At 45.8% G+C, this 135,199-nt stretch overlaps 3 protein-coding genes and 1 long non-coding RNA gene across 5 annotated transcripts in view; 1 reads left to right on the top strand and 3 right to left on the bottom strand.

Annotated features, from left to right (window-relative positions):
- The window catches only part of GALNT14 (polypeptide N-acetylgalactosaminyltransferase 14), a 226,690-nt gene extending 212,352 nt beyond the window's left edge, over nucleotides 1-14,338 (bottom strand). For both annotated transcript variants that reach the window (XM_017501940.2, XM_037729020.1), the window contains exon 1: nucleotides 13,606-14,338. In XM_017501940.2, coding sequence (XP_017357429.1) covers nucleotides 13,606-13,734 — 129 coding nt within the window. In that variant the 5' untranslated portion in view covers nucleotides 13,735-14,338. The remainder of the gene's footprint in view (nucleotides 1-13,605) is intronic.
- A 5,559-nt stretch (nucleotides 14,339-19,897) lies between these two features.
- On the bottom strand, nucleotides 19,898-24,913 carry LOC119467412. The gene is made up of 2 exons (XR_005195947.1): nucleotides 22,894-24,913; nucleotides 19,898-20,115 (listed from the first exon to the last, which is right to left on the bottom strand). It is a non-coding gene; the product is annotated as an uncharacterized LOC119467412 (long non-coding RNA).
- Nucleotides 24,914-47,104: 22,191 nt separating this feature from the next.
- Nucleotides 47,105-99,252, bottom strand: CAPN14 (calpain 14). Its single transcript, XM_017501939.2, has 22 exons — nucleotides 99,104-99,252; nucleotides 74,706-74,982; nucleotides 72,670-72,739; nucleotides 71,749-71,867; nucleotides 71,477-71,613; nucleotides 70,159-70,333; nucleotides 69,160-69,225; nucleotides 66,916-67,001; nucleotides 64,085-64,159; nucleotides 62,569-62,732; nucleotides 61,345-61,508; nucleotides 60,813-60,821; nucleotides 58,704-58,909; nucleotides 57,740-57,776; nucleotides 57,182-57,238; nucleotides 55,832-55,889; nucleotides 52,889-52,953; nucleotides 51,505-51,573; nucleotides 50,743-50,818; nucleotides 50,022-50,138; nucleotides 49,582-49,637; nucleotides 47,105-47,292 (listed from the first exon to the last, which is right to left on the bottom strand). Exons 2-22 carry the CDS (start codon nucleotides 74,928-74,930, stop codon nucleotides 47,266-47,268), a joined length of 2,058 nt encoding a protein of 685 aa, XP_017357428.1. The 5' UTR covers nucleotides 74,931-74,982; nucleotides 99,104-99,252; the 3' UTR covers nucleotides 47,105-47,265.
- A 1,718-nt stretch (nucleotides 99,253-100,970) lies between these two features.
- The window catches only part of EHD3 (EH domain containing 3), a 37,980-nt gene continuing 3,751 nt past the window's right edge, over nucleotides 100,971-135,199 (top strand). The window contains exons 1-5 of the mRNA XM_017501938.2: nucleotides 100,971-101,675; nucleotides 113,579-113,755; nucleotides 118,306-118,403; nucleotides 129,060-129,472; nucleotides 130,135-130,299. Coding sequence (XP_017357427.1) covers nucleotides 101,449-101,675; nucleotides 113,579-113,755; nucleotides 118,306-118,403; nucleotides 129,060-129,472; nucleotides 130,135-130,299 — 1,080 coding nt within the window. The 5' untranslated portion in view covers nucleotides 100,971-101,448. The remainder of the gene's footprint in view (nucleotides 101,676-113,578; nucleotides 113,756-118,305; nucleotides 118,404-129,059; nucleotides 129,473-130,134; nucleotides 130,300-135,199) is intronic.

Below are 135,199 nucleotides of genomic sequence, written 5' to 3'. Positions count from 1 at the left end.
AAAAAAAAAAAAAAAAAATATAATCATTATACCATCCAGAGATAATATTCAAAAAAGAAAATGTTAACAATTAGCATGGTTCAGGCACTGTTTAATGAGAAAGGCACCAGCCTTAAATAACCAGTATGACTGTACTGGTAGCAGTAGCTGAATCTCAGCCTGCCCACCTTGTGGGGTGGTTGTGAGGAATGAATGACTGACACAGATAAACCCCCAGAATTTCTCCTAAAAGCCACTCACACTCGCCTCTCCCATGGAAGCTTATTCTTTCTACATGGACTCCTGGTGAATAACAGAGGCCACAAACCAGGTCTTCTGCTGGCACTGAATGCAGGACACTTGACAGTCACTTGTGCCGCTTATTGAGAGCTTGGCCAGAGCCTCCTGCTGGATGCAACTTCTCTCTAGACATCCTGGGGTGCACACCCAGGAATCTGGGAGATCATCCTACCCACAGTACCCAGGGCCTGCCTGGGCAGGAAAGCAGCTGGCACCTCACACTGCTGAGGACACACAGTCAACCTACTTGTAGGAGGAGCCCTTTTTGGCAGGGAGGAGTGGGCGATACAGGCACCTGAGATGCCCAAAGGCTCATCCAAGCCACCTTGAAAAACAAGGACCAAACCTCAAAGCACCACAAGAAAGAAAAGCAATGTGGTCATTACTTTGGCAATTAACTACAGCACTGATTTCACAGAGAAAACCCTATGATCATATCCCTCACAAAGACTCTGTGCCTATGGGAAAGATCTGCATCCAGCCTTGAAAGAGCCCTTATTTCTTCCCTGAGAAAACAGACTGTACTTCACCAAGGACCTTACACGTGATGCCCAATGCATGTCAGCTTTCTCCGCCCTGTTTTGAGAATGGAAAGAAAAAAGAACACTTTAACTGTGGCTCAATATTTATTGACCCACAAATATGCTCAGTATGACTGGGGAAAATGGGAAGTCTTGGCACAGAAAGAAATGAAATGCACATTATAAAAGGAATAAGTGTAAAACGTAGAAAATAGCGTAAGTGCAGCTTATTTATGGTTAATAGCAGGTATTTGTTTTTGCTGCTAATAATCCAATTAGCAGTCAATCTAATGCATCATTTATTATCAGCTGATCCATAATTACTGCTCCAGGCTGAGTATTTTCCCCGGCACATGATAGCTTTCAACTGCTCAGCACAAACAACCAAATAATTGGCGTTGTTATGCTAAATACAGGACGATTCCTCTCTGAGGGGTGATGCTGCAGTTTTTAGCCATCCACGATGGCCTTTGTATTATCAGCATCTGTTGGTTAATCCCTCACTGTCCTCTCTTTAATCAGTCTTGACGTATTCCTAAAATGCCTTAACACTCTCAAGAATGTGATACTTTGGAGACCTCTCTTTAAAGTTTAACCCTAGGACCAGACACATTCCCAGTCATCTGTAGCAGGATAGCATTCACAAGGGGATGTCAGATAGCAGTGAAAGCACAAGATACTTCTCTGAAAATATTGTAAAATTTTCTCTTTAAACATTGTTTTAAAATGATTCATCCTGGAAGAGATAGCTTCTGCTATAAGACTATTTCATTCAACAGTTTCTGATCTAAACTATTCATTCTGGGAAGTGCAGTGAACCCAGGCTCTAAAAGCAGGTTGCAAAGGGAAAAATATATTCAAGTTCTCCCTTTTGAGAGACCAGAGTCAATGTCACTGTGAGGGGAGAGAAGGAAGTTTGGGGTGAGCATATGGAAGTGGAAAGAGGCTGGGTGCTCTGGAGGCAGACAGACCTGGTTTGGAATCTAGATCCCTGGCTCACTTATAAACAGCATGATCTTGGATATGTTATGAAACTTCCCTAAGCCTTGGTGTTCATCACCTGAAAAACCAAGCTAAGAATGCTGGCTGTGCAGGGTTGTTAAAAAGAATAGATGACCAACTCAGAAAGCACCCAGAACTTACTACAGGCTCAGATTGTTAGTTATCTGCCTTTTGTTCTGGATGCAAAAACAAGAAGCTAGTTTTCTATAAGCCAGTAGCTCATGTCACATAATTCTATTCTCTGCAATCATACTTCCACCTCTTACCTATAAACCGTAGGTAGATTTCATCCCAGATGTACCATGGGGCTACTATACCAGCCAAAGTCCTACTCACAGTTCCCATTGTCCTGAATGCTACTGCACTCTAGGACCCATCATATTCCTATGATCCAGCACATACTTTGGTTAGCTACTGCCTGTGCCACAGCAGTTGCTATAATGTCTCTGTATATAAAAGGGAGTAAGATGTGGGTAACTACAAAGTCAAACCAAGGCCTTTTCCTAAAGACTTATTTGGGAAACAGAAACCAATGGCTATAGAAAGAATGAAAAATGCTAGGTTCTGACCCTAAATGAGGTGCCAAAATCTGGAGTCAGAAGCCACACGCTCAGTTCAGCTCTTTCTTTTTGAACTTTTTATTGAAGTAGAATGCACAAAGAAAAAAGAACATGTACTTAAGGAATGTCACAAGGTGAACACACCTGTGTAATTAGCCCCACAATCAAGAAACTGAACAGGGTCAGTTTCCCAAAATGTTCTGTCCCCATCCAGTCATTAACCCCAATCAAAAGTAACCATGAACTGACTTACAGTGCCAGAGATGAGTTTTGCCTGTTTTTATACTTTATATAAATGGAATCACACAGCCTGTGGGTCAAATCTGGCCTGCCACCTGTCCTGGTACATCCTACAAACTAAGAATGGATTTTATATTTATAAATCTTTGAAAATAATACCAAAAGAAGAATATTTCATGAAATGTGAAAAATATATGAAATTCAAATATCTGCTTCCATAAATAAAGTTTTATTGGAACACAGTGACACTAATTCATTTACATATTGTATTTCAAACCACAACTGCAGAGTTAAATAGTCACATCAGAGACCATATAACCTAAAAAGAAATAAAAATAAATACTTACTGGACCTTGACAGAAAAAGTTTGCCTACTTTAAGTGCATGACATTCCCTAAAATACACAAGCCTTTCTGTTGGGCTTATATGTAGGAGTTGAATTGCAGGGTCATAGATGTACACATATGTTTAGCTTTAGTAGACACTGCCAAGAAGTTTACCAAAATATACACTCAATTTTAAAAGAAAAGCTAAAATCTGAAGCATAAATCATAATTTCACTTTTAAGACAGGCAGGGAGAATTATAGAGAGTTGGTCTGAACAAATGATTAGAAAACCATCAGGGCTTCCTGGAGAGGGAAGCTATCAGGGTTATCTAGGTTTACATTTCTTCTCCTTCTTATTCCGCACATAGTTTTTAAAAATGCAGTGTCCTTTAACATTGCCATGGCTTAGGGGAAAGGAACAAGAATAAAAAAGTCATGTTTCTGCTTGGGATCTTAGAGCACAGCACCAACTTGATTGTTTAGGCCATGTCACAAAAACACCACCATGGGCCCAGGAACTTACTGGAACTGGAGACAAAATATCCAGGAAGCATCAGCAGCCTCCTGATCTTATGCTTTCTTAAGTTTAAACATATATGTGGGCAGCAACTACATAACTCAAACCCAACCTCCAAATCCGCCACAAAGAGTCTGGCTCCTGTACTTGGTAGAACCAGCAGGCCATCAACCAGACAGAACTGAGGAGCCATCCATCAGCTTTCAAGGCTAATCAGCAAGACATGGCAGGGTGCCCCCCACATTAGAGGCATGGGCAGGACACCCTGGCACTAGAGACGCAGGCAGGGCACCGTCTACATTAAGGTGACATTGGGTATCTTCTAAAGTCACTTCCTGGAGTCATTTCCCCAAGAACTTGTCTTGCATTTAAAATAGGATGTGTTAGGTTCTTTCAAATGACATTTTTCCTCTAGGAAGGGAATTGCTTCCGATGGTTTAAGGACCACATTCATCAAAAGGGACTCAAACAGTTTGTGTCTTAACTCCACAACCTGTTGATTTCTAAGCTGGAGTAGTCTAGGAATATGCAGCACAGCCTACTCTACGGGCCCAGGAGGGAGGTGGTAGCAGGGTAGCATGAGCTCCTGGCTAAGGCCAGAGTCAGTACCTGATGGTGAGACTTGTGGGGAAGGGCAGAGAGCCTCTCTCTACCTCTGGCACCACAAGTCTGCCATTACAATCCCAGCTCTTCCCACTCCAGAAAGCAGTGGTCCTGTGGACTGGCCCTGACTGGCCCAAGGATGGGTTAAACTCAGCCTTTCCTAAAAGAAAACCCAAATTCCACCTGACCCTCTGGTGGCCTTCCAGAAACAAGCTCTGTATTTCCCTTAATCCCTTTTCTAGTTCCCTTCTATAGGTTAAAAAAAAAAAAAAAAAGCAATGCTGATGTTTTAGCAGCAGGAGGGTATCTGTTCTCGGCAAGTGCACTAGCTTTTTGTCCATATGAAACAAACATATAACATACACATATATATTTCATTTTTCCTGGAAAAGGAATCTTGCCTGAAGTTGAGCATGGCTCTAACAGAAACAGCATGTGCGTGATTGTCAAAAGAGTGAGTTCAAGCCCACTTACTGGTTAGGCTAGCTTGCCAAAGTCTCCACCCTGCTATAACCTCAGATTCATCACACTTCAGAAAACGAGAATAATAACACTCACCTCACAAGGTCGCAAGGATCAAATGCAGCATTTGTGAATATAAATGCTTTGTAAACTGTAAAACATCACACCAAGTGGTGGAGAAAGAAGCAGCCTCTTATCTTCTTTTCCTGATTCACCCTTTAATTAGTCAAGTCTTTCAGCTAGTTCCTCTTCTGATAAAGACCACCTGCCCACCACAAGGATATTAGTCAATTCAGCACCCAGCTGGCAGCCATCAATTGGCCATCTATTAATAGCCAATTATCTGGGTGGCTTAATTAATCCATGGACCACGTGGCCTGATCTCCCTGAGATTCTGGAAAACAATGAGCCTGAAATACAGGCACCAGCTAATTTTTCAATGGCCATGAAGGAATTTGGCATCTATTATGTCTGCATGTTGCAGCTGCAAGAGATGGGCACATAAATATTGATTGGACCAGTCTCTATGGCTGGGAGGTGGGGGGTGGGAGGGATGGACATGAATGATTACTGTTCTCTGAGGAATAAAAGAAGCTACATAAATCTTCAGCCCAGACAACTAAGGAAGAAAATCCTTATTTCCAAACCACAGTGCAAACAGAGAAAAGGGACAGTTAACCACTTCGGAGAGTTTGTTAAGACAGAGTGGTCCACCAGTTCTATAGATATTTCAGCCTCTCTCCTGGCCTAGAATGCATGCAGATCAGGTTGCAACAGCAGAATTGTTAGGAAAAGGCAGCTGGGGTGGTTGTTCTCTTCTTCTGGGCATTCGAATCCCAGGGCAGGGACATGTGAGCATGCCCTGCTCTCCAGCATTTCCTTGAAAGATCTCTGTAGTGCTTACAGTTAAGAAGACAAGTGACATGAGGAGAATTTAATTATCTTTAAGTGCCTCATCTTGTCTCCAGGAAATGGTATGCAGAAAAGGCTTTGCACTTGAAATCAGCATTGTCCGGGATGCTGGGATGCCGAAGATCAGATGGCTCTGTATTCCCAGCCATCAGGGCTCCCGCTGATAGAAGGGCCAGGGTGGCAACCTCCTTCCTTCTGGAAAGAACTGGCTTTGTGTCCAGAGCAGTGCTCTAAGAGGAGGCTGCTCCTGACCTTGGGGCCTGCAGGGAAGTGTTGGGCTCCTGCAGGGCAAAGGGCAGAGGGCTGGCCACCACTTGAGCCCCTGACCCAGGACCCTGGGGCTCTACAGCCAGGCTGGCTTTTCAAGGGGCAGAGGAAGAATATGAAAGGAAGGACAGAGCATGGACAGAAGCAGGAGGAAAGAGGACGCCCTGGGTGTCACACACTTCCAGTACCACAGAGATGTCCCCTTCTCTGTCCCTCTGTCAGCCTTCAGCGCTCATTAAGTCCTGGGATGGCAGCAGCCACTGCCAAATGCAAAGATCGCTGCCCCAGAAGGTCACATGAGGCCATTTATTCTGAAATATCAAAATACCTGAGCCAGCACATTTCAGGAGCTTCTGCAGAATTCCCCAGGGTACCTCTGTGTGTGTGCACCTGTGTGTATGTGTGTGTGTTTGTGTTCTTCAATATCCCAAAGGGGTTCTTTCTTAATCAGCTCAATATCTGAGGACTCAGAGACTGATTTATTTTTTGGTTAATCTAGCTTTTCTGGTGAAATAATTAAAAGATAAGTAATAGACACAAAGTATCTGTGGTATAATTATTTATAGCCTTAAGGTCTAGTTTCAGAGTTATTCACAACTAACCTGAAAAGACTCAGGCTGCTGGTAAGCAAGTGGGGGTCAGGCAGTTCTAGAGTGGGCTGCTCCCATTTCACAGTCAAGGAGACTGAGCCAGGAGGAGAGGAATCTCAGTCATCCCTGGCACTGCCTGTGGCTGCACTGGCTGCCATGTTTATCAGGAAACTCAGAGAGTGAAACATACTTTATCTTGACATGACGCGAGCTACCGAGAGAAGGTGGGACTCTATTTCCTGATGCTTGGGTGCAGCATGAGTCTCTGTGGACCCTGCAAGGAAAAAGGCTCGCACCCAGACCAGATAAATGCAGGCAAGTGGGAGGGCTCTGCAGCCAGCAGTAGAGGGCATGGGCACGTCCAGACTCACCCCTCCAAATAGATGACGAGTCTATGATTCTGGGTCTCTGGGGTGGAATGTGCAAGGCCATGGCAGAGTTCACAGACTCCCCCAGGAGAGGAGCTGCGGATCTGGCCCTGCTTTCTAATTCAGATTATTTTCCAAAAATGCACTGGGGACTTTGAGATGTTATAGAAGAGCGACAAAACTGCAAACACGAGAAATGAAACAAAGGCTCAAGCGATGAAGGTCTTCAAAAATTGGTTCCTGGGTGTCTGATAACAGATAAGACCACAATGGAAAGTTGGGATGGGGAGATGTGGTGAAGGATGTAGGCCCAGGAGGTAAAATCAGATGGCTTGAAAACCAGGCTGTGCAGGAACCCTGGGCTTCAGGCGTCAGCCCACAGCAGCCTTATTCTGTCCCTGTTTGGTTTATAAATGATCTCTGATGAGTGGAAATTAGCACTTTTAGATGATACAATCAGACGGGCAGCCCTGAAAAATGTTAGACTCTGGACAGATTGGGGAGGCTTGTGACAGGGCCATTAATTGATCCTCCCTTCCAGCTTTGCCCCCTGTCTTCTCTGATTTGAGTAGGTATCATTCTGTGCCTCTGGGGAAGTTTGAGACAGGAATTCCTGGTCTTTCTTTCCAAAAACATCAGGCCACTTGGGGAAACAAAGGTTAGGGAGAGATAGAGCTCCCCAGTCTGACTAAAGGAGATTCTCCTAGAACAGACATCTGCAGGTCCCTGGGACAGGGTCTCCTGCAGGGACCTAAGGGAGAGAGTGGGCTTGGAGGGAGAAAGAAAGCCAGGACATGGCAGAGCTGCCACTGACTTGGCACTGATGGCCAGAGGCCTGGACTCTGCACAAGCCCCTGGGCCTTGGGGACAACCCAGAATAAGGTGAAACATGACCCAGGGTGAATTTCTCTCCAGGCCGATGGGACAGAGGCTCAGTGTTTTGTTTTTCTTTTAGAGGAAGCTTCTTGACATTTAGAAAGTGACCACATATGATTTCTTGACTACCTGAGATTCCAACCTGATATCTGCATAGTTCTCAGTCACTTACAAGAGCCTCTGTAGGAGCCAGCTGTGTAACAAACACCACCCTGAGGCCTGCTCCAGGGAACTTCCTTAGAGCAGGAAAAAAGCACAGCACCTTGCACAGACATCTGCACAGCAGATGCATCTCATCACAGGCTACTTCTGGTCACGCCAGAGTCACATTGAAACTGCCTTTGCAAAAATTATAACAATGAGAAAATGATGACAGTGAAAGAGATGTGACCCAACTGACTCCATCTTGTCTCTAACTTCCAAGCTGTCCTTGCTGGTTCCTAGGTGTAGGCTGAACTGCCTTTGGGAAGAGCCCTGAAACAAAAATGATAACGGCGCTTTGCCAAAATAAACGCCCATCTTGCCTGGGGACCAGAGTGCCTTTGCAGGACTAACAAATTAGCCACAAGATTAGAAATGATGGTTTAGGAGTCATGCAGCCGGAGGCCACAAAATTCCAAACCTCCCCATTTGCTCCTAGGGATAACATCACTATTGTGAAACCTAAGATTGGTGCTTGAGATGTTTTTCAGACCCTACACTTGGTAGCTCGGCTAACCCACCCAGATTAACAAACTGGCCTATCTGATCATGTGGCCCCCACCTGGCCCCCACCCAGGAACTGACTCAGAGGAAGAGGACTGCTTCGACTCCCTATGATTTCATCTTCAACCCTACCAATCAATATCCCCCACTCCCTGGCCCCCTACCCACCAAATTATCCTTATAAAAAACCTCAGTCTCTGAATTTTCCAGGAGACTGATTTGAGTAATAATAAAACTCCAGTCTCCCATTCAGCCACTTTGCATGAATTAAACTCTTTATTACAATTTCCCTGTCTTGATACATTGGCTCTGTCTAGGTAGTGGGCAAGAAGAACCCATTGGACGGTTACAAAATTCCCTGAGCAGAGTCCAATATGCACATACTGAGCATCAGTAGATTAATAGGGTCTCTCTCTAAAATGCATGACTTTTTTAAATGGGAGAAATTATCTACTAAATGAGGAATAAAATAACAGTGTCATATACTTAAGGCATTGGTGGGATGCAAATGTTACAGAAAGACAAGCTATTTTCTAACGGTGTTTGCTGTATTTCTAGTACAGCGCCAATACACTTACAGGGGCCAGAGGCATTTTATTCAAAGCCTTTATATTTGTAATACATTCCTTGAAAATTACCCCCAGGCTTACAATTCTTTTGCTTTTACTAAGCCCTAAGCACCTGGACTATATTTAGTTTCTTGGAAATAAGAGACAAATTTGCTGATATTTTTTAAAATTTAGTCAGTTATTGTATGAGTCTCCAAATGGCAAATAAATGATAGAGAAGAAATTAAAACATTTTTCAGCTACTTTTAAGTGGCATAGTATTTATCGTTTAAATGCAGTCTGAATTAAAATATCAAATTTGTTATGTGATTTTTCAGTTAGAAATTAGAGCTTTGCTGAATAATTGGGGGGGGGAGGCAAGAAAAGAATGAAATTAACATTAAAAAGTCAAATTTAAAGAACACTTTATTTAAGCTATTAATAGAAAGAACCAGCCCTTCTGGAAACTAAGAAGAAAATCCAATAAATTACCTTAAACCAGGAGTGCAGCATCCCTTCTTCACTTCACTTGCACCGGGGCCCAGAGACCAGAGATTTCATTTTACCCTGCCCACTTTGGAGATGCTATCACTAGGTGAAGGGGGCATTTCCTAAGGCCATGAGGAAAAGAGAACAAGGGCCTGATTGCCCAGAACCAGAACCTGCCTCGCTGAAGGCAATTTGCTCCACAGAATTTAAGGGTTGGGTGGTCCCAGGCCAGAGAGCCCAGCTCTCTCCCATCTCTACACCTTTCCCACCTTCTCTGAATGCATTAACAGGAAGGAAGCCCACTCCTCTTGCTTTGGAAGAAAAGCTGACTCCCTCGCCCATGCTGGGAGGATGCCTAGAGGCCTAAGCAGGAAGAAAGTCTCTCCAAGTCTTTAGCACATCCAAGCCAAAGAGCTGTCCCCATGATTACACCCTAGGAAAACCTACAGCACTGAACTCACTCAAAAACCAAATTGTTTCCCTGTGAAGGACAAAAGTCCCATCCAAATTCCTACTGTTGAAGAAACAATTCACTGGCAAATGCCTCCCAAACCAATGCCTCCATAACCACCCATCGCAGGGACCCTCCTCACCAGAGTATGCTCTGTCCAGTGAGGGGAGCCTCCTGTGCCCCATATGGTGTCTTCCAAGGGCAGAGGTGGTGTCCCCCTGAAGTGGCTCCTGCCTTAACATCTCCACAATTACACAAACTCCCTTGGAGCTCTCCAAGGGTGAGGATCTAGGGATGAGCCACAGGAGCTCTGGAAAGTGGGCGGGGAACTCCCGCTGTAAATCCAGGCTGTCTATGGTTTTATCGGCATTGAAAAAGCAAGTAGCGGGCAGTTTCAGGAGACATCCCATTCCATTCTTGTCCTGATGCTGCTACTTGGACAGCCTGGTTAGCTTGGGCCAAATTTTTCACCTCCTTAATGTCATCTGCATAAAAGTACTATCTTGTCTCCCTTATGCAATTGTTGTATTAAATGAACTGACATATGTAAATGGAGTCTGTGAATTTGTAAAGCACTATACAAATACTGGTGGCTGTTATTTAATATGCCTGCATAGGCTCACATGAGATAGGTCTTTGAGCACACTCAAGAAGAAAATAATTTGACCAGCTGGGCGTGGTGGCTCACCCTTGTAATCTCAGCACTTTGGGAGGCTAAGGCGGGTGGATCACAAGGTCAGGAGTTCAAGACCAGTCTGGCCAACACAGTGAAACCCCGTCTCTACTAAAAATACAAAAATTAGCTGAACGTGGTGGCAGGCACCTGTAATCCCAGCTACTTGTGAGGCTGAGGCAGAAGAATTGCTTGAACCCGGGAGATGGAGGTTGCAGTGAACAGAGATCATGCCACTGCACTCTAGCCTGGGCGGCAGAGCCAGCCTCCAACTCAAAAAATTTAAAAAAATGAAAAAATCATTTGACCATACTTACATAGAGCCAATCAAACTACAATCAACAGACTTGGTTTCCTTCATCTAACTCCCAAATGCCACCCATCAATAGGCTGCTCCAGAATCACATGCAGCCCTGATAAAACTAGTAATTCTAGAACCTTCTCCCAAACTCAAAGGGTCATAATCTCTGCAGTAAGCCCAAATACCTGCATGTTAATGGAGCTCTGCAGGTGATTCTGACATGCAGTCAGGTTTTGGTACCACTGTGCTCCTTTGGACATGTCATACAAATGTCCTGTATATATGAGTCACAGGAAATAAAATTGTTCTGGTGTTATATAAGGAGTCTCTTTCTTCCTCTCTTCTCAGGTACATACACACTAAGATACAGAGTGACCTTCACCCACCAGACACAAAATATATCCACAAATATGCACAACACAGGTATGTAGACACACAAAGCCGCACATACAGGGGAAAAACAGGAAGGAGAAAAATACTAACAAAAAAGAAGGTACTTCATAGTAAGAGGTGTCAAGATTTTCTAAGTCTATAAAATTCATGTTTATAGAAGGATACAGAAAATGAGGAAAAGAAGGGATAAGACGTTAAGACAAAGCAACTGGTTCAAAACTAGAAAACCTCTTCTTTCATGACTGCACAGTACGATATCCTGACTCCTGCTACTAGACTGCTCCCACCTCAAGTACCACTTATTTGCTTATAATTCTGCCTCATCCAGGAACTTACGAGGCCCTCCCATCCGCATGCCAAAGGACAAGGACACAGCATGCTCATCATAGCAGCCCCCAAACCCAGCACAGAGCCTGGCATACAGCTGCCTGCGATAAATGTATACTGAGCACATGCCAGGATAAGAAGAGGCAGGAGAGGAGGAGGGATAAAGAGTGCACAAAGAAGGAAACAGATCTCTTGTCCCAGATCCCTGGTGTAAACTAAGAATAAACAAGCTTAAGGTAATGAGGGTCAAAGCAAAACAGAGAAAGTTCATCTCCCTGCAGGCATCGTTAACTGCATCACAGGGAGCAGAACCACCTAGGGAAAAAGAAGGAAAACTCTCCAGATCTATGGGCAGGGGCTGAGTGAGAAAATTGATTCGGTGCTATAAATGCGATTTGAAGTCACCAATCTGGTCTCACCACCTCCTTGTCTGACCCTCTCCAGGGGTCCTCACACCCACAAGATCCTACCCCATCCAGTCCCTTCCCAGACTTTATCCCTCCAACCTCCACACACTTTATGCTCAAACTATGCCAAACTCACACAACGTGCTGTGTCATTCCTCTGAGCCTGTTTCACCCAGTTAACCTCTACCTGGAATGCCCTTTCTACCTACTGACAAACCTGTTTATCCTTCTCAACTCTGCTCTGTTATGTCCTCCTCCTCCTGCAGGGAACCCCCAGGCTCCCATGACATGCAGTGCACGGAACCATCTTAGCTCCATGCACACTTCACATCCTGGCCCAATGATGAGTGAACCTCTCTCCCCCTAGAGAGTAAATTCTATCTCTCTCTACCCTCAGCACCTAACACTGCCTGAGCACACCACAGGTGCTAAATAAATGCTTGTTGAAATAGACTGAGCATTGGCAAGATTCCAGAACGTAAGTGCTGGAAGACTTAGTTTAAAAGGGGAAACGGAGAGGCAACTTGATATAGCAGAAACCCTGAGAGTGGAGCTTGGAGTTTAAACCAGTAGAACGACATAAGGTAAGTGACTTAAAGGCCCTGAACCTGTTTTCCTGATCTATGAAACAAACATATTATCACCCAACTTCTACAACTACTTATGAGGAAGGCACCCACTATGCACCTGGCACACAGTAGGCCCTCTATACTCTACTTAACTAGAGAGACTTTACCTCCTGTCCACATCTACCTGTTTTTCAGTCTCCCATTACTTGGAGTAAGCTCCTCCAAGTCTTTTGCCCAGGTCCCTAGATGGCCGTTCTAGACCCAGTTTATAAAGATTGCCTGGCTGGCCAGGAAATCCCCCAGAGGCCTTCTTCTGTGTCCCTGGGTCAAATCCGTGAAGAGAAAACTGAAGGCTTCCATGTCACGAAAAACCATGACCAAATAAATTTTCATGTGCCTTTTCTCCTATTGATCTGCCTAACTGATTTTCAGTGAACCTTCAGAGAGCCACGGGGAAGTTTTCCCTTCGCCCCTACAGGGCTCTGGATCTAAGAGTGAGCCTGTAGGGGGAGCCTTCTGGCTCCCTCACGGGAACCGACTGGGCAGGAGTTGGAAAAGCCACTTGGATTCCCATTTCCTCAACTCCTCGCCAATACCAAGACGTCTGTTTCCACAGGCTCTTTCGTGGTGTTCTGCGCACATTCAACTTCCAATGCAGCTGAGAGGCTCGGGAACAGTTAAAGGACAGGGGTGACAGCCGCCTGGGAGGCTGCAGGGCGCTCGCCCGCAACGCACAAGCGCGCGCAGCGCACCCGGCCGCCTGCCTCCTCAGGTCGGGCCTGGCAGCTGCGGGAGGAAGGTCAGCGCAGCCGCCACACTTCTCCCGGGCGCTGGCACCGGCCGACCGTGCCGCCCAACCCAACCTCCGGCGACTCTCCGGCAGCGCCCGCAGCCCACCAGCCCCCGGGCCGCCCGTCCACAGCACCCCCTCCGCCGCGGGACCCTCGCGCCTTGCTTAAGTTGGAAGCCCAGCTCCGCAGGCGAGCGCGCGCCCGCCACCCACACCCACCGCCACTTACGCACACCGCGGGTCCGGAGATGCCCCCGAGCGTTTTAAAATCCAGAAACATCGCCTGGTAGTCACATCCGGCGGTTGTTACCTGCTCGCAGCACCCAAACCCTCACCGTGGTTTCCCGGGAGTCCGCAAACCCAGCACGCGGGCTGAGCGCCCTCCCGTAAGCCACTGCCCCGCGCCAGCGCGCCGCCAAGCCGCCTACCTTGGGGGTCTGCACTTCAGGTCCCGTCGGCACCTCCAACTTCCTCTTGGTTACCCAGAAGAACAGCAGCACCGTGATCCAGAGCACCCCGAAGACCGGCAGAACCAGGCGGCGAGTCAGGCGCCGCATGGTCCCCTTTGCCTCTTCCTCTCCGCGGCGCTACGTCCCTGGGGCACCCCCCTGCGGTCAGGGTTGGCGGGGCAGGAGTCCCGGCGAGCGCCTCGCTCTGGGGAGCGCTAGACCCAGGATCCGGGTGGAGGGGCGACGGGATCCTGCAAGGCGCCCTTCCTGCTTTGGAGAGAAGCGAGTCTGGGTGGGGGGCGCCAGGCGGCCCGAAACGTGGCAGGGAAGGACCGAGGGCAGCCAAGCTGGACGCCCGCTCCAGCGGGAGAAGCGCGGTGGCCGCCGAGATGTTCCCCACGCCGCCACCGCGGAGGCTGCCGCCGCCTCGCCCGCTGCTGCCGATAGGGAAACTGACTGGAGCAGCGGGAGGGAGGAATCCGAGGCTGTGCCAAGCACCCCGGGAGGAGCACGAGGGCGGAGGGAATGAGGGGGGAGGGCGGGCGCGACAGACAGACTGACTCCGAGCGAGCCCAGGTGGGAGCGAGCGGGGCTCTGAGAGGGGGCGCTACCGCCGCCAGCCGACCGAAGTGCACGGTGCTGTTGCGGGGCCGCCCGCTCTGAGCCCTGGGCGCAGCTGCCGGACCTCTGTGGGATGGGGCAAGGCGGGGCGTGGCGGGGCAAGGCGGGGCGTGGCGGAGCAAGGCGGGGCGTGGCTGGGCGTGGCGGGGCTGCAGCTGTGCACTCGGGATGCCTGCCACCCCCAGCTGCCAGCTGGGACCTAAGGGCCGGCCCGCGCCAGGCGGCGCTGTGCCTGGGAGGACTTTCCGCTCATCACGGGGGCTGCACGTGGCGCTCAAACCGGGGTCCCACCCTCAATGTACTCGTCCTACCACAGCCAGCGCTGGGATACCAGGGCGCTGGCAGTGCTGCTGCCCCAACCCCGCGGTTCACTTGCCTGACCACTAAGGGCCAAGGCCGCGTTCAGCCCACTCCACAGGGTGTTTCTGTGCCTGCCTGCAGGTGCCTGGTAACTTTTTCTGCTTAATGGAAAGCTGAGCTGGTCTAAATTTAACTTTAAAGGTATCCTTTTAAAAATTAAGGCGCAATTATCTCCCATGAAGGTTTTCTCTCCCTGTAAGCATCAGGGCTTTGTGGTTGCAAGAAAAGAGGTCCAAAGTTGGACCAACCACTTTGGACTCTTGGGAAGTGAACCTGGGCAGGGGGATACTGGGCGCAGAGGGTGATCTTTCAAAAGTTCCTTTTCCCAAGGGCCTTTGGGAAGGGCACCCCCGCTCCCACTTGAAGATTAAAGCCTCTTGGATCCAGAAGCAAAGCAAATTCTGACTCCAGCTCCTAGTAGGCTGAAGTAGGCTGGAATCACGGCCAGATTACTGACCAGAGAGTACTGACCTAGCTTAGTCACACTCACTGTGTAAGTCTTGGTTAAGTCATTTACCTTCCCCCAGCCTTTCATTCCTCATCTGTAAAATGGAGGGAAAATACCTCTTCTAACTAGCAAATGAGTAATTGGTGAAAGCTGAATGCAAGGTGCTGGTGTTATCCAAGCACTCAAAGAGGGGAAGGGAAACATTGCTCTCTCTGGGGAGCAGAGGCAGCAGGAACCATGCCATTTTTGTTGGAGGGTTGCTTGCTTCCTGGAGTTTCTTGGGGAGGTGAGAATGATGTACCCACTGTGGCAGCCACCATCCTTCCTGCCTCTCTCTCCCCATAGAGCTCAGTGTAGGGGAAGCTCCCGTACCTGTGTGCAGGTGAGACAGCTGTAAATCAGGGCTCCGGAATTCCTTCTCCACCAAGATGTTTCCTCCAAGACATGTACTGATAAATTGAGGCGTCTACTCAAAGCCTCTTGTGTTTGATACCTTGCCTTTCAGCCACAGGGCAGTCCTGTCTCACAATCCCAGAGAGTTCTTGACTGGGCTGTAGATAAGAAGTTTGGGGATGGGAACCACAGTTGAAATTAAACAGCCCAGGCTGGACGTGGTGGCTCATGCCTGTATTCCCAGCACTTTGGGAGGCCGAGGAGGCAGACCACAAGGTCAGGAGTTCGAGATCAGCCTGGACAACATGGTGAAACCCTGTCTCTACTGAAAATACAAAACCTAGCTGAGTGTGGTGTCACGTGCCTGTAATCCCAACTACTCAGGAAGCTGAGGTAGGAGAATCATTTAAACCTGGGAATCAGAGGTTGCAATGAGCCAAGATGGCGCCATTGCACTCCAGCCTGAGCGACAGAGCAATACTCTGTCGAGAGAGAGAGAGAGAGAGATAGAGAGAGAGAAAGAACGAGCCCCAAAAAGGTGAGCACTGTTGCCAACCCTTTCAAGATTTACCTGCACTCTAAGACTATGAATGCCAGAGTTGATCTAGCATTTGCTTTTATCAGAACTCTGCACACTGAAAGATTGGAGCAGGCTCCCCAGCCACTGCTTTGGCCTGACAAAGGCCCAGGTAGATGACCATCATGGGAGAGGTTGGGGGAGCAGTAAGAGAACTCACCTCTGCAGCATCCAAAGCACCTTGGATCTCTTGCAGGAGCTTCACCCTGGACCTGCAGGATCAGGCGTGCCAAGCGTTCTGCTGCAGGCTCTGCAGGGGACCCCCAGGCAAGCTGCTGAGCTGCTGTTGACTCCAGGCAGAAGCTGCAGCACAAGAGTCCATTGCTCAGCGCTTTGTGATGCCGCTTCTGAGTAACAGATGGCAGACAGTTACACAACACCGCCAAGCTTTTGAGATGTGCAGCACCACCACACTGCTCACCACACTGCTGGGATGCTAAGGTGACTCATTCCGACTGTTGGGCATATAGGGAAACTGAGGCCCTGGGGTGAAGACAGGTCCATGCAGGGCCTGCAATGTCTGGGAGAGTGGGAATTTCCTTCCAAGAATGATTTGCTTCTCAAATCATTATTTTGTCCTCTACTCAAATGGGGAAGATTTTCTGGGCCTACGGAAGCTGTCAAGGGAATTCAGGTTTGGTAGGTGTCATTAGCTGATCCAGCCAGAGAGCACATTAATCTCGGTTGTCAAACCGGTAAATGCCCTTAGGACTGAAGTCAATTTCAAGTGGTACTTCAAACATCTGGAAGTGAAATGAGTGTCCATGTGGGACTTGGTTCTGTAGGTCTCTCCAGGTACCCAGTCTATCCAGGGGCCCCCCATGCTCAGGAATATATTTGAAACCCTTTAATAATCAGCTTTAAGTGTGGGAAACATCGTGGGACCCTGTCTCTAAACAAACAAACAAACAAGTACCCAGGAGTAGTGGCATGTGTCTGCGGTCCCAGGCACTTGGGAGGCTAAGACAGGAGGATTATTTGAACCCAGGATTTTGAGGCTGCAGTGAGCTATGATCTCACCACTGCACTCCAGCCTGGGTGATGGAGCCAGACCCTGTCTCAAAATAAATAAATAAATAAACAAAATAACCAGCTTAAGTAATGCAGAGCATGGTTGATCCCAGTGGAGGATTAGCTATCATTGGCGATTAATCCAAGTTACTTTTTTCTTATCACAGCCGATATGGGGAGGAAAATCTCCTAGCAAAATATTTAACATGGCAGGAGATTAAAAAAATACACTCTGAATTAGGACTCTCCTGGTGCCCTAAAACACATCTACCTCCAGGTCTTGTTATTTTTGAGCAAGCTCCTCATTTCGCTGGGTCTGTGGTTTCCCATCTGCAATGTCACGTTCTCTCAAAGACCCTCCCAGCTGACGCATTTAGGATTCAGACCTTCCTTGTCCTGGGTCAGGACCTTCTTTACCACTCCTTTTGGCGAGTTCTGTGTAAGCTGTTCTCTCCTCACAGCCGAAGACATTAGAGAGCAAATTGGGTACTGGAGCAGATGTGAGTCATTCATGTTAGTATAAAAACTATGGAATGAAACCCATTATGGCCCGGAAAGCTGTGTAAAGCAGCATATGGAGCAAATGCAAGCTGGAAGCAGGAGGAAGCTATGAAGTCCGATGCATATGCTCTGCGGCGGCTTTTGCTGTGGGCTCTCACACTTCACGTCTCGTTTCCTGTAGCCGTCTCCCCGTCATTCTCGCTCAGCCCACTGCAGAGGCTGCAGCCTTTGTTCCTTTTGGATCAGATTCTCTGAGTCCCTCCTCTCTGCCCACTGTGTGACTTCAGGGAGGCTGTGTGAGCCCGAGTGGCTGTGTGTGTGCGCCTTGCCATCTGCACGCTTATTAGACCTGTCACAACCAGCGAGACCCCCTCTGTGCCAACCTAATGAAATTTCACCCACAAAAGCCCAGACGGTTTTCTGTTGAGGTCTTTACCTCTTCTGGGCCATAGAGAAAGGTAAGCAGTAGCTGGGCGGATTGCAGTACAGTGGGAAGATGAGCCGTACACATGTTGGCCCAGTCCTGGCAGGGTTCCCCAGCAGCAAAAAGAGCAGCAGTGAAAATTCAAAGATCTGTCTGTCTTTATTCCAGAGTCCTACAGATACAGGTCTTTGGACTGACTCCTGCAGTTGGCTCTGTTCAAGTTCTCCACTGTAAATAATACATCAACCCCCCTTTCCTCTGTGTTTCTCTCCATTTTCCTCGCCACTGTAGAGCCTGTCAAAACCGCATGTCCGGGGCCTCCTGCAAGGCTTTCTTATAAAGTGAGTGATGGAATAGTTTAAACCACATGGTAAATGAGGATGAGCTATTACCAACCCCTTACCTCATCTTTCTGTCACGTGTCGGTGCATCTTTGTCAAAAGAATAAAGCCAGCCGGGTTTTCCTCTCATCTTTGATGAGTAGATGGGTGGCTTTATCTAAGGGATCTGACAGTCACCTTTCTGGATCTTTCTCTTTCCATTAAGCAACTCCTTTCACCAGCCCACTACCCTCAACTCCTCTCCCTCCTTTTATTCTCATATACTGCTGTATAATTCAATTCTTTGACAGGGATCTATATCTTTGCATTTCAAAGGCCTGTTTCTTTTATTGTTTGAAATGCCCCAAACTTTTCTTTGTTCCTCACCCAAATGCCAAGTGTAAAACTTAATATTACTACAATGATATGCCTTTGCTTGTTGTGTAAAATGGTTTGATCTTCAGTGATGGTGCCCTGTGGTGATCTGAGACATTTTCCTTACCTTGCCCCACCCCCCCAAAAAATGCAAAGTTCTAGCATGAAGCTGTGACCCAGTTTGCCTAAAGAAAAACAAAAGACCGGGCGTGGTGCCTCACACCGGTAATCCCAGCACTTTGGGAGGCTGAAGCTGGCAGATCACCTGAGGTCAGAGTTAGAGACCAGCCTGGCCAACATGGTGAAACCCCATCTCTACCAAAAAATGCAAAAATTAGCTGGGTGTGGTGGCAGGTGCCTGTAATCCCAGCTACTCGGGAGGCTGAGGCAGGAGGATGGTTTGAATCCAGGAGGCGGAGGTTGCAGTGAGCCAAGAGTGCACCATTGCACTCCAGCCTGGTCAACAACAGTGATACTTTGTCTCCAAAAAAAAAAGAAAAGAAAAAAGAAAGAAAAGAAAAATAAAGTAAAAGAAAATTAAAATTATTCACTTGAATTATCTAGAGGAGAATCTGAAAGAGGGTAGCACAGGCAGGAAAAAAAAAATAGAGGGAACTAAGAACAGATGTCACTCCCCAGGTCCCCAGTTTCAGACAGCCAAATCCAAGAGCCTCCTGCGTTATCTCTGAAAAAGATAGTCTTTCCTGTTAGGCTTAAACTTAGAGCATGAGTGAAAGGCAGAGGTAGGCAGGAGAGCTCAAATCCAAGAAGGAATAGAACTGTGATGGGGTCTCTCCAATCTGGCTAGGACTTCAATAGCAGGAGGAGCCAAGTATACCCCAGGAGTGGACGTGGGACAATCCAGTATAACCTCTAGTGACTGATGGCAGATTTTGTCATCAAGTCACTACCAGATATTGCACATTGAGCAGGGTGACTTTATGCTCCAGTTTGCTTGGGAAAACCCTGGTTTATTCTTATTTTTCTGGCAGAATTAATACTGCTTCATTTTCAAGAAATTTCTATTTTAAACAATAAATTAGAGGCCACTCTAATGAACAGCAGGACTTCTGGTGATGGTTACAGAAGGAAAATTGCTTTTCTTAGATGAGTAAAAATGTGGGTTTGCTATTTAAGTTGTTTTGTGTGTGTGCTGAACTTGAGATACTCTAAATGTCCATGTGGGACATTATTCTAAATAAATAATATTCAAGATGATTATTCAAAGAAGAGACAATTTGGACAAATTAAGCCAGCTTTAAGTAACTAAGAAAGTAATTAGGTTGTGCATATCAGTCAATGACAGGGGTAACCTTCCACCCAACTGAAGATGTTTTTACCCACGTTATAGCTCATGGAAGCGGCCAGGTAGCAGCAGACGATCTCTGTGAAGAGCAAGGGATTCCTAACACCAGACTCCAATCATTCTTCCAACAACCTCTTTCTTTCAACCAAATACCTACATGGGCCATGAAAGTAACATGAATGAGTGAAATGGGACAGGGTCAGGAGAAAAAAACAGCATAACACCATGACAACAATGAAACTGATATTCAACCTTCATGTTGAGGACACAGGAGGGAGCATTGCAGTCCACACAGGACGAGCAAGGAATCAGCTCCAACTCATCATTGCCAGTGCCAGTAAAGTGTTGTCAGAGTTATCCAACTTCTCAACAGAAGCATAAGTCCAGATGATGATGTGAAACTCCTGGATCTTAACTGCTATCAACTAATTCAATAACCCCCACCACCAGCCCACCAAAATATTGGATGGGGTAAATAAACAGGTCTGCAATCCAAATCCAGCCTGCTGCTTGCGAGATTGCAACCTCTACTCGAGCCACCAATGTTTCCATAAGCACTGAAGTCTTCCTGGTTTCCATCTTCTAATGGGGGAACAGATTTACCCAGCTAGGACAAAGGGTAAAGAATGCACCAGATTATATTAGGAGGGGCCTTGGACCCTAACATAGTTCAACACCCCTCATTTTGTAATTGAGAAAAGTGGAGCCAAGAGAAATTGCATGAACTGCCTACAGCAGGATGAGTTCATTGGTAAAGTGTGGGCTACAATACATCTACCTTACCCTACGTTGATGCCAAGTGACATCCCTCACTAGGTTTCACAGGACAAGTGAATCAGGGAGCTGAGACATTTCTGGAGGGGATGGGGGGTAGCTACTGCTAAGCCCAGAAGTTTCTAGGTAATGTGTAAAACAACGAACAAAGATACTGTGAGCAAGATTCTGGGTAATTTGTGAGGAATACAAGTAAATAAAGCCTATTCCAGCTCTTCTAGAAAATGTAAGCAGGTGATTTGAACAAAGACTTGAATGTTAAAAGATCTGGTCCTTCCTCTTGGGTTTCTGTTGAGTAATGTTGAGTCCTAGATAAAGGCATTTCAGTCCGCCTGAGAAATAGCCACATTGCAACAGGAAAGTTGTTTCTGCAGCTATGGGCTGCACCTGTCTTCGGTTTCCCTCTCTAAGTGCTGTGCAAATGTTAATTAAACATAGATTATTTGAGAAGTGCTTTTAGTGTTTGAACTCAACTGGGCTGCGTCAGATGATGATATTAATATCATTCCCCTGTTGGCAGAATGCTGTTTTTTAAAATAAAAACTCTTTTCCTTTTACAGTTTTTGCCACACAGACAATTTATTTTGCACATCCTCTGGCTATTTCACCTTTTGTGTCATCATTTTCATGAGACAAGTGAAAATAATATTTCTCTTATGCTCCAAAGAGCCAAATCCCTTTTTCTAGCTTGATCCGAAGAAGGCCAGTTGTAGCCGTAATGGGAAAAAGCCTGATGTACAGTCCAAGTGCAAATCCTCAGGGAGAAATAATGCATCTCTTTGGGGAAAAAAATAGCTTATACTTATAAAGTAGGAGATTTTCAATTTGTAAAGGTTTCCTATTTCTTTCAATTGCCAGGATAACTGCATTCCAGAAAGGTTGGGCTTCCTGTGTAAGGCAGAACTGCTCTCTTAGATCTGGGATGTAGATTTAAAAATGATGAGTGACAAGCATCCCTCTCCATGCCCTGGACCACTGCGCCGGGGGTTTTAAAGCAGTGCAGATCAAAGGGTTAAAATCCATTACCCAGAGAGATGGAAAAGTTCCTCTCAGTGATTTCTTCCCCTATCATTGCTCTCAGGCCTGAATTCCAAATTGATTTCCTTAATAACTATTAAAGATCTTTTTAATTAAACCAGGCATCCTCTTCCTTGGCAAACTTTTCTTGATGACATCTCTGGTTAATTAAAGGTTTAAGCTGCAAAGACGTATTACATAAGAACAAGGGAAGCTGCTTTATGGCACGCCAGTGAAGGATCCTGCTGATTCCTGCTGCAGAAGCCAGGGCTATGCCAGAGAGCTGATCTCGTTTCCCTTTACAGCGTTTCCTTTCTTTTAGAGGCCCCAGAAAGTGTTAATAATAAAAATGGTTTGGTGAGTGGGGGTTAATTTTTCTGTTTCCTGAGGTTCAGTTTCTCCTTTCATGCTTGCCTGGTAAGTGTTCATCAAGTGTTTTTCATTAAAAACATCACTCATTTTGATCACGATTCACTGATGCTGACAAAACATTTTACCTTTTCATCCAAAATTCCTGAGGTAGTTGATACACTTGGTAATCAAAGAACAATGAATAAAAACCTCTTTTCACCCATCAATAACATGCAACCACCTCTATAATAGAATGTACCACATTCTAACAAGAAAAAATCATATTTTGTATATATGTTTCCATATATGATCTTGCATATATATATATATATATATATATATTTGTTGTTGTCATTGTTGTAAATTTCCCCAACTCATTTACCTTTTTCTTTTTCCTGGTTCATTTCTTTTTACCAGGACCCCTATTTAAAATGACAGAACAGAGTATGTCACTATGGAATGGAACTTTTTTTCATGAAAAGTTAAATACCTCTTAAATTGGGAATCGAACCTGTGACCTTGACTTTGTTGTCATCATAGTTTAAAACACTGGGTCTCAAACCTAGATATACATTAGAATTATTTCTTGTTATTGCTGAGAGTCACATGCCACTGCCTCACCCTAAGCCTGCTAAAATTTTATGGATGATGTCTCTAGGCACCCAAGTTTGGAAACTACTGATCTAATCAGTACCTTCCAGTCCAATCAGTTCTCATTAGCCTCCCCGGATGTGAGAAAGATGGTGCACTGTTTCAATATTTCAGTCTAACAAACAAATCAGACCTCACCAGTATCACACAGGAAAAGTGGCTCCAATTCTGATGAAATATCAAGGATGAGATTTAAAAGATTTTCTTTTATTTTCCTCTTAAACTGGAACCAGGAGCACAGACAATTCCATGCCATAATCAGTCATGTGGAGAGACCATTCACAGATTGTCACTGGTCATAGTTCTATAGCTCTACATCAGTGGTTCTCAAAGCATTAGGGAGAATCAAAATCACCGGAAGAATTTATTTTACAGGGCACTTTATTATAAAAAGTTTCAAACATATGGAAAAATAGAACAATAGTATATTTGACACCCACACATGTAGTATACCTAGATTCAAAGAATGTTAATGTTTTGCCGTGTATGTACGTGCCCACACATGCATGGGTTTGTAATTGCTGAACCATTAAAAGGTAAATTACAGATGTCATAATATATAACACCTAAATAATAACGCTAAACAACCCAGAAGTACTTCAGCATGCCTTCCCCAGAATGAATAGCATCTGCCAATATAACCACGGCACCATTAACACACCTAAATGTATTTAAAATAATGTCCTATGATCATATAACACCAATTTTTAAGAAAGTTAAGAAGACCAAAACAAAATAAAACAGCAAAGCTTCCAGGGCCAGATTCCCAAAATCTTTGATTCAGTTAGGTGATGCTTTGTGAAATGCTACTGTACACAACTAACCAATGAAGAATGCTTGTCTTTCCAATAACTGAAAGGAAGTTCATTTTTTTGTACTTGAAAATTACTTGGTTATTTGCATGGTACTTAACAGTCACAATTTAATTGAATGCTCTTGGCAATGCTGCCCTAAGAGAGATAGAGTAATGATAAAACTGGGGCCCAGGATTGGTGAGACCAGCCCAGGTTTTCTAGGTAGCTAACAGTGGTGGCTGTATTCCAACGCTGGTGTAATGGCAGGATACCAGGCTGGGAGTCTGAAACCGGAATTCTGGTTTTCTCTCCGCTCCTAACTCTGCCTATGTGATTTGGGGCATTGGGCCAAACTTCTCTGGACTTTCATGTCTTCTTCTGAAAAGTGAAGAACTAAATCAGTGGTCTCCAAGAGATTTTCTATTTGGATCTTCCTTTTATTCAATACATTTCTGCCTTCTTTACTAAAACTTTTCATTCATCTCCATTTGGCCCCATAGCAAATTTATACAGGGGCTTATTGAGTCATAAAGGAAATAACCGCTATTAGAATATTGGTGAGAAAGACATGGATTTGACAAAAATCTTACCACTTGCTATGGCCAAATACAGCAGAATGCTGGGCGTCTGCCCCTGATGTTTGCTGTCTTAAGCAGCCCATTAGAAAAAAGAGTGAGTTCCCACAGAAAGAGTTACAGGAGCTCAGGCCTCCTCTTCCTCACTCCCTTAAAAGAAAACTGCAAAAATCGAAGAGCACATCTTTGGCAAAGTCAACAACTCCTAAACATAAAGGATAAGTTCCATTAACTACTCCCATTTCATTTCACAGGTGATCCCTGCTTCCCCAGCCTTCCCTGTATAACAAGAGCTCAGTGTTTCTCCAAACCTTTACCAGGTCCACTGGCATCTCCCAGCGCTGGTCCACCACAGACCTGGGGGCTGGTGGGTGAGGGCCAGAGCTATTTAGATTCTTCACTTGGGGAGACTTTCATTTCAGATGCATTGTGTGAATTTTTTACAATCAGAACGTAGTCACGCATTGCTTGTGTGATGAAAAATAAATAATTAAAATCCTTGACGGCTGATGGCTTTTTCTTTGGACTCTCAAAGACAAAGTAATCTCCAGGGTTCAGCAAAAGACGCGGCAGTTTTCACTAGTGTGTGTGGTGTGTGTGTGTTTGTGCGTATGTGTGTGTGTGAGAGAGAATGAATTCAGGGCAAGGAAGTAGTATGAGATCCCATTTATAGAAACTGAATGGGAATGGCCCATTAATGCTAATACAACACCAATAATAATGTTTAAGCACTTAGATATAGGCCATGTGTACATTAAGAGGCAATATGGAAAATAAGGTTAGAAAATCCTGGAAGAAGCTGGGCTAGTACAAAAGGGTGTGAAAGATGTTGGGTAAAAACCAACTGCCCTACTTCATATTCTCTCTCTCAATCTCTCTCGCGCTCTCTCTCTCTCTCTCTGTCTCTCTTTCTCTCCCCTGCCCTTCTCCTGGCCTCTCTTGACCTCTTTTATAATATTGTCTCTCCCTACCAGACACGGAGCCCCCTCATAACTTCACTCATGACATGCCCCTGCCATAGGTGCTCTGAGGCAATAATACAAAGCACCTGGTTCTGAAGGTAATCAATATACTAGTCTTCCGTTACTGTTGCTCAGGACTATGTGATGAAGATGAAGCCATCATCTGCAGCCTTTATGTCTTTTGAGCCTTTATACCTCCACACCTTAGTGACAATATTGGGCATATTGAAAATGCTCAACACTGTGGTTTTTCAATAATGTCTTAAAAACTGAGCATTGCCTTCCACATTGGCATCCCTGCAAAAGGAAATACGAAGTGGGCACTGGAAATAGAGCACCAACCACACCCCTCACTGACTATGTCACTGCTGCAGCTCTGGTGGGCATGTGACTTATGTTTGGCTCTCTTCATCTGAGCCACTTTCTATCTTGGGGGAATTCTCCCACTTTGATGAGAGACTGAAACAGCCTTTGCCAACAGAGTTGAAAAATACTAGCTACTTCCTTTCTAGCTTCCCTTGCAGCTAAAGCCCAGATTTACACTCTGCCAATCAAGCTTTGGCCACAAACTTCTTACCTTAGAGCTGGTGAGACAAGAGAGAAGTGAGACTAGTGACAGAGGAAAGGTCTAATTCCTGGTTCAAAGAAGTACAGTGCTGGCAGCAAGAGCAGAAGCAGACCAGCAGAGTTCCAGAATAGAAGTGGCAGTGGTGCAGATCCCGGCATTCAGTTCTCTGTGAGAGCAGCCATGGTTCCCTCATCACATCAGTTCTGCAGTCCGGTGTTAGGATCCCCTGTGGAAGCTTAGCCCTGGTTCTCTGTGAGCACCCAAAATTGGTATTTTGTTCCTGCTTTATCAGCCAGGCTAATCTTCAGTTGCTTGCAAATTAGCATTTTTTTCAAGACAGAGTCTTATTCTGTCATCCAGGATGGAGTGCAGTGGGGCAATCTCGGCTCACTGAACCTCCACCTCCCAGGTTTAAGTAATTCTCCCGTCACAGCCTCCTGAATAGCTGGGATTACAGGCTCATGCCACTATATCCAGCTAGTTTTTATATTTTTAATAGATACAGGGTTTTATCATGTTGACTAGGCTAGTCTAGAACTCCTGACCTCATGATCCGCCCACCTCGGTCTGTCAAAGTGCTGGGATTACAGGCATGAGCCACCATGCCCCTCTGCAAATCAGCATTTTTCTTATTCATCAAGGCACCAAATCTCTCTGAAGCTCAGTTTCCTCATCTTTAGAATGAGGTAAATTCTTTGGGCACAGAAGGAGATAACGTATGTCAAGTGTCCGGCACCAGGGTACTCAATACACATTATATCCCTTAAACACAAGTGCAGCAGCAGTCATAACCCCAGCTACACTGCTGCATATATTCCTGGCTGACGTTTGAGTACTTGTGTGGCTCAAGGATCCGTGCACTTCTAGAGAGATCTCATTTTATTGGTTGGTTTTTAAGCTACAGTGAGATCAGAAGGCCAGAAATAGATCAGACCCCACGTTTGCATGTAGAATTGATCAGAAACATCAAAGAATAATTTGTATAAACTGAATCCAAGAAGGGGACCAGTTCTGCCCTCAGTTCAAAATAATCACAACTCACATCTCCCCATTTCCCTGAACCCTCCAGACAAAATGGAATGACGCTGGCACAAATAAATGCTATTGTAATGCTTTCAAGAATATAATTCTTTCCATTTTTGAGATTTGCTAATACTGGAATAAGAAACAGCTGCAGAGTTATTACCTCTTGTCATCTCTTTTGCTCCCAGGCTGGGTTTTGCACTTTGTGAAGGCCCCTGTGCTGCAAGGATATTGCCATCAGGTGGTGGTGAAGAGCCACACGGACCAGGCTGGAATTCTAGGTAGCTCATAGCTAACTGCTATAGACTAGCTTTCTAAGCTTTGTGGGCTTAGAAATGGAAGCTGTTAACTGCAAAAAAGGAAAACCCCTCTAACTGGCTTATGCTAAAGGGGACAATTCATTAGATGCACAGAAGAGTATCTTACAGCACCCAAGGACAGTAGGATGGTCAGATATTGAGATTCCTCTCTCCTTTTCTCTAGGACTACATGAAGCTTGTCCCTAATCCTCTCAGCCACCCACTTCACTCTTTCCCCTGGATGTCCACATGGATTACTCTCCTCTTTCACCTTCCTGCCCTCTTTACCTGAAATAGCAGCCTCTCAATCCCATCAATCTCTATTGCCTTAGCAGCTTCATTTTCCTTCATAGCACTTATTACTGCCTGAGCATATAATATGCTTATTTATTTCTTGTCTCTCCTTTGCCTCTCTAGAATGTAAATTCCATGAGGAAAGGAACTTTGTTTTATTCACTGTTGTATCATCTGTGCTCAGAAGAGGGTGTGGCTTACAGAAGGCACTCAGTAAAACTTTTGATAAGAAATGAATGAATGAATGAATTCTCTTTCTTGTTTCTGGGTTCTCATAGAAAAATAATGGCTGCCTAACCCCAAGTCTCTGTGACTTCTTCTCTCACCTTATCCAAGCATTTAATACTAATTTACTTTCTTAGTGTTAAATCTTGAAGACAGAAAGTATCTGATTGGCTCAGTGCAGCCTACAAAAGAGTTCCTTTGAAGTCCACCAGAAAGCTTATGGTTCAGGAATAGGGCTCAGAGCACATTTTGTGTTTTCACAGCCAGGACTAGGAAAAAATAATTTGCATCCTTAAGTTAAAAACCATTATGTACTTTTTTGTATAAAATAAACTTAAACCATCAATAATCTTTGGAGAACTTGGACAATCACAAATTATTTTTGTTATTATTACACATATATACACATATTTAAACAAAAAAATTACACAAAACACACTTCTGTGACTTTCTTCCTGAATTCCCAACTGTTTCCATCAAAGCCCTTCTAAGTGGATCTTTTCAGGATCCCTGATTAGAAGGCTAGCCTCCACATGGGGTCTGAACCCTAACTCTGCAAATGAGCCTCACCTGTGATTGATCCTTAATGCTGTGGTTTCCTTTTCTCCTAAGGCAGCATTCTAGTATTTAGCTGCTAGTCTTCTGTTTGGTTATGAGATGAACTATTTTCATCCATCACTGCTCCACACCCATTATCTGTGTTTTTTTTCCAGTTAGCTTTAAAATGGGACATACTTTGCTGTAAAACTCTGCTTTTCTCTTTGACCCATTCCTCACCAAGAAGAAAATCATTCTAATCAGTTTCCTCTTCTGTTAAGTTAAGGCTGGGTGCAATCACTGTTGCATTAATTAATTAACAGACTCTTGGTCTTGTTGCCCTGGCAATGCCCGCCAAAGCAGCAGAACCTTTCCAACAGAAGAGCACATCAAGCAGTCAATTAACTGTTTTCTTCACATGCAGAAGCCAAGAGCACAGAGAACCTGCTACAGAAATCGGCTCCCAGGGGAGGCTCAGGAAACACTTGCTGACTGGCTGACAACATGTAGGCCGGCAAAGTGGGTGCTGAGTCTGCAGCCTCGAACATCTGAAGGCGTTTAGAGCTGGTGGCTGAGACACTGTCCAAGGGGAATAGCAGCCAGTGTGATTTTATAAGAGCCTCCAGTGTAGTGCCAATCCCTTAGAAATAATCTAGAAAAGCAGTGAAAGAGGGCCTACAAGCCCTTAGGTAAGGCGAGGCTGCAGCTGGGGAGGTAACCAAACCAATTCATTTCCTGGTTATTTCCGCTACCACCCCACAAGGCCACAAAGAAGAGTCTCCACTTGGGACCTTGGTGTTGAGGGCTCCACCATATTGGATCCTTGGTGTTGTGGGTTCCTCGTTGCAGGGCATTAGCCTGACTCATGCTAGGTCAGATATCCAGTCAGGAGAATCTCCCCGAGTCGAGTTGAGTAATAGAGAATGCCACCATATACATACACACAAGAACTAGCTTTCAGTTTACTTACAGATGAGCATGATATTTCTGGCTCATTTCTTCCAAGGCTGTGTTTTTGGTTCCTTTGGGAAAGTTGGGTTTTCTCAGGCACATCGCAAATTCAAGTTTAAATGGTTTGCCCCATTTCATGTTCAATCACCAATTGCTTCTCACATTTCTTTTGAATATCGAGAACAGAGAGAGAGATACACTTAAGCTAAGCTAGCCCACTTAAAGGAGAGTTTATTGAACAAATACAGAACTCACAGTTACTTGACCCAGCCACGCAGGCCTCTTCGAAACGGAATCCAAGAAACTAGAGGTGCAGGGCCCAAGCTGCTGTTCTCCCTGATGCCAACAGTCCTGGATCTCTGCCTTTCTATGACCTGGGCTATCTTCTGTCTGCAGATCTACTTCCTTATCTCTCGTTTCTGCTCCCATAACTTCAGCTTGGACTTGCCTGGGAGCCAATTGTGGCCCCATTTCTATATATGCCTTAGACCCAGGTTCTGATAAAGAGCTCTCCTAGTACCTTGCTATTCTGATTTCAGATTTTTTTTTTCTTTTTTTTTTTGAGATGGAATCTTGCTCTGTCACCCAGGCTAGAGTGCAGTGGCATGATTTCAACTCATGCAACCCCCGCCTCCTGGGTTTAAGTGATTCTCCATGAGTAGTTGGGATTACAGGCATGCATCACCACACTCGCCTAATTTTTGTATTTTTAGTAGAGACAGGGTTTCGCCATGTTTGTCAGGCTGGTCTCGAACTCCTGACCTGGTGATCTGCCTGCCTCGGCCTCTAAAAGTGCTGGGATTGCAGACGTGAGCCACTCTGCCAGGCCCCAATTTCAGATTTTAAAAGAAGAATCTGATTGGCTCACTTCTGCTCAGGAAACTGCTCTAGCCCACACAATCATATGAGAAGTAAGGGACAACAGCACATTGCAGTTATGACTGCCTTGGACAACCTCCTTCACTGGGGCTGCCAGCAATTGCCTGAAAGGGAAGCTTGGTTGTGGGCTCAGGAACCCTAGCTTATGTCAATGGCAGCTTCTAGGATTAGAATCTCTCGACCCTTTTTATTTCCTGTAGTCTCTGGGTACCGCTGCCCTTCATTCAATCCTTCTTCTTCCATGTTTTCTTTTTACCTTTTGAACATCCTTTTCCAGAATGTGTTCTTTATTTTCCCATCACCTCCCCATGCCAAGCCAGATCTACTCTTACATTAGATTGTTAGGTTTCAGTGTTTGATGAAGGGTATGTAGTCTCAATCCAGAAACTCTACATCATTGGGGTTTTCTCAGGTACAGCCCTCCACATTCCACTTACCTTATCATAGCAGTCACCTTCTCGCTCTCTGAAAACCTGTCTCATTGACATAGTACCCTAGAGCCATCTGTTTACTGAAGTCTGTTCCATAAGTCATTTATCAGCAATATTTACGTTCTTAGAATATTTTGAGGACCTAAATTTAATGAAGATAGTTGTATTGTAGTTAGTCAGTACAGTTCCTGAGTCCAAGTTAAGCCATGAACTAATGTTCACAAAGTTTTCAATTCTAACTAATTAACTAGAGACCAGCTGCCTAATTCTAATTCCCCGGACATAATGAAACCAGATGCTTTCTGAGTGGGTTCAAAACGAGAGCCCCAACTCAGAGTAAAAACTGCACATTCATTATTACTCCTTTATTCATTCACCAAATGTATACTAAGCACTTGGTATGTGTTAAGTCTTACCAGCTAAGGTGAAGAAGACAGAGTGAACAAAACAGACAAAGGCTTGCTCTTGTGGAGATAAACATGAATAAGGTATCTGTAATACTGATCTCAGTCCAGGGACTCTATACCTCTCACCCCACCCATCCCTTCACACTCCACTTACCCAGTCATTGCACTCACCTTCTTGCTCACTAGAAAATATTTGTCTCCAAACCTCACAGTGACATAGTACTTTATACCCATCTGCCTACTGAGCTCAAGTGTAGACTTTCCTGAGAAAGTGAGATTTGTACTCAGTGCTGAAAACAAAGTTAGCTAGTCCAGTAGCGGCAATGAGAAGAGAATTCCAGGCATATGCAAAGGCCCAGTGGCCAGAGGAGGCATGTTGCATTCAAAGAATTGCAGAAAGACCTGAGTGAGGGGCCAACACAAGAGAAGGCTGGAGAAGGAGAAGAGGCAGTCAGACCCAACAGAGCTCTTGAGGTCATGTTAGGAGCTCTAGGCTTTACCCTAATAGCACAGAGATGCAGTGCCATTGAAGGATTTTAAGTGGGAGTGCAGGCGAGTAAGGAGTACAGAGGCATGATGTCACATTCATGTGTTCAAAAGTCCCCTTTGGCCATGAAAAAGAGAGCAATTTTCTAGAAGGAGCTAGAATGGTATAGACAGGCCAACAAGAGGCTAGCTTTTAGGCTAATAAAAGCAAGATAATGGAGGAGAGTCTGGAACAATTGTGGCTGAGATGGGAAAAGGGGATGGATTTCTGGGATATTAGAGGTAAAACCATCAAAACTTCTAAATTGCTGAGAGAGCTAAGGCACGTACATAAGAGATGATATAATTAACCTGCTTTAAATGACATAGACAAACTGATTGGAGCAAAGGGCAGTGTTAGCTTTAACTGGGGAAGGCTTCAGAGAGAATATGGCATTTGAACTGGGACTTATTGAAAGATAGTTAGATTTGGACATGCTGGAATGCAAGGGGGTAATGGGAATTTCAGATCTTCCTAAGGAATATGTTTGAAGGTTCAGATGATAGGCTATTGTAGTGATATACTTTGTACATAGGCTTCTAATTGCCATGAGGAGTAAAACTTGAAAAAATAAGTCAGGTAATACTGAAAGTGTACAGAGGTACTCATTTGATATCTGCCGGTGTGTGTTGGTTACCTCTTTTGTCACAGGCATTGTGAGTACACACAGGATGACACCACACAGGTCATGTCCTAAAAATCCTTATGGTACAAGTTCATTGCTTTTGTAGCTCGTGAAATAGTCTCTAAGCAGAATTTGAAAACCACCAGCATCAATGACAACTGGGAAGCTTGCTCAAAGTACAGATTCCCAGACTTCTCCCAAGACCAACTGAATCTGGCCCTGTAGACCAAAAGCCCAGAATCTTCCTCTAAAGAAAGCTCACAGAGGGTACACATGCCACCTCAAGCTTGAAAATGAGAGTGAGAGACAAAGGAACATGTATTTTAAGAACAAATATGTTCAATATATGACATCTACATATTATTTTAATTCTCCCAATGACACTACCATGTTTGTATTATTATTGTTATTTTGAGACAGGGTCTCAATCTGCTGCCCAGGCTGAAGCTCAACAATGCAATCATGGCTCACTGCAGCCTCCATCTTCCGGCTTGAGCCATCCTCCTGCCTCAGCCTCTCAAGTAGCCGAGACTACAGTCACATGACACCATGCCTAGCTAAGTTTTTTTATTTTTAGTAGAGAGAAGGTCTTGCTATGTTATCCAGGATGATCTCAAATTCCTAAACTCAAATGATCCTCCCACTTTGGCCTCCCAAAGTGCTGGGATGAAAGGTATGAGGCACCATGTCCTGCCTAATGTTTATATTATTATTTCCATTTGACAAAGAAACCTCCATGCAGAGAAGTTAAGGGATTTACCTAATGATACAGCTCCAATACTAAAGTAGAGATTTTGAAGGTGAGATCTCCTCTCTCAAAAAGGAAATTTTTTAAAAAATATGGTCTAACCCTTAAAAACTGAGAGCAGTTCACCAAGAGAACAACATTGGTCCATGTGATGAAAGTGTCCCCATGGAGATCTATTTGTATTTCCCCAATACAAATAATTAGGTGTAGTTTCTATGATTGTCTCTAGAACAAGGGAAAAGGAAAGGAGAGATGGAGCAGAAAGAAGAGGAACTGACTTCCAGATTGGGAAACTGAGCCAGGTGGAACTGAAAGTCACCGGAAGAGTCGCATGGGAAATTTACATTGCTCACGTGGCAAAGTCATTGATTTGCAGGGAAACTGCCCCTCTAGCATAGAGACTCAGCTGTAATTGAATCACAGACCCCACAAAGCTACTTCTAACAGGGAAGAACAGCAAGCAAAAATATCAACACCCTTTCTTCCTCCTCCACTGCCATTTAAATATAAACTTCTAGGTCAGGTGCTCCCTGGTTTTTCCTGGACTGCAGACCATATCCAGCAAAGCAGATACCAAGTCTGCAATTAAGCCATTGGGAGTTATGTGGAGAGAATTGCCAGGCAGAATAAACAGGCCCCAGGACTGGAACAGATGAAAGCAGAGGTTTAATTCTGTTTTGCTGGGGAAGATTGGCAAGCATGTCCCAACTGAAGCAGATCATTGCAGTGGAGGTAAAATATTTCGTAGGATATTTTCAGAGGGAAATGCATGCAGGGGAAACTGTTCCAATTAAAAAAAAAAACTTTGCATTAACAAACTAGGTAGCAGCATGTGGGTAATTGATGCATATGCATGAGAGCATAATTAAGAACTATAAGACCTGGAAGATTTTCAAGCTCTATTGCAATTATAAACCATGAAAAAATACACTTCCTTGGGGTTTAGGGCTATTATTCAAGCATCTCTTCTCATTATGGTAGCTGGAACTTACATAGCACTGTGCAGAAATGGAATAAACAAAAGATAAGCTGTCATAAACTAATAATGATTCCTGGCCTTGTGCCTTGATCTCTATATGTATCAGCTTCCTATTGCTGCTATAACAAATTATTCCATATTTAGAGGCTTAAAATAATATGATATTTTTCTCTTACGGTTTTAGAGGTCAGAAGTCTCAAATGAGTCTTACAGGGCAAAATCAAAATGTCAGCAAAAGTGGTTCCTTCTGAAGACTCCAAGGAAGAACTCATTTTTTGCCTCCTCCAACTGGCATTCCTTGACTCTTGGCTCCTCCCTCTATCTTCAAGGCCAACAATAAAACATCTTCAAGTTTAGAGAGAGTTTCTGTCATCACCTCGCTTTCTGCCCCTCTGACCTGCCTCCCTCTTACAAGGACTCCTATGATGACATCAGACTTACCTGAGTAATCCAGGAGAACCTTCCCATCTCAACATCCTTAACTTAATCACAGCTGCAAAGACTCCTTTGCTATAAGATGACATTGCCACAAGATCCAGAGATTAGAACAGGAACATCTTTGGGGATCATTATTCAGCCTGCGACACTACAGAAATCCTATGAAGTAGATGCATAAATACAATTTTTCAGATAAAGAAACTAAACTTGCGTCAAGAACCCTTGGGGACTGTGCTGGGTAATTTTATGCAGGTGCCCCTTTGATATTTACCACATGCTCTCTCTGCTGCAGACACTGCACTACACAGAGAATAGGAGAGTCTACCTTAAGGAGCTTCTATACTAGTGAAAAAAGCAAACAGTTATTTAAAAATTCACTTTTTAAATAACTGTTCATAGATATAGGCATACTTGTATAACTATAAATAGATATAGGCATACTTGTGTTGTAAAGGAAATAAATGGGGTGTTAGGAAAGAAAAATAACAGAGCAGTCATCATGTAAATTTAAGGGTAGGGAGATCCGGGAAAGGCTCTTTAAAAAAGTGGTGTTTATGCCAAGACCTGGAGAAGCATAGGAGTAGACTGTCAAAAAGAGACGGAACAGCATTTCATTCTGAGGGAACAGCAAGTGCAGATACCCTTGAGTGGGGAGCAATGACTTCAAGAAGAGCAGCATGACTGGAGTATGGTGAATAAATGTCATCTCCTCCTGGAAGCCTTCCTGGCCCTAGGTTGTGAGCTTTCCTTGGATTTGCATGACCCTTAACACTCATCCCTTATCAGATCACTGCACTAATTCTAACTCCCTGGATATTGGGACTCCTTGACTAGACTGTAAACCACAGAGAGCCAGGACAGGGTCTATTTATCCCTGAATGCCCAGTTTTGCACAGCTCCTGGCATAGAGTAGGTGCCCAATAAATACTCATTGGCTAAATGTGTGAATGAGCAATATACAAATCCCTCCTTCCATAAAACTCCCTGTGCTCAAGTGTGATCAGGACACAAAGTGATTGACATTTACAATTCTGCTGTGCAGAAAAGCATTACTCCTTTTTTTCCTCTATAACTGATCTAATCTCCCTCCAAGCCTCCCCTCCTCTTCTCAATCCTGCCCTCCAACTGTTAGATAGCATGGAGGAAAAGACGATATTTAGTGAATCCAATTCAAATTTTAGTTTATCTATTAGCAGCCTGTTTGTGTAACTTCACACTCTTTGGTTTACTCAGTCTTTCAGATTTCTGACCCCCTCTCACCAGGTAGAAGCCAGGAAAATGAAGAAGGTTCTTCAGCTTGTGATGCAGCATCCCCCAAAGCCCCTGCTCAATAAAAACTCTGAATTCTTCCGTCTTTGAATAAAAGCGGTTTGGAGACAATAACTGTGTCCTATCGGGTACTATTGACAGCAAAGAAAGTATGGAATGAATTTCTCGTGTTTATTTCCTATGTTATCAATATTATTCTGAATTATGAGTAACAGACCACATCCCAAGAGAGTCAGCATCCTGGGACTAACTAGTAAAAAATATAAAAATGGCTGGTAAAACAATATTTCTTAGTCTCGTTCCCCTTTCCTGTAAAACACGGAGAGTAAATGCTGTCCTGTCCTACTGGGAAATATTCTTACTGGGTTCAATTTACAAAATCACAGTGAAACAAACATGTTGGGGAGAGAAGATTTAAAAATACAGGAAAGTAAGCGCAACCACCCACCCTACTCCCACACTGCACCCCTAATCTGATTTATCCTCCCAGCATTGTCATTTTGTTATGGATCAAGATCCAACAGAGTCATATCCCAATTATTCCACCCTAGATTTCAAGAACTTTCATGTCTTCTGATCATGCCTCCATCTCCAACATCGATTCTCAGTCTTCCTGGTTTTGTTACCTTAGCCAATCTACTTTAATTTTCCCTGCCTCAGCTTCCCTACCTACGTCACTATTGTTAGCAGGTAACTAAATGACCCTGCCATGACATAGGTCAGAGGGTAGTTGTTCAATGCACGTCAGTTACTTCCGGGTTAGAAAGCCTGCCTCCTCTGCACTCAGGCCATGTACCATGAATTCCTTCTTCCAGCCTCTGCTCTGAGCCTGGGAGGCCTTCCCATCTGAGACTTCTCCAGGAATCCTTTCCCTCTTCATAAGCCCAGGGCAAGTTTCTCTCCAGAAGCCGTGTCAGTATTAATTCTTCAGCCCACACTAATATCTTCCTTGCTAAATGCTCACTGCATCCATTCTTAGCAGAACCACGCATTTCAGGGCTTAATTCTCTTCCATTATTTCCACATGCCTTGTTTCCTTAACTTGCTATAAAACTCGTGAGGACTGCGTCCTGGACATCTTAGTGCAGAGAAGCATAAGGGGGCCTAATCCCCAACTCACTGACTGGCAGTACTGTGGATCATTCTATCCTGGGACCCACAAACTCGAACAACAGGCTCACAACATCAGAGCCCATCAGCACTCAATCACATGAGCTCTGGCAGCAGTTGAAGGCCTCTCTCGAATGAGAAGGTGGCGAGAAAGCTGATTTGCCTGTAAGTAAATAGCTGTTGTAATTATGGAAGATTATTCTCAACAGACCAGCAGACAGAAACCAATTTGCATAACAGACGTGGTTATTCATGGAAATGTTTGTGATTTGTCTACCAAAGCAGATGAAGACCCTAAATTAATGTGTGTACGCCAGCACCAGTAAACCAAATACTCATTCCTTTACCCTCTTTACAACATACACACATTGCCCTCAGGTTGAATTCAGCATCTTCAGATCCATTTTCAGGATTGGAATCCCTGAAGAAAGCAGAAGTTCCAGAGAGCAGGGCAGGAGGAAGCATTCAGACATGTACAAACCACTAGGCGTTTTCCATTGTGCTGGAAGCTCAAGGTTGCCACTGCCTTTCTGATGGAAATCTCGTAAGAGTTTGGTGTGTCCTGGAAATAAGACACATGGTAGAGCAGGATGGAACAAACCAGAACTGACAGAGAAGTTGTCTGATAAGCTCAGAAACACTAATTTTCACATACATCAGAATCACTGAAAGAGCTTTTTGTGAAAACATGGATTTTCATCTCTTGGCCCCAGAATTTCAGATGTAGTGCTGAATCAATGTGCTTCCCTGCATGCCCAGGAAACAAGCTGTTCTAAAATGTAACCAACACAAAGTTATTGGTAAACCTGAGTAATATGACATGCCATGAAAGTGCAATGTGTTTGAATGAAGTCAGTGATCTGTGGATCCTGGAAGCTGATTGGACACAAAAAGGTATTCAGGCATCTTACAAGATGTAAATTTACCCAAAGGCACTGAATCAACTCTTTTAAGCCAAGTAATCAATTAAGTCAAGAACCTGGTTTTTAAGCAGACTGGTTCCTTCATAGACCACTTTCTTTAGGGGTGGGCTTTAGTAGTGAGAGTTCCTGTAAACAATTAAGAGTCCAAGCTACAGGCAACAAATAGAAAATCTGCAAATGAAACTTCTTAAATACAGGGTTTTAAGGGGGGAATTCACACTTGAACAAAATGACCTAGGGTTATCATTAAGGCTTTGTTTCTTCTAAAGATTAGCTCTTAAATGCCTATTAACAACATTTAATTGTTTGCTGACTTTAAAAAAAAAAAAGGTATTTGTAAGGAGATGGGGGGAAAGATTTCAGTTTCAAAATCCCAAACTCTTAAACTCAAAGGATGGCTCTGCTTAAACCCCCTACACACTTTCTATTGTTTTTGGCTTAAAGGATATTTATATAAGCCCCCACAGGCTCCTAGCAACATTAAAGCTAGCAGCTATTAGTTAAATAAACCAACACAACTGGTGCTTTAAGGGCAGGGCAGTCTTCTGGAAGTGCTTTGATCAGGCCTAATGGGAATCCACACTCCTGATACGGATTAACTGTCTAAAAGAAAATCTTCCCAGGAGTAAATTCTGCTGTGGGAGTGACTGGGAGTGAGCCACTTGGAAGCAGCCATTCGAAAAATGCAATCAACATAAAATGATGTGTAAACCCGGACAGCGTGGCCTGCCATGAAAGGGCGATGTGTTAAAATGAAGAAGGTGATGTCATGACAATCACAAGCAGATGGACAAAAGGAACTGACAGCTAGTCACTACGGAGTCGTTAAAAGCACAGCCCATTGCTGCTGGTAGAGGGCTGGTCAGATGAGGAAGGCAGTGCACATCTGGCAGCACAAACATTTCATCACTGTTCTGCAGGGGATCAGGCTTGTCTCACTCCTGGGTCCTTAACTCTGTTTAGCCATCTAACAATCGGTTTGCTTTTCCAGGTGCCCAGGAATGGCCCTTCTTGGAGGGCAGACATAAACATCTGGTCATTTTAAAGGGGCATCCTCCATTGATGATTAATTGATACATTACAAGACATGAAACAGGACCAGTGGGGACGTAGTTTCCCAGAGGCTGGTCACTTCTGGGTGCCCTGACCTGGACATTTGTGAGCACCTGCGCCTTGAGCTGTGAAGTCCTCATCACAGTATGGCCCCTCAGAGGCTTCATGGGATGCTAGACTCCTTCTCTTCCCTATCTCCCACTCCTCTCTTAATAAGGGTGGTGTTATTTTCTATACTCCAAGTATGCTTTATTTGTCTAAAAAAGCACTAGAGTGCATTTAACCTATTTTGTAGAAAGTTGCAAATGTAAGAGGAGAGATGCTGAGCACATCCAAGAAATGACTAGAAATTGGGTACCGAGACCATTTGGCTGGGCAAGATGAGGATGCACATGTGAGATGGTGGGAAAACATTTCAAATATGGAACATGAGTGCAGTAAGCATCTGAGAATCCTATTCTATGGCTGAGTTTTCTCCCCCATATTATGAAGGTGAAGAGACTTACCTGATTCAGGAATAACTGGCCATGCCTAGTTCTGCCTTCCTACCTCCTAGGAGTGAGCAGCCACACAGAGCTCCTGTTCTGCTCTGCCTTTCTGGGGGAATGCTCCTCCCCCTGCCCCAGGGCCTCTTTCCAGGCTGGGCTGCGCGGCTGTTGGGGTTTGGAATTATCAAGCCCACATGTCCACTTGGTTAACAGACCTAATGCAACATCACTCACTTGGTGATGTTCTATCAGTAATAAAAATAGTATTTGGACTTTCATTTTATTTATCAATGTATTAAGTGTTCTTTACCCCCACATGCTTGCAGGAAGAGATATGTGATTTACTGAGGACCACAAGAGGTTTTGTGGAAAGATCACAGGGTCTGAAGCTAGGAGCCCACTGTTTGAATTCTGACGCTATCACTTCCTAGTCTAGGAGCTTGGGCAAGTCATTTAACTCAGCAGTTTTCCATGGGTGGTTTTTAAACTTGATATTCCAGGATCCTTTTGGAGACCTGTGAGATCAAAACCATTTTAGTAATAGTACTAAGCTGTTACTTTCCTTTCTTGTTTGTTGACATTTATGCTGATGGTGTGCAAATTGAGGCAGTGGGACCACGCTGTACTAGTCATTGTGTTCTCTAACACCACCCACTCGCAGGAAAAAAAAAAAAGCCAATTTCATTTAAGAATGTCTTCAATGATGCAGTAAAAATTAATTTTGTTAAATCTCAACCCTTGAATACATGTCTTCTCAATATTTTGTGTGAAGAAATTACACATAAAGAGAGCAATTTTGTAATAGAGCGCCCCTGTTGAGAGCCCTCCCAGGAAGAGTTATCCTCACCACCTATGGGACAGATTTCCAGCAAGTTCTGCAGCATGGTACCACAGTGGCTTCCCTGCCATTCCGTGAGCCACACCTCTGCCATCTGCATTCAAGTCTGGATCAGCTCTAAGGAAAGGGCAGGGACTTCTTTCTTGGTCACTCTGTCTCAGCTGTAGGGTACTGGATGCCTCTATATCTGCTATTGTATTGCTTAGTTTCCCCCTGACATTTTACTACCTAATCCCTCATTCCTCCAATGCTCTGTATAACTTTAAAGTCTTTATACTAAACTTCCTTGTTCAATTTCCTGTGTGGTTTCTCTCTCCTGATTGGACCAGGTTGATAAGATGGTTTCCTCTACAAGGAGATCTACCGTCTACCAATAAGATGGTTTCTTCTACAAGGAGCCTCCAGGCCGCCCCTGTCCTGTGTCCAATAGTGCCCTGAATGTTCATTAAGATTCTGTGGTAGCAAAAAAAGGGTTTTTAAAGACCCTGCCCAGGGGCCTGGACTTGCATAATCTGAGCCTGGGTGGAGAGCACCTTGTCTCATTCATCCAAGGCCCCATTTGCTTCTTGGGCTGTATCTCGTTTCCATTTCTTCTCACAAGGTGGATGGAACAAAAATGCCTTCCCAGCTGGGTAGGAAGCCAAAGCTAAATAGCAGCTCTGAAACTGGCAAAGCTGCTTCTTTCTTCCCCTACCTCTCTCAGGTCCTTCCTGAGGGTGAATGGCTGGAGTGGAATAGCTTGGCCAGTCTCAAAACTGCAAGCTTCCCCTCTCCCCACCACATTCTCAATCTGGGCTTCATCTGGGTCTCTGATGGGATGAGGTGGGATGGTGCAGCCATGAGGATGGGGATTGATGGCAGACTTGATTGGAAGGACACCTCCCAGGGCCTTCTGGGGTTCTAAGAAACCAGAGAAAGCCCAAGAAGAGGAGGTTATGAGGACCTGTCACCACATCTGGAAGAGGTCACTTATTACTACATCCTCTGAACTTCTTCCCATTTCTACTTCTGTCAACATTTCTTCTGCTAAACTACCAGCTCGATTTCTCTAAAACGCCCTATGTCCTGTTACAACCACTTATCACTCACCTTATGAGTTCTGGTGTGGTGCTCTGTCCCTTTCCCATGCTGCTCCCCCTCCCTAGAGCATCCTCCTTCCCCTGGATACAGCTAAGCTTTCAGGTCCAGCACCACATCCTTTGGGAACTCTTCCAGGATTCTGAGTTGATCTGAGCAGCCCAAGTATATTCCTCACACCCTGCACTGGGCAACCAGACTGCCATCTCCTTAAAGACAGGAACTGAATTTTCATCTCTATGCTAGGATCTAGCTCAGTGCCTGTATGCCTATATTTTTCAAAGAAAAAAGTATATAATTAAAAAAGGACTACTTGTCTTATCGGAGCTTGAGGTTGTTCAATGCATATCTGCTGTTACTGGAACCAGGTTAAATGTCATTAATACTAATGAAGAAACCAAGGCACAAAATGTTTAGGTGACCTGCTTAAGTCACACAGCCAGTAAGTGACTGAGGCCGAACTCTAACAGGTAGCCTCTCATGGATGACATTTGGAGGAGCTACAGGAGGGTGATGTTCTTGGGACATGGGTCAGGGCAGCCAGGAGGGCATGAGAGTCTGTCAGGTGTTTGCTGAAATTACTTCACTGTCTGTCCTTTTAGAACTAGGGAGGGAAAGCCAGCGTCGCTGGGAAGCTGTCCTCGGCATGTGGTCATAGGCATTGCTCAATGTTCTCTCTGGGATGTGGTATACTGTGATGAGAGCTGGTGGAGGGAGAACTAATAGTCCTTATCAGAAAAACCAGCAGGACCCCCTTACCCCTGTACCCTCACACATCTATAGACACAACACTCACATCTCAGAAGCCAAGCCAGACAATTTGAAGGAAGCAGCTCTACTGCCTTGAGCTCCGGCTCCCAAGTTCTGACCCCAAGTGTCATGGGGGACAATGACTCAGGTTTATACCAGCTAGCTGTTTTGGTCAGCTAGCTGATCAGAAGGGCTCAGAGACCAAAGGGGCTGAGATCACATGGGTGATTAGGTCAATTTCACACACACAGCAAGAAGCAAGGGGAGAGGGACAGGGTAGGACAACACACGTAGAACACTACAACAGGACAGAGGGAAAACATACGTCATCCTGAGTCATGCCATGCTCACATGTCCTGAACTCAGCCAACACTTCCTGCTCATGGTGTGGTTATAAGAACCAGAGCTGAGGTTGGAGCAAGGGGCTCAAAAGTCGGATGGTGACTGGGGCCCAATCCCATCAGAGAGACATGCGACAAGTATGACTGGCCACAGAGGTAACTTATCAGTTCATCTGCTGAGAGCCATGGGTGTTTATCTGCATTTCTAGGGGATCATGGCATTGCCAGCAGGTGGCTCATTGAAGATCGAGTGCCTCATGGGTCTCGTGTGTATCCTGAGCACTTGGCGCTTCGCATGCCTCATGTATATTTAGTGTGTGTCATGAATATTCAGTGCCCACTCAGCTCCTTCGTCCCTTCCTATCTGTGCATACACACACATGCGTCACATCTTTATCTATGCCTAACATGGCTCACAAGCATTTGCTTCTACTTAGTTTCAACTATCCTCCTGATTTATTTGTCTTATTTACTAGAGCAGAATCCAACATTTTAATCCCAGCCAATCCACATTACACCAGGTCTGTCTACTAGAATAGTAAACCCCAATTCTGAACCCCACTTTACAATCTGCAAAGGTCTTTCACATTCACAGTCTGATTTCATCTTTGCCACTGTCCCATGAGGCAGGAGTTAACATCCCAGTTCAGAAGATGAGTACGCTAAGGCTCAGAGGTTAAATGGCTTTCCTCAGGCCACACACACACATTCAGTTGGTGGCAGAGAAGACATGAGCTCCAGTCCTCTGGCCTCTGGTCAAGCATGTTTTCAGTTCTATCAGCCCACCCCTCGATCATTTTCACTCCCCTAAGGATCCGCAACTTTTGTAGCAGAACTTGCAGAATTCATACCTTTTATTACAGCTCCTGTCCTGGTACAATCTGATCTGAAGAAGCTGTTACTTCTGGTACCCTGGGTATCAGACAGACAGACACACACACACACACACACACGCCCCACAGAGAAAGGAGCTGCAGCAATGAGCAGGCCTGAGCAGAGTCTCACAGGGCCTTTTCTAGTCAATGACTGCAGACCTAACTGCATGGTCATTATTTCACAAAGGGGGTCCTCAGGAGGCTTCCCTGCAGCCAGTCCCTCCAGAAGCTTATCTGCTTAGGCAGAGGGGCAGCAGTTTGAGCAGAAGAGCATCTGCACCCTGAGAATACCATAGCCCTCTCAGCATTAAACCCCAGGCCAACAACACTCTACCAATCTCTGATTCCTCCCTTTTCTCTCTTTTCAAGGAAGCCAAGGACCAGGGAAAGAATGTTCTATATGAGTCAACCAGCCAGGCAGCACCCAGGGAACCCAATAGCCACTTAAAACAGGAGTAAGCATTCGTGCACGAGCCAGCCTTCCACAGAGGCTGACACGGGCCCACTTCTCCAAGTGTGTGCAATACTAAGGGTGAAGGAGTGGAGGGGGCTGGCCCAGGGTCCTGCAGCCTGGCCCACCAGGGCTGCCTGTGTGCGTGCTGCTGCTGCTGCTGGCTGCACAGCCTCTGCAGAGCTGCCTCTTGCTGTTGCTGCCGATAGTCCAAGGGGTCTCAATAGCTGGGTGAGAGGAACATCACACTGGGTGTGGCTCTGCCTCAGGTGAGGCTTGATGTGTGACTAGTGGAAGTCAAACTAAAAACAAGGATCACTTTAATTATTTCATTTAGCCAAAAGATCCCTTCTGGAAAATGATTCCATTGTGAGGAAGTCCTCAAATACATGTTTCCAAGCAGAACTGAAGCTTGGATTTCAGGCACCAGAGGCTGGTAACCTCTGGTTTCCTCTGGTTCAGAAACCACCTGGCTTCTCCCCTATTGAAGAAAGGTCCTCCCAGACCATTGCAGATCGGAGGTGGGACTCTCCTGTGGGGTTAACATGGCCGTGAAGGGTAACAGTGACCCACACATTGAGGCCTGGCATGATGCCCATCAGCTTATGTGTGTGATGGCACAAGATCCTCACAGGGGCCTCTGGACCATACCGTTGGACACTGATGACTCGCCAAAGGTGATTGACACAGCTGGACTTAGGCAGATACATTTGTAAAGTCCAGCCTGTGCTCTTGGCAAATTTGCTATCTCTGGCCAGGTGCAGATTTAGAAGTTGTACAATCCAACTCCCTCCAATAGCACACATTAAAAAGAAAGAGGCACTAGACTGGAAAGTAAAGGGACAATGATGTTCCAGACAGAAGGTGCTGCACATGGCAAAAAAAAAAAAAAAAAAAAGACACAAAAGCAAGGGATAAAACAGAGTGCTTGGAACACAGCAAGAGATTCAGAGAATTCAGAACTTATCTCAGTTGTAAGAGAGCCAAGGTCGCTCAGGCAGGGAAGGGCTGATCCCTACAGAATCTGCCATGGCATCCAGGTCCTATCCCAAGAGGCTAAGCCATCATCCAAGGATTTTGGATTTTATCATAGATGAATTGAGGTTACAGAACTTGTCTAAGGCTCAATGGTAGCTTTTAAGAACCAAAAATACCCAGACCCCTCATCAAGGTGACGCCTGTCTTTTCCATCATCCCACCGTGCGTGTCTTGGGCTGTGCGGCTTCTGGCAGAATTTTCTTCTGCAAGCAGGAGAAACAAGGCAAGCCCAGACTTAAGATGAAGATGAAGACAAGGAGTCAGCATGGAGCTTAACGACCAGGCCTCCCCTGAGCCCGGGCCTGGCCTAGAACCACCCACCTCCCACTACTCACTCTGTGATTTGTGACCTGAAAGCAAAAGGCTCAGGAATTTGACCCAATGGTTGATCTTCCCAGGAGAAGGAAGTCTGAATGGGGAAGAGAAAGTGATGCCCTAGTATGTTGAATTTCAGGATATGAAGAACATGTTCAGACAGCATCTGTGATGGTTTCAACTGCTCCTTGAGTTAGGACCTGCCATTTGGCATCAGAATGACTCTAAACTTTAGGCCACCAGAGAGGGATCCTTTAGTGAGAAGTCGTATGTGTCTTTAAGCAAACGTTACATATTGATGTTTTCAGTTAGCAACTTGAGAAGAGACTGACTTTTTAAATGACAGGATGAACCTGAATTACCTTAAAATTGTTCATTCATTAAATTGGTAGATACTAAACCTGAGCTATATACTAAACCAGGTGCCAGGATGCCAGGATGTGTGCGCTGAGTGCCACCATATGCTTCAAGGAGATGCATGCAAGCTGAGTGCTTAAATGAAAAAAATATCAGAAACGAATGCAATATGTAATATAGAGTACAGTACATATATTAAACATTAGTCAGAAAAAACAAGGAGAGACAAGTGAATACACGTGAGGCTGAAGCTGGCCTTTTGGACTGAGTTAGGCTGGCAAAGTATTACATTAGCCAGGGTTTCCCAGACTAGCTTGTGCTGAAGCTGTCATCTGTGGTCCTGCATCTGGAAGACGTCCTGGTGTGGGGATTGTGCACCACCTAGCGTTGGCATAAAGCCACTGTACATATCACAAATGTTGGAAGGAAGGCAACCTCCCCCAAAGAAATATGTGGAGCTCATAATTTTTCAGTGCACTGCCAAATGCCATAAATGCTTATATATGTTATCTCATCTAGACTGTATTAGAGCCCTATGCGGTCGATATTGTCATCACCATGTTATTGATGAAGCCGCAGAGATTCAAAAAGGTTAAACCATTTGATCAAAGTCCCCTGAACTAAGGGCCAATGCAGGGAATTGAACCTCCCTCCCCCTGTACTCTGTTAACTTCCTAACTTTTCTGGTATCGAGGAAAGGATTAGGCATCTCATGACCAGGTTTAGAATTCTGGGATGATGGCTCAGCCTCTCAGGATAGGACCCAGACGCCATAGCAGATGCTGTGGATATCAGCCCTTGCCGGCCTGAGTGGTCTTGGCTCTCTTACAATAGAGATAACTTCCGGCTTCTCTGAACCTCATGCTGTGTTCTCGGCACTCCGTTTCATCCCTTGCTTTAGTGTCTTTTTTTTTTTTTTTAAGGTGAAGTTTCACTCTTTGTCGCCCAGGCTGGAGTTCATTGGCATGATCTTGGCTCACTGCAACCTCTGCCTCCTGGGTTCAAGTGATTTTCCTGTCTCAGCCTTCTGAGTAGCAGATTACAAGCGCCTGCCGCCATGTTCGGGTAATTTTTTTTTCTTTGTATTTTTAGTAGAGATGGGGTTTCACCACGTTGGCCAGACTGGTCTCGAACTCCTGACCTCAGGTGATCCACCCGCCTTGGCCTCCCAAAGTGCTGGGATTACAGGCGTGAGCCACCGCGCCCGGCCCTAGTGTCTTTTTTCCCCCCCATGTGCAGTACCCTCTGTCTGAAACATCATTTTTCTTTTATTTTCCTACCTAGTGCCTCTCTCTTTAAGATGGTTAAAGGGAAACTTCTGCCAGGAAGCCTCCCCTGGCCCTCTCAGGTTGTGCTAGTTGGCTCTCTGTGTTTTCACAGCACTGTGTGCATTCCTACGTCACAGTGCACCACAGAACACCTGTCAGACATCTGAACACAGAACACCTGTCAGTCAACAACCCCCAGGAGACTGTCAGCTCTGTGTCCCCAGCACCTAGCAGATGCTCGACCCATTGCAAGAGCTTGATAAATGGGTGTGTTTTTGTTCTTTGAAGTGGATAGACTGAGATTTTCTGGATGGATTTGAAGTGGATTTGATAGTCTATAGGTCAAGTAAACAGACTGATACCTGTCACAAGCAGGAAGCCCTTTGAGAACTCAGGTGCTTTAAGTCCACTGGGTTCCCCTAAATCCAATCATATGGAGATATTGTCAGCAGAAGATTACCCCATGATCTCAGATGTCAGAGCCAGCCCACCCTACCCGCACTCTGCCAATTCTCTTATTTTCTGTGTTTCTGAAAGCCTGCTATATTCCTGACCCCATGTCTAAACAACTGAAATTTAGCCTATGTCTCTATCAATTTGCAGATGCTGGGACTAAATGTCTAAGGATATTTCATTCCCTCTTCAGACCTTGAAACCTAGATGAGAACATATGGCACATATTACCCCACATATGAGAACATGTGGCATGTCTACGGTCACTTATGTTTGAGGCCACAGAGGCAGTGTTGTGTAGAGGCTAAGCACACCAGCTCTGGAGTCAGAATGTTTAGGCCATGTCAGGTAACATCTCTGCTTGTAACAAGGTTGTGGCCCCAGGGAAGGACGGCTGGCTTTTACAAATCTGATGCAATCTTTTTTTTTTTTTTTTTTTCCTTTACTGCCTCCCTTCCCTTTCTGCATGCTGGCTGTCCAAGGGAGGGGCTGCAGAAGAGAAATCTTCCCAGCTGAGAAGGTGATGGCTGGTGAGGCGGTTCTGAAGATCAGTGAGTAGGGTGGATGTAGGTTGGTCTCAGCCAAAGGCTACTCTTGGACCACATGCAGAGTCCTCAGTGAAGGCAGATGAGACTCAGCCTTCTCAGGAGTACAATGCCATCATCATCCACTGGACATGTTAGAAAAGCAAATGATAATCAGTTCAGGCTCACCTCTCACCTGGGCCTCCCCACCCCACAATCCTGGGGAGCCGTGGAGACAGAACATTAATGGATGGTTTAGCCAGAGGGACCATACCATCCATTAGGAAGTATAAATCAACCTGAAATATAATCAACCTTGACTTCTCACAGTGCCTATGAATGATGACAACCAAATACAGGCTGATTCTATATTCAATTCTCAAAGAAATTTTTTTCCCATGAATTCAATTTGGCATGTTGTGCCAGCTCTGTGCAGGTGTGCAAACTGGCAGGGTAGCAGAAATCCATTTAAGCATATTCTGCATGTTTACATTTATGGGACCGTTGGTCTGACAGCTTTATGTGGGTGTGATGAACTACCCCTCTAACTCATATACAGGCGACCTCTGGGGAAACTACTTCCCAGGCCAATCCCAAAAAATGATAAAGCTGAGAACAGTGAAGTTACCAATGGTGTCAGGGAAAGCCTCAGAGTGAAATCCAACAAGGTGGCTGCCATTCCTTGCAGACCTTGGGTGGCCCTGATCCTCACTGAGCCAGAGATGGTCAAAGCTGGAGGCAATCTCAGAGACCACCTAATTCCACTCATGTCACATGTGGGGCAGCTGAGGCCAAGATTTAATGTGATTTGCCAATGGTCCCCAAGCTAGTTACAAGGAGTGTTGTGGCTTCGATCCAGTTCTCAAACCCCAGTACAGTTCTCTTCCTGTGATCACTCTTTGCCCACTGGACTCTGCTCAGTGTTGGACTGTCCTGTTTCAGGTGCCACACTTGTGTTGTCCTATTATCCCAGACCTGAGCCTGCCACTATGGATGGACTACCTGGGATCAGGAGTGATGACTCAGCACTCAAGAGTGGGGCTAAGCAGTTCAGGGATGGGCTCAGGTAATTCTGTCCATTGGCCCTCCAGTGGAATCCCACTTCACACCCACTTCACACCGAATCTTGGAGGGATTGAGGGGTGACACAAACTGCAGGTCTCAAAAGCTTGCAAAGTAATTCCATAAAATGGACATTTGAGATTAAGAAAGACATTCCAGCTTTTACTGAATCATTTCTAAGCGCCCTAACCAGAGGAAGGGTTGCAGAAAAAAAGAGCAGAGGATTGAACTCCAGACTCTAATGTCCTTGAAATGAACATTACCTAGCGCCACACCTGGCACCTAGCATCTGTTCAATATATCAGTGCATTTTGAATGATCAGGGAAGATAATCAGTTTTATACATGAATTTGTCTTCTCCTAGGCATATCACCTCATTCACTTAACAAACTGTATGAGATTTGGGAAGACGTCACAAAAACAAGACTAAATATAAAACCAGATGCTGCGCATGTGGGGAAGGCTACGCTGGCCCTTCAGTGAGGTTTATTTGTGGCCTGTAGGCCCTGCCTCATCTGACCCTGATCTCCTGAGACTCATCTTGAGCCATTTCTCCTCATTCTCTGTGTGCTAGCCTGGATTGCATATACTGTTTCATCTAGCCCAGACCTTTCCTACTCTCCCTTCTACCAGCTTGTCTTTGAGGCTTCAATTTCAATGTCACCTTCTCCAGAAAGTCCTTGGTAGAATCCCATCTAGACTAGTTCTCCCATTACTGTCTACAGTATAGTACAAAGAGCTACAGCTCTTTTTTGGACCCAGGTCCTCACCCATCTGTGTCCACATCCTGCTATGCCTGCACAGTGATATGAAAGAGGAGCAAATGGGCTTGGGCATGTGAGTGCTTTGGACAACAGAATGACTTGCAGGTGTGCCAGACTGAAGCCTTGGTTTCAGAGGCCTTGCACGTTTAAGCTCGCTTTCTTATATTTCTCCTGTTTCCCTGAGAAGAGCAAACCTAGGCAGGGTTTCCTCAATTCAGTACCCAGCAAAGCCCTCAGCCAACCCACAGATGCATGAGCAAGCCAGGTGAAATCCACTGACAACCAGCCATGTGACTTGGAGGCTAAATAAGTACATGTCATACATATGCTGCTGAAGTTGTGTAAATTTGTCACATGGCATTATTGCAATCAGAGTTACTGGATATACTAAGTTAGTCTCCCAATCCTTTCATATGTGCCTGCCACAAAGTGGGTGCTCAGAAAACATCTGATGGATGAATGAATGAGTGAGTGTAATGAATGTAGTGCTCTATTTCAAATTCAGCAGAATAAAGGGTCCCCAGAGCTCTTCTCTTCACAAGAGCATGGTCCTGCAAGGGCCACCTCTACCTAAGATGACATGAGCCACTTCCTTGGGGCAAGACTTACCTCTGACTTCTGGAGGTATATCCCTTTGCCATCTTGGGTTAAGTTTTGGAAGACATCTGTGAAAATGCAGCAGAAAAGAAGCACAGCTAATGTGTATATTGGAAACATTATGAATTAGTTCCTCCCATGTATCTCACCTTAACCACATCCATTCGGAAAACGTGAGGGAACCCAATGTCAGACTACACGTGACCACATGCAGCCACACCTATAATAAGTGAGCCACTTCAAACCTTTGCCTCTGGAGTAAGGCAGGGAACAAATGAGTTTGGGTATCTGCAGCCAGGCCTCACAGGCACTTGGCTGGAGTTCCTAATAGCTTCCCTGGATCGCTGTTTCTGGGATGGCAACTGTCTTCTCTTGTGCTTAAAATAGAGACAGGTAGGAAGTCATGGGCAGCAGAGGAAGCCCTGGCCCTCCCCCACTTCCCGCCAGCTCACCCTCCATGTTCTCTACACGCAGCATCAAGTGGACAAAGCTGACAAAGTCCATCTGGAGGCTGGGGCCGCCATAGCGGATGAGCATCAGCTGACAGACATCATCACTGAGCACGATTCCTGCATTGAGCACAGGCTCCTGCTGTGGGTGCTGGGAGCTTGCACCCAGCTCCCCTCCTGCCCAAGGCCCCTTCAATTGTCCCTCCACTTTAGGGACCTGAATCCTGATAGCATGGAAATCTTCTTTTATAGGGTTCATTTTGAATCATTTAATTGTTTAACCAATTTATTTTATTTAATCCCTATTCCTCACCCCTGCCTATTAAGGCAATCAGCCTGGGGCTCTTTTCATCAAGGATGTGATTGGCCTTCAAGAAAGGAGGCAATCTGCTAAGTGCTCAAAAGGACCTGCTCTGGAGCCTGGTAGTCCTGGATTTAAACCCCAGGCCACTAGCTTCAATCTCTTCCTTTGTGAAGTGAGGATTATAACAAAGTGGTGGTGTTGAAGATTAAATGAGAAGTTGAATGTGCAAACCGTCCATCAATTTGGCTCCGATCACAGTGACAGTCATAAAAAATGTTTGTGTTGATTGCAGAGCTACGTCTTTGAGAGTCACACTGTGCATTCGAGTTACTACAGCATGCCATGCATCCCCCCTCCCCTGCTTGGTGAGTGTGCACCCTGCCCATGGGTGCCCACAGCTCCAGCTTTTCCTGTGCCTACCTGCCTCCCTCATGGCAGTCTGCAGCTGTGCCCAGCTCAGGTATCCTGACCCATTGTCTCGCTTGTAGAAAACCTTCTGCAAAGAACCAAATAAGAGGTTCAGGAAGCCAGGCATTTCCAAGCGCCATCTGAGAGACCCTGTGTGCCCCATCAGCACCGCAGAGGGGCTGTTGAAGATATCTGAGGCTCCACATGCAGGGCCTGCTGCCAGGATAAGGATATGGCAGAGTCCATGCCAGGATCCCACCACCTCATGTTTCCTACAGAACAAGGCTTATGAGAAAGAGAAAAGTCTTTTTCTCATGGGGTGTAGACAGCCTTGGTGTGGGTAAATGTGCTTAACATAAGCACATTATCCACACTCTAAAGTGATTCCAGTTTTCTGACTCAGGAGACAAGTGGGAGAGTTGTGAGTTGTAAGCAATGATTGGAAGAGCAAGAAGGAGCAATTTTATGACAGACTTTAAATGCCAAGTGTGCCAAGGAGTTTGGTCTTTCTCTGAAGCCCATGGGAGTCTTAAAAAGCATTTTGAAAGAAAGCAGCATGATCAGATGTGTGTTTTGGAACTTCAGGAGACTACTGCCACAGGCTCCCTGAGTTTGGAAGAGATCGATGGAAGAAATGCTCATGGATGGGAGAGTGGAGAAGGTTTGGTGAGTTGGATATAAAGGGCTGCAGAGGAAAGAAGTGTCTCGTATAGCTTTGCAGAATTGCCATTTCTACACCATCTTCCAAAGAGCGGTGGTTTGACTTGTTCTTACCTGATAGAGCTTCAGCTGCTTCCACAGGTCCCTGAATTCCTGGATGCTCATAGTACCCGAGGCATTAAGCTGATGAAAGGGTTAAGGTAAAAGCTACCAGGGAGAGTTCCATCCATGCTTTGGAGGCAGTGACCCGCCCTCCACAAAGCAATTGGCAATCTGTGGATGGCCTCATTCAATATCTCATATCTGATCTCACCAATTGGCCTTATCTCACTGGTCAGATAGCCCAGGGCTCCCTCCATCCTTGCTAGGGAAAAGCAGAATAAGTCAGAGCACAGCAGTACTGGGAGAAGCGGTGGTGATGATAGTGATGACCACAGCTAGCATTAAGTGAGGCAGGATATTTTGACATGGCCAATTAGATGTGATTTAAATTAAAAAATAGTAACTTTTTTCATTATTATTTTTTTTTAAAAAAAAAAGCTTATGGAAAGAGTCAGGCACAGGGTGGCTAAGGATGCCTTTTATGTTTTTTAAGTTTAATGGTTGGCCTTGTAGACCATGTCCAGATACCCTAGCATCGGAGACATTGGGTCAAAGTACCACCATACCCCATCTCTGTTTGAGCCCTCGCCATGAATCTATCACTGAGTTACACACTTCACCTGTAGTAGGTGAGGTAGGCATTAACTCCCCCATGTTCTAGCTGATGAAATGAGCACTTGGAGAAGGTCTGATCTTGTTCAGGTTCATACAGCTGGTTACAGGGCTGGGACCTGCCCCATGCCTGTACCTGTACACCTAATCCTGCACTGTCTCTGAGTTTCTGCAGACTGTTTTTGTTTTTACAACCTCCCTTAGGCTACCTATTCAGTATGTCTCTCCATAGTATGGATGATCAAACTTTGATTACAATTATCCACTTAGAAAGGCAGTGCGTTTGCTAGAAATATTGCAGGGTTGAGAAACAGGACGACTGAGTTCACGGCATGTTGTTTAACTTCCTAGAGCCCTGGTTTCCTGGTCTATGCATGGGTGCAGCCACCACCCAGTTATTAAATGGAAAACATATGGCCCTAAGGCTTTGGAAAGGCTCTTGTAAACCTGAAGAGCTGTTACTAACCACCACCTTATAGCTGCCTCATCCTCATTCCCAGGAAATGAGATTATTGTGATGGATGGCCGATATTGGTCACCTATTAGATGATAGCTCTGTTCCCAAATTTTATCTGTACTGTTCCATTTGCATTCCCACATTAATCCTACCAAGTAAGTTTCAACACTCTCTCCATGCTCCAGATGAGCATAATGAGGCTCAGCGAACTTGTCCAGGATCCGCAACTGGCAAGGGCTGGGGATGGGATTCAAATCCACTCTTCCTAGCTCCAGAGTGAAGCTCTCAACCAAAAGCACCCATCCACCCACAAACCTGAAAAGATACGTCCAGTAACGCCAGGATCCCCTGGCAGGCTTCCAGGCTGAAGAGGGGCTGTGTGCTCCCCAGACCTGTAAAGGAACAAAAAGAGGCCACATGGGGGCTAGCCCCAGGTCTGCAAATCCCTTTTCTGAGCAGGAAGAGGTAGTGCTGGGTGGGCCAGCTGTAGGCTCTGATGACCACCATGTATGTGGACTGGGCAGAGTGAGAATGGAAGGTAATAGAGAGAGCATGGTGGGTGACAGTTATTCCTGCACCCATGGACCAAGTCAAATGCTATAGGGATACCTGGCATGGCTTTGCTTTGCTTACATAGAGGGCCAGATGAGCATGCCTTTTGTACCTAGGGAGGGCCAGGATCCGAGAGTCAACTTGTTCAAGCTCCCATCCAAATTGGAGGATTCTTTCCTCAGGTTTGTTTCTTTTTTCTTTTTTTTTTTTGAGATGGAGTCTCACTCTGTCACCCAGGCCGGAGTGGCATGTTCTTGGCTCACTGCCACCTCCACCTCCCGGGTTGAAGCAATTCTCCTGCCTCAGTCTCCTGAGTAGCTGGGATTACAGAAGCACACCACCACACTTGGCTAATTTTTTATATTTTTGGTAGAGACAAGGTTTCAGTATGTTGGCCAGGCTGGTCTCAGACCCCTGACCTCAAGTGATCTGCCCACCTCGGCCTCCCAAAGTGTTGGGATTACAGGTGTGAGCCACGACACCGTCTCTCCTCAGGTTTCTTGATGGATGGTCTCATCAGTTACGGGTGCTCACTTTTTCACATTGATGAAGAGCTACAGTCAGGAGAAACTTGTTCCATTAAGTCCAAAGGAACCTCCTATAATATTGGCTCACTGGCCCTAGTTTCACCTCCAGAACACCATAAAATGATATTTGTCTCTTCTTTGACTTCTGCTTTACCTTTTAAAGTATTTCTCAAACCACTCCTTAGATATGATGATTTCTAAACCCTCAACATCCTTTTCTGAGCCCTACATTTTGCCAGTATCTCTTCAAAATATGGTACCAAGATTTGAAAACAGTCTTCCAGATGCAATTTGATTGAACAGAACACAGTGGACCTATCACCTCCAGTTTTCAGTCTGCATTTCCCAAATTATGTTTCAAAGGAGATTTTCTGCAGACAAAGAGTTCTGTGGTCAAAGAAATGTGGGATACTTTGCATCTATTAATGCTTTCCTTCATTCACCATACACTTTACTGTGTGTGAGGTACTGAAGACCCAAGTACAACGGACCACGGAAACTAACCCCTTTATTTCATGGAGCACTTACTAAGCCTCTTGGCTTCCAATGTTTCCTGGAACACAACCTTAAAAACATACACCTAAATGTGCCCATTAAATGCAGCCTGAGTGTGTACAAGCTAATTTAGCAACAACTCAAAACTATTAGTTCATGTCAGCTAGATGTCAACTAAATTCACCCAATAGCTTTCACATAAACTGCCACGAAAATGAGGTCTCTTCTGTTAAGAACTTGTGCTACCATTTTAAAATGGTATATAACAAAATGGTTGATTATCTTCCTGACTACATTTCATCTTTTTGGTTTGGGCACAGCTTGTTGAAAACATTCTGAATTTCAATTCTGCTATCTATTATATTAATGATTTCTTCCAGCTTTGTGCCATCTGCAGCTCCAATAAGCCTATATTCCATGTCTTCTTCCAAGACATTAATAAAAATTGGGGAAATGAACAGGACCAATAGCAGACAGAATCTAAGAACTCGTATCTAAACATCTAAGCATATAGACTCTTGCCTGTAACTGGATAGAATTATCCCTCTAGTTTTATATTTGTATAACTCTTGGGAATGGTGATAAGATTTGTTGTGAATACATCTACTTTTATTATTTTCCAACCCACATTTTATTATTTATCATGGGAGACTCACCAAATATTTTGCAAAAATCTAGTATTTCTCTGATCTATCCATCTAGAACCCTCTTACAGGACTAAATGGAAGCGATTTGTTCACAAATATTTCAGAAAACCATTCTGTATATATGCAATCAAGAACTTTAAAAACTTTTAAATGTGTACAAGCCATTGTTTCTAGGTAATTTCCCTAGAATCAGCCTAGAATGTTTTTTCAGTGGGGAGGGAAAGTTCTAATGTTCTACAATTCCTAGAGTCTTCCCTTATGGATATTTTACTGATAACTGAATTTGGCTTTGAGAAGCTTTCTGCAAATTCGTTCAAAGCCTGAATCACACAATAGTCTGCACTGTAATTTTCCTGGGTTTGAAATCTTGGCTTCATATAAAGGAGAAGCAATCATCTAACTTCTGTAGCAAATACTCTGGTTGTTTTACTTTTTTTACTTTGAAGTTTATTTTTCTCCCTGGAGAAATCAGCCTATTTCTTTCATGTTCTTCTCCCTCCAAATATATGTATAAAATATTTTATATGGATGTTAAGCCTAATAATTGATCCCAGGCTTCATATGAAAGCATCCATGCTACCCATTTGCAATTCTTCTAGGTGGTATGCTCTCTCCTTCCAGATTTTTGTAGCTTGATCAATTTAACATGAGTTCATCAGATAGTTCCCTAGGTAGGCTAGTTAATACTTAATATTTATATCCCAGGTTGAGGAAATGGGTGCAATTCTTCCACATGAAATTGATATGCCAAGAAAGAGATACTCAGTTACTTCTTTCTGACTAGCAAAATGGCAGAAATCTTCACTTTCACTGCCATATATCTCTATACCCAAAGTAAGCAAAATAATAATAATGGTGATGATTTTCAAAGCTGAATAAATTTCTCTACTGCTTTTTCAGATCACATAATCCACCCTTGTGTAAAATAGAGCCACTGGTTGAGACCAGCACCCGGTAATTCACACATCCCACCAAAGGAAAGAGAAACAAAGCCAGAGCTTAGAAAAGTTGTGTCCCCTCCGAGTACAGGATGGCTCTCAAACACTTACTTGACCAGGTCACGTGGTTCAGGATGTTCTGCAGCTGAACTGCATTAATTTCTGGATACTGAATAGAAAGCAGATTGGCAAGAAAAAGTAATTGTTACTGAAGGCTCATTAGATGGCAGAGGGAACATATGACTGGACATAAAATTAAACTGGGATTTTCTAAGTACTTCATGATGCTTTTTAACTGGGTACCAAGCCCAGAGAAACCTGGCAAGGCAGGACTTTTAAGTAGGCTTCTAGAGAACAGTGATTCTCGAAGGTGCTATCCAGGTGCTTCTGAAGTTTAGCTAACAATTTGGTTTGAATTTCATTCTTAATAAAATGTCATTAGTCAAAACTCTAGATTTTAACCTTAGAGTTTACTAAAAGAAACTCTTTATATGAACATTTGACTTTAAAATATACCAATGAAATATAAGTATCAAACATTTGATGTTTTTAAAACTGATGCATATTCATAACATGCTATTTTTAATTGTTTTATATATATTGGGGTTATCTATGAGACTTCATTTGATAAAAGGATTGCAGCATCAAATGTTTGGAAACCACTGGTATGGAAGAAAACATTTATAAACAATACATGTAAGATTCTGATTTATCCTCTCCAGCTACATTACACAAAATTCCAGATGGGCAAGGCAGGTAAGTTGTGACTTTAAATGTCACTAACACAAGGGGCTCAGGTTCTCTGTTTTAGTGACATTGCTCCAAATATCAGACAAGATTTCCAGCATGTCTCTCACCTGCTTCCTAAGTGTCTTGTAGGTTAGGGAGAACGTGGCCTCCAGAGCCCTGCACTCGTACCATTAGCTCTTGCTAGACTCAAATCTGGGTCAGTCCAAGAGAAGAAGCCACAGGGAGTAAGTGTGTGCCCCAGGCTCTCCCCTTTCTTATCAGGCTCATCCCCTCTCCAGGTGACCACTAAAGGGCCCCTTCTCCCTGGGCTCCCCTCCAATGGTTCTCCCTAAAGCCCCCAGGATTTGTCATTGTCATGCTCTCCTTCCCCCCACCCCACCACCCCTGCCCCACTCCCAACTCTGACTCTCTGCTCTGCCACATCCCATTTTCTCATGGATGAAAGATTAAAGTTGCTTTCCTACAACTAATCAACACAGCTTTCAAGAACAGAGAATCACTTTACAGGAGACTTCTAGGGCAATGGCTCTACTCATTTGTCTAAAAACTTGAGGACTTTAATAGAAAGTGGCACTTGGGGGAATAGGTAGCCTTAAATCACAGTTTCTATGCAGCCTCAAGCAGATACAAACCTATGCTTTGATGAAATGATATGCTCCACTTTGTCCCCTGTTCTTCCCCACCCTCCTCCACCACACCTGTTCAACTCACCTTTTCAAAGAATTTGGTGAAGCATTCATTCTGCCCTTCATTTTGATCTTCTATCTCCTACAGGAAGAGACACGTAGAAAGACATAATTATTCACCTGTATAAATGGACTTTCATGTACACCCTAATGTCTCATGGCTTCCAGGCTTCTGAAATCCATGAGCTTAACTTTGCATTGTCTTTAATTTTACACCATAGCATTTATAAACAGCCCTTGCTTCTCCAATTTTCCCTGACTTTGGGAAAGTCACAAACAGTGAAATGGACAAAAGAAACACCAGATAAAGAGAAGCAGAAGAAAGTAGAGACGTAACTCACATAGCTAGCACTCTGGACCCTCAGTGACAAGGACTTGACCAGTGGGTAGTTCTCTACTCTTTGTTGGTGCAAAAACAGCAAAGCCCAGGGACTGATAGGATACACCAGGTAATGTCTGCCATAAAACAGGGTCTGTAAGGATCTGTATCTCTCCTCCCTGGCTCCTTAACTTGAAAAGAGAAACCCAACATCCTGGCTTGGAAAGCAGTCCCAGCCATACGGAATTCCACCTGACTACTTACCTTCGAGATGACAACACCAGAACTGCTGCCAATTTCACTGAGAACAAACAAACAAAGAAAAAAACCCAGAGTTTCCTCTTGGGAATTTCTTGACCAATGTTCCCCCTCTCCGGGGAGCTCATCTTCCATGTTCCTTCACCGAGGCACCACAGGGGCCTGCCCAGCTCTCACACCTTATCTCCCGCTTCCCCTTAAAGAGTACATTCCAGCCCTGTGCATAGCATACCACTTGTAATTCCCTGCTCCCTCATCTAATTAGTCTTAAAAGATGAGTATGAGACTTAGTGGTCTGACATGGCAGTGGGGCCTGAGATCAAGCCAAACTACCTGTGGCCAAGACATAAAAAACAAACAAAAACAAAACAAAACAAAAAACACAAAACCTGGCAGGTAAAACAATCATAGGCAAAATAATGTGTTTGGTTGGGATATGTGCACATTAATTGAACTGTGTACACTAGTAGAATGGAAGCCTGCTAGTTTATGGCAGCCTCCCCTCATCTGAACAACCCTTATACATCTTTTAATAGTCACCTCCTCCCTGAAGCTACTCCTGCTTCCCCCAGGACCATGGGAGTTGGCTCAGATTCTCCTCTTTGAGACTCTTCTAACACCCTGTGCATATAAAATGAGTATACTGGATGCACTGGAAGATCAATAACTTGCTCATATATCTGTGTCCTTTCCAAACTTTGAACTTCTGGAAGTTCAAAGGGCAGGGGCCATGTGTGCTTTATCTTCTTCTCTATAATGTCTAGCAAGGTGTTAGTTTGTGAGTATAAGGAGGGCGGGAAGGAAGGGGAGGGATGTCCTTCATGCAGAAAGTAACCTGGTCTCCTGCTCTTCCCATATCTCTTCTGTCTCAGCAGCAGAAACCCTGGTCTCTGCCATTTCCAACCTTGCCCTCCTTGCCTGCCCTAGCCCGAGCAGTCCCCAACCTCTAGGAGAGGCCTTGTGTCCTTACTAAAAGATGTGCTTCCTGGAGAAGACCCTGAGGATGAACTCTGACTTCTGGTGAGCCTCCAAGGTGCAGGGCACGATGAGGTATGTCCCTGGATCCAGACACAGCTCCTGACTCACTTCTTTCTCCCTGAGAAACTTATCAGGCTGGCTCAGGGGAGCGTTTCTCTGGAAAAACGTGGGGGGCAGTCTCCTCTGGCCATCATGGTACTGTGGGTAGAAGACAGAAAAATACCAGGGGAGGAAATGACCCAGGGCTGTGGCCAGGTCTGAGGCCCTCAGCTCTGAGCCAGAACTAAGGTGGCCCTGATCTGCCAAATCCAATGTTCCACAGTGGAGGATGAAACAAGAGGGGAGGAGAGGCAAAAACCAGAGTATGTGTGTGGCAGGCTGCACCTTTGTAGAACCTATCAGGGGATACATAAATGCACGTCATTTGATTTGACTTACCTTAAAAACAAAACCAGAACAAAATGATAGGAAATATGTCCTTGGGCCTGCAGTTTCCATTTTACAGTGAGGGTTCTGAGGCTTAGACAGGTTAGATCATCTGCCCAAAGTCATCAGCTAGTTACAGTCCCAGCCAGATGGGAATTCAGGACAGCGGAGCTCCATGCTCATGTTCTTTATGCTGCCTGATGCTGCCTCCATGTATGTGATGTGGCACGACTGATGGTCACAGGTACAGATGGACCACCACCACCTGCCACCTACACCTCACAGCTATACACAGATAAAATTCCATGTCACTCAGGGAAAACACCCTTGTAAAGGACAAAGAGAACTGCGCAAGCGCTCAGAAGACCTGAATCAGAGCTCTGATTCCAACATTTCTTGGGTATCTTTTTTGTTTTATCTGATTCGTATTCTCTTTCTCTCTCTGTCTCTCTGACTCCTTTGTTTCTCCATCTCTCCCTATTTTTCTCTCTTGCTTCCTCACCCCTTTGTTCTCGCTCAGGGTTGTAGAGTGCGAGGAAACCCACACCAGGATCCTCTTTCCGGTTTATACACAACTGCTAACCAAGACGCCACCCATCCACATAAACAGATATTTAGCAAATTCCTCCGTACTTTGGAAATAAAATATATATCCTTATGATGTAGGCATTCTTTTATAAGACAATGAGAACTAGGAAATCATCCAATTGCCCTCTTTGCCATGAGCTACTAGGAATCTCAGATCTAAATTGTATAATGAGCCATAGTAATCGTGCTAGGTTTAGTTTTCCTGGTAGAAGCAACTGTCTACCTAGCTCTCATCTCTTTGTCATTTTCTCTTGGCATTTACATTTTGTAACTGATTTGTGGGTTTCCTCTGTTTATACTTGTTTATCGTAGGTTGACCCAAATTCTGTTCAGAAGTAGGCATGACATCAGTAACTTTTCCTTTTTAAATTAATAGGCAAATTTGAGAGTGGGCAGTGTTGTGAGGAAAGCAACAAAAAGAGACCCAGCATAAAATGATTTCTTTATAATAGTCCTTTTACTTGATTCGATTGAACCTGAGAAAATTAAGCGTTTACTCCTGTTTTCTCTGGGAAATAAAATAATAGCCGCCTCCCTCAGAGGATGGGATTCCTTGGGCCTTCCTACCTGACCCCTCCCAGGTGCCACAGCAACTGAAGCCAGACATGCTCTTGTCCCTCTGCCCATGCTCCTGCCACATGTCCTCAAGCCTTTGTCCCTTCTCCCTGGGGAGGTGGGCTGCATGGTCTCTGATGCCCCATATGTTTTAAGTCCATCTTACTTTGGGTTTCAGGACCCAGTCAAGATTGTCATTGATCATCTTTCCTATGCTGTGATGGCCTTCAATATTAGCCCTAGGTATTTGTGTAGGAATTTAATAAATTTTACAATTTATTGGTTTCATGCTAGGCTCTGAGACCTCCCTATAGATGCATGAGGATCTTTTGGGGGTCTTTGAATAAAAAGATTAGCAGATGCGCTTTACTTTCACAAAGGCACAGGAAGTTGGCAGACATTCTCATCACCAGACATTATCATAGCTTCTTACGCAGTATAAGCCTGCTGCAGTCTAACTGAAGCCCATGGAGGCTTGGCCACATGTGATATCACCCGAAACTAGGGCCACCTGGTTAAGGACAGAACTCACCATGTTCATCTGGAAAAAAAAAAAAAAGAGAGAGAGAGAGATCTCATTAGGCAGGGAATCTGGCTCTTTCATAGGCCAAATCCTGAAGAGAAGCTGATATGCAAGGCTCCACCCAGAAGCCCTGTCCCCTCCCACAAGACCTGCGGTTCTATCAGTGACATTTTAATCCATCATCAGAAATTCTGGAAAAGAGGAAGGGAAAGAATGCTTGGCTTCTGGGGAGAGGAAAAGGAAGCCAGTATTGATTGTACTAACTACCAGGCACAATGACAAGCACAACCACAGAATCCTCTTTTATTCCAGCTTTTGCCTAAATATCATTGTCCCCATTTTACAGATGAAGAAACTGATGGCCTAGTGCAAGAAGGTGACTCGTTCTAAATCACATGTTCCTAAAAGATAGCGCCTGCCTTTGAAAACCCAGGTCTGTGAACAGAGACAGATGGTAAAGAGGACAAGGACCAGGAAGACATGGTCACTGCTGGCAACCCCATGCTTGGTCACATGCCCTGTGGTTCAGAGGTCCACCTACCCTATAGAGGTAGAAGCCGATGGCGAGGTAAGGCTTCTGGTTGCGGTGCCTGTGCCTGGGCTTCTGGAGCAGGGACACCAGCACGCTGCAGGGCCTCAGGGATCTCCTGCCCTCTTCGGGCCTCCAGACAGACAGCAGGAACTGTGGGTTCTTCCAAAATGTGTCTGGGGCAGAACACAGCAAGGTGAGAATGGATCCTGTATCCCCAAGCATCTTGCTCACCAAACTACTAAGAGGTGAACAGTCTGAGGACAGCTCTGCCAGGATTGACACCCTGAGTCCCATCAGGACAGAGTCGGGGTCTCTTCAACCTTGGCTGTATGCCCTCCCTCCTTGCTCTTCCACCTGTAGGCTTCTCTAGACACACTGAGCTGGAGTTGTTCCCACCACTGCAACCTCTTTGTCTCGCTCAGTGCCTGGCCCAGGTATAAAATACATCATCAGGATATGTATTTTATTTACTCCGCAAGCATGTGCTATGTGAATAAACAACTGTCTTAACTCTCAGGGGAGGTGACCATGATCTTAGGGACCTTTGCATTTACTGGAGGCAAAAACCTTAGCTTAAGTTCGGCTTCAGACTTTGGGGGAAATACTGTCAAAAGGGGGACTCCAGAGCTAAGGCCACCCTGGCCCATCGGGGTCACACTCCACAGGCCTTGCCTTCAAAGGGGATGGCTCACTATCTCCAAAGTGGAGGAAGGGACACAGCCACCAAACCTGTCCCATCTTGCGAGTTCAGACGAGTTTGTCTCCCCTGCCTAGCGAGCCTGGGAAGCCCAGGGTTTGTGTTCCTCCCAAGCTCCAGGTGGGCAGGACCTGATGCAATTTCCATTTCAATCCTGCCCAGTTAGTGGGTGGTTACCTCAGTGTTTTCAGTGGCCTTCTCTAAAACTAAAGAAAGATTCTCCCTTGATCCTGCTTTTCCCATGCCTGTGTGCCTATGGCCCCTGGTGGTCACTAGGACAGGGCAACCCTCTGGGAAGATACAGCCCCACAGGCTGACGGCTTGACTGACAGGACTCTGTTATGGTGTACATTGGTACCACAGGGGCCCCGTCCTCCCTGTGGTCATAGCCCAGGGCCCCAGCACATAGTGAGACAAGCCAAGCCTCCTCTCCCCTTGGCTAATGCAGAATTCGTGCTGCACTCCCATGTGCAGTCACTCTCACACCCCCGCTCACAACGTCACCCCAAGAGCCCTGCTCCTGCGCATGCACTCACCCTGCAACAACTGCCTCCGGCCACCAGCTGTGCTCCCCTTCTCCCATCTCCCCTCCCGCATGGTGTATGTCCACTTCCGGGCCGCCTCCTGGGTCAACAGGCCTGGGGTCAGTTTACAGATGACCAGGAGCACAAAATGTTCTTTAAAGTCCTGCAGTGTCATCCTGTGGAGAGGAAAAAGGAACAGCACAAAGAGATGGACCAGATAATGCCTAGTCATCAGGACCGATGGGGAGGGTGAGACAAAGCAGTGGGCATCTCAGCCCTCTCATGGACAAAGACACCAGCTCTTGTGCAGAGCTGAGGTGGCCATCAGTACATGAACTGGGGCTGGCTAGATCCCTGTGAGGGTCCATTGTGGGGAGCTGGAGCTGCTGAGAAGCCCCACCCTCTGGCTGGAAGCAGCTGGCCACATGGCTGATGGGGGGAGATGTTCCTGTTTCTGGAATCATGGTGACAGCAGCTGAATTAGTGCATAGCTAACTAGTCATTTGTTTTATCTGTAAACGTTCAGTAAGAATTGCATATCAGTTCTTAATCATTAATTAATGAAGATGTTTGCCCCTACTTGCCAACTCATGGCCTGTGACATTCTGTTTAAACTGGCTCAGTTTACTTAACCAAAAAGTGGAAAAAACAGGAATTTGCAGGGCTTCGGTTCAGTGAAAGAGCTTCCAAAGGGAGAGGGCTGCAGCAGGCTGAACTGGATGGTTAATGGGAGGAGTCCTTGGAACAAGGGTTGACATTAACAGTAACAGTGGCAAACAAAAGCCAAGGGGAACAGATTGGGGCCCCTGTCAAACACCTAGAAGCAGCATCAGCTCAGAATGTCTTGATGGCCTTTCAAAAAATGAGGTGACCGCGTGTTCTCACTCGTAAGTGAGAGTTGAACAATGGGAACACATGGACACAGGGAGGGGAACATCACATTCCAGGGCCTGCCAGGGAGTGGGGGTATGGGGGAGGTATAGCACTAGGAAAAATACCTAATGTAGATGACAGGGTGATGGATGCAGCCAACCACTATGGCATGTGTATACCTATGTAACAAACGTGCATGTTCTGCACATGTACCCCAGAACTTAAAGTACGATTTTTAAAAATGAGGTGAGTAGCTCTGGAGTGGAAGTGTTACTCCGCTCTGGAGGGCCCTGGTCGGTGGGGCCTACCCTATGGCAAGACTTTGCAGTCTCTTCCTACCTCAAGGCCTTTTCAGGACAAAAAAGGCAAAACCTTTTTTGAATATATTGAGCAAGAGAGCAGAGGGGAAGCCAGAGAGGAGGAAACAGCCTGGCGGAGCCCTCCCTGAGCTCCACGCTAGTGGCCTCTGCTCTCATCACAGAGACGGACCATATATTTATAGAGGCTGTTTGTCCTGCTAGACCGTGAGTGCCTAATGGGATGGTGCCTTATTGATCTCTGTACATGAGGTTCCTGGCACCCATCCAATAAATGTCTGCTGGTTGGGTTTTCAAATGTAGGCCAGGACATTTGTCTAAGTCCCCAAGTCCAATACCAGAATTCTCCATCATTGTCTTTCCTCAGAAGCAGAATCTTCTCCTTGGGGCTCAGCAGCTCCCATTTACTTGAACTGAAAATAGAAAAGGGAATGAAAAGCTTGTGGGGGGCATGCTAGAAACTCTTTAGTAAAGGCTCTGTAGTGTCATTATTCATTATTATTTTCATGCTGCTTCAGACAACTGAATTTCCCATTCTATATTACACAGTAGCATGTAGCTTTCATTGATAGCTCACTATGAGCTAAGCACTGGGCTAGGTTCTTGACATACATTATTTCATTCAAGGCTAACAACAAAGTCGTTATTCTCATTTTAGAGGTTAGATAACTGAGTTAAGACAGATTGAGTCACTTGCTGAAGTCATACATCTATTAAATGTCAGAGCTAACATTTGAACCTGCATCTTTTCAAAGGCCATGATTTGAGCTTCTACTACTGGCCATGAAGGAGTAAGACTGTCCTGACAGCCTTCTACCATCAAGAAGTAAAAATGTGACAAAAACAGAAGAAGCTGTTTTCAGATGCTGGACAGCAGGCAACATGGGTCTGTGATCCCAGGAGGTTGGAAACAAATGAAGTGAGCCCTCGCATCACCTAGGCTTTCTTCCTGAAGATAATTTCCTGGTCACTGCTACAGGGAAAGGGACTCAAAAAAGAACATACAGGTCTGGCTGAGTGAAGGAGACAGAATCTGGAATTCGGGGAGATGAAGACAACCAGAATTTGCTGGGCAAAGCACCTGAGAGGAGGGGGCTCATAAAAAAAGAGTTCCAGGAACTTCAGAGGGGCTCCCTTGCACCTTTGGCTGAGATTTAGTCTGTGCTTTCTTAAAGTGAAACTCCCCAAGACTGGACTGTAAGCGGGACACAGTGCTGGGAATCTCATGCATTCCCACTAGACAGAGTTAAAAGACTTTATTTATTTATTTACTTATTTTTGAGACAGAGTCTAACTCTGCCATGTAGGCTAGAGTACAGTGGTGTGATCTCAGCTCACTGCAACCTCTGCCTCCCAGGTTCAAGCAATTCTCCTGCCTCAGCCTCTCAAACAGTTGGGATTACAGGCATATGCCGCCACACCTGGCTAATTTCTGTATTATTGGTACAGATGCGGTTGCACCATGTTGGTCAGGCTGGTCTTGAACTCCTGACCTCAAATGATCTGCCCCCTTCTGCCTCCCAAAGTGCTGGGATTACAGTTGTGAGCCGCTGTGCCCAGCCAAAAGACTTTGTTGAATATATGGAATCTTTACTAGCGATCCCAGAGGGTTTACAATTTAGTAGTAGAATCAAATTATCCCTGATATAAAGTTTGTCTTGACTCCCTAAAAGTGCTTCAAAACCTTCAAAGTATCAAAATCCCTAAGCAATGTAACTACTTACTTTAAAAAAGGTCCGACACTCTTTAAAGAAATACAATAAAATTCAGCACTCTGAAACTAATATTTACAATGTCCAGCATGCAATAAGAAGTTATTAGCCATATGAGGAAGCAGAAAATATGATCTGTGACCAGGAATAAAAAAACAGTCCATAGAAACTGACATAGACATGAGAGAGATGGTGGAATTAGCAGATAAGGACATTAAAACAGCTGTTATAAAAATGCCCCATATTCTCAAAGATGTAAAGAGAAACATGGACATAATGAGGGGGGAAATGGAAGATAATCTCAAGTGGAATTTCTAGAATTGAAAATATAATATTTAAAATGAAAAATATACTGAATGGGATTAACAGCAGATTGAACACTGTAAAATAAAAGCTCACCATTTTAATATTCACTATACCTCTGGATCCAATAAATTAAGAAGCTTGCCTAAACTAAGATCACACAGCTAAGAAGTAACAACAGTGTAATTTTACCCATCATCTATCTCTAATGTTAGTGCTTGTTCCCCTGTGAAAGAAACCGCCACCAGCAACATGATGCTAGATTTCTGTAACACTTTAAAATTTATGTATTTCTTGGGATGACAAGTTTTCCCACATAGACCCAGCTCCTCTAACAACTCTGTTTGCTAATGTGTAACAAATATAATGTAGCACATTCCATCAGGAGGAAAATTCAACTTGTTTGTCTAAGCCTTCACTTTTTTCACTATAAAAATGATTATGTGATAATGTGTATATGGACATGCTTGTATACTCAAAAGACCTGTACAGGATTAAGTACTATAAATCTTCATAATGACAGAAGGAAGGACTTTAGGACTTGACCTCCCTTTCTACCTGTGCCCTACAGCCAGTGTCTAGCCTGCAAAACCCACATTTCTTTAGGGCTACCATTAAGCAGAAACAACCTAAATGCCGGCATCGAATCAGAATGCCCAGAGGCTACTCTATGTAGTCAGAGTGTAGAGTCCAATCCAAATTTGTCTACTTTGACTCAGCAAACCCAGGAGTTTACTGAACCATGCCAGGGAAAGACACCGGACTCAGGCACCAAAGACCTTGGTTGAATCACGCTGTATGACCTTAGGCAATTCAATTAATCTAAGTTTCTCCATTAGTAAAATGGGGACAAAACTATATACTTGGTAATAGCGTTGTTTGGGGGATTAAATGAGATAATAAAAATTCAAAGGGTTTAGCACAGTGCTGGCAAGCCCGCAAATAAACATTAGCTTTAATTATTATAATGAAAGAGAAAGCAGTCTATATACCATAAAGCATCATAAATGTGAGGGATTGAGCATCCCAGTCTGAAAGCTTCCTGATCCAGCCTAAGACCAAAGGAAGCACATATTTGAATTTGTGTGCAAATGGCAGCCTCCTTTGCCTACACCTACCCATTCTCGCCCCTCCAAGATGTCCCCAAAGTTCACCTGTCACTCCAGTCTCCTTTCCATTCCACTTTTCCCCAGGGGTTCCGTAGCTTGACTAGATACTCAGGTCTATGTTTGCAGGTCACCTGCATAAAACGAGAGGCAGTTTAGGTGGCTGGGCTGAGTGCAAGTATTCCAGAGATCTGAGTGAGACTCGGGCCTGCAGCGGAGCACTTGCAATGGAAAATCACAGGTCCAGAGAGAGCTGATAAAGGAGAAAGTGGCTCTGCTCCTTGTACTTACAAGCTGTGAGACCTAGGGCAAATTGCCTAACCTCTCTGTGTCTCCGTTTCCTGATCTGTGAAATAAGGTCAATAGTCATACACATGGCAGTGGATATAATCATACCTGTGACCCTCCCCAAAGGGAATACATACACTCTGAACCTGTGAACACGACCCTATTTGGAAAAAGGATCTTTGCAAATGTAATTAAATTAAGGACTTGGAGATGAGATAATTATGGATTATCGTGGGCTCTAAATTCAAAGACAAGTGTCAGAAGAGAAGGGGAGAGGACACGGAGAAGGCCACGTGTAGACGGAGGCAGAGACTGAGATATGTAGCCTGAGCCAAGGAACACCTGGAGCCACCAAAAGGTGGAGGAGGCAAGCAGGGACTCTTCCCTAGAGCCTTCAGAGGGAGCATGCCCACCCACAGCTTGATTTCAGATTTCAGGCCTTCGGAACTGAGAAAATTAATTTCTGTTGTTTTTAAGCACCCCCTACCACCACCAGTTTATGGTAATTTGTTGTGCCAACCCTAGGAAACCCATAGACCTTGTGAAAAGAAAGTAAATCTTGGAACACCCCCCCACCACCACCACCACCAATCACTAATCTAAAGAGAAAAGTCAAGCTGGGAACTGCTTAGGGCAAACCTGCCTCTCATTCTATTCAAAGGCACCCCTCTGCTCACTGAGATAAATCCGTATCTGATTGCCTCTTTTGGAGAGGCTAACCAGAAACTCAAAAGAATGCAACCACTTGTCTCTTATCTACCTGTGACCTGGAAGCCCCCTCCCTGCTTCGAGTTGTCTTGCCTTTCCAGAGGAAATCAAATGTTCATCCTACATATGTTGATTGATGTCTCATGTCTCCTAAAATGTATATAACCAAGCTGTGCTCCAACCACCTTGGGCACATATGGTCAGGACCTCCTGAGGCTGAGTCACAGGTGCACATCTCAACCTTTGCTAAATAAGCTCTCTAAATTAACTGAGACCTGTCTCAGATATTTGGAGTTCACAGCCTTTTCAGGACAGTGCTGTGAGGATGAAATGAGTCCACATGTGTAAGGCAGTTAAAACAGTATTTAGCACGTAGTAAGTGCTATGTAAATTTTGTTAATAAATATGGAAACCAATTAAAAGCTCTAGGCACACACGCCAACATAGTTATTGGAGATCTAGAAGGAAGACGTTAAGTGTGAATTGAGTCCAAGAAATGTGAAACAGAGTTAAAGAAAATTGGAGGACTTGGGAGGAGTCGGGCTCTCTTGAGAATATCAGAGGTTCTTTAACTTAAACCTGCTGACTTCTTATCTCTATGCTTTACTTACACTGCTCCCTCCACCAGAATGCTCTTCTCACCCTGCACAAATCCACCCGTTTCAGGGGCCAACTAAATGTCACCTCCGCGTTAAAAGACTTTTCTGACTTCTCCCTAACCCAACTCAGTGGAGGTCTTTTCTCCCACCCATGAATTCCTAAAGCCTTTTATCTATGCTTTCCTTTCTGTTTCAACTTTGCTTCCTCCTCATTTTCAGATACGGTTTGTGACCATACCTGACTGTCAGCCCTTTGTAGGCAGGTCCTGTCTGGTGTATCTTCCTCTAAATGCCTAGTAGAACTCAAAAGATGGATAGTAATGGAAACTGTCATATGGAGACTGACATAAAGAAGTGTGTGAGAGAGTAGAAATTTGGGAGGGCAGAACCAGATAAAATGGTTGTTCTTGGCAGCCCAGAGTGAAGTAAAGTTCAAGGAAGGGTTGTGAGATACAGCAGGTGGGAGGATGGTTGGCTGAGGGCTGCCCCAGGGGATGAGGTTGGGATAGTGCATTGGCAGTGGCAAAGGCTGGACCCACCACTTTACCCCAGGAAATAGGTGCAGAGGCACAGGGACCCACCAAAGACTTTACCCACTCCCCAGGGGGTGCAGAAACTAAATCTACCAAGATGAGCTAGGGCCCAGAGAGGGAAGGGCAAGGCTGAGAGGGAAACCAAGGGGCTGACCTCAACCCACCTTCCTGATTCCTGTGAGAGTATATGCATGGCCATCCACCAGCCCGTTCTCCAGAACCTTCTCCTTCTGCAGAGACAAGAGAGGTCCTGATCAGTCTTCTGCTATCTGCAGCTTATTCTTTGAGTCATGGGAGGGCTGCTTGGCTGGAGCAGGGGTTTATGGAGAGAAATGTGGGAGAGAATCATGGTACGGACACTGCATTTTTCAAAGCTTTTTGGTATCCATAGTCTAATTCCACCCTCTCAATAAGTGATCCATTCTGCAGTGGTCATGTCATACCCTCCATTTTATAGACGACAATCTCCATTTAGAGTTGCATAATCAATGTGTGAGGTGACATGCTTGGCCATCAGTGAAGGAAGGGCTGACCTGAGGGCTTCCTACCCACGTTCCATGGTTTTGGCTGTTATCAAATAGGATGGAGAAAGTGCCTTGCGTGTAGCTGGCACTTAATAATTGTTAGCTTCCTGCTCTGCGCATCGTCTTCTTTTTCCGACTGCCTTGCCTGCCCTAATGCCTCAGTACTGCTACTCTGTATTTTTTTTGTTTTGTGTATGTGTGTGTGTGTGTGTGTTTTAAACACTCTCATTCTTGTTGCCCAGGCTAGAGTGCAATGGTACGATCTTGGCTCATTACAACCTCCGCCTCCCAGGTTTTAGTGATTCTCCTGCCTCAGCTTCCCAAAGAGCTGGGATTACAGGTGACCACCAGTATGCCCAGCTAATTTTTGTATTTTTAGTAGAGACAGGGTTTCACCATATTGGCCAGGCTGGTCTCAAATTCCTGGTCTCAAGTGATTTGCCTGCCTCGGCCTCCCAAAGTGCTGGGATTACAGGTGTGAGCCACCACACCTGGCCTTGCTGCTCTGGTTTGAGCACCAGGACCTCAGCAATAGGAGCTGGGTGGACGTCGTGAGCCCACACCCAGGGACAGCAGTGATGGTAGATGGAGAGCATGGGTGCAGAAGATGTTTTTCTGCCAATGCCAGCCCAGTCTCACCCCTGAGTGGGTCTGGCAGCCAATGAGGGTTCTGTGGTAGGTGGCTTTGGTGAGTAGGTCCCAGAGGTTGCCATGGGCTTCTGCCAGGTTGATGGTCATTGTCACCCCTCCAGTGAAGTCTACAAGGGCTTCAGACACCTGTCCAAACTGCAAGTCTTCATAGGAACCAGAGAGCCTGCCCAGGGAAGAAATAAACATGAGAGGAAGAGTATAGTGAGTGTTTATAATTTTATGTGGCCTTGGCATCCACTTTTAAATAGGAGTTTAATATTCTCATACCAAAAGCAGGGCGCAGGCAATGCTGACACAGTTTCCAATCCCACGCCCATCCTGAATGGCTCCGGCTGGTGGTCATAGGTAAAACTTAGAGGCATCTCTCCTGCCTAGAAGACTGGGAGCCTCTCTTTCCCACCACTTCCTTTAAATGGACAATTCAGATGTTTGTCTGAGATCTTAAAGTGACTGCCTGTCAGTCACAGCAAGATCTCCTAGAACTAGTGTCTGCTTGCTTTGAATCCATCAGTTAAATCTGCTTGAGGGAAACCCATTAGGACAACACCCTGGGCTCAAGAAAAGTTATGGGTCCACCACGGGTCCGTTTTCTCTCTTTCTGCCTGGGCTCCCTGACCTCCATGTGCAAGTGTGCGTGTGTGTGCAAGTGTGTATATGTGTGTGTTTGTGCATGTGTGTGTGTGTGAGTGTGTGTGTGTGTGTGTGTGTGCCCTCCATACATGCCAGTACCCTCTAGGGTCTGTAGGTATGAAAAACTCTTGAATTTTCATATTGTGGCTGTATCATTGAAGCTGCGCCCACAATCCGGTCCCTGATGTTCAGGTTCAGACCACCCCACCGGGACCCAAGCAGGTGGATCCCCTGCTGCTGCTCCTTCATGCAGGCCTCTCAGCTGCTGGGGACAGTAGTGATTAGCAAGGCTGAGAAAGTTTCATTCAAAACAAAGGAAGGGGCATTTAAACTGTAGATTAGATTGTCTGAATGAGCAGTGAAGCCTTTGCTTAGGTATTCTTTGGGTGTATGTTGCTACTTCTTCCTTCCACCCCAGGAGCAAAGGAGAGAATATACACTCAGAGTTTCGATTCTCCTTAATTCCATCCATTAGAGAAAGGCAAAACTCTTGAATGCAGGTTTTGATGAGGTGACCCATACACAAAAGACTCTGAATACATTGTCACTTCTATGTCCGCTGAGACATGCCTCAGGATGTCATTTCATAAACTTTACCTGACTCCACTCCGCTCCCTCAACATTGAGAGAGAGAAAAAGAAGCGATGTAAAGGGGATATTTCTGCCGGTTTCTTACTTGGCATAGGCTTTTTCCAGAAGTGCGCCCCAGAACAAGTTCTTGTAGGTGGAGGAGACAAAGACCAGCTGGCCAGCTTCATTCACAGGCAGACGGTCATCGATCACCACAGGAACCCAGTTTCCGTAGTGCCAGAACTGGAGGGAGAGAGTGGCCCCTGATGAATGAGGACTCCTGCAGATGGTGGTGAGCCCAGAAGGTGAAGACATGGTCCTCCAGAAACCCTCTTTCCTATGGTTTCCTCCGTCCCAAGGCCCTGGAAAGACACTCACCCAGAACTGGAAGATGCCAGCATAATTCTCAGTGAAACTCTGATTCAGGGGAACAACCCGGCTCAGAATGTCCTGTTGCAAGCTCAGAGCTTGCAAAGCAGCCAAGAACCAGCAGTCTCCTAAGTCGGACAGCACACAGCATCTGCATGAATCTATCAGGGACTTCATACCTGCAGGAAATGCCTGGTCCCAGTGGCTACCCTCTCTGGGCTAGCAGCCTAGTTTAGGAGAAGAGAAGTATATACTGGGCAGGCAGATGATGAGTCAGCAGAGCGGAGCACTGGGAGCACTGGCTGAAATCCAACTTGACTCCAAAATCAGAGCTATGGTCCTGGACCAGCTTTTAGATTCCTGAATGCCCTATCCTCAGGAATTTGGACCTGAACATCATCCCCCTTTTCCAAATCTTGCCTCTGAAGCTGATTTATGTTCTTCTGAGAAAGCCTCAACCCTTCGGGACCCCATATCCCTGTCTATGATATGGATATCACTGGACTTGGGCCTTCCCTGATGACCAATTTACTATTTTTAAAAAGTAGAGTTGAGGGTAGGTCTGCTTTGATCCTGTTCTGGGAAGCTAATGGCTGCTATCTCAAGAAGGCCCCACTGTGGGAGCTAAAATAGAGTGAGCGCATTTTCCAAACTTAAAATTTAGACCTGTCAACTGGTAATGAGGACGATGTGAGGACTTAGGCAGGATATGGCATTCCCACGCATCCTCAGAGGACCAGCTTTTCTAAACTTCACAGCAAAGAACAGAGCCTGTCCAGGTGGTGTTCAGAGTTTGCCAATGAATAACCATTTCTGGGGCTCTCTCCAGCGGTGATCACTGGATTCTCTTCTTTATCATCCACTCTGTCTTGGCCAGGCCTGGCCAGCAGGCAGCCTGGTGTGTGGTCTCTGGAGGCTGTGCACACTTACCTACAATGCCCTGGCACAGATCCAGCCTTTTAGCCTTGCCAGAATAAAACTGGGGATTGCTGTGCAGCTCCTAGGGGAAACAAATAGAACTGTCATTCTGACCTAGACCAACAAAGCTCCTGGAGCTACAAGGACCATGTTTTCCCATACCCCAAAACTAGACTTAGGGGGACACAGATACAGAGTACATGTGAAATCAGTGCTATCCCACAAGATCTGGGATACGCAATTCTGTCCTTTGTATTTCTCATTCCTTCTCATAGCTCGTATAAGTCAGAGCCCTTGAGGACTCTGTGTAGATACTGAGGGATTCTCAGTTTTCCTAGAGGTCTTCTCTTTCTCCTTTTTCTCCCTGATTCCTCCTTCCTATTCCTGACCACTATGATGGTCTCTTCGGCTTTTCCTGCTGAGATGCAGCCTCTAGTGGGGTGGTAAGGGGGTGGCCTCTCCTCCATGGCAAGATTTAAATCCTTCAGTCTTTGCGTGGACACAGTCTCCCCAAGAGTCAGGTATAGAACAGAGTCTCTGTGTCAGCAGTTCACAGGATTTCCATGTAGCGTAGGAGGCTCACTGAATAATTTTACACACAGTAGGGACTTCATAAGTCTGGGGCTGAAGGTATCAATGGTGATGCCTGAGTGGGGAAGAGTGAAGGAAAGTGTCTGTGGCATAGGCTTACACAGGCTGTTTGCTAGCCGTGTTCCTGAAACCCTGTATGTAAATCAAGCTTCAGGGAGATGGATTACATTCGAACACATTAAGAAGTTGCTTTTTAAAGGAATTGATGTATTTTATAAAGTGAAGAATACTTCTGTAAAGTGATTAATAGCTTCTTAATTTACATGTTTCATGAGCCTGCTTTGGGGGGAGGAGGTTGGAGATATGTTAAAATGTATCTCTCTGGCAGATGGTATTGGCTGTGACTCAGGAAGCCTTGCCATCTCAGATGAAGCTAAACAGTACCTTGATGTATTTTTGGCTCTAGTTGCTCTGCATATTTCTGGGCAGGGCTGAGGGAGAGCTACATCTTACACCACTCTCAAAATCACCCCTGGTTTTCTCCATCTGGAAAGTGAGAATGTGGGAACGTACCCAGTTCCCTTCTTAGCGAGATCAATGACAGTAAGACCTGGTGTGATATTGTGAAATATATATTTGGTCTCCATTTGCTCAGTTCTCTGACATTCAGCTCCTAAAGCCTCAGCAACCTCTAGATTGATAAGAGTGTCCTTTGTATGCTAATGATTGACCGGTGGCTGGTGTTCCCTGGATAGCTTCAGGACAGGGTCTGGCCATTGAAAAGACCAAGGCAAGGATTAGAAAGTTGGGACATTTAGCCCTACCCCCTGGCCTCTGGGGAGGTGGGGGAATCTGAAGGTTGAGTTGATCACCAAAGGCCAATGATGTAATCAATCACGCCTAGGTAATAAATCTTCCATGAGAACCCAAAGGACAAGGCGTAAGGAGCTCTGGATATCTGAACACACGGAGGTCCCTGGAAGGTGGCATACCCAAGGAGGGCATAGGAGCTCCACACCCCTTCCCCATGCCCTGCCTTATGCTTCTCTTCTACCTGGCTGTCATCTGCAACCTTTGTAATGCCCTTTATAATAAATCATTAAATGTAAGTGAAGCATTTCCCTGAGTCCTGTGAGCCTCTCTAGCAAATTAATCAAGCCCACGGAGAGGATCGTGGCAGCCCTGATTTATGGCCGGTCATGAGAAGTACAGGTCACAACCTGGGACTTGTGATTGGCATCTGAAGTGGGGGCAGTCTTGTGGGATGTGCACTCAACCTGTGAGATCTGACACTGTCTCTAGGTAGACAATGTCAGAATTAAATTTCATTACAGAATACCCACATGGTGTCCACTAGAGAATTTCTTGGCATGTGGGGAAAGCCTCCCACACATCTGGTGTTAGAAGAGTATGTTGTGTTGAGTGGAGAGTAGAGAGCAGGAAAAAGCCCTTTTTTCCTCCCATATATCTTATATATCCGAACGCCCTAAACCCTGGGGCAGGAGGGTCTGCCTCACCGGGGGCCTCTTCCACTGTAGGCGGGGTGGCAGCTTCTGCAGCAAGGACCTGCTGCCGATGGAGCTCAGGGTGGCTGGGAAGCTGGTGTCTTCAAAGAGGCAGCCATTCCTCAGGCACTCTGACAGTAGGGCCTCGAAGTCCTGATCGGGAAGCTGTGGAGAGGCCTCTCTAGAGTCCCTTGGACCCGGCTTCCAACTGCATCGGAAAGGTGACCACAGAGACATGGCAGGCAGTGGGTACAGTCCTGTGAGTCTTCCCGAGGAGTCTCTGCTACGCCTGAAATGGAGCAAAGACAGTCAGTTTCCTCACTAGCTGCTTGTGCTTTGCCATTGCCGCAGAGAGGAGGGGAAGGATGGAGAGAATGGGAGAGGAGAAATCAGCGGGTGAGAAAGAGACAGAAGCAGGTGGTTCGATTTTGTCCCAGACAGTGAGGGTCCTTGAGCACTTGCTCAAGTGCATGAGGACCTGGTGGGGGATCAGGGATCCTGTGGCAAAAGCCTGCAGAAGGGAGAGGTCTCTCAAGCCTCAGGGCTCGGTCCCGGGTCCCTGACTGCGCCAATGTCACAGGGGTCGCTTCTGCTTAGTGGGGAGGCAGGAAAGAGAAGCAGGTAGCCGGAGCTCAGTCACCTGAGCTGGAGGGTCCTGTGCGTGCCAAGGTAGTGGGGAGCAGTGGCTGCCTGCTCAGGCCTCCACCAGGGCCTGCCCACTCCTGCCTCCTAGCTACAGACACACGGAACTCCTCTTGCTTCAATGTCCTTCTTATTCTTTTCTACAAAACTTCCTTCTACATTATCTTTATTTTATTTTTATTTTTACTTTTTTGAGACAGAGTCTCATTCTGTTGCCCAGGCTGGAGTGTGTAGGGGCACAATCTCGGCTCACAGCAACCTCCACCTCCCAGGTTCAAGTGATTCTCCTGCCTCAGCTCCCGAGTAGCTGGGATTACAGGCACCTGCTACCATGCTCAGCTAATTTTTGTATTTTTAATAGAGATGGGGTTTTGCCACATTGGCCAGGCTGGTCTTGAACTCCTGACCTCAAGCGATCCACCCACCTTGGCCTCCCAAAGTGCTGGGATTACAGGTGTGAGCCACTGTGCCCAGCCTACATTCTCTTTAAAAAGAACTCCTTCCTTGAAGACTCTCTTGGTAATATAAAAGGGGGAAAAATCACACGTATATATTGTGGTACATACCAACAGTTGCCAATACATGCCCATTCTCCCTTTTTCCTTGTTAACAGAATCCCTGTTTTGATAACCCAGCTACAAAACTTGATTTCCCGGAGCTTCCTGCAGGACAGGTTGGCTACACAATATAGTTTTTCACTTTACAATTGCAAAACCACCAATCTTATCTAGCCTCCCTCTTCTCCACCGCACATTTTTCAGGTGTTACAACTGAAACCTGTCCATTCATTCACCAAAAATTTTACTGGGAACTTGTTATTTGTCAGGGTGAGCCAGGCATTGCTCACTGAAGACAGTCCCTGCCCTTATGGCTCTTACAGTTTAGAGGGTGGAAGGGTGGGAAGGGTTAAATGATCTTCCTGCTGCTATTGAGAGAGATTTGAAAAGGGCTGTATCCAGAACCCAAAGCCCTGGCTCCCATAACATTCAGCTCTCAGTGCTACAAACTGCCCATTGCACCTAGCACAGCGTTTGGTACAGAATGTACACGCACTAAAAGTAACTCGCAAACATGCTTATAGTGAGTGTGAGTACTCCCTCATGGCTGTAGGAGTGACCTGGAGTCCTCTCCATTTGTCAAGGTCCTGCCTATCCCCCAAAGTCTAACTTGAGTCTCTGCCCCAGGAAGCCCTCCTTGAGTGCCTGGCATTCGCTGAGATCCCCTTGTTCTGTCTACTGACCCACTGTCTACTCCACAGGGCACCCTACTGTCTTGGTGCTTCTCGAATCATCACTAGTGAAGGGCCTATGTTCTTTTATTTCCAATTTGTCCTGTGCAAGGGGCTCAGATCTGTAATCCCAGCACTTTGGGAGGCCAAGGCAAGCAAATCACTTGAGCCCAGAAGTTCAATACCAGCTGGGCAACATGGCAAAACTTCTTCTCTACATAAAAATACAAAAATTAGCTGGGCATGGTGGTGCATGACTGTAGTCCTAGCTACTTGGAAGGCTGAGACAGGAGGATCACTTGAACCAGGAGACAGAGGTTACCGTAAACAGAAATGGTAGCACTACACTCCAGCCTGGGCAACAGAGCAAGACTCTGTCTCAAAAAAAAAAAAAAAATAGATTAAACAGAAATTAAATTAAAATTGTTTGATAAATTGCTATAAAAGTTTCTAAACACTTGCTCTCAGTTTTGTACATAGCTCATCAAGCACTGCTGGTGACCAGTTGATGGAGTGGCCCCACTCTGGTTCTGCTCTGAGTGATGCATGCACAGAAGCCTCTTCTGCCTAATACTGGCTTTTTAATCCCTTGCAGAATTAGCACTGCTGGAATGTTGTTTGTCTCACACCCTTACTTCTGAGAGCTAAGGGCAGTTGATTCATGGCTATTCTTATTTGTCACGGTGCCCGCATACTTCCTGGGGGAAGACCCAGCTCTCTTCTAACCCAGGTCACAGAGACTCAAAAGCTATTACTCAGGTCTTATGTTTTTCCCTGTTTTTTTTTTTTTTTTTTTTTTAATGTGGAGGAGTAGGCAAACCTCCACCCAGGCTTACTCCATTTTCTTCCCAACAAGTTCCTTCTGCCACCTGTACATTTATAAACAAAGTTGAGGCCTCACAAAGGCAAGGTCTCCCTTTACGCCCCTTCAAGCCTTAACAACAATCCTTTACTGCTTGTTCCATGAAAAATGATAGAGGGTCCCCTAGCTTCAGAAATTCACCCAGGCTCATACCCGCCTTACCCAGTGCTGGGTCAGACTTAGATTTCTCCCTAAGTTTGCAGATACTACATATCATGACAAGCACAGTATATTATGGGCTCAGAAGACAAAATGCCCATCGTGAGTTCCTCCCACCCTCCAAAGTTTAGAATGAGGCTACACGTGTGCATGCATGCATGCGCTCAAGTACACACACACACACACCTGATTTTTAAATAAGTATTGCTAAGTCACCTTATGGAGAATATAGGCCCAGATGAAACCAGTTGGCAGTTCTTGCATGTTTCCTATACGTTACAAACCATGGATGAATTTGGTTCATTCCCAGATTGGCACAGCTCTCTGCAAAGGACCAGATGGGTCTTGGTCACATTTGGAAATTCATTTTGACTCTATTGTAAGCAAGCAGCGTTGGAGCAGGTCCACAAAATAAGACTACGCAAATAGATAGGGGAAGTCTAATGGGGCTCGAGCTATTTAAGAATGTTCAGCCTAAAAGCATCCTCCATGGGCCTCAGAGTTCTTTCCTTGGCTCCCCACAAGCTGCTAGGCTGTTCTGCAGTGTTTTGCATGTCGGGATTAATTCTTTTTACTAGAGACAGGGTCTCACTCTGTCACCCAGGCTGGAGTGCAAGGACACTATCATAGCTTACTGCAGTCTTGAACTCTTGGGCTTAGGGGAGCCTCCTGCTTCAGCCTCTTAAGTAGTTAGCAGTTAGGACTACAGGTGCATGCCACCATGCCCACCTAACTTCATATTTTTTTTTTGTAGAGATGAGATCTTGCTATGTTGCCCAGGCTAGTCTCTAACTCCTGGCCTCAAGCGATCCTTCCACCTCAGCCTCCCAAAGTGCTAGCATTACAGGCATGAGCCACTGTGCCTGTCCAGGATTTATTTATACTCGGGAAGTAAAAAGAAGGAAAGAAAGAAGGAAGCATAAAAATCAGACAGTAAAAAAAGACTATTATTCACAGAAGAGATTATTTTACATATCTAAATATTAAATATTACATATTAAAATATCTAAGAAAATATTTTTTTAAACTATAGGAAATAGAATTCAAGAAGGTCAATGAATAAAAGTTAAATACACTATACAGAAACTCAGTGGTCTTCTTTTTACAACAGCAACAACCAACTAGAAAATGTATCAGGAAAAAAAAAAAACGAGCTATTCTTCATAGCAACTCAGGTTCCTAGTTTGAGTAAACTGGTGCCATTAATCAAATACAGAGTCAATTGGAGGCTCTGTGAGCAAAATGATTTTAGATACAATCTTCATAGACAAATATGCAATCACCAATGAAGTTGTGTATAGATCATGGCGTCAGTATTATTAAATGCACACACACACACACACACATAATGGGAAGAAAATACACATAAATAAGAATATGAACTGTGTCTGGATAATGTGACTAAGACTTTTGTTTTTCTTTATTATACTTTTCAATATTTTCTGGACTCTCAATTAGTATGTATTACTTTTATTATGAGAAAAAATGTGTTTAATAAAAATACAATATTTAAAAAAAGCAAGTCAGTGGTTACTTGGGGCTGGGAGGCGGAATTGCCTGGGAAGGAGTAAAGCCTAACTTTTGGGGTAATGGAAATGCTCTATACTGACTGTGGTGGTTGCATCTGTATATCTGTTCATCAAAACTCAATGAACTATACACAACACTCTTAAAAACATGGACAGGCGTGGTGGCTCATGCCTGTAATCCCAGCACTTTGGGAGGCTGAGGTGAGTAGATCACAACATCAGGAGTACAAGACCAGCCTAGCCAAGATGTGACACCCTGTCTTTACTAAAAATACAAAAATTACTCAGGCGTGGTGGTGGGCCCCTGTAATCTCAGCTACTCGGGAGACTGAGGCAGAGAATTGCTTGAACCTGGGAGGCAGAGGTTGCAGTGAGCCAAGATCGTGCAACTGCACTTCCAGCCTGGGTGACAGAGCGAGACTCAATCTCTAAATATATTTTATATATTTGTGAAAAAAAAATATATATATATGTGTGTGTGTGTGTGTGTGTGTGTGTGTATATATATATACACACACACACATATATATATATAAATTTTAATGCCTAATACAGTAAATATCAATAGATTTAAGTCACATAAACAAAAGCTCTTTGGAGTCCTCAATAATTTTTAAGAATGTGAGGTGTCCTGAGTCCAAAATTTTTGAGAACTTTAACCCAAGTTACGTTCAGTTGTAGGTTTCACTTCACATCCCAAGATGACAAAAATTCTAAACAGCACAGAAATACAGTAACCATATTTTTTGGGAGGTGATAAAAAAAATTCCAAAATTGATTGTGGCGATGGCTTCACAACTCTGTGAATACACTAAAAATCACTAAATTGCACTCTAAATGGGTACATTATATGGTATATAAATTATATCTCAGTGACGTCACCTTTAAAAAATTATCACCATAGGCCGGGCGCGGTGGCTCAAGCCTGTAATCCCAGCACTTTGGGAGGCCGAGGCGGGTGGANAAAACCCCATCTCCACTAAAAATACAAAAATTAGCTGGACGCAGTAGCAGGCACTTATAATCCCAGCTACTCAGGAGGCTGAGGCAGGAGAATTGCTTAAACCTGGGAGGCGGAGGTTGCAGTGAGCTGAGATCCCACCACTGCACTCCAGTCTAGGTGACAGAATACAAGTCTGTCTCAAAAAAAAACCACACACACATGGTACATGTTTATTATATATAATCATACCTCAATAAAGTTGATTTGAATTAAAATTTTAAGTTTATGTAGAAAAACCAGGGGATCAGTCTGATTCCTGTCTCATTGGCATCATCATGCTGAACTACTGCCTTGATTTAGAATAATATCTGCCCAAATCCTAGTTTTCCTCTGCGGTGGCTACTTTTTCAACCATCTCTGAAGCAGTTGAGAATTGTGAGCTCCATTTTAAAGTGGGAAAAACTGAGACTCTAAAAGATAGAAAGGAATTTCCCACGAATTTCACCAAAGTACAAAAATAGGAACTAGTTCCCAGGGGTCCATTCAGTGTCTTGAGTCCCTGCCCTGATGTTCAGTTCATTCACATGTTTACCGAACACCTACTATGTGCTAGACACTATGTATCAAGTTGGCCTTTGATCAACCTATAAGGGCTGAGTCAATTCTCTGGAAAGGAAGCAAAAGAGATAAGAACCATGCCCTCACTCACATGAACCTGTAGAATTCTCCTAGGAGATGATGGATTTCCAGAGAACTCTGGCATCTTGCCACAACCCACTAAGTTGTCTCAGGCAAAATTGGAGTAGAAACCCAGGCTCTTTGCACAAGTCTGTCTACATGATAAAAAGCACCAGATTGAAAAAACGATCAATTCCCTGCTCTCGATGGTCGGAACAAAAGAACAAGACTAACTACAGGCTTTGCCTGATTTATCTTGAGCAGGGATTGTACTTCTTTTGTGTAATAGGTGGTGTTCAGTGGCCATGGAGTGCTAGGTTTGGGATTAGGAAACCTAATTATTTACTAAAATAAACCTAAAATATTTACTGTGCCCTCCTTTACAGGCAAAGTTTGCTGAGCACTACTCTAAAGCACTGTTTAACCATGAAGATTGCTGCTGCAGAAGGCGGCTGGGTTTGCCACCCCCTCCCCGCGTGCCTGTGCGCTGACTCCTCTATCTTCTCTGAGCTGGCTTCCTCACCCTCAATATGGAATGAAACGTACTGTGCCTCCTCTCAGGACTCAAAATAGAGGGAGGGGAACATTACACAGTGGGATCTGTTGGAGAGTGGGGGGCTAGGGGAGTGATAGCAGGGGATGGAGAGGTTGGGGAGGGATGACATTAGGAGAAATACTTAATGTAGGTTAAGTGTGGTGGGGATGGAGGCAGCAAACCACCGTGGCATGTGTATACCTATGTAACAATCCTGCAAGATCTGCACATGTACCCTAGAATTTAAGTGTAATAAGAAAAGAGAGAGAGAGAGAGAACTGCATGAAATGGCTTGACAAATGTCTAAAGTAGGGGTTGGCCAACTACAGCCTGGATAAACAAAGTTTTACTGAAACTACAGCCGCACTTCTCTGTGTGGTATTGTCTGTGGCTGCTTTTGCATTCCAATAGCAGAGTTGAGACATTGCCGCAGTTCTCACGGGCCACAAGCCTAAAATATTTACTATGCCCTCCTTTACAGGCAAAGTTTGCTGAGCACTGCTCTAAAGCACTGTTTAACCATGTAGATTGCTGTTGCAGTGCTAAGCACAGAGGTAAGCTCCAGGTAGGGACTCACAGATTAAAATGCGGTTGGTTGAATTCATCAGGAAGAATTTATCTTAATGCAACAATTTTATCTCTAATTGATTTGTTGACTTTTTATAGACCCTTAACATTTGCAGTTACATTCATGTCTCAAAACACTTGCAAATGTGTTTTGCCATTTCTCTCTGCTAAAGTTTCACGTCCAATTGCTTTTTTAGTTGTGATAACATCAGGCATTCCTGGGCAGTTTTCAGGTGGTTCTGTGGCTACTGATTACGAAAAGGAAAACCAGCATCTCTATGTACACATCATGACCTGTTCATAAAAGATGAAATGATTTTGCAACATTAATGTTTTGAAAGGCCTTACATTTTTTTTTTGACTGTTTAGACACCTATCTGCATTTAGATTGAGTTTCTAACAGAAAACCCCAAGCATGAGTCTTCATTTATTAGAGTAGACTTTTGCCTTTCAGGAAACAATGACGAATGTGGCCCAACTATGAGCTCTTGAAGGCAAGAATGGTATAGGTTATTTTTCTGTATTCCCAGATGTGATCATTCATGATCTAGTCACATTATATCTTGAAGAAAACAGGTGCTTGATAAATGCTGGCTGATTGACGGAAGGGATGGATGTTTTTTCACTTGAAAAATGTAAAGAACAATAAAGCCTGCCCTCCCCTCCCCTCTTACAAAGCTGAACTGAGATAAAGGAAGTGAAAATCTTCCTGTGAACTGTCAATCAGTTGGCTGCTCTTCTGGTGTTTGATCACGTTGCTGGGAACTGATTCAGGTTAAGGGAGCCTCTTTAACATCCTTCCCCTCTGAAATGCTCCTCCAGGCTTGCCTTAGGGCTCCTTTCCTGGGGGGGCATGTGGGATTTATGTCAAAGCAATGTGGGGAAGTAAAACCAAGGTCAGACCTAAAAGAAAAAAGGAGCCTCCAAAGGGAACATGTACCTTGGGAGTAGGTGGGGGAGAAGAGGCGGAATGCCCCTTAACTGGCAACACCGGGGTGGGTGCCCCCCTGAGCTGACTGCATGCCTCTATGGAGGTCTAAGAACTTGGCTGGTGGAGCTCCCTACTCACCCCAGCTGCCCCACTTCTATTTGATTTGATGAGACACTGCATAGCCACACATCTTTGCAGAGAAGACTCCCTGGAGCGTGGTGTGCACCTTGAGTTGCCATCACCTGGACACAGCTTTCCCTGAGCACAGGAACTTCCACTCGGCCTGTGTGGAAGTTGTACCCTGGTGTCGCTCATTCCAGCTGAACCAAATATGAAGCCAGAAGGAACTTGGTGGTCATCCCATTCAGTGCCCCCATGTACAGGCAGGACCTCTGAGCAGTTCCGGAGAGTCATGACCACTTGGCCTGACTGTGCAGGGAAGCCCTGGAGCATCTCTTCTCTTCAGCACAGGCACATCCTCTTTGTACAGCCTCCTCCTCAACCATGACTTCAGTGGGGTCACTCTGTTTCCCTCCATACTGCCCTGCTCTGACACTTCCCACCCAAGAGGTAGGAGCACCCTAGTCTGAGAGTCATTCCCTACACTTCTTTTTCTATCAATTCCCACACTTGTAAAGAGCCAACCCTTTCGATTTTTCAAAACAAAATATCAAATGATTCTGAACATTTGCCAACACATTTGGACAGAAAAGAGTTTTCAAGCAGATGTAAATTTCTTCTTTTTATTTTTTGGCAGGGGCCTTTGCATCTTCAGAGAGTCATGGAATTTGAGCTAGATTAGCGGACAGACTGAGGCAGCTCTTCTCCTCTTCTGATCCTGCATTTGCCACAGGACTGGCCATATCACATCATGCCCCTCAAAACCACATAGCTCATGGCCTCAAGTCCAGATGGGAAGACTCTTGATGTGTTAGTTCCCTTCTGTATAAACAAACCCCCACTCCATACCCTCTGCTCTGCCCAAACTTACAGAGGAGATGTCACTTCCCACTTCCTTGTGACCCCCTCTGCCTCAGATCACCCTCATCCTTCAAAACTTAGGGCAAATGTCCCCTCCTTCCCAGAGCCTTCTCTGGTCTTGTCTTCCCCTTGTGGGGCTTTCTTGATCTTGGCTCACACTCATGAACTGGGGAGAGGATGCTGGTTAACAGCCCCCTCCTCCCCCAAACCCATTCCTGGGCTGGAAGACTTGGCCTGTCATTTTAGGCTCTGATTAACACTACTGCAGAAGATCAAGATATGCAGTTAAAAACCCAAAGCTTTGGCAAAAGTAAGCCAATTAGAAACATCCTAAAAAAAAAAAAAGGAAGAAAAAAAGAAAAAAACAAAAACAAACAAAAAACTATTTGGCAGTAAATACTACAGCTAAACACATACAGACTATATGATACAATTCCATACCCGGTTATTACCCAACAGAAATGCTTAAATGTATGCACCAAAAGACATGTACAAGAATTCTCACAACAGAAATATGAAAAATAGCCCCTAAATTAAAACTACCCAAATGTCCATGAACATGGATAAATATTAATAAAAGTAATATCTATTTATATAATGGAATACTTCATAGCTCTGAACAAACAAGAACTATATGCTGCAATATGAATGAGATTCACAAACAATATTGAGTAGAATAAAATCCAGACACAAAAACTCTGATTCCACTTGCCTAACTTCCAAAAGTGACGAAACCAATCTATATGTTAGAAATCAGCTTAGTCTTGAGGTGGAGCGATCTATCACCAAACCAATTATACCACTGATAGTTCCATCAATTCCATTCCTTTTCTACTTCTTGTTTTGATGGTCAGAAGAAAGATTTATAAGGGAGTTTAAAAAGTGGGAGAATCAATTCATTTAAACAAGGATTTATTGAATGTTTCCCCATGGGCCAGGCATTGCCCTAGATGGTAGGTGTACAGGATGGATTACACAGAATTTCTGCCCTCGAGGAAGTCACAGTCCAATGACAAGGCTCACACTCTAGAAAGGGCCCTTACTCTTTAGCATGCAGGTGACCACTCTGTGAAATGGCCAGTATTGAACTCATCCAAGAATTCTCCTCCTAGAAAATCAAAGATACTCCTCACCCTATCAGGCCTGGAAGACGTACCAGGACTGAAAAACCTGGGTATCACCCACCAAAACATTATCATCCTGCACCTCCATAGGAGAGGGTTATACACTGAACTGAGAGCTGACTGCCTCCTCTGGAGTCCTCCAGAGCCTTGAGTGATTTCCAGTGCCCAGAAGCCAACAGACTACTTGGACAAGGGCAATTTCTAGATTTCTAGTCTAGCCAAGGGCCATGCCAAAAACTACACTGACAGCTAACATTTGAAGCACAATTTCACTCAGAGGAAATGACAGCACTTAGCAGCATCAATAGCTCTACCAAATGACCTTCGAAAGAAACCAGAGCTGGAGGGACCTTAGAGATTACCCAGACCCAAAGGTACTTCCATCTTTTTTTTTCTTTTTTTTTAAATGAGGAGATTGGGGCCAAAGGGCTGAAGTCTATTCCTCAAGGTCACACTAATAAGTGATGGCAAAACTGAGGACAAAATTGAAATCTCCAGACTCCAGGGCTTTTTCTGTATACACTCACCTACAAAGCCGAAACCAAGAGAAGCAAATACCTTCCTCTTACCTTCTAAACCCAGACCCTGTAGAGTCCCATAAGGCCTCTGGGCTAACTTGGACCCACCCTTGGAACTAAAGAAATTTACCTGCATAGGAGATTTTGCTTTTTTAAGCAACAGGGCAGGCTCTAATCCTGGTGCAGTCAGAGTCCTGCAGCCTGAGACCACCTCTTATATATATATGGGTCCTTTCTACACATGGTGCTTGGCCAAGAGTCTGCGATCCCACCTCCAGGACCTTGGCTCCTCCCCGCCCTGTGTTCTCTGGAAGGGAGTGGAGCACCCACAGCTTTGTGATGGGATTATACAAATCCAATTATTTCTTTAGAGCACCATACAGAGAGAGCCTGTTTCAGTAATGCCTTAATAAGAAAGAGTTAGTCATCTTCTCACTTCCAACCCTGGGGAGGGTATTTGCAGATGTGACCTAGAAAAGCATTTTACTGCAGGAGTACATGACCCCTCTCGCTTACCTCTGCACCACTCCCAGGCCACCAAAGGGCCAAGACAGAGATTCCTGTACATTCCTATGTTTAAACTAGACCTTGACAGAAGCCTGGAAAGTATTTACAGGAGGTGGCTGTGGGTTTTCTTTATGGTTGTCAGAGTCTGATGCAGCCCTCAGGGATGTTTCCCGGTAAGGAGGAAATCTGTGATTCACTTGCGCTATTGAGACAGTTCCTGCTTCCTTCCCAACCTGCTTTCCAAATCGTCTGGGACTCACAACATTGACCCCTATTGGTTTTCTCCTCATAGTTCATCCTGGGTCCTATGGCTCCAAATCTAGCTGTTCTTTCCTCAAAACATTTCCTGGCTCTCCAGTGGTTTCTCTAGATTTCTTCACTCCCTGGGATCCTTCTCCTAGGCTCCCACCACCACTTGCACAGATTTTAATCATAGCAGTTTAGTCAGTTCCAGCTTGCCTGCCTCCACACTTCCACACCTAGGATCCCCAGAACCTAGAACCATGCCTTATACCCAGGAGGTGCTCAATATGTGCCAGTGGAATCAAAGTCCCTTCCCTGTGGAAATCCTCTGTCCTCTCCCTCCCTGCCTGCGTCTTGGCCTTTGCCTTGACTCTGATCTCTCCAACTCAATCTTTTTGTGTGATTATCACTCCCCTTCTTTTATTAGTATTGATAAATTAACTAATACTGATAGTAATGGCCAACATGTTTTTGAGCACTTATGACATGCCAAGCACAATGCCAAGCACATTGCATGCAGAATCTCATGGAATCTTCACAACTTTAAGAGGCAGTGCTATTATCATCCACGTTCTACAAAAAGAAAACGGAGGCACCACATGAAGATAACTGCAGCTGGTAAACAACAGAGATAAGGCTAAAGTCCCAGGGGTGTCATGTTCTACTAACTTTTGTCAAGGAACTGTCTCCCTGCCATTGTCAAGTCAAATCCAAAGCTTTCTTCCTGAGCTCAACGCTCTTTGCAATCTTGCCTCTGCCTCACGTGCCAAATAGCTACCCTTCCACGCACTGGTCTAAGGGTGCTATGGGGATAGCAGAAGCAATGGATTTAGGAAGACCATTACTATTACTGATCTGTCTCCCAGACATAAGCTTTCATTTCCATCTCCTCATCCTGGCCTTTAGTTACCTTCCCTCTTCTATTCATTATCATTTCAGGAACTCCAGGTGGGGGGCTTCTGCTCATCCTTTGGGACAGCACCCTGCACTGGACACAGGGTTGGACTCACTCTAGGTTGCTGTTATGGTCACCACTGGGCTTATCATAAATTGTGCTGAGGATTCACAGAGCCACCCAGACGCAGAGGGTAAGGCCCAAGGGTCGTTTCCTCCCATGACAACTCTTGGAAGTTATTGTCCTGGGTGACAGGAAACAGATGGCTAGGGAGGCTCACTGGCCTCCCACAGCAGCACTGTGCCCTTCTGACATCTCAGAGGTCATCCCTTCCCCAGGCTTCCATTTGTCACCCAGGACAGACTAGTATGCGTGAGAAAAAGGCAGTGACGTCAAGTGCATTTGGTGATGAGCCTTCTGTCTCTGCATGGCACAGGTGGTCCTGACCCAGCAGCGGGCTGTGGACCAGAAGTGGGTTGGCAAGTTTGTGATTTAGGACCAGAAATTTACTTTCCTGTGGAAACAAGATTTTAGGAATAGTGAATTTCCCAGAAAGGCTTTAGTGGCCTTCACAAGCTCCGGAGCAGCACAACCAGAGCACTTGCTAGAGTTCTAAGTCCCGGAGGCAAAGCAGAGGGAAATGTCTTTCCTCAGCTGGTGGCGCAGTGGAGTTTTGGAGAACAGGACTGGCTTGAGAGTCAGAAACACAGAGGCAGGTTCACTACCTTTGCAAAGCTAGGCAAGCCACCTCCTGTTTCCGGGATTCACATGAAACACAGCTGTGCTCGTCATCTCTCTACTTTCTGTTACAACATACTGTGATTCTGTTTGGGACCAGCCTTGAGCAAACATTCAAAAGGGGTCAAATGCCTCTGTGGCAGCTTCTAATGTCCTTCTTCCCACATACTCTAGAAGAGGCCAAGAGCCCTAAGTAATCTGCCTCTCCTACAAACCTACATTGCTCTCAAGTTTCTCCTTTTTTCCCTCTAATCAAAATTCTCATCCTTCAGGGCACGGGAAAGCAATGGAATTGAACTCCTGATGTCTCACTACTGTGTGAATGGATTACAACTCCTTAACCTCATCATAATATTTGCATTTTTAAAATAGAAAACTCCTTTTCCAAATGAATCCCTGATTGTTGGAATTTGGGGCACTAAAATAAGAAGTAAAAAAGTCCACTTGAGGAATAAAACAGAGTACTTGAGACAGTAAATAATGACTTGCTCCAAGATGACCCTTCATGTGGATGCTGGTTAATTTGGGGGTTTCATTAGACTCACATTAAGGAACAAATAAAACTGTTCTGTATCCAAAACAACTGTAAATGAGAAAAACTACTGAAAGGGCTGTGGCTAAGCTCTAACCATTGATTCTCCCTTTTGCCAATGTAAGAGTAAAGCGAGAAAGTCATGGGGTAGCATTGCCCTGGCCAGGGTTACTTGCGGCAGCCCCACAGATGGGGGACGTCAGGCTGTGGTGGCCGCAGCAGCACCAAAGCTTCATAAAACTAACTGACAAATCATACTATTCCTTGATGTTTTTTTCCCCTTGATTTTTGTTTGTTTGGTTGTACATTTTCAAAACCAGGATCTGACAAAGGAAAGAGAAGGGCTTTGGTTTGTGAGTGAAAGAAAGGACAATAACAAGTTCAGAAGAATGAAAGGGAAAATTGATGATTCCATATTTAACTTTCAAGCATTAGAAATTTATTCAAGAACCGAGATAATAAAAAGAGGCTTTGTGGGGTAGCTCATAAATGAAAAAGTCATCTCCAAGGTTTCAAAGTAAATTCCAAGACCTAAGTTATTAAATCCTTCACACTCACAATATTTTTAGACTGTCATAGAAAAATATTCTTTAAAAAATTCACTGTGAAGTTTCAAATACAAACAGACAAGGCATTTTCTCAACAGCAGGGTGTTTTCCTAAGTTATCAGAGAGCTAATTAAAATTTCAAGAGCATTTATTCATGACAAATAATTTGAGTGAATGCCGATTGACAAAGACTGCTCTGTCTAGGGAGGACTTGGGGATGGTACTGTGAGCCATGCCGATCAGGGAGGCAAGGCAGGCAGAGTGCACATTTCTTATTTTCTGCCTCTCTGTTAATTGTGCACTTAGCATTGTTTAATGAGTCCAAATCAATACACTACTAAAGGACATATTTCTAGCCATTCTCTTCCTGACTCTTTCTTTTTTCCTGATATCATTTTCTCTAAGTGCCTCACAGTTTTACCTTTGCTTATCTGCCTTTTGGGGATTTGGTTTTTTGGTTTCTTGTTTGTTTTGCTTTCCTTTTGACCTGTAGACTACCTATCTTTCTTGGCAAAAAATGTATTTGTATTTGCCATTATGATGCTCATGACAGGGAAAATGGATTGCCAGGGATAACAGCATGGTTTCTGCATTTCCTAGGATATAGTTGGAAAGAAGCCCTGATGGTAAATAAACCATGACTAATTTCAAGGATACAAAAGTAAATAAGACATTGTGACTGATGCCCAGAAGATGCCAGTAAAGGGATACAAAGTGCCTTGAAGTCAGCAGCACCCCAGCCAGGGTGATGGCTCTAGCAGAGTTACCAACGTAGCTGCCCCAATTTCTGGGAGTTTTTCACAAATAACCCTCTGAAGCGATGTATCCAGCATGGAGGCATCAGATCTGCCAGTCAAAGGAATTCCTCACCTTAATAATTATGTCAACTAGCCACCCTAAGGCTTGCATTATCTTAAAATAGAGGGATTCTCTATATACAGAAAATAACACACTTTTATGAAGTTGGGTGAGCTAGTTTTTAATAGAACATGGAAGAGACTTATGTTGAAGTGCATTTTCCTCCTACGGTTTCAGGGAAAGGTTTGCCTGTGCCTTTCAAAGCATAAAAGACCAAACTTCCCCTTAACTGAAAAGCATCATATCTGATAAGTCTTCGAGTCTGGGCTTTTTCAAAAGAGGAAGCAGCTCTGAAAACATTAGTTGCCTAGATGGCCTTCACACCTTGGCCTTCTGAACACATAACACCCTTCACTTTGACCTGCCCTGTCCGGAACTATATGGAGTTTGCATCCTAGAAAGAGCTTATGTTTGGAGCCAGATCAATCATGTGAGGGTACAAGAAGAGGTTGGCAACATATAACCTGGAAGAAGCTATGCTGGTGCCCTGATCTCAGGTTTCCAACCTCCAGAACAGTGAGGAATAAATGTTTATTGTTTATAAGCTACCAAATGGGCATTTTGTCATAGCAGCCTAAACTGACTAAGACAAAAGGAAAAGTGTACACTGGAGACAGGAATGTTTAAGATTATCCGCATGCAGATGCAGATAGAAATGGAAATCTTGCAAGTGTGCAGTATCACAGGAGTAAATTGATTATTTTTGGCTCACCCTCTATCCAGTTTTTACCAGCCCATGTGATAACCCTTCAAATGTAACTTTTAAAATTTTAGCTCCTTAAATTATTCACACAACACAGTTTGGTGTGACCAGTTCTCTCACTGTTAAATATGCCCATTAAACCACATCTGGAGCACATCAGTCAGTTCAACATCCTACCCTTCAACATCCTACCCTTCAGAAAGACAAACACCTTTCCTACTCTGCCTCATTCTAAGTACAAAGCTTCTGTTTCTTTATCTAGGAGAATAATGACATTTTGAGCTGTCATTGTGCAAATGAAATGAAGTCATCTATGTAAGAACACATGACATAGAACAGGCTCTCCATCAATGTTAATAGTCATTTCTTCCTGTTTGTTTCATGCACCCTGAATCTCATCATCATTTTTTGCAACTCTATCTCGGTGTTGATCCACATGGAGTGTACCATCAGTTGAATGCCTTGTCTTTTTAACATGAATTCTGTCCCATCCTGTAAAGGAAAAGCCTTTTGAGAAGAGGCAGGGGAGTGCTTTAGCATTCTTGTGGCCATCAGTAGACAACTCCTCAAACTGCCTGCCTGCTCCTGAGTCTGTTCTGTGATCTCAGCTTCCATTGATAGCACCACCATCTACCCAGGCTCTCAGGAAAGAACACTCAGTACATAACATACATTCACATACATTTACATGTGAAGGCTTCCATATACATACAAATATATATGTCCGTTAAATCTGAGAAGATACTACATACTAGATGCTTTGCTTTGGGAGAATATTTTTTTCCTAACCAGCCAAAAGGAATAAATGTTGAAAGAGATCATCATACCCAAGCCACGGGGTGAGGAAGTTGAGATGGGGAGAGAAAAAAGAATCCATGACTGTACCAGGATATCATCAAAATCAGGAACAAAACAAAACTATTCATGTCTTTGTTAATTTTCAGCACTGTTCTGAAAATTCTAGCCAAAATATGAAATATATATTGAACACCAACATAGTATTAATAAAAAAGAAAAACACTAGTTGATCTTTACATAAGTAGAAAACCAAAGAATTAACCAAAATTAAATTAATAAGTAGTAAATAAAATAACTATGTATATTGTTTACATTAATGGCATTCCTACATATAAAACAATAAACAGAAGTTACCATAATAGAAATATCTCATTTGTAATAATAATGAATTATAAAATATCTGAGAATAATCAGGGAATGTTTTTGGCCTGTTTGAGGGGAACTATAAAAAGTTATATAGAGATGTAAAAGACTTGTGAATAAATAGACAGTCATGCCATTTTCCTGGAGGGAAAGGTTAAGTATTAAAAAGATGTCATTCCTAAAATTAATTCACAGTTTTAATGAGATTCTGATTAAGAGATCTTAATGATTTTCTTTCATAGGAGAGAGAAGAGACAAGGAGAAGGTAATTGGCAAAACATTAAAATTAACTTGGATTAGACACAGACAAAAGGTTAATAATGTCCTTACTCTAAAAATTAGAAACTCTTTCAAAACAGTAAGAAAAACAATAAATGGTTTCAGAAAAATCGGGAAAAATAGACAATCAAAAGAAATATAAATAGTTAATGACAAACAATTTCAAAACTTCTTCATAATAAAAATATACTGATTTTTAAAAGTCTATCATTTCTTACTTCCCAAATTGATGGATATTTTAAAATAATAAGTTTTAGATTATTAAATGAGGGATACTACATTTTAATTAAAAAATTTTAATAACATACACGGCTGGAGAGAGATAAAAAATGGAACTCTGATATCATTGTGGTAAGTATATAAACTGTTGTCTCTTTTGGAAAGCAATTTGGTGATAAGTATCAAAAGCATTAATAATGTTCCCAGTAATTTTATTTATTAAATATATACAAAGAAAATAAAACCACAGATGAGTATTTATATACAAAAATGTTCATCTTGCAACGAGGATTACAGAAACAGAATAGATAACTCTGAAATAGAGCTTTTATTATTGTTGACAATAATTTGGCAAATGACTTATCTGTCCATTATTGAATATAATTAGATTATAGAATTTCCATATAGCTGAATATTAGCATTCATTTCAATTTAATTATTGGAATATTTTTTCAGAATATGTAAAAATACTGGTGGTATGGTGCTGACTGGGGAAGAGATCAGATGGTAAGTTAAATATATGTGCACAGAAGAAAAGACTGAAGCAAAATTATCCCCAAATGTTCATGATTACTTTTCAATTAGAAAAAATGAAAGACAGAGAAAGGAGGAAAGGAGGAGGAAGACAATGATGAAAACGAGAGAGAGAATATCTAAGAAATTTTAAAAACATATTAATAAGGGAGGGTGACTATTCATACCAGATATTAAAATTCACCAGAAGTTGTTGTAATTTAAATGGCATAATACTAATTTAGGCAAATAACTCATGGAAACCAAATAGATAACTCTGAAATAAGGATCACGTTATCTGATAATTTATAATAATTTATCTTTAAGATTTGACAAATTAAAAGAGAACAGAAGATCATTGAACCGAGAGCAGTAAAGAATGCGGAAGTATTTTCGTATAGATTATCACCCCAAACTTTAATACCCCACTTTGCCTGTGTATTTTTAAATGCTTATATCTTCTGCCTTTATCAGGTTCTCTGTGCTCACAGACATTTTTGTAGTCATAGACTTAAATGTTATAACATGTAACGTTATAATAACTGGCCAACTACAGGTAACTCACATTTCTAATCTTTCTGTTTGCTCGTCAAAAGCCACACCAGCAATGAGTCAACTTCAGTGCCCGAACCAGTCCTGTGCACAGTTACAAGAGCTTTTCTCCTCTAGGCGCTTCCTCTGTCTTCCCTAGCAAAAAGACAGACCTATAAACAACACAGTCGAGGAAAGGTGCTCAGGAACTCATGCTGGTTCTGGGGTCCTTCAACATTGGATTTTTCTGCTTTCGGTGTTTCTCTTACCCAAGTGAGGCTGTTGAGTGGGTTGGTGCAATCAAGATCCTACTGGCAGGGACAGGCTGATATATCTGGGCTTAGAACTAAGAACTTGTTTCTGGTTTTGCTTTGATCAAGAAGCAGCTCAGAGCCCAATGTGATGGCTGCTTATCTCTGGGGGCCTCTTGCTTATCTCCCTCTGATATTTCTGTACAACCTACCTGCCTATTCTTCTCATATCAGCTGCCTCAAGGGTTCCTTTATTTTTTAGAATTCAAGGGATTTTGGTAAGCTGCCCCACGCCTTTTTGTGGACTGCGGGAAAAGTGAATAGGATGATAGATAGCTCAATCACGGATACCTGTGTGGGCAGTTTCCTACCTCTCTGCACCTGAGTTTCCCTCTGGGAAACATTCTTATCTTCCCCTTCGGGATTGCCTCGAGGACCAGGTCCCCACCCTCTGGAAACACATGTGCTACAAAAACAGATGCTGATGATAATTAGGAGATTTTCAAATTATAGCTCCTATCTTGTAGGTAGCAAATGTCTTGCCTTTCTTTGAAAGCTGAGGTTCTTAGAAACTGATCCATGGAGGTTCATCAAGCAAGCATCTTATTAAAACCAGACATATACCACTGCCTCTAGTGGTGTGGGCTTTCCTCTGTGTAATGTTGGGTTTCTCAGGTTAGCTCTGGTCCTGCTGCACCTAGGGATGAAACTGACTTTCTGCCCAGGAGAGCTGCTATGTATGAGAAAGCCACGTCCCAGCCATTAAGTAGCTGTGGTACTCACGGTATGAATGGGGAGTGTTATTCCTGGACAATCCATTAACTAGACTCAGCAAGACCCTCTTTCTTCATCTCCTTTTTGGCTTATAAACTTCCTAAGCACAGTTCCCTCACCTATGTATCTTCATTCCAGACTTCCCTTTCCTTGTGCACATTCAGTACTCAGTCATCCAAGGGGACAGGGAACTATTCATTTTATAAATCTATAAAAAGAGAGCCCTTATGATAGATTTATAAAAACATATCAGGTCCTTGACCTACATTGCTTCATTTTATCCCCACAACAACATTGTGCAGTGTCACTGACACTTTTCTGCCTTTGGTCTTTCTCTTACCCTGGTTTCACCAATGAGGACCTTGTCATAAAAAGAGGTTAAATAACGGCCTGATCTCATCAGTAGGAACTGGCTGAGCTGATGCACTTTCCCCTCCAACTGAGGTAAGCAGAATGAGTACAATGCAGCACCAGGCTGAAGACGTGCCCTGTCTAGTTGGGAGGCAAACAGTTTAAACATGTAATTATAGTAAAATGTGATGAATGCGGTAACAGAGGTTCATGTGGGGTAGCTTGGAAGTGGAGAGAGTGGCACAGACTTCTTATGGGAGAGCTGCTGACTCACCTCTTCAGAGGGCAGACCATTGCACTGAGCCTGAAGGGATGAGTGGGTGCCCACCAGGCAGAGGGTGGGGAAGGGAAGACTGAGGCTGAGGACAGGGTGTGCAAAGGAGCCCGCATGGCGGGGAGTGGGAAGCCACTGTGGGAGGCATGCATGTGTGCGTGGTTGCAGGCAGGTCACTAGGATGCAATCGCAGTTGGGCCAGGTTGAGAGGGCCATAGATTCCAAGGATTGTGGACACTTAGCCACACTTCCTGATTCTTCTAACTCCCCTAGCCAGGGCTCACACTTGTTGCTGCAACAGTTTCTCCCTTTACTTCTGGCCAGACTCTGGTGTTCTGGTGAGAAAGGGAAGAGTCTGTATCCGTGCCACCCTGAACGCACCTTATCTTGGAAGCTAAGGAGGTTCGGCTTGGGTTCGTACCTGAGTGGGAGAAAGGGAAGAGATGGAAAAGTCTTCTGTTTCATAGTGTCAGCCCCAAGAACCCATAGCGAATGCCTCAGATATCACTACTAACAATTATATTCCTTTGAGTCAATGAGCCATCCTCAGTTAAGACACAAATGAACTGAAAGAAGTTGCTCACTAACTTACTAGGTGCCAGCTTATTAAACATTAAAGCTTTTAAATACTAAGCTTATTCAATAGTTTATTAAATAGCTTGTTAAATAGGATACAAGGCAGTGTCATGTAGTGGATAAAAGTAATAATGATTATAATATTAAGAGCTAATATATACTGAGCACTCTCAATGGAACAGGACCTGGGCTAAGCACTTTACATGTGTTGTCCCTTTAACCCTGAAAAAAGTGCTACTGACATCTTTATTTCAGAGACTGAAATTCAGGGTGCTGAGGACTGAGCATGGAGCTACTTTCCCAAGCTCACACAGCAAAGACACCAGATTCCATCTACTGCAGGTTGTCTGACTGGGAACCCCCATGCACCTGGGAGGTGACAGAAATAGGAGGCATGTGCTGGGTTTGGAAGAGACTCCTGGTGAGAGAGAGCCCTGTTGGGCCTGATGGGGCTGAAAACAAATGTTGAGTGGGAGAAAAGTTGAGTTCCAGGGGCGCTACAAACAGCAGGATCTGCCTTTTATAAAGTCCAAAAACACTAAACCTCAACAACATGTTCTTTCAGCTTGCATTTATGTATGATAACAGTAATTTAAAAGCAAGGGAACAACACACAGTAGGAAAAATGTTCCCTTCTAGAAAGAAGGGGGCAGGGCAGGAGACAGGATGGGGAGGCGCACGTAAGTAGATGTAAATTACTGCTAATTTTTCTAGTCCTTGGTTTGAATGATGGGTTCATCAAGGCTCCATTACATAACTATGTGTTAAGTTTTTAAAGAATGCAATAAAAGAGCCAGATACAGTTTGCCTTGAACCACAATTATGAAAAAAAAAAAATCCAACTTTGTGCATCCAAGGACCAGATTTTTAAAAAATAAAGAATAAAAGGAATAAGAAATGAACAGCCAAGTACTCATTAACAAATTTAAGAAATAAAAGCTGACCAACATGGTGAAACCCCATCTCTACTAAAAATACAAAAATTAGCCAGGGGTGGTGGCTCATGCCTATAGTCCCAGCTACATGGGAAGCTGAGGCAGGAGAATCTCTTGAACCCAGGAGGTAGAGGTTGCAGTAAGCCGAGATGGTGCCACTGCACTCCAGCCTGGGTGACAGAGGCGACCATGTTTTAAAAAAGAAAGAAAAAGAGAGAAAAAAAAAGAAAAAGAAAACAGTGTATATATAGTTGAAGCTCCCTGTATTCCCATCCTCAATTCCTTTCCCATTTTTGTCCCCAGAAAACACCCCATTCTTGACTAGTGTTTTATGTTCCTTTGCTTTTCTTTTTAAAACTTCAATGCACACATATGCATCCATGAACAATGAATAGTGGTTTTTGCATGACTTAAAACATTAATAAAATTGTATTATTCTATACATAATAGCCTACTTCTGGCTTTATTCACTCAATATTATATGTTGGCATCAGTAGCACCACTTCCCTCATTTTCCTCATCTGTAGAGTATGTATTTTTTGTAACTTTTATTTTAGGTTCGAGGGTACATGTGAAGGTTTGTTACATAGGTAAACTTGTGTCATGAAAGTCTGTTGTGCAGATGATTTCATCACCCAGGCGTTAAGTCTAGTACCCAATAGTTCTTGCTTTTTGTTCCTCTCCCTCCTCCCACCCTCCACCCACAAGTAGACCCCAGTGTGGTATGTATTTTATACGAACATGGCACAATTTATCCATTTACTTGGTGAAGGACATTTAGTTGTTGATAATTTTTTGCTGCTGCAAATAATGCTGCCTCAACATTCTTAGACTTATCTCCCTATGCACATGTGCAAGAGTTTCTCTAGTTCACACCTTGAAATAGAATTGCAGGATACAGGTCATAGGACATGTATCTCTTCAGCTTCACTAAGGAATGCTAAATTGTTTCCCAAAGTGTTCGTGCCAGCCCGCACACCCACCAGCATTTTATGAGAGCTTCCATTGCTCTGCATCATCACCGACGCTTGGTATCATCCAACTTTTCTATTTTCGCCATTTTGGTGGGTGTGGAGTGTTAGTGTAGTTTGGCATTTCTCTAATTACTAATGAGAGGCAACATCTTTTCTTGTGTTCCTGAACATTCATGTAGCCTTCTGTAAAATACATTTTTATGTCTCTTGCCAAGTTTTTTTCTATCGGAATGTCTGCCTTTGTTACCAATGTACAGGCATTAATTCTATATTCTGGATGTGCTCGTGGGTTTTGTGTATGAGAAATATCTTTTCACTCACTTTTGTATTTTTAGTTGAACAAAAGTTTTACATTTTACTATTGCTAAACTTAGTTTTTTTAAATTTTCAGTTGGTACTTCTGATGCCTTGTTTAAGGAATTCTTCCTGAACTAGTGGTGATATAGATGTGATTTCTATTGCAACTTCTGTATATATCAGGCTTCCAAATGTCCTGGCTTTTACTGCGTCGTTATTCTATTGGTCTATCTCTGTGCCAAAACCATCTTAACCACTGCAACTTTATAATAACGTCCACTGGGGCAAGCTCTCTTCACTTAGTTGTTGCCATAGCTATGTTACTGTTGTCTTCTTCTCTTCCTTGCTCTCCTTTTTCTTCCCTCCTCCTCCTTCCCCCTCTCCCTCTAGTCCTCCTCCTCCTTGTTCTTATCTTCTTTCTTCTCCTGGAATATCTTAGCTATTTTTGACTATTGTTCTATATGTTATACATTTTAGAATTACCTTGTCAATTCCCACTGAAAACCTTATTTAGATTTTGATTTCAACCTTATCTCACAATTATTGAATTTATCAATTATGTTGTAAAGAATGCACGTTTGTGACATGGAATCTTTCCATGATGGAACATAACATGTCTCTCCCATTTATTTAGAACTTCGTGAACATCTTTCTATTTTTCACATAAAGATCTTGCACATTTTTGGTTAGATTTATCCCTGGGTTTTTGTTCTTTTGAAAACAGTATCTTTTTTAAAAATTATTTATGACTTTTTATTGGTAGTCTATAGAAATGCTCCGTTGGTTCCTTTTTTTAAATAAGATAGATTTTCAACTACTCAAGATTGAGACGGGAGTAGATGTGTCAACAGGAACTGGATAACTTAGATATTCAGAACAGATATTCAGCAGCAGACAAATGGCATGGCTGTGCTGATTACAAAAATCTTGAAATATTTCCATAATGGGTACCCTTGATTTCTTTCCTGTCATACTGGCCATCCTGATCTCTCCCTGGGGACAGGCCCAGACCTCTCCAAGATCCAGACACCACTGTATTAACACCAGGTATGGCACGGGGCCTCAAGTTTTGCTACATTAGGAAGGCCAGTTTCTGTTATGGGTGTTTGATTCTCATGCCTTGTGAGTTGCTACATATCTTTAATATTACTCCTTAGGTTCATATATTGGTAGTAATGTAAACACCAAGGGTAAAATATTAATCTGAGTACTTTCTCAACAAGAGGTGATCAGTTTTGGGGTTCAAGGAGGGAGTTGGGAGATCTGAGATTAAACTAAGGAAATTCTATTCAGCACTGGCCTCTGAAATCCCTGAAATCCCCTCCCCTGAAATCCCTGCAGCTTCACCATACTCCTCTTGAAGCTCCTGCAGGCACTTCAAAAGTAACATATTTTAGATTGAACACATTATCTCTGCCTGCTAAATCAGCTCTCTGTCTCTGCCTCCCCTAATTAGTGGAATTGCTTCTCTGACTACCTGTCCCCTTCAGTAGAAAATTCAAAATTATCCTAGACTGTGCCTCACCCTTATATACTCTTTTTTTGGTCACTTACCAAGATCTGACAATTGCATGCCATGAAAAAATCTTTTGAGTTTGACCTTTTCTCCAATCCCATTGCTGCTGTCTACTAAGTTTTGGAATCGTTTCCTAAATGGTGTCCTGACTTCTGTATCAGTCTACTTTCACACTTCTATGAAGAAATACCCAAGACTGAGTAATTTATAAAGGAAAAAGGTTTAATTAACTCACAGTTCTGCATGGCTGGGGAGGACTCAGGAAACTTACAATCATGGTGGAAGGGGAAGCAAACACATCCTTCTTCACAAGGCAGCAAGAGAGAGAAGTGTGCGGAGCAAAGCAGGAAGATCCCTTTACAAAACCATCAGCTCTCATGAGAACTCAATCACTATCATGAAAACAGCATAAAAGAAACTGTCGCCACGATCCACTCTCCTCCCACCAGCTCTCTCCCTAGACACGTGGGGATTATGGGGATTACAGTTAGAGATGAGATTTATGCGGGGACACAGCAAAACCATATCAGCCTCCAACCTCTTTTGCTACTGCAGTCCCTCCCCCGACACTGCTCTTGGTATTGCAGTCCCTGCCTGGTCCATAGCCTACTCCTTCTTCATCTGTGGAAGGGAGAGTAGTGGGAGCCATCAGTCTGGGCAGGGAGCAGTGTTTTATCACTGCACTGTTTAGAATGGTGCCAGTACAAAGGAGCTTGACTTTCAGCCAATTTATTATTGGGTTTAAATTCTCTACACGCAATCACTGCTTTTTCCTATACCTGGCCAGTGTTCCCACTCACTCCCCTTGGTATGATGCTGGAGGTAACATGATCTGCCATGAAGGTTAAATATAACAACATTCACTGAGAACTTAGCCCAGGCCTCTGCACATGCTGAGCATTTTGTTGATGTAACAATGATTAGTAATAGTATTGTTATTGGTTTCCCATCTCCAGCAAAGCCTTTCAGGCTTGGCCTCCCTCACTCTCTTCCACCTCCCTAAACCTTACACTCCAGCTATGCCAAACTGTTTGCTTTGCCTTGGACACACCAAGTTCTCCCATATTCCTCAAGCTTTTGCAAATGCTCCTTACTCTTCCAGAGTAATGAATGTCAATTCATCATTTAGGATCCAGCTTACAGTCATGCTTTCTCTGAAGCCTTCCTTAAATTAGCCACAAAAAAGGAGTGACTCCTCCCTGTGTTCCCATGGCCCTCTGCCTCCTCTTTAAAGTCTGCCTTCACTGGAGTTCCCGGAAGAGAGAGTCTGCACAGCACTCATCTCTGTATCCACAGTCACCAAAATTGTATCTGCCCCATAATAAATGCCCAATACTTGCAGGGATTTTGCTTGCTGGCTTGTTTCGTTTTGTTGGGATAAATGAATAAATAAATGGGAATGATTTGGACTTCACCCTAAGCCTAGCTAAAAGTTTGGGTAGTGACAGTTTTGTTTTTTTTATGTAACCTGATAGTGGATCCTTTTTTTCCATGCCTTAAAAAAAAAAAAAAAGAAAAATCCGCAAATATTAGAGTACCTGTTTTCCTAGGGAATTGGCATCAGCATCAGCAACTGAAGGAGAGGGGATTCAAGGCAGGGAGGGTGATGACTAGGTCAGCTCAGTCTTCGCAGCCGTCCCTGAGAGGGCGCTGTTCCCAAATCGAAGCCCCAGAGGCGGGGACTGAGACACGGGCGCTCTCCCACTGGACTGGGTCAGCATCCCTCACCAGGCACTGCCGCAGGTCTGGAGCAGAGCGCCTGCCCACAAACATGGCGGCGCCCTGAGCTGCTTCCCGTCGCCTGGACCGTGGGGCCAGCCCGGCCTTGCCAGTACTCGGGGACTTCCTCCGCGCGCCGGCTTCCTGCCCAGCTGGCATTTAAACCAGCGCCTGGGGCTGCAGGATGCTGCTGCGGATGCGGAGCTGTCCGCGGGCTGGGCAGCGTCGCCGCCTCCCCTGAGCCGCCTCAGTCCGGCAGGAGCGGAGCCAAAGCATCCCTTGCTGCAAGCAGAGCAGAGCAGAGCAGGCGAGGGCTGGGGGCCGATCGGGGACCCTGGCTTCGGACCCCGTCATCTGGCAGTTTCCTTGCAGGTTCGGCTTTAATTTCGAAGACTGCACCCACTCCTCCTCCAGCCCAAATCATTTATCCTCCCTCCCGCCTGGGCTGCTGGACGCAGCGGCGGCTGGGCTTGGTCCCAGGAGCAGGGAAAGAGTGCGCTCCCTGCCCCGCTAGCCGCGTGCCCGGGCCATGGTGCGGCCGAGCCCGGCGCTTGGGTGAGGCGGCGGCGCGGCTCAGAGCCCGGCGGACCGGCCTTGCGAGGCATCTTCCCCGGAGGAGGAGCCTTACCCTAAGGCTGCGTGCCGGGGTCGAGCAGCCGCCGCGATGTTCAGCTGGCTGGGTACTGACGACCGCCGGAGGAAGGACCCCGAGGTCTTCCAGACAGTGAGCGAGGGGCTCAAGAAACTCTACAAGAGCAAGCTGCTGCCCTTGGAAGAGCATTACCGCTTCCACGAATTTCACTCGCCCGCCCTGGAGGATGCCGACTTCGACAACAAGCCCATGGTTCTGCTGGTGGGCCAGTACTCCACGGGGAAGACCACCTTCATCAGGTGAGCGGGCCCAGGGTCCGGCAGCCCACCCCGGTCAGTGCCCGGCGCTTAGTCCCTCTGGTCACCCCTGGTGCTCCACCCCTGCCAGGGGACCAATGGGAAGCCTTCAGTTGAGGGCTCTGAAGAGGTGTGTTTGTGCAGGCGTCAAAAGCTTACCCCACAATTTTTGCTGGTCTCCCTCCCCAACCTATCCAATGCCTGTCCACTGTACTTGACCCTTGGGCTCTAGTGGTCAGCCTGAAGTACTAAAGTGTAAAGTCATTTCTGGTCTCCCCATCTATGGATGATGAAACCGAGGCCCAGGAGGCACCGTGGGGGAGCTCCTGGTCTCTGGAGAGCCTTATGTTGGTGGGGATATCTTACATCTTCACTTTTTAGGAACACATCATTCACCAGCAAAACCTCTTCCCTTTCTTTTCAAGGGGGCTTGGCACTCACATGGGGGCCTCACGGTTGCAGCTGAGCTCTGACAGGAGCAGGCCTGGGAACAGAAGTGGCCCGGGGATGCTACCTGTCCTCCTTTTATCATTTTCTCCTCTAAAGCAGAGCTCCTATGTGTGTATCTTGGAAACTCAACAGACGCAGGGTCCAGAGCAGAATGCTTTTTTTTTTTTCTTTCTCTTATTTGCTCTTAATGACTCAATAATAATATTAAAGTCTCTTAGAGATGGAAGGGATATTGGCATTGTCTCATCCAGTTCCTGACTTTGCAGGTGACATAACTGAGGTGCAGAGAAGTTAAATGAATTGTTCAGAGCCGTATAAAGAGTGGGCAGCAGACCTGGGATGCAAGTCCCAGATGCATGTGAGGAGCTGGTTGGCTCAACGCCTGTAACTCTGAGAGTGAGTCATCCATTCCCTTAAATTACAGAATCCTTGGGCTGGAGGGAGTCTCAAGAAGTCAACTTGTTTGCCCTGAATTCAGAGAGGTCCACAAGAGTGATGAGAATCCTTCCTATCTTTAGAGAACAGGCTCCTCTCTGGTCCTCAATCCTCCCAACCTTCAAGGCCAGCCATTTTTCTTGGCCTCTTTTACAGCCATTCCAAACTGTTGAGAGTGCTGTGGCCCTCTGTCTTAAGAGTCAGGCTCCCACAGCCTGAGAATGGAGTTTGGTGGCCCCTCAAAGTCAAGCATGCTCATTTCCTGCAGAGGGCTTGGAAAGCAGGGGTACTTTTGTTCCTATTCATCGGTTCTTTGAGCGTCTGCAACATGCAAAATGCTGTGCTTTGTTTGGTGAGGAGAGCAGAAAAGTTAACAGTCTAGTTACTAATTGTCTAGGTGCTAATTTTCTCTAACATCAACCTTGTAATGCAAGCCTTCTGGAAGTAGCACCATGCCAATAGGTCATGTCTCAACACAACACCACATTGAGTTTGTCCTTGTGGAGTGCATAGCCTAGGGCTCAGAAGCTTTGAGAGGCCAAGTGATTTTTTTTTTTTTAAACAGTCTTGCCCTGTTGTCCAGGCTGGAGGCAGTGGCGCGATCTCAGCTCACTGCAACCTCTGCCTCCCAGGTTCTAGCGACTCTCCTGCCTCAGCCTCCCAAGTAGCTGGGATCACAGGTGCCCACCACCATGCCTGGCTAATTTTTTGTATTTTTAGTAGAGATGGGGTTTCACCATGTTGGTCAGGCTGATCTCCGACTCCTGACCTCATGATTCGCCCGCCTCAGCCTCCCAAAGTGCTGGGATTATAGGCATGAGCCACTGCACCCAAGAAGCCAAGTGATTTCTGAAGTAGTTTGGGATCTGGAGGTGAAGGGCCTGTAGGCTCTTGTATGTTTAGTAATCTAATCAGTTGCTTCTTAACCTTCTATTTTTAGAAAAATGTATATATATCCCAATAATGTTGGGGGTCCAAGGGCCATCTTTGGATCTTAGGGTGGGAACCCCTGATCTAAGCCATGCCTCTTATTTTATTAAGCACCCATTGCAGCCAAAGGCACTTCAAAGCTGCCTGGGTTGTGTGCAAGGTTTCCTTTGTGAGCTCTGTCCTCCATTTGGCCCATTCATGCCTCAACAGAAGTGCAGGCCATTTGCAGATGGCCTCTGCTCTCTCACAGCCTTCCCTGGCTCTCTGGACATACGTTATTATAACCTTTCATACGTTAGCTGGAGCTTCTCCTTCCTGGAGTATGAGCACTGACCAGACAGCATCTATGCCTTAGCATATCTGGGGCCTCCCCCAGGTCTCAGCTATAGGAGGTTCCCAGCAGACATTTTGCAGAATGGGAGGGAAGATGGGGAAAGACAAGGATGCCCAAGCAGCAGACAGGTTTAAGTGCCTTTTGTCTGAGACACTCTCTAGGCTTTGCCTGAGTCATCGCTGGCTGTTAACTGGGTCTAAGAAAGTGGCAGATTCAAATTGCCACAGATGATTCCTTATCTGAGGGAGCCAGCAAGACTGGAGAGGCAGATCACTCTTCTTTCTTATCCTCCATGTGCAAGAGTTCCCTCTCCCCACTCATGTCAGCGACTGAATTTAGCTCATGCATCAAAAGCAGTCTCCCTTTGAGGGAGTGTCAGCCAGCACCATAGGAGGGGTCGTAACACAGGGAACCCTCCAGAACCAAATCATGTATTTTTCTTCTTTCTCATAAAATCCAATAAACAGTTATTTTTAATTGGAAAATATAGAAAAGAATAAAGAAGAAAAAACATCATTCATAATCCCATGACTTAGGAGAAGCTATTTTAATTTATATATAAAACGTATTTAGGCTGAGCATGGTGGCTCACACCTGTAATCCCAGCACTTTGGGAGGCCAAGGCAGGTGGATCATGAGGTCAACAGATCGAGACCATCCTGGCTAACATGGTGAAACCCCATATCTACTAAAAAAAAAAAAATACAAAAACTAGCCGGGTATGGTGGTGCGTGCCTGTAGTCCCAGCTACTCTGGAATTTGAGGCAGGAGAATTGCTTGAACCCAGGAGGCAGAGGTTGCAATGAGCTGAGATTGTGCCACTGCACTCCAGCCTGGCAACAGAGAAAGGCTCTATCTCAAAAAAAAAATTATATATAAAGCATATAATTTATATGTAAAATATATTTCTAGTATTTTTGTAGCTATTTTATAGCACAGTTGAGAATATGCTGTACACATAATTTTGCATGCTGGCTTGTTTGCTTTTGTTTTTGAGTTGGAATCTCACTGTGTCACCCAGGCTGGAGTGCAATGGCGCAATCTCAGCTCCTCTGCCTTCCGGGTTCAAGCTATTTTCCTACCTCAGCATCCCAAGTAGCTGAGATTACAGATGCCCACCACACCTGGCTAATTTTTGTATTTTAAGTAGAGCTGGGTTTTCGCCATGTTGAGCAGTCTGGTCTCTAACTCCTGATCTCAGGTGATCCACCAACCTCGGCTTCCCAAAGAATTGAGGATTACAAACGTGAGGCACTGTGTCCGGTGTTTTTTTTTTTTTTTTTTTTTTTTTTTTTTTTTTTTTTTTTTTNTTTTCTTATAGCTTGAACATTTCCCATCTTATAAGCATTATTTTTAACAACTGCATACTATTTCATTGTGTGTATCTACAAATCTTCATTTACTTAATCTTCTTTTGGATGTTTTAGGTTGTTTCTAATTTTTTTGTTATCTTAGAATCATTCTGAATATGTGCGTAATATTTTTTCCTATATTATATGTTTTCTTGAATTATTGCCAGGTCAAGGGTTAGGCAGAGTTTTGTTTAAATTATTTTTTAACTTAAAAATTTTTCTATTAAGAGTCATATTTCGCAGTTGCTTTCCAAGAGGGTAAGTTGACCATCCCTTCCCCAGGGCGAGTAAGGCTGCTCTGGGGTGGGTGAGCGCATCCCTGCCTAGGTCTCAGAAGGCCTCCTTCACTTTCTTCTCCCATCCCTGCCTCTCACCTTGATTCTTGTCTCCATCCCAGGCCTGAACCTGTGAGGGACCTTTTCCTCGGAAACAAAGCCTTGCCTCTTCATTCCCCCAGCTCTTGGCGTTTTGCCCCTGAGCGTCCATCACTTTGTTCTATGTGCTTGCCACGGGGTCTAATTCTTGTCTCAGGAAGTACACACAGAAAAGGACATTCTTCTAATAACTTATTAATGTGCTGTGATCTCTGCCTGAAATAACTTCCCTGGCCTAAGGCCCGGCAACACAGAGTAATAAAATAAACAGTAAATTGGCTTGGCAGCTGCCCTCTCCAACACAGGCTGCCTCTTTGGAGTATAGTAGCTCTGTGTCTCACTGGCCATGGCAGCCTTTCCTCCTGCCTCTGCTATTCTTCTCCCTTGGCTATTTCTCTGGCTGGCATGCAGCCTTGAATCACTTCTTCCTTGGACCATCTGACCCTTGGTCACTCCTCACTGTCTACTTCTGTGGCCCCTTATTCTGCAGGTAGCGGAAGTGAGTAGCTGGCTGCTCCAGGGGCTAAGGAAGGCAGGCCTGGGTACTTCCACGGGCCATGAGGGAGGCCTCCCTGGGCCTTGGCAGGGCTGAGGCAGAGGCTCTAGCAGGTTGGCTGTGGGGCCTGGGGCTGCAGAGCTAAGCTGCCCTGGGCTCCGTAGGGAGACTGGGCTGGTCTGGAGGGCTGCACAGGCCTTCTATCGTGTGACGTGGATTCCGAGGCATGAGCACATGGTGGGGCTGCTGGAATGAGAGTCTCCCGTGAGGGCTACTGAGCTGGCCCTTTCAGCCTCTCCAACTTTGGGAGACTCTGCAACCTCCCTCCCCAAAGGTGATTTGACGTTTGCCTGTGGCTGCACCAGCTCACATCACCACCCTGACATCCCCACCCCAGGCATTACAGCGCCACCGTGCTGGGAAAGATGATTCTCCAGAAAGCCAAGGTGTTAGAGTAAGAGGGCCACTACCCCAGTGGACCCACTCAGTGCAAAGTCCATCCTGCCAGGCACAGTCCCTGTACCACCTTCAGCCCTGTCCCCCCACCAAGGCCAGGGGATGTCATAGTAAGAGTCATATTTCGCAGTTGCTTTCCAAGAGGGTGAGGGTGCACCAGCTCTTTTTCTCTCAGGGTTCTGATCTGCTGGGTCTCTAAAGGGGCCTGGGTGAAAACCCACCTGCTTCTTACAAGGCCTGAGTGTTACATAAGGGAGCAGAAGGCCTTAGGCCAGAGTAACTGTGTCTGCCTGCCTTGGCCTGGCTTAGGAGCTGCCTGGAAAGTCAGGTGCCTGGCGGTCATCAGGAAAAACATTTACTGGGAGGAGAAAGACCTTTGGGAAAAGCTCTCCCTCCCATTCCCACTGACAGGGGACGAAGGCCATGGAACACAGCCCAAGTCAGCAGATTCCAGCTCCACCACTTCCTGCCCAGAGACCTGGTTAGGAAGGCCTGACAGGTCAGGCCACCCCCCTTTCTGACCCGAAATTTCCTTATCCGTACGATGTGAATAGTAATAACCGCCTCGCAGCGTTACTGATGGGATTCGGAAGGAGGCAGAACCAATTTAGCAGCAGTTGTGCCCCAGGCACCACGCATGGGGCTTTACCATTTCCTCTCCTCTCTCCAGCGGATTCTCTAACATGAGACTTAGAGGCAGACCTTCAGGAAGGTGGGGGGAGGCCCTTCTCCAGCACAAAGGGGCGGGCTGGACAAGAGTCACAGTGCTGAGCTCTGGGGATGGTGCGGGTAGTGCCCTGGGCAGGCTGGCCTGTCACAGGGAGGCTGGACTATCTGGCCACCAGATTCTCCTTTGTGCTGGAATTCCTTCATCGCATGGCTGAGGGTGCTATCAACAGGGCCAGTTATGGCTGCTCCAGGGAACACGGAGCTGACTCATGCCTCAGCTTGGCCGTGGAGAGTCTCCCATCCACTTCCTTGCTTGGGTCTGTGGGGTGCCCTACAGTCTCCCTCAAACCCCATGAGGCTGACAGGGCAGTATTATCATCCTGGACTCAGCCTGTCCTGTCCCCCTTCATTCTCGTGCAGCCCCGTCTCAGCTGTTCCCACCCAGGCCTGAATTAACTTTTCTTTTTTTACACTGCTGTGGGAATGCTTTCTCCTGGCAACAGAGGCAATCTGTATTGCTTCCCATAAAGAATCAGTGCATGAGATTCCTCAATAGATTTTTCCTTTCTGAACACAGTGGTGGCTTTGTTACAGGGGCACCCGCTGCTGTAAGCCATACCCAAATGTCCCTGAGAATCTAGCCTGCCAGGCTGTGCTTCCTGGACTTGCTGGTGGCCTCGTTAGACTCAGTGTTTCCCCAGACCCATGTGTGGTCAGCAAGTTTTGGATCATGTGGGTTTAGCAGGACAAACCCCAGGACCTTGCCTGACCACTTCGGGCTGCGGCCCTGTAACTTCCCCAGAAACCACCCTGCTAGGCTGGGAATCCTTCACTCATCTGCTGAGAACACCACGTCCCTCTTCGGTGGAATTTAAGACGCCTGTGTGAGGATGACCCTTCATCACTGTTGTTTGGCCCTGTTCATTCTGGGCATTTTTGAGGCTGCCTCAGAATGGTTCTTTTCAGCCTTCTCTGTTTCCGCTGTCCCTGGGGCCTTTGAAGATCCCTGCTTCCTGCACCCCACTGTTGCCACTCCCTTGCAGAGCCCTGCTTAGGGCTTCTCATCTACACACTCACCTGGTCAGGTGCCCGGGCAGGCAAAGATGGATGGGGTTTCCCGATCAGGGTGGAATCTTTCTCAGGAAGGGTTGCTTGGCAGGATAATCTTGCCCTACTGTTTGTAAATTCCAAAAGTGTCCTTTTAGAGCCCATGGGGCTAGGGACCTGCTCTGATCACATGATAGCAACAGCTTTGGGATGCCACACCCCAGTCACTGAGGCCAAGCAGGGAACCCAACGGCTGATATTTATAGAGATGACAATCCTCCTGTGTCTGTGGGCCACAAAGCCTCACCTCTCCTCCAAGGCCTGGCCCTGCCTGCCACCTGCCAATCCATGTTTCTTTGTGGTCTTCTTGTCCCACTCATTGTTCTAAAAGAGAGCTTGATGCTTTTGGCCTGTACTCAGGCTGCATTTCCTGGTCAAGGCAGGAAAGGAGAGTGAGTGTAGTGGTTAGAAGCGTGAACTCAAATCCAAATGCCAGGTTTAAATCCTAGTCCTGTGACAATGTACTGAGTGCATTTACTATTTACTGAGCTCACATTGTTAAACCTTTATCTCCTCCTCCATCAATTAGAGTGATAATCTAGGGAATTTAAGGTATTGGTTAAATGCTTAATGTCTGCAAAAAATTTAATCCTCAGAACACCCTGTGAGGTGGGTTTTCATATTAGGTCCATTTGATGAGGAAGAGCATAGTGCTCACATCATAGTATGTGGGAAGGTGAAATGAGATAATCCATGGAAAGTTGAGAACAATGTCCAGCACATCGCAGGTACTCAGTCAGTCCGAACGATTACCTGCCATGTTATTGAGGGAGGTACTGAGGTTCCCTGAGTTAAGTACCCCCAAAGAGCATAGCCCTTGTGGTTAGAGAAAGCAGGTTGGCACCTGTAATCCCAGCACTTTGGGAGGCCGAGGCAGGCGGATCACAAGGTCAAGAGATCGAGACCATCCTGGCCAACATGATGAAATCTCATCTCTACTTAAAATACAAAAATTAGCCGGTCATGGTGGTGCACATCTGTAGACCCAGCTACTCAGGAGGCTGAGGCAGGAGAATCACTTGAACCCAGGAGATGGAAGTTGCAGTGACCCAGGAGATGGAAGTTGCAGTGAGCTCAGATTGCACTGCTGCTCTCTGGCCTGGCGACAGAGTGAGACTCCAGCTCAAAAAAAAAAAAAAAAAGAAAGAAAGAAAGAAAGAGAAAGCAGGTTGGCTGGCCCCAGGCCTCTGAGATTATTCCCAGCCTCTCCCAGGAGGCTCTGAAGGATAAGGTATTCTGAGAAAGCAGGAAGTGCTAGCCAAGGGTGCAGCTGTTAGGATTCCCTCTCATCACATTCTCAGCACCAGCTTTCAAAGTGATCCTCTGACCAGAGGAGATTCTGCCCTCACACTCTGATTATTGGGCTGGGCTCTGGAGGGATGAGGGACTTCCCAAGGCAACCTGAAACCTATTTGTGCCCTGCATGCTGAGTGGCCTTTGGACAGGAGGGCTCCGGCTCCTTCCTCCAGGGCTGGCTGCCGAGACTTCTCCTTGGGGACAGAGTCTATAGCAACCTCCCTTTAACTACCATGGAACCGCAGAGTAAACTCGCAGCTCAGAATGATGCTCAGAGACACACATGGGATGTTGATGAGTGGGAGGAAGGCCTGAGAGCTTCCCTGGCCACCGCTCCTCTGTGCAGACCATGCCTGCTGCTGCAGTCCACCCACACTGGCCCAACCCAGGGAGCCACAGGATGGGCAGAGAGCTAGGGCATGGGCCCTGGTGATGTGGCCTCTGGTACTAGCTCTGCCCTATCTGCCTGTGGGGCCTCATCAGTTCGCTGGGCAGTGATTTCCTCAGGGTAATAGACAGTTGAAGAGTAAAGGATTTGGTCAGGCTGATGTGGGTGTGGATTCCAGCTCTGTTACAGTTATTTAGCTTTGAGAAGCCATGTAACCATATAATCCTCAGTTTCCTCAGTACCTGCCTATCTGTAGGGCTGCTGTGAGAACTGAAGGAGATGCTGTTGTCAAAACATTTAGCATAATGTGCCACCTGTGGAAAGGCCATGGAATGTCAGCAGTTGTTTCAGTCACATGAAGGGCTGGGTCCAGAGTAGGTTACCAACACTGGCTGGACCTAGAATCAGCTGGGTAGCCTGGAGAAGTAGCAGTGTCCAGGACCTACTCCTGATGGAGCAGTGAAGACCTCTGGGATTGGGGCCCAGACACCTAGAGCTAAAGCCCCACAGGGGTCTGGGATGTGCAGCAGGCTGAAGACCACCAACCAGGAGATCACCAAGTTTCTTTCCCAACCTAACAGGCTCTGTCTTGACATCTCTTTTCCTGAGGGCCCCCTGGCTCTTCCCTCTGAGCATAACTACAGGCCTCCAAGGTTTTAAGCAGGAGGGAGATTCTCAGCACTCAGGGAGAGCTCACCCCAAGGGCCTGCATTTGTTGGGCAACATCTCTTAGCTCCTGTCCATCGAGGCTTTGGAAGATGCCCAGGGCCTTCCTGTGGCCAGTCCCAATCCAAGGTAGTTCTGAGCTCCTTCCTTCAGCCCAGCCTCATGCTTCTTGGCTCCAAGCTGTTCTGAGCTCCTGGAGGGCTGGCAGGCTCTTAGAGGCATTCACATTCCCTGTCTGGCCATGTGCCTCTTGGCTTCCAAAGGGGGCTATGTAGAGGGGCAGGGGACTTTGGGCTCTCACCACTCAGGTGCACAGAAGAGCAGAGAGTCACCTGCCTTCCTGGGCTACAGCCAGAAGCTCAGAGGAGCAGTCTGCTTACCATCCCCCTGTCCTGTCAGGAGTGGCCACCACCGAGGGCAGCGCTATAGAGGTATGAGTGACTGTAGGTGGGCACCACCCAGAAATGCATCCCTCAGTCAGCAGATGTTTAGAACAGAAGGTACCTGAGCTATCACATTGTCTAGTCTCTTAAAGGGAACAGAGGATGGGGCCCAGAGAGGGGAGGGCGCCTGTCTGAGGCTGCACAGTGAGTGAACAGGACCAGATCTTGGACCTCCGGCCCCTTCCTGGCCCAACTAAAGGACAGAAAGAGAACATGTTTAAAACCATTCCATAAAAATAAACAAACTCCCTTCCTCCTCTTTACCTCTCTGGTTGGGATAATGTGTAAACTCCCCTACTGCCATTTTTCTTCCATCTAGGAAGAATTAAAATAGTTCAGTTATTTGTAAAATTTTATTTTATTTTTATTTATTTATTTATTTATTTTGAGACGGAGTTTCGCTCTTGTTACCCAGGCTGGAGTGCAATGGCGCGATCTCGGCTCACCGCAACCTCCGCCTCCTGGGTTCAGGCAATTCTCCTGCCTCAGCCTCCTGAGTAGCTGGGATTACAGACACGCGCCACCATGCCCAGCTAATTTTTTGTAGTTTTAGTAGAGAAGGGGTTTCACCATGTTGACCAGGATGGTCTCGATCTCTTGACCTCGTGATCCACCCGCCTCGGCCTCCCAAAGTGCTGGGATTACAGGCTTGAGCCACCGTGCCCGGCCTGTAAAATTTTAAATGACCAGCAATGTGGCCTTTAAATTAGCCAGTAATAATCCATAGAATGGAATTCTGCATTGTCATTAAGAGGAATAGATCTGTCCTGCTATGTCCTAAACATATGAAGCATGAAAATAAACATGTGCATTGATAATATAATCATCACGGGGTCTGTACATTCCTGCCTGTTCACAGTACAGCATCCTTCATGGTTACGACGCATGTGTATGTTGCCGGGGGAGTGTGTGTGTGTGTGTTGGGTGCAGAAGGAAGGCATTGACAGATAAAAGGTAACTTTTGACACCTATTTAGGTAGCGCAGGTAAAAAACCAAACACATATTTAAAAACATAGCACAATTATAATCTCTATCGGGGAATCCCACCATATACTATTACATTTGTAATGAAATTGCCTAATAGCCAAGGGCACAAGAGAAGACTCATTTGTTGAAAATATCTGTTTTTGCCAGGTACTAAACAAGGCATTTTGAATGTAGTCTCTCCTTTGAAAGTTGGAATTAAATGGATAATGGCAAGAAAGACAGAATGAAAGGTGTGTAGTTTGCTTCTATGTTAAAAAATAAGATCAAGCAGCCGGGTGCAGTGGCTCACGTCTGTAATCCCAGCACTTTGGGAGGCTGAGGCAGGTGGATCACCTGAGGTCAGGAGTTCGAGACCAGCCTGGCCAACATGATAAAACCCAGTCTCTACTACAAATACAAAAAAAAAAAAAGTTAACTGGACATGGTGGCAGGCACCTATAATCCCAGCTACTCGAGAGGCTGAGGCAGGAGAATCGCTGGAACCTGGGAGGCGGAGGTTGCAGTGAGTCGACATTGTGCCATTGCACTCCAGCCTGGACAAGAGTGAAACTCTGTCTCAGAATAAAATAAGATCAGGCCGGACATGGTGGCTCATGCCTGTAATCCTAACACTTTGTGGGGCCAAGGTGAGCCAATCACCTGCGGTCAGGAGCTCAAGATCAGTCTGGCCAAAATGGCGAAACCTCGCCTCTATGAAAAATACCAAAAAAATTAGCTAGGCATGGTGATGGGCACCTGTAATTCTAGCTACTTAGGAGGCTGAGGCAGGAGACTTACTTGAACCTGGGAGGTGGAGGTTGCAGTGCACCAAGATCACACCACTGCACTCTAGCCTGGGCGACAGAGTGACACTCCATCTTAAAAAAAATAAATAAATAAGATCATAAATGTGTAGATGTGTATGAGCACTTAATAACATAGTACTTGTATGCCTGGGACATTTCTAGAAGGATACATTTCTAGAAGGATACAGGGTACAAAATACAGATACTAAAAATGTAGGATAAGATGGATATTCATTTTTCATAGTGTACCTTTTATATTGTTTGTATTTTGTATCACATAAGCTATTTTTATATTAAACAGCTAACTGGTTAAATAAAGACCTGTGAAAAGTCAGCAGAGTCTATAAATGGTTTAGTTCTAACCATGTCTTTGTGTGGTTACTCAGCAGGTTACTTTCAGTTATGGAGTCTGTAATACTCTTTGTAAGAATCATTTCAATCCAAGCTTTGTTTCTAAGCTGAAATCTTGCTCCTCCATCCCCCCAGCTCCCAACTGATTGAGAAAAGGAAAAAGATAAGGACCAAAAAACAGAATATTTTAAGATCAGCTGAAATTCCACCTCCTCTACAAAGTTCTTTGGACTCCATTATCTAGCAAGCTTTTCTCTCAGCCATGAGATCCTGCTGCTGCGGCTCTGCCCTCCCCTGTGACTTGCATGGTGTCTGCCTTAATAGGAGACGTGCTGTGTTGATCTTGAGCAGAACACCTGCATTATGACTGTGTTCCTTCTTGCCAGGTACCTGCTGGAACAGGATTTCCCAGGCATGAGGATTGGGCCTGAGCCCACCACGGACTCCTTCATTGCGGTGATGCAGGGAGACATGGAGGGGATCATCCCTGGGAACGCCCTGGTGGTGGATCCCAAGAAACCCTTCAGGAAACTCAATGCCTTTGGCAATGCCTTCTTGAACAGGTGAGTGTGGAGGGGAACACAACACTTTGGGGTGCTCTATTTTCTTCTTCTTGGAGCATGGGACGTGAAAGAACAGTAGGTAGGACCTTGAGAGGCTTGGTGCCTTTTCCATACCTAGAGTCTCCTGTCAGTCTTTCCATACCTAGATTGCCCCTTGCTTGCTGGAAGTATAACTGAGTCAGTTGTGCGATGCAGGAGCCACAGAGGCCGGGCTGATTCCTCCTTATCAGGAAGCAGGGAAGGATACAACAATAACTTAGGTCACATTCCCCTACTCTGCACCTACCCCTAGTAAAAGTGGAGGAGGATGTTCCATATCTTTCCCAGCATTTGCCTAAACAGGCAAAGGCTGGACTTGCATCCAACTAGAAGGAGGCAGACGAAGGCTCTTTTCTGTTCATGGATATTGTTTCTACCTGGTGGAAAGAACCCTGGACTTAAGACGGAAGCCTTAGGTTTGAGCAGTAACTCTTCCACTAAATGAAGTGAGTGACCTTGCACAGGTCACCTCTCTTCCCCTGGGACAAGTTCAGCCTTGCAGATACAAGATCATCATGATGATTTGAATAGAAAAAGCTCTAGAAATGCTTGGCAAACTAATATGAGCCTTCAAATGAATTATTCTGCTTAATCAGAAGCAGGCTGATCCCCTGCTCACACTTCCTATACTTATAAATCCAATTTCACATGTGCATGGTAAATACTTTGAAAATAATTTTAAAACTACTTTTTCTAATTGGAGGTGTTTAGAGTAGAGGTAATGAATATGGGCTTTGCCTTCAGATAGACCTGGGTTCAAACCCCACCTCATACGGGGGATCTTGAACAAGTTGCAAAACTTCTTTTTTGCTAATTTTTCCCATCTGTAAAATAGGATAATAGGAGTGAACGGAGAAATAAGTGGGATAATAAACAGAAAACACTCTGTTCCCCACAGAACAGAGCCCCAGGCCACTAGGGGCCTGGTGTCTACTGAAATAAAACATGAATTCTATCCCTGGCACATAGTAATCAGCAGGTTAGTTAGTGACAGCGTTATCATGTCTTGTCTCATTTGATTTCTTAATTGTTCGGTGAATGGAATAGGCATCCGCTGTGGTCATTTTTCAGTTGTAGAAGTTGAGGCTCATTGCCCAAAGGATTCTCAATGTCTCTAATCCCAAAGAATAGTTTTAATAAAGCTACAAACTTGTCTTTGACCTTTCCTATAGTGTCATGGAGTCAGTCTGAGAAAGGGATAGGAAGAGGACCACATGAATGAAATGTGGAATTCTGAGTGGTCAAGAGCAGGGAGCAGAGGAGGGGTCACGCTGAGAAATCTCGAGAACTTGGCCTGGCAGAGAGAGAGGCCCAGGCATGGGGTTTAGTTTGTGTCGAGAATGAAGCTGAGGTCAGTTTAGGAAGAACGAGGAGGCAGTTGCGGTGGCAAGGTGCAGTGGGGCAGGCGTCCTGGAGTCCAGGGGTGTCTCTCCTACCTGGAACTGAGTGAGGAGGTCCTGGATGCCCAAGATGCTAAAATGCAGAAATGGAGGGGGTGGGATGAGCATGATTCAGAAGAACAAGTCAGCAGAGATGAACAGAAGCAGGGATATCTGAGCAAGGGAGTACACGATGAGTTTCATTTTGAACACGTTGAGTTTGCAATGATGGTGAGTCAGCTGAGGAGCATCGTCCTATCTGAAGACAGAGAGGAGAGGCTGGACCCCAGGGGAGGGAAGAGAAAAGCCAGGGAAAACAAGAGGAAACAGGGATTGTTGCAAGAGAGGCGTACAGGTTTAGTGGTTAATGCCATTTTCGGATAATTGTGCTTATAATGATATACTGTATTGTATTATGTGTAACAGCATATAGCCTATTATGATAACAGAATTTAAATGATTGCCATCATACGCTGGGTGCATTCCTGAGAGCTGAGCGCCCTTATGTCATTAATCAAACCCAGCAAGTCTCATGAACTCTATTGTTAAATGCATTGAAACCAGGAGGTGTGTGTGAGGTTGGGTGGGAGTGGTTTACTTTGGTAAAGACACTTAACTCTTTGAATATTATTATCTTCATGTAGAAAGTGATAAAATGTAAATTGCCATAATCCAATCCTGCAAATATTGTGTGAAGAAAATCTGAGAGAGAAAGGAAAAACTATATAATTCTTTACAGTGGTTACATTTTTTATTTTATTTTATTTTATTTATTTATTTTTGAGACAGGGTGTTGCTCTATTGCCCAGGCTGGAGTGCAATGGTGTCATCTCAGCTCATTGCAGTCTCTACCTCCCAGGTTCAAGTGATTCTTCTGCCTCAGCCTCCCGAGTAGCTGGGATTACAGGCATGTGTCACCATGCTAATTTTTGTATTTTTAGTAGAGACAGTTTTCTACCATGTTGGACAGGCTGGTCACGAACTCCTGGCCTCAAGTGATCTGCCCGCCTCGGCCTCCCAAAGTGCTGAGATTACAGGCATGAGCCACCGTACCCGGCCTACAGTGGTTCCATTTAGGGAGTGGAATTGAGGAGGGCAGAAGGATGGAGAAAAGAAAGACCTTCCTATTTCATTTTATGTCTTGCTGAACCATGTTTTTATTTTTACCATGTACATTTATTTTACAAAAAAATAATTTATAAAGAAAATATATAGGAAGGTGTTCTGAAACAAATAGCATGCACATAAAAGGTGACATTATTAAGGGGTCATGAATCTCCCTCTAAATCTGTGACTTCAGTGAATAAAATGAAGGTGACTCAGGCAAGATCCTGCATTTCCAGAGTGACCGGGTGTCTGGCCTGGAGGGCAGACATTGATAAGGAAAGAAATGTGGCCACAGGAGGGGCTGTGTCTCCTGGCTCCCTCCCAGGTGCCTTGCTAAGGGGTAGAATTCATGTTTATTTCAATAGACACCAACCCCCTAGCGGCCTGGGGTTCTGCTCTGTGGGGAAATATAAGGCTGATCCAGTCCAGTGGACACAAGCCTTAGAAAAGTGGAAAGAGCCAGTGGTAACCCAGGCAAGAGGAAGAGCAGGGCTGACCAGGCCTTTGTGGGAAAGTTGACATTTGACCTTGCCATTAAATCATGAGTGAATGACACCAAAAATGTAAAAAAGAGAGGACATTCCTGGCAGAAAATACTGGAAGGGGGGGAGAGGGAGAGAGAAGGAGAGAGAGAGAGAGAGAGAGAAATATGCATCACTAGGGAAGAATGATGAGAGAATGTGGCTTTCTGCAGGCACCTGTGAGGTCGTGAGGTTCTGAGATTTTTCTCCAGCAGCACACAGCAGCTGAAGTGGTGGATGTTTAGGTTGGCTGGGGGTCTGCCAGGCATGTCCACTGAAAGGACAACAGGGGACGTGGAGGAGCCCTCTTGCATGTGCCACCGGCTTCGCTGCAGCCCCCACAAGGTGCTGCACCTGAGATTTCCCGGTTCCCGTCTCTGTGCTGCCGAGTGGTCCTATTTCACACCCTCTGTCTGCTCCCCTCCCCTTTCTTCTCTTGAATTATACTTGACTGCTATCGTAATAGAGATGTTTGGCCTTTAGATGCCCAAATATGTGTTCCTGGTTGGTTGCCATTCTTCAAGACCAGCTCTAGTGCCTCATCCTCCAGGAAGCCATCTCTTTGCCTTGAATCTTCCAAATATTTCATCTGACTTCTCTCAGGGTGCTGGTCCCATTGCACTGTGTATTCTGGTTGTCCATGTGTAGGCCTCCTCTCCTGCACCAGGCCGTGACCCTTGGAGACAGGGATCGAGGTTTGGACATCTTAGTGTCCCCAGCAGTAGGAGCTGCCTCACAATCATCCAGGGAGCTTCCTCAAAGCATAGATCCTGAGTGAGACTCACTTCTGGGGCTGGGATTCTGGCCTGGCTCCTGGGAGTCTGCATTTTAAGCCAGGCAGGCTTGTGATCCTCTGGCCTTGGCACCCAGCCTATTATCTTGCACAGAGTAGGGTTTCAGTTACTGTTGCATGATAACCCATTTACAATGAGGACCTATACAGAGAAGCACAGCCACTCTGCCCACGAGGATCAGATCAGAAGGAGGATGCCCAGACCCTGACTCTGTACAGCGATGCTTTGGGACAGACCCTCGAAATCCCTCCTGCCTCGCTTGTCCCTAGGGGTTCATAGGAAGAGGAGGCAGGGGGTCTTCTCATTGACTCTAAAGAAGCTGAGGTTCCTAGAGAGGGCCAAGCTAAGTGGAGTTACTCAAGGCAGGGAGGTAGCTGGTCAAGGACAAACTAAAGACAGGGCCATAGAATTAGACCCAGGCTTTGGTCACACATGAAGATGGGATGTCGCTATGGAGTAGCCCTGCTGGTCACATGTTTTACCAAACACACCCTGGTGCAGGGCTCTCTAACACTGGATGTGGGGAGAGGCAGGAGGACTGGGGTTCTGCCCTGGGTCAGCTGTCAGCCATGCCCTGCACTGAGCAAGCCCCTGGCGAACTGAACCCCTCTGCATGCACCTGCAGCTCACCTGAGAAAGACAGGTGGTTGGAATCATGGGGCTGGATCATGAAAGGTGGGTACTCACCCAGGTTTCCTCTGCCCATGCAGGTTTGTGTGTGCCCAGCTACCCAACCCCGTGCTGGAGAGCATCAGCGTCATCGACACACCAGGGATCCTCTCTGGGGAGAAGCAGAGGATCAGCCGGGGTAAGCAACCTACCTGAGGGGTATTGGCTGTGGGCTTCATGGTTCTGGCATGTTCACTCTGTTACGTACCAGAAGAGAAGCACCCAGGGCCATGCTGTTCCTTGGCCAGCCGGCACTTCTCCTGTGCTGTGTGGGATCATTTTACCTGGGGCAGTCCTAGGCAGGGGTCAGCAGGGGTCGGGAGAGGAATTCAGGTCCACCATAGCTCAGGAGACAGTTGGCCTCAGTTTTCCCATCTGCAAAATGAAGACATCAATATCAGCCTCACTTCATTGGGTTTATTCATGCTACAAGAGGTACCTTCCATGGCCCTGACCCTGGCTTGCTTCTTAAGTTTCTGGGGAGCTTGCAGCTCTGCAGGACAGCCAAATGCATACAGAGAAATTCAGCTCAATAGAGTCAGTGCTCTGGGTCCTAAGAGGAGGGAACCAGGTAGTAAAAGCGCTTCGAAAACTGTTCACTCCAGAATAATACAGGGTAATTGCTCATTAAATGAGGTTGCCTGGTGTGGTGGTTAGAAGACAGAACTCTGGAGTCAGACTGGCAGGGTTCTAAGCCTGCCTTTCCCACCTCCTAGCACAGTGACCCTTGGCAGGTTTCTAAATTTTGGTAACTTTATCTGAAAAATGGTGGGGGGTGGGGTGGGTAGTACTATCCATCTTCTAGAGTTGTTTGAAGATTAAAAGAAATGCTTTAGATAAAAAGCCTTTTCTGGCTGGCATGACCACCTAGTAACCATGAGGTGTTATGGATCATCATCGTTTTCATCATTGTTTTCTTTTTTCTAGTTCTAAAATGCTAGGCAGATGCCGTCAGAAGCTAAAAGCAACTGCTCTGGGCCCCCATCCCCAGCCTGTCCTGCCACAGTTTGCCGAGTGTCCTGCATAGCCCCCTACCCTTTCTGTGCCATGTGTTGTATCTCTGGCAAGAAAATCAGATGATGCCATACCCACCCCAATATTAGAACTAGTTGCTGGGGCTGGAGTGACATCAGCACTTGGAAGTCAGCCTGTGGTTAAGGGAGGGCTTGGAACTGCTGGGGATCTCTGGGAAGCAGCTAGAACTCTTGTCTGAATGGACCTAGGTAGGTGACCATCTGCATGTGCCTTCACCCTCTGTGCTCTGTGGCTCCAGCTGGGACACAGTTCCATCCTGCCCGTGTCTGTGCCACCACAGTGGGGCCCAGAAACCTCTGCTCTTTCTGCAAGAGCATGGCCTGCCCAGGCCAGCACTGCTCAGACTAGACCACTTAGAGGAGAAGTCACAACCTCATGGTGTGACAGGCAAGTGCTCCCACAGCTGTGTATTGATGAGGCCCAAGTGGTCCAGACCCTGGGCCCAGGTACAGGCCACTAGCACCAGACCTGAGCTGTTCAGTGCCCCTGTGAGCTGCCTTGGTGTCCTCTCTGCAGAGAGCAGCTCTCTTCTGATGAGGCCAGGTGTGTGGTACAGGGCCAGGCTTGGCTCTTTGGGGCTACACTACGTCTGTGTGTGAGCTGCCAAGCCTGTCCTGGCCAGGAGTGGAGAGGGAAGAGGGGCCCTCCAGGCCAGCAGCTTGCTCAAGGGCTGGGTTAACCCATCAGCCCTCCAGGGAAAACACAGCCTGGAGTCCTCATCCTGTAGCAGGTGGGAGGGAGAAGGAGTCTGAACATCCTGAGCAGGAAAGCCCTGCTCTCTCTCCTCACCACCTCTTGCTTTGCTTAGGAGGTAAGACTGGGAAGAAGAGGGGAAATGAAGCAGCTGAGTCAGGAGGGACTTGAGAAACTGTGTTAGCAATTCCTGTAATTGGTGGCCTGTGAGTTCTAGGACATCACAGCGTTCCCTGGGAAGGGAATGTTGGGAGACTTTGTTCCCTGGCTCCCTGTCTCTGCTGTATTGTGGAGGTGAGAAGGAGCAGGAATCCATGGCCTGGGAAACAGGGATGTCTGACCCTCCTTCCTTCCAGCCCACGTGCGCTGTAGCACCTGGCTCCCTGCTCAGCGCCCTGTGTAGGGCAGCGCAGGTGATTCCCCTGTCTTGCATTGGTTTGTTTCCCTGAGCACCCCTCTTCTCCTAATCCACCCATTCCCACCCTTAAGTGGTTCATCTCTGGGGTTCACTCTGCATTTAGGCCTAAAAGGGATTTGCTGTTTTACTCAGGCAGCTCAGGACTCCTTCAGGAAGGCTGGGGAAAGCCACCTCTTCCCAGGGTTATGTCCCTGGGGGCCGTGCACATGTGTACCCAGAAGGCCACTGCAGCCTGACCAGCAGGTCCAGAGAGGACTCCAGCCTCTGAGGTTTCCAAGGACACTGTACTAGGAGTTCAGAGCTCTGGGCTTTAGAACCTCTGTGTGTCTCAATAGGTCACATTTTCAGTGTCCCCATGTGTAGCAAGGGGTAATGATATGCATCACACAGCCTTCTTGTGAGGTCCATAGACCATATGAAAACACAGGCCATAGCCCTGGGTCTGGATCGCCATGAGCAACCTTCCTCCATCCTTATCTGTCAGTTGGCATCACCCATTATACAATCCCAGAGTAATCTCTGTGAATGTCTGTGCAAAGGTTTCTGGGCCCCACTATGGTGGCACAGACATGGGCAGGATGGAACTGTGTCCCAGCTGGAGCCACAGAGCACAGAGGGTGAAGGCACATGCAGACGGTCACCTACCTAGATCCATTCAGACAAGAGTTCTAGCTGCTTCCCAGAGAGCCCCAGCAGTTCCAAGCCCTTCCTTCCAAGCAGTGCACAACCTGTGCAGCTGTATGTGGCAGACTGGTTCCCAGGGACTCCTGCCTTCCTCAGTTCCTATCCTATTTCATTCTTTTCCTATTTATCTACCTCTCTCCTGCCTTTGTCTGTTGGACCTCAGTGAATGCTTTATGCAAATTAAGTTCTTGGCATTCTTGCCTGCACTTCCTAACCCCTCTCACCCCACAATAACTAATCCCCAGGTCCTCATACTTCTGGGAGAAGTGATGGCCCTAGGAGTGGCTTTGCAAGCCAGTTTGTTTTCTGCTTTCTTGAGTCCAGAGTGTAAGTGCAGCTGCTGGCAAAAGCAGCCTGCATTAAAATCAAGAGCTAGGAGCTGGGCTGCTGGTGCCTGGTGCAGTGCTGACCTCAGCACCCTGAGGAGACCAGGAAAGTTGGGCGGAGGGCATCAGATGCCCTCAGTTATCTGTAGGACCCCAAACAAGGAGAGTTTCCAGGGTGCCTTTCTTTCCCACAATTGGCCTTAGAACACATAGTTCCGGTTTAAACTGACGCACATAGACCCTCCCCAACCCATACCTCCTTTTACACACACACCCACACCCACATATGCACACACACTCCCCACACATATCCCTCACGTATACACAACTCCCCTCTTCCCCACAGCCCTCCCTCCCCCACTACACAAATGTGTGCTGAGAACCAAACTTGCTTCATCATGGCTTCTTGCCTGGGGCTCCAAGAGCTCTGAGTTTGGCCACAGAGCAGACTGGGTGCTTCTCACCTTCCTCCAGCCAGCGCAGGGCAGGACTGGACACCCTTGCTCCCTGGAATAATCCTGCCAACTATGTCCTGCACGAGGGTGTCTAGAGCCTGAAATTCAGCCCACAGTCCACTCACTGAGCCTCATACCTGGCACAGGGCTGTGTCTCACCAGAAAAAAAGGGGCAATGTTATCAAGTCAGCACAAAGGACCCAATGGGCCACATTAGACTGCCTGTTCTGCAAAGTGAGCTGCTTCCAGGGGCTCCAAGATCTCAGGCTTCGCAGAAAGGAGCACTGGGGACCCAGGCTAGAAGGCAGCAAAGTGTCCTCCTTGCTCAGGGTATGGCCCCTCTACTGAGCCTGGTGGGGGTGATGTGTCTGGTGGGAAGAAGGGTGGGGTGCTTCTTCCTGGGGAAGCTGATTCTGGGAGGTCCTGGGGCAGCACGTGTCTCTGGATGCAGATGTGTTGGGGTGGGCAGGGGAGGCAGGCAGGGAGGCAGTTCCTGGAAGTGGCAGGATGTGCCCCGGCCAGGCTCATTACTGGGAAGAAGTGAGGATGCAGCAGAAGTGGGAGGGCTCCAGAAAGCTGAGTGTCCTCAGCTTAGAAACCACATTTCCTGGCTGCTTCCCAGCTAGAAATCCCCACAGGCACCACCTTAGGAAAGCAGGCCAGGGCTTTGTGCTGACACCACAGACTGCACAGCTGGAAGCTCCTCCCCACAGGCCCCTTCCTGTACAGGTGAGCTCAGCAGGGCCAGAGCAGGTTGAAAACTTGCCCAGGTCTCACATCTGCAGTGAGAACTCTGGTCTTCCTATTCCCAGTCCCATGGCTTCTCAGCACGCTGTCATCTGCCCAGGAAGAGCGCAGAGGGTAGGAATGAGCGCAAACCTCTCATCTCCAAGCTTCTTCTAGGGGGCTTTAGGGCTCAGACCTTGGCAGTTCTGGGCTGATCCTTGCAGGCTGACATTCCTAGCCCATCTGGGGGACTCTCTCTGGAGCAGAGCCTGCACTTAGGGGCCTCTGGGTCTTCCCAGATTATGTGCTGGGACGTGCATCCCTGTGTGGGCACTCCCATGCCTGGGCAGAGCAGCTGAGTCCTGACACCCTTCAACAGGCCTTGCCAACCATCTGCTCGGGCCGCTCTTTGCCGTTACTTCTTGGAAGCGTCTAATGTGGCATTTGTTCCCCATTGTCAGCCAAACTCTTCCTACATTTTGGACATTGATGCCTTGTTATTCCTCTTCTGCTCAAATGTCTTTAAATCTTGACGGAGACTTTTGAGAGGGAGCGATGGGCTTTTGTATGTACCCACTGCAAGTAAGTGCCTGGTTTGAGGGCTTGGCCTCCAACTTCAGGCTCACATGGCTGTGAGCTGTTATAGAAAGAGAAAATGGGCTGCGAGTCAAGGAGCTGGGTTCCAGGCCTCAGTTGGCCACCGGCTGGCTGTGTGAGCTGGGGCGAGCCCCTTAATCTCTTTGTGTCCTCATTCCCTGTCCTGTAAGATGTGTATGCCCTACTTACCTCCTGGAATATGGAGGATTATGAAGAGTAAATGAGGTCGTGTGGCTGGAAATGCAAAGAAGTGTGCTGCCCTGTCAGGGCCCAGGCACTGCTTTCAGACCACGAGGAAGCTGGTGGGTGATGAAGGAGTGGCTGTGCTTACTGTGTTTGTCTGATTGATTTCCTCCTGTGTGGCATTACTTCGAAGTGCTTTCTTTCCAGTCCTCTGGAGCCTAGGGTTGCGGAGGACCACAGATCCCTGCGGGCTGCCCCGTCTCCAGGCCCACAGCCGGTTGACTAGACCTCTTAGAGCCAGCAGACTCGTGCCATGATGTCCAGAAAGGCAGCTTTTCCGCTCTGCCTCCTGGGGCTTGAATCTCCCCCCACTCACTGATCCATATTTCAGGAACGCTTGGGCTGCCGCGGGTGCTCAAGAGCTACTGCTGTGGGTCTCAGAGCCACTGCTGGAACCAGAGAGGGAAAGGCGGCCTGCCCCTGGTGATGCCGCTCACTGCAGCTGCCGAGGCAGAGTCTCTGCCGTCAGATCTGCTGCCACAGCTCTACCACAGACTCCTCTTTCAGTCATTTGTTATCCCCATTTTGCAGCTGAGAAAACTGAGGTTCAGATTTGACAAATAAATGAAAAGCTAATCCTATACCATACCCTTTTTCTTACTGGATCCAGTCTATATCTTTGAGATACCCCCATTCCTAGATCTACACCGAAGTCCAAGCCAAGTAAAGAATGAAATTTCGGTCCTGCAGGTGACACAGGCTCAGGGGTAGCCAGGAGCAGGGAGGCTGAGCTTCAGAGGAACCCATGGAGTCATTGCTTGATGGTCATGGTCTTCCTAGCCGCACCTGGCCGGAAGCTACTGGCATTACTGAGTCTGTAGTTTAATAGCAGCTTGCCAGAGTGAGGAGGAGGCCTCTGCTTATAAAATCATAGAAACAGTTCCTGGAAGCCCTTGGCCTGTCCTGAGGCAGAGACGGACTTCACCCAGGCATCTCCGAGGCCTGTAAGACAGCAGCCTGCAGCCTCGTTCTCTCGTTGGGCCTGCAAAGTTTCTTTGCCTAATCTCCATCCATCCCCCTGTACTCCCGACCCTCACACCTCTGGTTTCAGATGCAGAGAATTGTCAACAGAGAAAGGAAGCTCAGAGATTGTCCAGCCCAATCCCCTGGTTTGATGAGGAAAGACAGCGAGGAGGAGAGAGGGGAGGCTGCATGCCCGAGGACACACAGTCCATTAGTGGCTAAGCAGAAATGAGAGGTGGGCTCCCCCAGGCCAGTGCTCCTCTGGTGACCCCTTCCGAGCATGTCCCATCTCATAGAACTAGTGCTTAGAAGGAGCACTTTATAAAAAAAAAAAACAGCAGGGCAATCAGAACAGTCAAGATCACAGCTCAGTGGTTTCACCTGCATCCTCTGATTTGGTTTGATCCTCACAGTAACCCTATGACTGAGTCACCGGTTCCTCGACCATAAAACTGAGGCCCAGAGATTACTCAGTTACTGTCTCCCAGATGCAAAATGTGTAACAAGGATCCCATGTTCCATTCAGCAAATACTGATAGTGCATCTGCTATGTGCCACGCACCGTGCTGGGTGCAGGGGAAGCCCAGAAGAATGAGGTGCTACCCCTGTCCTGCCCAGCTCCCAGTGCAGCGAGGATTTCAGTGGGCTGAGCGGCAGAACAGGAGCATGCATGATGCTTCAAGACCACCGGGGGCAGGGACAGGGACGGCCAGGGGTCTATCCTGTTCTGGCAGCACCGACATATTGCTGACCCTCAACCTTTGCAGACACAGCCTCCTCTTACATCACTGGCGTCATCAGGGATTGCCGCAGGATTGCAGGGACAGAGCCTCTTCTCTTCTCTGCAGCTTCTCTGGTGCCTTTGTGTTCCCCAGCGTGATGGAGGCGTGGCTACAGTGCAAGAGTTGAGTTTGGAGTTCAGGTCTTGGCTCTGACCCCCAGCATTGCATGGCCTTGGGCCTTTCTCTCACCCTCTATAAACCTCTATTACCTTATCAGCATAGGGCTCAACGCTGGCCGCCCTGGCTGCCTTAGCCTGTTCTGAGCCATTGAGCCAAGGCATGGGGCTGAGATTTGCTAGACAGGTGAGAGAGAGCTGTAGCTCAGTCTTATCCTCCCAGCAGCCCTCCTGGGGGCCTGCCCCACCGCAGCTAAAATCCAGATTGGGAAATGAAGAGCAGCAGAAGGCCAGAGGCCTGGCAGAGGGTTGTGGAGGGCCCTGCTGCGCTCCTGATGTGAGCTGTTTGTGGAGGTGGGGGTTGGGGCAGGGGGCTCAGGCTGCCCTGATTTTCTTAGCCCTCCGGCCTCTCTCCACCCACAGCTCTGAGGGACTGCCTTTGGGAGGTGACAGCAGCCTTGCCATGGGCTGTGCCAAAGGGAAGATAAAAATTGTCTGGAGCCATCCCTGGGGAGAGGAGGAGGGATGGAAGGATGGAGGGATGGAGGGATGGAGGGAAGGAGGGAAGGAGTACGGGCTGCAGGCTTCACCTGGAGTGGGAGTGTTTAGGCCTCCCACGCTCCAGTGAGGACTGGCTGGGCCTGCGTGCCAGGGAGGGAGGGAGGCAGGAAGTGGCCAGGTGCAGAACAGCTGGATGGCTGACAGCTGGGTCGTCTGGCCTCACCACTTGCCAGCTGTTTGGCCCTCTCCTCTTTGAACCTCAGTTTCCTCCCCTGGAGGTGAGAATGATACTCCTCATGCTGCCTATCTCAGAGGGTGTTATGAGGGTGAAATGAGGTCATGAATGAACAGCTTGCCATCCGCAAAAAGCACCGAACTTGGAGTTGGAGAGCTAGGGGTCGTGTCCCACGGGTGGTCTTTGCTGAGTCACTTAACCTCATAGAGTTTGTGTGAACATCTCCCAGGCAGGGGTGATGATGCCCCTGCCTCCTGGGCAGAGCAGCCTCTGAAGCACTTTCCTGGGCCTTGCCCCTGAGCCCAGACAAAGCACCTGTCTTCAAATGAGAAAGAAAAATCTAGTTCACACCAGGTCCTCCATGATGCACCAAGCAGGGACTGTCCTCAGGGTGGTACCTGGAGACACTGGGCCAGCTCTGCCCTTTCCTGAGCTTCAGTTTCCCTATCTGTAAATCAGGGAGTTGGACCATTGATTGCTAAGCTCCTCGTAGCCTCATGTGTCTACCCCTCAAGAGCAGGGGAAGAAGACTCGTGTATTCGTTGAGATGTATATTAATTGAGCAGCTGATAGATCTTGGAGAAAATCACCTGGGAATGGAAATACTTTGAAGCACTTCATTTACCAAAGACAGAGGAGTTTAAAATGGATAGTACCAGTATCTGGGTAAGCAGAGGAAGGTTTTACCATCCTTTGTTCGTTGGAATTCTCTTACAGCCACTGGATAAATGTTAAAGGGGTCCTCCAGGAAGCTTTAGGGCAGCGACTTTTCCCATCCGTGCTGATCCCATCCTCTTAGCCCCTGTGACAGTGCCTCCACATGTCCTAAATATGTACACCATTGGGTGTTCACTAGATGCCACAGGGTAAGGGAAAGGCTTCTTAAACTTAGTTCCCTTGGCTCCTCCTCATCGATGCCTGCAGCTTAGTCTGATGTGACAGCCTTTGAAAGCCAGCTCAGTGCAGTGATCCATTGCACTGACTCCAGGGCCACCTTCCTGGACTCGAGTCCCAGCCCATTGCATACCAGCTGGGGAACCTTAGACAAGTTACTTTATCTGTTTGTATCTCTGGTTACTCCTCAGAGAAGTGGGGCTGACATTAGTGTCTAATGATGCTGCATAGGGTCTTCGTGAGGATTAAAGGAATTAATGATTATAAAGTACTTAGGTCAGTGCTGCACACCTTTTGAACGCTATGGAAGTGTTAGCTTTTGTTCTTTTTATGGACCAGTGGTATTCAAAGTGTGGTCCTTGACCGACAGCCTCAGAATCTCCTGGGAGCTTGTTAGAAATGCTCTGCGTCAGACCTACTGAAACAGAAACTTTGGGAATGGAGTCCAACCATCTAGGTTTTAACAAGTTCTGTGGGGGATTCTGATGCAGGCTAAGTTAGGACCCCCATTACAGACAATCTGAGCTTCTTAAGTCTGATTCAGTCACAAGACAGTTGCCTGATGATCTTGCCTGGTCTCCAGTCTCCCTCTGTGAGGCAGGGCAGGCTTTTCCCTAATGATTTGGTTTCCCATTCAATGGTGGCCATGAGCTTTGGGTCCCCAGTGAGTGTCCCCTTGGAACCCTTGTGCTATGGGGAGCCAGGGTGGTTGATCACATTAGACCCCAAGAAAGGGCTTCTACCTCAGTGCCAGAGTTATGCCATGGGGCAGTGGCAGCAGGGGAGGCTGAGAACCCTGCTTAGACTCTGAACGGGAAAGCCTGCCACCTCCATCCTCATGCCACTGCTGCTGCTCATGGGCTGTGTGCACTTCCACAAGTCACTTGACTGAGCCCCACTTCCTTAGCTCTTGTCTTCCTATTTTATATCAGAGGAGCCTGAGACACAGAGTTAAGACCGACTGGGGCTCTGGGTGTCAGGAATGTATAGACTGTTGGTCTGCCCTCCCGCTTCAGCCCATCCTGGATCCACAGCTACTTGGGATTGAGTATAACAGCTTCTGTGGGGCTCCTGTAACCAGCCTGACCTAAAGCAGCTCAACAACCGGTCTGTGGGTGACCAGAGTCCCAGTCACATGCTAAGGAAGAAACCCCTTGTGGTTTCAAGAGTTGGGAATTCTGTGCTGCAGCTGATTACAAAGGAAAGAGCCTGCGTAAGAACAAATTGTGTGTTTTTATAACAAGAATTGCAGATTTCTTCCAGACCAGTGATGGGCATGGTCTGAACCATCATCAGTATCTACCTTTTACTCTTTCATTGTTTTCAGACATTACAAAGGATTTCTGAGTTTTTGTATCAGGTTAGGTGTCCAGACTTCCTTTTGCAGCAGGCTGCTAAATACAGTAAGCATGGATAGGAGAGCTGGATAGTGGCGTGTCTTATGGATATAATGATGTTAATAAGAGTAACTAGGCCAGGTGTAGTGGCTAGCCGGGGGTGGTGGCTCATTCCTGTAATCCCAGCACTTTGGGAGGCCAAGGCAGGCGGATCACCTGAGGTCAGGAGTTCAAGACTCAGCTTGGCTACCATGGCGAAACCTTGTCTCTACTAAAAATACAAAAATTAGCTGGGCGTGGTGGCACATTCCTATAATCCCAGTTACCCTGGAGGCTGAGGCAAGAAAATTGCTTGAACCTGGGAGGCAGAGGTTGTAGCTAGCAGAGACAGTGCCACTGCATTCCAGCCTGGGCAACAGGAAAAAAAAAAAGGAACTAGCATTTACTGACAATCTACTAAGTGCTGGATTTTAGGATTATTTAATCTTCATAATTCTATCAATTAGGTATTCCTATTATTTTAGTATTTAATAGTATTTTTAGATGAAAAAATACTGAGACATTGATAGGTATTCCTATTATTTTAGTATTTAATAGTATTTTTAGATGAAAAAATACTGAGACATTGAGTAATTTGCTCAAATCCAAACAGTCAAAATGTGGAGGAGCCAGGATTTAAATTCAGATCTGACTCCCAAGACTGTGTTATTTCTACTGCACCTGACTGCTTCTCCAAACCCCTGCCCTATACCCCAACGGCCCCAGCCCCTGACTGTCCCTCTGCCGGCAGGGTATGACTTTGCAGCTGTCCTTGAGTGGTTTGCCGAGCGGGTTGACCGCATCATTCTGCTCTTCGATGCCCACAAACTGGACATCTCTGATGAGTTCTCAGAAGTCATCAAGGCCCTCAAGAACCACGAGGACAAGATGCGGGTGGTGCTGAACAAAGCTGACCAGATCGAGACGCAGCAGCTGATGCGGGTGTACGGGGCCCTCATGTGGTCCTTGGGGAAGATCGTAAACACCCCGGAGGTGATCCGGGTCTACATCGGCTCCTTCTGGTCCCACCCCCTCCTCATCCCTGACAACCGGAAGCTCTTTGAGGCTGAGGAACAGGACCTGTTCAGGGACATCCAGAGTCTGCCCCGAAATGCTGCCCTGCGCAAGCTCAATGACCTCATCAAGAGAGCCAGGCTGGCCAAGGTGAGGCAGCCCCGTGGAAGGTGGGCAGCTTGGGCAGGGGCCAAGAGTTTGGGGGTCAGCTGCAGGAGCTGAGCGTTGCTACCTCCAATAGCTGGGCTGGAGAATGTCCTGCAGCCACCTTGTCATGTGTGTGGCACGAAAGGGCAGGATAGTGTGGGGGCCGCGGTTACAGGCTCTGGGATCAGAGGGCCAGATGGGAACAGACTCCACTATTCACTGTCTGTGGGATTCCCAGACTTGGCAAGGCTGATAGTCTCTCTATGCCTCTGTCTGCATCTGTAAAATGAAGGGTTTGTTGGAGGATAAAGTGAAATAAAGAGTCTCAAAGCCATCATCACAGCGCCTGACAGCTTTGGAGATGCTCAGCAAATGTCAGCTGTTGGTATTGTCTTTAGCAGCAGCAGCAGCAGTAACATGACTACCTCATCCTGACTTTTCCGTAGCTCCCCACAACCTCACCTTGCCCATGTAACATAGAAAAACAGCCCAGCCCTCCAAGCAATGTGGGGGCATGAGGGTAGTAGAGGTAGAAAGAATTTCAGAAGTAGGAGCAGGGGGAGGCGGGAGGGATGTAGGGTTAGCAATGGGGTGGGAGCCATCCTAGAAGGAAGGGAACGTCCAGGGTCTTGATGTGAAGGCTTCTCTCTGGCCCTGTTTGTCAGGTCCACGCCTACATCATCAGCTCTCTGAAGAAGGAGATGCCCTCAGTGTTTGGGAAGGACAACAAGAAGAAGGAGCTGGTGAACAACCTGGCTGAGATCTATGGCCGCATTGAGCGGGAGCACCAGATCTCACCTGGGGACTTCCCCAACCTGAAGAGGATGCAGGTAGCGAGGGTTGGGGGTTCTAAAACCAGGGACAGTGTCTGAGAGCTGGCTGAGCAGCCTGAGTATGGAGGAGGCCACCCTTGGAGCCCCTGGGGAGAATCCAGCCCAGAATCATCAGGCAAGGCGGTGGCCCTGGATCTGCTCTCTGTTGGGCAGTCACTGGCCCAACAGGGGAGAGACACGGAGCCCACCGCCCCAATGGGTGCAGGTGTGTTAGATGATGTTGGGGGTCTGACACCTCCAGTTGATGACCTTCTCTAGTCACGGCCACCACCGGCTTGACATCCCACCATCTCTGGTGCAATGGGATGGGCCAACTGACCAAGGCTCTCCAGGCTCTTAAAGTGCCTGAGTTTACATCCAAGGTCCACCTTATGAGCAATTTGAGAAACAAGCTTCAGGGAGGCAGAAGTGCACACGGGTGCTCATCTTTGGGTCATATTGCAGGTGCCTATCTTGGGCCAGTGACCATCACATATAGTTTCTTGTGGTTTTCCCCAAAGCACTCCTCAGAGGGCGGCATTTGTCATCTACCGTTTTACAGAAGAAACTGAGGTCTCAGTGTTTTCTGAGTGTAGCATTCACATAGACCACAAGAAGAAAAGCCAGGAGCTGTGCCCAAGGTCCAAACAGGAAACCACCATACCACATTGACTGGATCCTCTCTGAGCCTTCATCTCCCCATCTGTAAACTGAAGCTACAAAATCACCTCATACACAGGTGTTGTGAGCACCAGTGAGATAATATTTCCAAAGCCCTTAGCATAAAGCCAAACACAAACTACACCCTTAATACACAGTAGCCATCACTGGGTGGGCAGGGGGAGCTGGGTGCTAGCACAAAGCATCTACCCTCTGTAGGTGCTTCTTATGATTTTAGTTTTTAGTTGATAAGTTAAAAAAGGGGTCTTAGGGTCCCTTTCAAATGTTATCTTCTCAACTTCTTATCAACTTCTTATGATTCTAGAAATGAGGGAATTAGAGGCCGGGCACAGTGGCTCATGCCTGTAATCCCAGCACTTTGGGAGGCTGAGACAGGCAGCTCACCTGAGGTCAGGAGTTCTAGACCAGCCTGGCCAACATGGCAAAACTTCTACTAAAAATGCAAAAGAGTTAACTGGGTATGGTGGCAAGCACCTGTAATCCCAGCTACTTGGGAGGCTGAGGCACAAGAATCACTTGAGCCCAGGAGGCAGAGGCTGGACTGAGCCTATTTATATACACCATAGAATGGATATACACAAGACTGTGCCACTGCACTTCAGCCTGGGCGACAGAGCAAGGCTCCATCTCAAAAACTAAAAAACAAAAGAATTAGGGAATTAGAAAAATTAAAAAAAAGCAGCCATAGAAGGACTTAATAGATGCTGTTGCTCTTGTGTCGATCTTTAGCTTGAGAATCAGTTTCTCAGTTTAAATCTAGGGTTTTCATGACATCACTGTAGTCCTAAATAGGTATTTTTAGTTTCCTATCTTTCAAAAGAAAAAGAAAAAAATCCATATTCCAAGTATTATGTATCCATTCATTCCTATAGCCACCTACCTCTAGCCACTCACTAACCAGCATTGCTTTTGTGTTGAGGATTTCCCAGTCCTTGACTTGGAGCACTTCAGCTCTTCGCTTCTCCTTTTGTTAAGAATTTAATGATCTGTAAACAAACATTTGGGAAGATAACATTTGAAAGGTACCCTAAGACCCCTTTTTAAATGTGAGGAATCCTTTCAAAACATAAAAGTTCTCGCCTTATTTGCTTGCCAGTTTGATATTCTGTTCTGTGCTTCAGTATGCTGAATCCACAGTGTAAATAGCTGTCCTGTGTGGGTGTCTGTGTAGGGTGATGGGAGTACCTGCCCATCATGCCCCCTAGGAGATACTGGGACCCCTGCATGGGAGCCCACCAAACACACCTAGATGTGAGCAGGCTGGGAGAGACAGGAGGAATGAGAGGTGGGAGGACCTTGGGACATGATGCCCTGAGGAGTGGGAAATAGGGCCCCGTCTGCTCCTTCTCCAGGAGGCCTTCAGCCCTCAGGCCTCTGTGGCTCAGCCCCACCCGAGGAGGGAGGTGAGAGGTACTCAGGCGAACACCTGCCCTAGAAAGCTGTGGGTGTTTTCTGCATTTTTCTGCAGCAAACTAGCTGTGCTTCACCCCTGCATACTGGCCTCTTCTCAGCCTCTGGAGAGTTCTGTGGCCAAAGCTAGGGCAGGAGCAGAAAGCTCTCACCTTGTCACCCTCTAGAGGCCATGGAGAAGTTGCTGTTCTAGACTCTGAACCTTTCAAAATTGAACCTTTCAAAATTGCAGAAACCTGAAAAGTAGAACATATTTCTTTTATGGTGTGGTGTGGGTAGTCATGTGAAGGCAAAGGGAGCTCTTCCAAAATCTGCCTGCCTGCCTGTGCCCTACTGTGTCAAACCCCTGAGGGCAGTCATGCCTTGTTAATGACAGGGATGGGTCCTCAGCAGTGCATTGTGAGGTGATTTTGTCGTTTCTGTGTGAACACCATAGAATGTATATACACCTGGATAGTAGAGCCTACCAAACACCTAGGCTATATGGTATGATGACCTATTGCTTCTAGGCCACAAACCTAGCATGTGACTGTACTGAATGCTATAGGCAGTTGTAACTCAATGTATTCGTGTATCTAAGCATAGAAAAGATACAGTAAGAAAACAGTATAAAAGATAAACAATGGTATACCTGTAGAGGGCACTTACCATGAATGGAGCTTGCAGGACTGGAAGTTACTCTGGGTGAGCCAGTGAGTGAGGGTGAGTGAGTGTGAAGGCCTAGCATATCACTGTACACTGCTGTAGATTTTAGAAACACTATACTGGCCAGGCTCCGTGGCTCACACCTCATACCAAAGTAATCCCAGCACTTTGGGAGGCCAAGGCAGGCAGATCACGAGGTCAGGAGATCGAAACCATCCTGTCTAACATGGTGAAACCTCACTGTTGTACTGGAGCGAGCACGGAAAGTCAACACCAAGACAAAAGTATATCAAACTGCAGGGCCTTTATTGCCGGCGGCCACGGAGGACTAGCATCTCTCCAACCCATGGCCCCGAAAGGAGAGTGTCAAGACTTTTTATGCCCGTAAACTACCTCGGGGATGAGGGTGAGGGGCGGGGGGTGAGGGTGAGGGGCTTCAGACATTCCAAGGGCCAGTGGACTTTGGACATTCTGTAAATTACCTCCTGGGCAGAGATGAGGGTGAGGGGCTTCGGACATTCTGATTGTTACTTAAGTGGTTCACAGAAGTCAAGATAAGTGTTAGTTTACACATTGTCTGGGTAGGGTGGAAATTACAGACCTTAGTTACTTATTACAAGTCGCAGGGGCCAAGATGGTATGGGTTTGGACTGCTTGCCCATCACATTAGGGTTACAGAGAGCAGTTTCAACAGAAAGCTGAGGTATGGTTGAGGTCTGCAGTTTTTTTGGGCTTTTACCATGTCACACTCACCTCTACTAAAAATACAAAAAGTTAGCTGGGCGTGGTGGCATGTGCCTGTAGTCCCAGTTACTTGGGTGGCTGAGGCAGAAGAATTGCTTGAACCCGGGAGGCGGAGGTTGCAGTGAGCTGAGATCGTGCCACTGCACTCCAGCCTGGGTGACAGAGTGAGACTCTGTCTCAAAAAAAATTAAAAAAAGAGAGAGAAACACTGTACACTTAATCTACACTAAATTTATTTTTAGAAACATTTTCTTTCTTCAGTAATAAATTAACAATTCTACTTTAGAAACTTTTTGACTCTTATAGTAACACTTGGCTTAAAACATACATTGCATATCTATACACAAATATTTTCTTATTCTATAAGTTTTTTCTATTAAAAAAGCATTATTTTTTACTTTTTAATTTTTCATGTACTAAAAACCAAGATGCAAACACCCACAGTGGCCTAGGCCTACACAGGGTCAGGATCATCAGTTTCACTCTCTTCACCTCCATGTCGTATCCCACTGGAAGGTCTTGAGAAGCAGTAACACACATGTAGCTCTCATGTATAATAACGATGTCTTCTTCTGGAATTCCTCCTGAAGAACCTGCCTGAGGTTGTTTTACTGTTAACTTTCTTTGTAAATAAGTAGAAGGAATACACTCTAAACAATGAAAAGTACAGTATAGTAAATATTGACATAAACCAGTGACAGTCATTATCATTATCCAGCATTACGGACTCCATGTAAATGTGTGTGCTAGCCTTTTATACCACTGGCAGCACAATAGGTTCATTTACACCAGCATCACCACAGACACATAATGTGTTGTGTTATGTACAATGTCACTAGACAATAGGAATTTCCCAGCTCCATGACTCTCTTCTGGGACGCTCATCGTATGTGTGATCCCTCATTGACTGAAATATTGTAATGCAGCACATGACTGTATTTTGAAATCTCTCTTCAGGGAACTCCAATGAGCATCCTGATTAAGAACCATACTTTGGGGACGACCTTGGCTTCTATTATGATTTGGTTTTAGTAGCTTGTGCCTTGTTTTTTTGTTTTTTCGCTATGTGAGGATAGAATGTGATTTTCCTACCTCAGAAGGCATTGGGGGAGTGAATGAGGTAATGTAGTGAAGACCTTTGTGGTGATTTTCAAGTACAGCATAACCCTTATTAAAGTAGAGGCCATCGTGTGGTGGCTCACACCTGTAATCCCAGTACTTTGGGAAGCCAGGAGTTCAAGACCAGCCTGGCCAACATGGTGAAACCCCATCTCTACTAAAAATACAAAAATTAGCCAGATGTGGTGGTGCATGCCTGAAGCCCCAGCTACTTGGTAGGCTGAGGTGGGAGAATTGCTTGAACCTGGGAGGCGGAGGTTGCAGTGAGCCAAGATCAGGCCACTGCACTCCAGCCTGGGCAACAGAGTGAGGCTCTGTG

This window comes from Cebus imitator, unplaced genomic scaffold, assembly GCF_001604975.1.
Source record: "Cebus imitator isolate Cc_AM_T3 unplaced genomic scaffold, Cebus_imitator-1.0 Scaffold286, whole genome shotgun sequence".
Lineage (NCBI taxonomy): Eukaryota > Metazoa > Chordata > Mammalia > Primates > Cebidae > Cebus > Cebus imitator.
This window is presented reverse-complemented; position numbering and strand designations above follow the sequence as displayed.

What these genes read in the sequence shown, in the direction of transcription:
- CAPN14 (XM_017501939.2), bottom strand. Translation starts at nt 74,930, where the DNA reads ATGTCTCTGTGGTCACCTTTCCGATGCAGTTGGAAGCCGGGTCCAAGG. An exon ending in CCGGAGGCAGTTGTTGCAGG is followed by an intron (nt 61,509 to 62,568) that starts GTGAGTGCATGC and finishes GTTCTGCCCCAG; the next exon opens with ACACATTTTGGAAGAACCCA. An exon ending in TATACCTCCAGAAGTCAGAG is followed by an intron (nt 47,293 to 49,581) that starts GTAAGTCTTGCC and finishes TAACATGTCCAG; the next exon opens with TGGATGATGATGGCATTGTA.